We start from the raw sequence: 144,179 nt of genomic DNA on the forward strand, positions 1-144,179 counted from the left end.
CGCCAGCACCTGTAGGCACAGATAGGGGAGGGAGAACAGCAGGCACCCCAGGTACATTGCGCCCAGAGCCATCAGCAGGAGCCGGCAGTATCCTCCGCCTCGTACTCCTACGCGTACTCGGTCCTCCCCTTTGTTCCCCACCACCATCATCCTCCCCAGGGGAGTCTGGTGGGGGTCCTGGCGGGCTCTGGTCCCCGTCATCGTCCTCCGACTCCTCTGGACCTCTTGCTCCTTCTGGTGGCACCGCCCTGTAACAAGAGTTAAGGTGATACCACAAATCTGATCCTTGCACTCTTACCGCCCGGGGGGTAGCCTGGGTCACTCTGTAGGGCCCTTCTGCCCTGGGGTCGAGACACGACCTCTTAAACACCCTCAGGTACACCCAGTCTCCCACTTGGATCGGTCCTGGCTCAGTCCTCCGCTCCCGCGCTCTTTCTCTTCTCTTCTGCTCGTTGAAAACTGCCCTGTGAACTTGAGAAAGCTGTTTAATATAACTGCTCACCTCTACTTCTAGAATTTCCAGCGGGGGCCTCTGATCCCCTCTGAACCGTGGCGTGGGCATTGCCCGCCCCGTCACCATTTCGTGCGGGGTCAGATGCGTGGTTCGATTTTTTTCACAACGCATTTTCATCAGCGCGATTGGTAGTGCGTCAACCCAATTTAGGTTTGGCAGGTTTGGATCGTCGTGCGCGCTTCGGACGATCTTCGCTATTTTATTCTTCAGCGTTCCGTTCGCTCTTTCGACCATCCCCTGAGACTGCGGGTGGTAAACACAACCAAACCGAGTCTTGATGCACAGCGCCTGTGCAATCTTTTTCCACGTGTTGGCCGTAAACGCTCGGCCATTGTCGCTGCTGATTATTTCTGGGATCCCAAACCTGGGTATCACCTCCCTCGCTAGGAATCGAATCACCGTTTTCTCGTCCTGTCCTCGGCTTGGACAGGCTTCTACCCATCGTGAGTAGCGGCATATTATTACCAGTACGTGTTTGTACGTGTTCACCGTTCGACCCATGTCGATGTAGTCCATTACCAGGTGTTTGAACGGTCCCTCTGGGAGTGGCACGTGTCCCAGGGGCCGTGGTCCTATGCCTATTGTTATGTTGTTTCTGTAATTGTGTGTGGCACAAGTGTGGCAATTTCTTAACACGTAATTGATGCGATCTTGAAGGTATGGGGCCCAGAACCCCTTGTCAAGTATCTGTCGCTTGACCTCCCCCCTTGCGCAATGATCCACATCATGCGCATCATGAATGAGGAGATCAAGGAGTCCACTTGGGGCCACCACCCTTCCGTCATGACTCCTCCACACGCCATTCCTGCCTTTCGACGCACCTCTCTCCTCCCATAACAATGTTTCGGCCTGCGGAGCTGCATTCTGTGCGTCTTTAATAGCGCTAAGCGTGAGTAAAGGATCCACAATCCTAAAGGTTCGTTCATCAGGCAAGGTTCGGACCACTGGGGCTTGTATCACTGTGTCGGTTGCTGTGAAATAGCGATCAATTACGCTCGGTGAGTATCTAGCTTCACAAGGCTTGTCGCAGCACTCAGGGCAACTGGCCCTCTGGCATAGCGCGCAACAGGCGGGATCTACCTGGTGCTCATGGTCGTCATCACACCATTGGGAGCACCACATACACGTATTGTAGGGGTAGGGGCATTTTGTAGGGCAAGGCATACTGTGCATCGCCCTGTTAAGCAGTATTTTGTGCGGCTCATTATCCTGTGGGGATTTAGGGGCTGTGTTCAACTTCCTAGCCTCTAACGCCGCTTCCTTTGCTGCCTCATCTGCCTGTGCATTCCCTAGGGTAATGTAGTCCTGTCCCCTACAGTGCGCTTTGCATTTGCATATTGCGAGTGTTTTTGGACGCATCATGGCTGCTAACAACAACTGAATTTGCTCTAGATGCTGAATCGGGCTCCCATCCGATTTCTTGAACCCTCTCTGTTTCCACTGGGCGCCATGCACATGGCAAACATTGTGAGCATAGGCGCTATCTGTGTGTACGGTTGCATCCTGCCCTTCTGCTAAAGAGCATGCTGCTGTCAGCGCCTTTAATTCAGCTAGCTGCGCTGAACATGGTTGTGTGCACGGTTCGCTCATAACTGTCACAAAGGTTTCTGGACCTTTCATCTGTACTACGCTAAACCCTGCATGCGTCTTGTTGTCATAGTTATGGCTAGAACCATCCACAAAGTAGGTGATTCCTTGTCCTAACGGCTCACTCTGCAGGTCTTCCCTCAGCTTGGAGAAGGCGATTGAGTCCGCCACACAGTCATGTGGCTCGCCCTCATAATCAAGCGGGATGAGATCCGCCGGGTTTCCTGCCGTGTCGCATGCCTTTATAGTGACATCTGGGCAGAGTGACAGATTGTAGTACCTCAACTGCCTCTGAGGCGTCACGCAGAACTTCCCTTGTTCCACTAACTGCGCTATTGCGTGGCTGGTGTGTACCACCACTGGCCATCCCATGGTAATGTTGGAAGCTTTGACGTATGCCGAATACACTGCTTCAAGACCCTGGAAGCATGGTGGGTAGCCTTGGGCCACCGCGTCCAGCTTTGAGCTGTAGTAGGCGATTGCCTGTTTGCCGCGTCCATGACACTGTGTCTGTGCCACAATCGCGGTCATGTACGCGTCTTTTCCTGCTTCCTTCCTGACCGACACGTACAGATAGAAGGGTCTTCCGTAATCCGGCAGTGCAAGTGCAGGTGCTTGCTGTAGTTCTCCTTTGATGCGTTCAAACGCTTCATTTCCATCCATTGTCCATGTGAGGCGGTTCCTCAGGTGGCTGGTTCCAGCTTGCACGATCATGGCTCGTAGTGGGGCTATTTTTTGTTCATAGCATTCCACCCAGTCGCTGCTGAAACCTATGAGTCCAATGAACGACATCATTTGCTTCACTGTGTTTGGCTTCGGTGCCTTGGTAATTGCTTCAATGTGTTCTGGGGCGATGCCCTTGTGTCCATGCGAAATTCGGCGACCTAAGTAGATCACCTGGGGCTGTGCAAATTGTAGCTTCTTCCTTGATGCTTTGTACCCCCCTTCGGCCAGAACGGTCAGTACGTAGACTGTATCCTTCTCACACGTTTCCTGGTCCGGTGAGCATACCAAGACATCGTCAACATACTGCAGAATCGTGCTCCGGCACACGATGTGTTTTAAGTCCTCCTTTAGCGCCTGGTTGAAAATGTGCGGTGAGTGCTTGAACCCTTGTGGGAGCCTTGTGTACTGGAACGTCTTGCCTTGATATTTGAATGCAAAGAACTCCCTACTCGCGGGTGCCACTCGTATCGTAAAAAATGCTTGAACCAGATCAATGGCGGAGAACGTCGTTGCACTCGCCGGGATGTTGGTCATCAGTACATTAGCATGTGGGACGTCCGCTGGATAGTCCTCGATGCGTTCATTAACAGGTCTGAGGTCCTGGACCATTCTCCATCGCACTCCGTCTGCCTTCAGTACAGGAAATATGGGTGTGTTGCACCTCGCACTTGGGACTTCCTCTAAGACTCCTGCTCCCAGGAGATCTTCAATTGTTCCTCTTATTCCTTCAGCTGCTTCTGCTGAAATGGGGTACTGTGGTTGGAAAGGCAGCGTCGCTCCTGGTTTCAGTCTGAACTCCACAGGGCTTGCTGACTTGACCAATCCTATGTCACCATCTCCTTGTGACCATACCACAGGCGGCACTTTTCTCAATATTCTCTCTGTTCGTTCGGTGCCTGTCTCTGTCGCTTCTTGTAGCATCATCATTTTCCAGGGGGTCGGTCCCGGCCTCCCTGTCTTTTTATCCGTCTCATTGTCTAGGTAGTACTTCTTGTATTCCTCCCATTCTGGGTCAGATTTGTTGATGGGCACATGGTTCTCCTTATCCCAGCATCGATATCCTGCTCCTCCCAGTAGGCCATACATGCAGTATGGGTTGCCATAGGGGCATCCCTTAACGTAGGGTATGTCATGAACCTCCTCCGAGGCCATTTGTCCGCCCTGATGGCCTTCCTGGGAGTGTGTTGCTGGTTGTGCTGCCCTTTTCTTGGGGCACCATGACAGCTGTCGCATGTATGTGCTCCACTCCGCATCTTCTTTGCTGAATGGCACATGTCTCGTTTTGTCCCAGCAGCGGCGCCCCGCTCCTGGGAATAGGCGGTAGAGACAGAACCGATTCCCATATGGACACCCTTTAGCATAGGGTATCTCCTCTTTCTCCTGCGGTTCTGTGTCCATGATCTCGATCACTTGTGGGACTCCCCACACGGTGACTGGTCTGTCCAACTTTATCCTGAACATTGGTTCTCCTTCACAGCTTATGGCCGTTTGTAGTCGGTCATTCCCTGTATCCTTCCATTTGATGCACTTGGCCTCGAGCATTACTAGGCCCATTTCTCTTGCTCTGTGACCTCTGGCCACTCTCAGGGTGATGTGTGGCATTGTTCCGGGCATGTTGAAGATTACGCCTAGATCCCATCCTTCCACGAATTTCACCTCAGCGGCCACTCCTTCTTTGGCCACCACTAGTGCGCGTATGTCAAGTGGGATGCGTCCCCACTTACCCACTTCCCTATTCCATTTTTCTTCTCTCTCTTTGTTTGGCGTTTGGTCGAATTTTATCGTGCAGTGAAAAGGGCATCTTGGCGTCCTCAACTGAGCATGAAGGCTGTTTATTTGAAAGGCATGCTCGTTGTAGACCACTCGCTCTATGTTTGGTTCCAATCGTCCAATCCAGTAGACCTGGTGAGTTTCAGTTTGAGATGGGGCACTTATTCTTAGGGCCATTTGTGTTGCCAGTCCTGTTATCTGTACTCCTGTTGGGGAACACTCAATTTGGAGTCTTAGGTTGCACAGCGCGTCTCGTCCCAATAGGTTGACGGGCGTGTGTTCTGCTATTAAGACTGGTATCCTGATTTCCTTGTCTTCTATTTGGATTGATACTGGGGCTGTCATTGGAATTAGCTGCGTTTTCCCCGAAAAACCCACTGTCTTCATAAACTTTCCTGAAGACCTGGGGAGGTGTTGGGCATCTTTTGGGTGAAGACAAGTATACGTTGCCCCTGTATCCACTAAACATTCTACCTCCATGCCCTCGATTAGAACCTGCAGCATTGGTTCTGCGTCAGCTCCCCTTGTCAGGGCGGGGAACTGACCCTCCCCTGGGTTTTCTGGGCCTCGTCAATTCCAGCTTCCCCCGTAAGGGGAGACTGGACCAGAGGGTGCCTGCATCTGCTGTGGAGCTCTCCCTTGTTGGGGAGCATAATTTCCCCCTTGCATTTGTCCTTGGTTTGCCTGTCCTCCTTGGTTGTTCTGGCCTCTGGCTTTTGTTGGGCAATTCCTGGAGATGTGGCCTATTCCTCCGCATATCCAACATTCAATGTTGTTCCCTTGGTTTTGCTGGCCTTGGTATTGTCCTCTTCCATAGCCTCCTCTGCCTTGTCCTCCTCTTCCCTGGCGGGATCCTCCTCTGCCTCTTGGCTGGTACCATTGTTGTCCCTGTTGCTGTTGTTGTGGGGGTCCATATGGCGCTTGCTGCCATGTCTGCATCATGGGCTGCACAGGCTGTGGTTGCATCATTACTGGCTGCTGCATCATGGGTTGTTGTACCACTGGTTGTTGTGCCACTGGCTGTTGTGGCTGTGGGACGGGGGCTGTAGTGGGCATCACTGGAGCTTGGGTGGCTGCCTTCTTTGCCCCCTTTGCTTCCTGGAGCTGCACATGGGTCAGCTTCCTTATGGTCTCCTTTTCTTGTTGCTCCTCCCTGTCTTTCCCTTGTCTGTACAGAGTTACATGGTGCACTACTGCCAGCCTGAATTCCTCTTTGGGCATGGCTGCCACGCGCCAGTCATTTTCCAACTGTGTTCTCACTTCCTTTGGCAGGGCGTCCATGACCGCTCTCCTGAATTGCATGGTGAGAGGTCCTGAGTCCTCTGGCCTTTGTTCCATCCTTATCGTCCATTCCTGTGCTGCCTTTTCCACGAAGGCTGCGGGATTATCACTATCTTTGAGCTTCTCTATCCAGACGGCTGAGGGGTTGTACTGGTTGGGGTATGCTGCCCTCAAGGCTTTCCATACATCATTTCGGACACTGTCGAAACACAGGGCATCCCTGTTGGCATTCATCAACCGCCCTAGGTTCTCTCTCTCCAGTACAGCCTCTGTGTCTGCCTTTCCCAATATCAGGCCGAGTAGATACTTTATGTCTCCCACGGCCAGATTTCGGCCTTGAGTTTCTGATTCTAGCCGACTTATCCATCGGCCCGCACCCTCATGCAGGACAGGAAGTCGTGAAATGAGTCCATTCACATCCGAGTGGGTCCACGGCTGGTAGTGGGCCGTCTGGTTTTTTGTTATCAATGGTGCCATCACAACTGTTTCTTCTTCGTCCGATTCCTCTGGGATGGCTTCCTTTCTTTCTTTTTCTTTTCGTGCCCTCTCTCTTTCTTTCTTTCCCTCCTTTTCCAGTTTTTCCAACTCCTTCTTATTCTCCTTCAGGCCTTTCTTGACTCCTCCTTCAATCTCGTTGAGTCCCTTTCGCACTCCTTTTCTGATCTCGTCCAGGCCTTTCTCTACTCCTTTTTTCATCCTGCTGATTCCAAACAGTCCTGTGGCAAGTACACTTGGTGGGATCATCATTGGGAGCATTCCGGCCTTTCCTCTGCATGCCTCTACTTGTCGCTGGTGGGTCTTCACACCCTTTTCTCCTTTAAATGTTCTTCCGCAGCCGAGACACACTGCGGGGTCCGCTTCTTGCGGGACCTGTGGCAGTTCTCTCTGAACTTGCTCTACAAGGTACTGTTCCAAGATACCCAGTCCTTCCTCTTCATCTTCCGCCGACTCATAGTCTTCTCCTGAGCCGACCTGGCTGTCTGCTCCGTCCATGTCTTCCTCTTCGTCTTCCGCTATCGTACTTGGACTGCAGGATAGTTTGAAGGTTAGTCGGCGGGCCCCCTTTTTCTCGGAGGGCTCTCGTCTGGGTTCTTGATAGCTTTCCCTTTTCTTACTCTCCTGTTTTCTTTTCAGTTCCTCATCCTTCTTCCTTTCTTCCTCTCTGAGCCTTCCTTCCCTTTCTTCTTGCGCTACCATGGTCTTCATTCTTTTCAGGACTTCTGTCATTTCTCTATTTAGGCTCTCGCAGCATTCCCTGCAGGCCTTTTTATACTTGGCATGCTCTGGCGTGCTCCCTGGGCCTGCCCCTCCGTCTCCCCACCTTTCCACCTCTATTATTCCCTCCATAATCTCCTCGGCCAGCCTTCCTTCTTTTGATCCGATTCTTTTAGCGGCTTTCAACTCCTTCAGACCTTCTTCCATTCTCATCATTTTTCTCTCATACCGTTCTTCGCTCCCTTGTTCCTCTCTTCTTTTTCTTCGGTGTCTGTCTTCTGCTTGCCTAACGGCCTCTTCCACTTCCTTCCAGCATGCCTGGATGTATTCCTTGAGCTTCCCCCATAGCTCCTTGCACCCCTCCATCACAGGTTCCTTGTCCACCTGTGACCTCACCCAGGCCAGGGTTTCCAGGGCCTCTCCATCTCGGGCCTCTTTCTCCTCCTCCCCTGTGGCCTTTATCCATTTTTTCATGACTGCCTCCAGGTGGTCCCACAGCTCTTCAAACCACTGTTTCTGTTTTTCTTCTCTCCCCCCAGGGGCCTGCTCCCTCCTTTGGTCTGGGGGGCGTGGGGGTTCGCTCCTTTCAGCTTCCGGGTCACCCGCACCCGTCTTCTGGCTCTCCCAGTAGGGCTTTTGGGGGCTGGTTACCGGAGATCCACTTGTCTCCCAATGTCCTTTTGTGCTTGCGTGGAAGTCACTCACCACCTGCTCTTCCGTAGCTTCTTCTCCTCCTGTCCATTCCCTCCTTCCATCCGGCACTGTGCCCTCCAGGAGGTATTCTGGGATGGTCGTCCCGGTGGGGGATGATGGTGGAGATGGTCGTGCAGACGCCGGCTGGGGTGTTGATGGTCTTGACTGGGGATGAGCCTGCTCTCTTCTTATCCTCTTTATTTCCTTCAGAACCTCCGCGCAGGATCCTTCCAGTGTGATTCCTTTCACTACTAGCGGGGCCTGCACTGCCAGGTGCACCGTTGGGGCCTGTGGTCCATACACTGGTGCTTGTATTGCCAGGGCCCGCGGGTTTCTTTCCTCCAGGCGTCGGAATATCTCCCGCGCGTTATCTTCCTCTCGTGGCACATCCGGGTATAGTTTGTCCTTTTCCCTGTATGGGGGAGGACGTAGCTCCTCCACGGGTGGAGCTCCTGGTTCTGATGTTTGAGTCAAAGCATCCAGTTCCCTTCTCGTGGGCTGTAGTTGGGGGCACTTTTCTGTAATGGGCGTTGTGGGCGGAGTGTCGGGCGGTGTGTCACTCTGGTCAGCCCTCTGCCTCCTCTTCCTTTCCGATATTTTCGCGAAGGCCTCCAGAGTGTTCAACTCCTTCTCTCTCTTTTCCTGCCTCCGTGTGCTCTTGTCATAGCCTTTGTAGTTCATAATTTTCTCCCTCATTTGCGCGATTATTGTCGGGTTGAGTGATCCTTCCTTTGGCCATGCTGTGTGGTCTCCTTTGTATCTCAGGAACCATTTATGGTTGATGTTCTTTACGTCTTTCTCAGCAATGGCATTCTCCTTTACTACTTCCTCCAAGGGTGTCATTACTCTAGTCGCCATCCTTCTTAGAGGTCCAAACCGTAGTCTCTCCTTTCCTGTTCTGCTATGTCCTCCCGGTCCGTGCAGAACAGAAGATGGTCCTTCTTGTACTGTCTTTCCCTTTCTCTCTTGCACCTGTTCTGGTCTTTTTCTTCCCAATCCAGCCGTAGGTCGCTTACTAAGTATAATATAGAATTCCGCACGTCGTCCCACTCCTTGAAGACAGTATTTAGTTTGCCTCTTCTTTCTTCAAATGTCCTTCCTTTATCGTTCACTGCGCTCAGGCTCCACCCGTTACTCCCGTGCTCGGAGATCGATCCTTATCGTCCACTTCTCTCTTATTTTCAGATCACCTGATGTAGCTCCTCCTTCACTTCCTGCTGCGAGGGGCTGTGGTTCCTCCTGCTTCCTCACTGGCAGGCTATTAGGGGTTAGTTCCCCCAACAAAGAAAGCGTTGCCTTTAGGTCTATGTCGTCTCGATACTTGCACCTATACGGGAATTTGCACTTAAAGGGGACTTTACCCACGTATCCTACGTATTCCTGGCCTTTTCCGTCTCTGACGCTTATCACCCAGTCGTGTTCGTCGTATTCAACGATATCTATGGCCCAAAGCACGTTCTGCTGTCCCTGTTCCATACACCTCTTAGAATCCTTTCTGTCCTTGTCCACGGAGCTCTTGAGTCTCTGTTGGTCTGATGTGTCACTTTCCTTTTAGATGTCGGCGTCTTCGGTGAAATGGTAGACCTTATTGCCCCATATAGACTTGAAGTAGTCTCCTTCAAACTCCCTGTCTTCTTCTTCCCTTCGGCTGAACTTGAGGGAGTCCTCTCTGTCTTGCCTCTCTCTCTCCCTCTGACACCTGTTCTGGTCCTTTTCCTCCCAGTCCAGTCGAAGGTCGCTTACCGTATATAGTATAGTGTCCCTTACTTCTCCCCAATCTTCAAGGACCGTGTTTAGTTCAGCTCTTCCTCCCTCGAGTACCTCCCCTCTATTGTTTATTGCGCTCACGCTCCACCCTTTGTTCCCGCTTTCGGCGACCCTTATTGTCCACGTCTCTTTTATTTCCGAGCCGCCAGATGTGGCCCCTTCCTCACTCCCGGCTGCTTGGGGCTGTGCTCCCTCCGGTTCTTCCTGCGGCAGGGTAAAAGGGGTCAGCTCATACACCAGGGGAAGTGTCGCCTTCTCGTCTATTTCGTCCCGGTACCTACACCTGAAAGGGAATCTGCACCCAAAGGGGAACCGCCCTACGTACCCCACTTGTTCTTGATCCTCTCGGTCTCGGATGCTTATTTTCCAATCGTGTTCGCCGTACTCAGTGATATCTATGGTCCAGATTACGCTTTGTTGCTGATGTTCCATATACTCTCAAAGTCTTTCCTGGACCTAGCTGCTGAGTTTCTGAGCTTTGCTAATCTGATGTATCGCTATCGTCACTCCTTGTGTCCATAGGCGTTCCTAATTCTAATGGGTAAGCTTTCCCTATCAGATGTTCTACTTTCTCTAGTAGCTCTGTGTAACTATGGCACCGATATGCACCGCTCACAAGGCCCTCTCGGTTTCTTGTGAATATGCACCACTTATTGTCCCGCTGTCGAATGAAAGTGATATGCCACTTACTTTCTAAGTTCATTCGCTATTTGTGGGCGTCACTCTGCCTATTCTCTCTAAATTCTTATTTTTATCTATTATTATAACTATCCTCTTTATTTTACCACCGCTATTTCATCAGTGGGGACTTTAAGCCCTTACCTTTCCTTTCAATAATATTTCTTCACTCAAAATTATCCTTTAACCTTTTATTTTATTTTTCACAAAGTACATTTATTGGCTTTATTTCCTCTTTTATTTATTGAAGCAAGTACAAAACTTTTCCCTTTAAGCAAAATCAGCAGATTACAAGTTTTTATTAAGCAGCTATTATAGAATTTTATTCAGCTAAGCAGTCGTTTTAGAGGTCTTGCAGCAGTACCTCCCCCTTCTTACTCTTCCCTAGTTATTTGTCCTTCTCCTCCTTGTAGCTGGAGAATCTCTCTCAAACTTGCGCTTTCTGCCCTCAGGTGGGGCAAAGAGCTGGTCAACCACTGGCCTTGTGTTTACCCCCACAAACTTTCCTACCTGCTCTATCACTGTCTGCAGGGCCAATGGCGCTACGCGGGTGCCTAGCCTGGAGTGGGTTCCTCCGTATTTGTCAAACTGATCAATGTGAACTGAATACTTGTCCCTGTTGTTTCCTTCCTTGTTCCAGAATACTGACACTGACAAAGACCCTCTCATAAAACTGGCCAGCCTACCTCTGTCTCGGCCAACTATCTCCCTCACCTCCCGCTCTATATCCTGCACTGACTGGGGCTCAGCCGGGCCGTGAACCTCTCCCTGCTCTCTCTCTTGTCCTGGCTCCTGTCCAGGCTGAGACACAGTGGGGCTTTGGCTTGGGCTGTACTGGGGATTGGTTGGGCTGTAGCTTACAGAGGGTGGTGGGTTATATCGGGGAGTGGCTGGGCTATTGACTATCCGGAATGGGCTGTGGATCAACTGGTGGGATACGGTATTACCTGGATAGGGAGTTGGAGCTCTCACTGGACCCCCCTGATCCGGCTCCTGGCGCCCCTCTTCTTCTGACCCTAAGCTGCTGTAGCCTGTCTCTGGTGGGGCACTGGCCTCCCCCTGTCCAATGTCTACCTCTATCTCTCCCACACTACTGTTTGGAGTGAACTCCTCTGAGGAGTCTGTGTCGGGCTCTCCCTCACCTGAATCGTCGGAAACCTCAAGGCGGTAAAGGATTTCTCCTAGGGTCTCTGGCCTATGGTCTCTCACAATCCTAAGCTTAGGCACCGTTGCTCTAGCACGGGGCTCGGGGGGGGCATCTGCAAAAACCTCCAATAGCTGCAACAATCTTCTTATGTTCAGACTATGGTTGTTGTGCAACCTTCTTATAAAAATGCCCGCAGCCGCTTCGATTATGTGAGTCTGACGTCCGTCTGTCAGTGTGACGATCCTCCTTCCCTCGCCGAGCTCCTCTACCTCAAATGTGTATGTGTACTTGTCTTGCATCTATTGTGGGCCCATGCCCAGGCAACAAAACAAAACACAACGGCGCACACTCAGCTTTTACAGAAACAACAACAAATTATGATAAAATATGTTTTGTTCATCACCCTTTTTGTTCAGGACGTTTTTCTACACATTTTAACTCACAGCTAATATTGCAGTTTACCTATTAACCCGTTCTTTTCTCTGAGACACACATATATTTTAGGGCAGCCCGTGCTCCCTTTATACAAAATACTATTTTAGTTTTCTCCTTGAAAACTAGATTTCCTCCTTGGAAATCAAAACACTATTTCAGTTTTCTCCTTGAAAACTAGATTTCCTCCTTGGAAATCATTACATGGCCATTTAACTCAGTTTTCTCCTTGAAAACTATTTTTAACCGGTTTTCACAATCACAAAACGCTTTTAAGATCAACAGTACAACCCAATCTCTGTCTTGTGTCTCCACTATTCTTTTGAGGATTCTGGTAAAACACCCCTTCCCGGCCTACCCACCGACTCCCACAGTACAGCTCTCCTAATAATAAGCAAAACGCTTACCTTGTTTTGGGCCCTGAGAGCTGCACTGGAGAAGTCTGCTTCACCCGGGACGGAACTGTTTCCCCTGTTGAATCCTTTCAAATCTCGGTAGAACCTCCAGATCTGTCGTGGAAATTATCCACTTCCCGAAACCTCCAATCCAACTAGCACTCTGATGTCAAAGACCCGAAGGAGAACACCAAGACGAGAAATGCTGAAGACTGTTGATCCTTTATTCACCGTATTGCAGTGATGATACAATCCAAACAATGTCAGGACTGAACCGTCAGGCAAGAGAGTGATGAGTTGCAGCTGCTACCCCGATGAGATCTGATCTGAATGTGCCTGAGCTCTCTCTTTTATGCTCTCAGGGGCCTGAGAGGCGTTCCTATCATCAGGAGCGTCACCAGGCCCCTTCTAGCCAATCAGAACGTTTTGGGACTTGAGATATTGGTGGAAACTCCTTCTCATATAAACATTAAAAAATGTGTGTTGCTAGGCAGAATACATGTGATCAAGTTCTACGTGTAATCTATTGCCAGGCAGGGTATGTTTTGATTTGGTTCTATGTGTCATCCCAATTTTGGTTTCACTTCCCCTCCCTGGAAGGTCCCTGCATCTCCTCTTCTGCTAGCCCCTTCTATTTATGCCCTTCTGGTAAGCACCTTTCTTTCCCAGGCCCTGTTTTTACTTTCACTCTTAGCCTTTGACAGCTCAGTCTCATGACTTCCAGTAAATGTTGCATAACAGTTGCACAAACAACACCTTTATAGTAAATGGAATGTTTTCCAATAAACCAGCACACACACACACAAGTATTATTATTATGTCTAGATAAAATCACCACAGTGGCTCCAGGTGGCACAGGCCACCCTTGAGATTCGATTGGCCACCCCAGGTGCCACCCCAAATCCTAGTCTACGATTGGCCATTAACATGGTGTAAAGCGGGACCTTTCTTGATGCACTAGCAGCGGTGTTAAGTGTCAGACGTCCGAAATGTAAGTGGCAAACACACTTGCCTTTATTGGCCTGTGGCACAATTGAACTGCGGAACGAAAGGTTTCCCCGATCAGAAAATACTCCTTTATACACAACTTTGTGTAGGCTTAACAGAGGTAGCCTAAATATCGTGCCTATGACGATGACAGCTTTAAAAAAAAAAAACATTTATTTCACTTGTCTCGCTGGATTGAAGGCAGAATGTGGGCTGTTATGCAAATAGATGAATGAGGGTCGGGAGATTCCGTTAACAAAAACCTAAAGTTTTGCTAACATTTTCTCCATTATTATCGTAAAATATGTCTCCATGCAGGGCAGGGCTGGTTCTAACCTAGGGTAGGCTACTATATTTGGGTGGGCTGGTAGAAATTTTGGGTGGGCAACATAGCAAAGCTGTCAAATTGGATCAAAAATAACATAAACACAAAACAAACACAAAACAATCAGTACTACCTAGCTTGAGTTGCTGCAGCCAACAGCCAGGGATAGGCAGTATGTCTGATACATGTATGTAAAATACAAAATAGTATGTTGTCATTTTTATTTTATTTAGTTGGAAAAAAATGGCATCATATTTTGTATCAAAATACTTTATAGGTTTGTAGTTTAAAAATAGTGCCAAATTGTTTTGGTAAAACCAATAACCTACTTTTGGTGATGTGATTATAAAAGTGCAAAACAATGAATGCAGCACTGGTGCTGACTTGTAATTTGCCCAGAGTTGTTGTGATCAGAATATTGAGATTCAGGCAGATAAGTTTCTTGAGAACTTTAGTCATCCAATTCAAACACATGGAAGTCATCCAATTCAAACACATGGAACCGGTTATGTGGTTGCCCTGCAAGAAGTTGCACCATGTGAAAATGTATTTAATAATTTGCCCAGACTTGTTGTGATCATAATATTGAGATTCAGGAAGATGAAATTGCTCACATACACAATACACTCCTTCATACCAACCTCAAGTTTCTTGAGAAAATAAACAAATAGACAAAAAAGCAGGTCAAATTATTGTAACAGCTACAAAAATAGATGGCCATAGAGTGGGGGAAATGTCTTGGATGAGTATATTTTGTATATCTTCATTTACAGTAATATAATAAAATTGATTATATTTTAATGTCCCCATGATGGAATTTGTTTTAGAACAGCATAGCCCAGTGACAGACAACTTAGATAATTAACTTTAATATGTTTGTATTAGGCTACATTTTATTCAAATACAAAGACATTTTATGTGAGAGTAAGGTATTTGTGTTTTTTGTCCTTCAATTTATGAGTATGGTGTTTGCATCTGGTTTCCCTAATGTATTTGTGCTAATTTCACATCTTGAGCCTGTTTCTGTTTATCTGGATGTTTTGCCTCATGCCACCCTTGAATCAGTGCCTCACTAGTGCCACCCTTGTTAAAAATGTCTAGAATCGCCACTGTGTATAATATTAGGATGGATGGATGGAGCTAGTTGTAGATAGATAGATAGATAGATACTTTATTGATCCCCAAGGGGAAATTCAAGAAGATTGTAGGCCTAGGCCTAATGTTTAATGTGAAATAAAATAAGTAGCCTAAAAGGCAACATTCGAAATGAGGAGAAATATGGCAAGATAAGAGTGATTGGGGAGAAAAACTGAGTAGCCTTGGCTATTTTTAAAATCTTAACGTGAAAATTTGAGCTGAGACAAGGCTGGCTCCTTGAACCCATTAATCAGCAAGTTTATTTTTATTTTTTTTGTTTTTTTTTTATGTTGACCCGAAATCCTGGAAACCCAGGAACATCACGTTGGGCAGTGAATACATGTCGGCTTAACTAAATTGTGCTGGATCAATCATATTGCCTTCTTAAATCGTAAAATATTCTGTGGTCTCAGTTCACTGTTGAATGGGCCTAGCCTACCCTATGCTTGCTCAATATGCTTTGTCTAGTTAAGGTGCTTCAAATTGGCGCTTTTAAAAATCGCCTGTCTCAGAATAGAAGAGGTCCAGGGCAATTCTGCGCAAAACTGTCACATCCATATTTAGCCTAGTTGGTGTTAAGGACGTGACAGTTTTGCGTGGTATTGCCCCCGTATCGTTATATAAAGCTCTGTTCTCTGTCTAGCTTCCTCCTCTTTGAGCAATCGATGATATAACTTATCGTTAACTTAGATATCCATCTGATTGTTTCTCGTCCCGTCTCCTCTCCTCGCTCGTTTCAGGCTATCAGTCTCTTCCCCATACTTTACTCACTGACTCGACTTTATCAGAATTCAGATTTCACTGGCTGAGTAGCAGCAAGCGAAATGATGGTTCCTGAAGCTCCTGAAGTAAATTCAATTTCAATTCAATTCAATTTATTGTGCTTATAGAGCGCCAAAACATAACACATGTATCATGGCGCTTTACAGAATGTAGGCAATCAGAGAAAGAAGGAAAGAAAGGAAGAAAAGGAAGTAAATGCTGTTATCCTAACCAACGAAACATTTAGCGCAGATTTGAAATCTTACGTGAAAATCTAAATTAGGCTATTATGGTCTGAGTCCGTATAGGATCACGTCACGGTTCGGACTCAGACCGCGGTCCGCCATTTGGTGATCCCTGCTCTATCTCAATGTCGTCAGAGACTACAGGTCAGAGGTGAGAGAAGCGTAAAGAAGGACAAACATCAGTGCAGCTCAGTGCCTGGTTTCTTCCACACATGCCATTGGGAATTGTGACCAAATAGTTAATTCTTTGTTTCATCAGACCAGAATATTTTACTTCTCATGGTCTGATGTCTCATGTCGTTCAGGTGCTATTTCGCAAACTCCTGGCAAAAGATGGCTTCCATCTGGCCACTCTACCATGACTTCTGTATTCACACAACCCTGTCTCTACGGATAATTCTCTCGACCTCGTGGCTTGGTTTTCATACACCATCAACTGTAAGACCTTACATAAAGAGATGACTAATAATGTCCAGTGAATTCATTTAGGCACAGGTGGACTCCAATCAAGTTGTAGAAACATCTCAAGGACCATTGATAGTAGGATGCACTAGAGTTCAATGGCAAGTGTCATTTATCAAACTTGGCTTACCCTTACAAAAATTAAATGTTTGCGGCAGATTTGCAGCAACTTGCGAGTGATTTGTGGGAAACAAATGAGTTCACTAGAAAATATTGCCAGAAGTTTGCCAATGTTGGACGCTAGAGGCAAACTTCCAGCAAAGTTCCGGCAACAATTAGAAGTTTGCCACTAGTGGCAAATGTGTTCACCAGTGATTTGCCACCACACTTAGCCAATAATGGCAAACTTCCAGTGAACTTCTGGTGATAAACCTAATTTGCATAATGGCATTGCTGCAACATTGCCAAAAGTTAACCGCAACTGTTTGCCAGGAATTTGCATGTGAAAATATGACCTTGCCGCAAATTTGCGGCAACTGTTTGCCAGAAACCTGAAATTTCTGTAAGGGTACTTACTCAGGACTTACTCAGGGATTGAAGGATCTTCATGAAACCAATACAGCTAATAAGTCCTACATGCACTGATTAGGTACTAAAGGTCATGGGGTCAAAGGTAAAGGTCAAATTCATCCAGTTATATGAGGCTACTGTATAGCAGGCAAAACAAATGACATATTATCATTTGTGTCATTAGTGATTACACAGCCAGACCCAGCGGCAGACACCAATTCACAGACGGGCATTACATTTTTCCAAGGGGGACACAAATTGATCACTGTTGCGGGAATTTAAATTGATCACAGTAGTTTAAGATAGGCCACCCAGATAGCAAATTCATTATGGGCCAAATTTGGCCCAAAACTGGCTTGCCATTTTGGCAGAGTTTTGGATATATGGCCCAAATTAGGAAAGCCAGAATCAAAACAAAAGGAGGCCAAAACTCACCCAAAACCAATTGTGGCATTCCAAAATATGGCCATAACCCACCCAAAATCCCCCAAATCCAGCCAAAAAGTAGCCAAAACTGACCCAAAGTGAGGCCATAATTATGCCAAATGATTGCTTCTACATTGAAACTCCACTTGGAAATAATTAAATGTATTTAATTTTGCATTTTGCAATATGTCTACATTAGTTTATAATGAATTGCTATGTCCTAGTATCCTAGGCTCATATTGTTAAATTAGCCTATATGTCAATAGAGATTTTTACAACAAAAAAACACGAAGATTAAATGCATTTCATTGTAATTTGTATTTATTAAGTCATATCAGCATACTTATTACTGTAAACGGGTTGACTGTGCAGAGCAAACAGGATTTCTTCTCACAGCATCTGAAATTGACAACATACACACAAAGACAAAAGAAACACAATTACTAAATCTACTCTTTAAATAGCCTTGGAAATTGTTTAGTGAAGTTTAATTCAGATGCGGTCATTGAGTGTAGGGTAAAACTGAGGCTGTATTAGGCCTACAGTGATTGAAACTTACCCATTACTATTGCCTTAAGGGGCAGCTCCACTGAATGCACTGAAAACAGAAGAGAAAAAAGGGAAATGAGTGGATGTGTTCATTGATTTAAGTCTGTCTGTGTTTTAAAAAAAGTTTCACCTGCAGAGCATTAGGTTAACATGTTAACTAGCTATACTTAGCTAGCTAGCAAAATGAGGCTTTATTGCCATGATAAAAACTTACCCATTTATACTGCTTGCTGCAGATTTCTTCTCACAGCATCTGAAATTGACAACATACACACAAAGACAAAAGAAACACAATGACTAAATGTGACAGCTAGGTTAACATGTTAACTAGTTACTTAGCTAGGCATAGTTTCATATTGGAAAAAAAGTTATACAATTTGGAACTCTAGCTTTTCCCCACCGCAGTCTTTTAATGCCATCTAATCATAATGTGCGCAGTTTGCGCCATACTTAAGCCCAAATCACACCCAAGATTCGCAACGAGATGAGCAGCAACTTGATGCAACATTCTAAAACCTTGCAACTGTGACCAGACATGTGAATGCTTTGCGACGGCTTGTAACGACGTGCAACATCTAATTCACACTCCTTTCTGTAACGGTTTCGTGTCATTGCGAATCTTTAAACAGACGATCTGACGGGTTTTAGAACATTAAATACAACCCGAAACTAAAAAACAGACCAGGCCTCTACTGGAGACCGGCTTTTAACCCAAACCTGTAGCCACGCCAGGCGTTTAAAAGAGACAGGCGTCTCTTAGGGACTCGGCGATTATTTTAAGTTTTACAGTAGCCTAAATTGCACGTCGGTTCAATGTGAATTTTCTCGCGAACCATTTATCACAGCAACTTGTGATCGCCAGTGTTGGGAGGGTTACTTTCAAAACGTATTCCGTTACTGAATACAGAATACATGCCCAAAAATGTAATCTGTAACGTATTCCGTTACGTTACTCAATCTGAGTAACGTATTCTGAATACTTAGATTACTTCCGCATTGAATTGCATTTTATAAGTGTAGGAATGCGGCCATCAAATCCTGCTTAGGCCTACTAAACAGGCCTATTCTGGTGTGTTCTTCTGTTCCAACTGGCTGAAGTGTTAGGCGAATGTAAAGTCAACTAAGCTACCTGATACAACTTTAAAATAGCAAGGTGACCACTAAAACTACTGTACAGCAGGCGACTAGGCTAATTAAAACAAACTAAATAAATAGGCTACTTTAACTTTAGTGCCTGTGAGATTTTTCGGTGGCATCAACCCAGTACAAGTGAGGGGCGCATATGACAGGTGGAACGCAAATGACCTGTAAATGTAAACACTATCTAGGCTACTGTATATCAGTGCTCTCAAAATGAACGTGATTGCGTAATGACAATCAAAAACCGCACGTTAAAATATGCTAGCCTACTCGCAAGAATAATTCTTCAGAGGCTGCACCATATAATTCATTTTAAAACGTAAATGTAGATCTAATTAGAAAAAAAAAATCCATAAAGCTATTTTAAGTTAGAATAAAAAGCTTAGAATGCAGTGCCTATTTTAGAGATTGGTTTAATTGTAGGTCTAAATCAACACGTGAACTAGGCTCTGTTTATTGATTAGCAAACTGTGTAACCGATTGGCCGAAGTAGCCTGAGCTATTAATACTTGGGAAAATATCCTTTGAACAGACATCAGGAACCGCGATCAGTGAGGAGCAGGAGTTACCTCCACTTACTTTACTCCTAATTTGCTGTGCAAACAGTCATTTCAGGGTCTCCGATGACGCGTCCATAATGCGCGCTGGCTGCGTTTTGAGGCTAGTGCAAGACGGCGGGGCTTGGATTTAAACATGGAAATCATAGATTGCTTTCAGGAGCTTCTGGGAAATGGAGTTGCCTTAATTTATTTAGCGAGTGAATAAACTTATGAAACAGAGAAGTATCGTCATGTAATCCATTGATTTCAACAATGTAACTGTATTCTAAATACCAACTATTTAACTTGTAACTGTATAGGAATACAGTTACTCATAATTTGTATTCTGAATACGTAACGCCGGTACATGTATTCCGTTACTCCCCAACACTGGTGATCGCTGATATCATTGGAAAGCTTAGATTCCGCACGTTCACCTGATGTGTGATATCATATGTATAGGTTTAGTTGAACCTCATCTGCAAGGTATTTGACCTACCAGGTTGACACTTCAGCGTGAAAAATACTCAATAATACTCAAAGCATAACTGAAGCCGGTGAAATGCGGGGGGAATGCGCCTGGGACGGCTTCTGAAGTAGCATCGCAAATGAGAGAAAATTTAGAAAATTCCACAGACAGGTGCTCTTGAACCTTCTCACCGTCTCTGAAAGCATAACCGTGGCTCAACAGGTAGATCTATAGATAGGCTAAACTCATTTTTCAGGCATCTGACCAACCGGGTTGACACTTCAGCGTGAGAAATCGGGGGTGTGGCGTGTGAGTGTGTGAAACTAATCAAATGCGTGTGTCTCATGGCCAATGCGTGAGAGTTAGCAGCTATGTGTAAGTGACTACAGCTAATCTCCCACTCCTCTCCATACAAAAACGACAGCCTTTCCTGGGTTAAGTCTCACGGTCAAATAACTTGCTATTCTTACACCCAAGCATATTGCTGTCCTTGTACCAGTAATCATGGATGCTGTTAACATTTCGCCATAGCCGCTAGCAGCTAGCTAGGTTTAACATATTTTCCAGTGTTAGCTCAACTAGATAACGTGAATTAGCTCACAATGAAGTTGTAATTACCCCAAAACAGCTCTTTATAAAGTAATGTACACCAAGTTATGGCTTAGCCTAGCAGGCAAATATATAAACAGTCATACAATTGACACAATGCCTAGCAATTTACATGAGTGAATTTACCAACCTGAAAATCGCTGCTCCAGGAGGCTGATCTGCCTGCTGCTACACACGCAAAAAAAGAACAGATAGAGCGGGATCTGCGTTGGGTAGTAGGAACGATCAAAAGCCAACATACATGGAAGCTGGGGTAAAAAAAACAGATATCTGCTTTGGGTAGTAGGAACGATCAAAAGCCAACATACATGGAAGCTGGGGTAAAAAAAACAGATAGCGGGATCTGCTTTGGATAGTAGGAACGATCAAAAGCCAACATACATGGAAGCGATTCAGGCCGATACCCCTGCGACATTATTATATGGGAGGATTCTAGGGCTGTAACGATACACCAACCTCACGATTCGGTTTGTATCACGATTTTTGACCCACGGTTCGATACGAATCTCGATTTTTCTTTTTTTGGGGGGGGGGCTAGACATTTTATTAAATAACAGAAGAACACCAGAGGATTACAATATAATATATCTATTATTTTATATCCTGATATAAAAATATTTTTCTGAATGACTGATATTTATGACAGCACACTTTATGCAGATTAGCCTATAGCCTAGGCCTACAATTTTTTATTACAACTCTACCTCTTTAATTCAGCTGTCTGGTTGAAGCCTGGAAATATTATAAACAAAGTTGGCTAGCTTAGCCGATCATAGTCTACTGATTGGACTGTTCAGTTTCCCCATGTGTGTTTAAGTTTCAAGGTAATACTTGTTCTCCTTGGGACAGGACCTTTTGGGAAACGTTGGTATTGACATGATCAGTGAACTTCAATGCAAGAGTTTTAAACAAATATGTGCAGCATGCTAATGATGCTAAGCGGATTTAATAGTAATTTAGCTAGTCGTCTTCTATGCGTCCTTGCTTTCACGATTGTGAATGTTTTATTTAAGTCGCGCGTGTTCATTGAGCAGGAGAGGGAGGGAGAGTGACGGTACCGATCCACTTGCACGACACTTCTTTTTTTCGTGTCGCATTCCACTCTAGTCCTATAGGGAGGGAAAGTAATCTCATCGCCATCTAGTGGTTGCGTTCCTAGAGTTTAGCGGAGGGGATGGGATTTTTTTTAGAAAAAATATATCTCGGTGCACTGGGATCTTAATTTAATGCCTTTCATATGTTAGGCACTGGGGTCACCTCTATTGCTTCAAGTGGTCATACCTTATTTTTAGGATCAGTTGAATTGTTTTGAGTTTTTGTCGTAACATGGTGATAACAAACTACAGTTGCATGTGACGTCACAGGTTTGGGCGCTTAATCTCTAACTGATCAATACGGCAATTTGCTTAACTGGCTTACATATTTTTGTAATAACGGAAGGTGATGTAAACCGCGTGGTGATAACCTTTATGTCTGGATAACTGGTGTTGTGCTTCTACTCACATGAAGAGCTGGCAGTAAGTGTTAAGTGGCAATGCTAACCAGGCTAATAAACAAACCATGCTACCTTGAGTAACGTCGAAGGGTAAAGTCACGTGGCTTTTTTGTAGTTCGTTTATGAAACAAAAGGAGCAATTTCGATTTTTTTAAATAAGGCAAAATAGGGTCTGACATTTTCACTTTAGAAGATGATTACTGTATAGACACTGAAAAATATTTTTGGTGGATAAGATCGTTGATTTGGCTTCACAGTATTTTTTTTAAAATAGGTCTATGGGACTTAACATTGGAGCTGCTCTTCGATAGGAACGCAACCACTTGGGGCGCTGGTTTTCACTTTCCCTCCCTATAGAGCATCACAGTCCCGCCCCTCCTCCGAGAGAGCTTAGTTTCCGGAAGTAAATTTCCCATTCATTTCTCCCATTGACGTTTTGGAAAAATCCGTATCTAAAGAGTTTTAGAGCATGTCTTAGGCTAATCAGCTACGGCGTAACTCATAAGCATACAACATATCATTTCGAGTGAAAAAACGAATAGAAAGTCCAAAAAAAGTCAAAGGTACAAGACTGTGTACATATTTTCATTTCCAAGCGAAGGAACTACTCATCCCATAAACCACCGGGCCTCACTGAAAAATATATAAGCAGCACGAACCAGCGCGAAATCATTTAGTTCCAACCGGCGACAGCAGCGAACCCTTTCCTCCAAACAGTGATTTTTATATAGTTAATAGCAGTTATTTCAGGAGTAATCGTGTAAATAATAGTGTTTTGATATTGAATGTTATATTTACCATCGTGTATTTTATATCGTGTGTGTGAAAGCGGTTAACGTTAACGTTAGCAACATTGTGCAGTGCTTCGTATCTGACTGCCATCCTGATGCATGGACCGGTGCATGGTCTGCTCTTGGACCACCATATTCAGTTTATTAACTTGAATTATTACACAAAATGTCCATTAAATGTACGAAGAAGTATTTCTAGGTTAATGATTGATATGGCTCGTACAGTATGAAGGCTACAGTAGCCTAGCTAATTTTAACTAGCATTACCAACCTCCCTGCAAAACTCACCACACAACTTCGTAGGTTTGATAGGTCTTCTTCCTCATGCTGGCCCATACATAACCCACAAGCTGACCCTCGACACACAACAGTAAATAATGTGACCCGATTTAAAGTGGTTTTCACCCCTTTGGACACTCTTGATTTCGTCCTTGAAACTGAAATATTTACGGGCGGGGGCATGGACGGTTTGCTAACCATTTTACTGTAGTGTCTACCCGGTGGTAGCATCCAGCTTTGCTATCAGCTAGCTAGTTCAAAGGTTTAAGTTCTTAATGGGGATATACAGGGCTTTTTATGCCTCGTCTAAGTTGATGTTTCATATAAACAACAATTCATGTTCATAGAAACAACAAGGTCACTAAAACATAATATATTTCATACCTGTGTTGCAGCATGTAGGCTAATGTTAGCAGCATTATAATGTCATTCTAATGTCTGAAAGGCTAAATGATTAGCTAGCCTATCGGCTACCTGAAAAGTTAAGTGTTCAAACTAGCATTTACAGTGTTCTATTTGATGGTGTATTGGGCCTGACTAAGTTCGTGTGATATATAAACCACAATCCTTGTTGATACAAGTACCAATGTTCGTCTAGAAAGTTTTTATTCACATTAAGATTTCCGCCATCTTTGTCAATAATTTTCGCTGATTCAAGTTTCAAACTATGACTGAACGCCCTTTCCACCAATCAGAGGCATCACTGTGGGATTGTGGGATTGTTCAGGATTGTGGGTAATGAAGTACTTATCCAAGAAATCGCGAATAAAAGACATTTATCTCAAAACAAGGTTAGTGCCCCGTGAACTTTTGGCGTCTATATGAGCATACACAATCGCTTAGTACAGCCGTAGCTGGTTTTGAGTCTACCATGTGCAGTTAAAGCCTGTGTTGCAGGTTAACCACCACTGTTGATTAATGGGTACATAAAGCACTCAATCTATGTATATCATTTTTAAAAATGTCTCCAAATGGTGTTAAATGCCAGTTTTTGTTGTTTTTAGCATTAGCAGGTTTTTTGTACGCAATTCGGTGATGACGTCACTTTGGGGACTCCTTGATCTGCGCTTCATTCATTCCAATGCATTTCAATGGACATCGCGGTTACACTTTCAACATAAAGTTTGTATATTTACACTTCGAATTTCGTCACAGCATTTATATCACAGCTACCCTATGATCTACCAACGGTAATAACGGTGCCTGATATCAATTTAGTATTTTTTCTGAATTTCGGGAGGTCTCGTTTTGGAGGGTATGTTTTACATTCATTCCTATGGGAAACGGTCGCGGTTACACTTTCAACATAAAGTTTGTATATTTACACTTCGAATTTCGTCACACCATTAATATCACAGCTACCCTATGATCTACCAATGGTAATAACGGTGCCTGATATCAATTTAGTAATTTTTCTGAATTTCGGGAGGTCTCGTTTTGGAGGGTATGTTTTACATTCATTCCTATGGGAAACGGTCGCGGTTACACTTTCAACATAAAGTTTGTATATTTACGCTTCGAATTTAGTTACAGCATTTATATGACAACGACCCTATGGTCTAACAAAGATAACAATATCTTCCGATTTTAGTTTAATGCAATTTTCTGAATTTGAGAGGCCTCGTTATGAGGCTACATTTAATGCACCTATTCAGTTCAATGTAGTATGCTTATAACATTACGACACTTTTTTGTTACTGTCAGTGAACAGCACCGAATGAAAGTCAACATTTTCTTTATATATAGTGATAGTGATCATGTCGTTAGTTCAGATAAGTAGGCTACCGGGCAAACTTAGTCAGAAGATCAGAATATGAAGCATCATGATAGCTAGCTGGGCTAACTTTTTAGTCCCACCTGTGAGCCACCCCAGTTACTTAGCTTCTAGCCGCCGCCGATTAGGCTGGTCGTGTCTTCAGCATGAATATTTTCGAAAACTACTGCTCGTGATTGATTGCCATTGACATCGTCAGGGTACGGCTTACCAAAGAGGGAGATAATATGGGCAAGTCGCAGTTTTGCAGGTGCTTGTGTGGGCTGTGCCGTCCCGATGGAAACTGTGGTGGAGAGCTGCAGTAACTAGGCACAAGCGAGTGCATTTTGGCCCCTGGTCGCGGAGCTCCCCTGTGACCAGCATATGACATGATCTATCTAGCTATCTATCTACCTGTCTATATACATATCTAGGCTATCTATAGCCTATCTATTTATCTATACTCTGCGCTATCTACTGCTGAACAATCCCTTACTCGTCTCTCTTTACTCCTCTCTCGTTACTCTCAAGGGTCTCAAGGTGGGCTTTGGTCTGTAGTCTCCCCAAGGTGACGTAATGCAATGCATTGTGGGGGAAAGGAGAATCACTTCAAACGCTGTGAAATAGTAGCTGCTTTTTCGTATTATATTCCGTTTTGTGATACCCAACAACATCAAATACAATGGATAACAGTTTAAATGTTTATTATCAACAAGCAAATTGTGCAAATTCGTTGGAAAATGAACCCTGCAACACGGCCTTTAAGTTTTTATGGCTTATACCCGAATTGTCAATGGAGAAATTGCATTGAATTCTTACTTCCGGAAACTCCTGTGGGCGGGACTGTGATGCTCTATGGGTGACGTCAAGCGACTTTAACGCGCCCGCAAAGAATAGAGCAGCGGTCCCCAACCACATTGGACATTCCTAACCGGGCCGTAGCCTACGACATGAGTTTAAAAAAAAAATGCATGCAAACTCAACTAAATTTAATTCGCAATAATGTCACGTTTTTACATGGCATAGGCCTATATGCAGTTGTTTGATTGCACGCATGTTTGCATTATGCAAGGTCTATTTTCTTACGTCTGTCTGCCCGCCTTCAACACTTTTACAAACAGTAATTGCCTTCAGCGCTGCGCAGCCTCAGGTCAGCTCACTTCACTTGATCAGTTCTTGGCGAACGGTAGTGTCACACGGAGTTAGCTAAACTGCTAGAATGAACAACAAAAAACAAGCATCTTTAGCAGGTCACTGGCCAGGGTGTTTGAGTTGCGAGAGCCGCTGCAGAGATTTCTTACAGAAAAAAGTCACCGTTAGCTGCACATTTTAGTGATGAGGATTACCTGTGTGACATATTCGGGTTGCTTAATGACCTCAACCTGTCACTCCAGGGGAGAATGACGACTGTCTTTAAACTGGCAGATAAAGTCGCTGCATTTAAAGCCAAGCTTGATTTGTGGGGACGATGAGTGGACCGGGGTGTATTTGATATGTTCCAAACAGTAGTGGGGATTTTGGCAAACCAATGAGTGGGTCCGCAACCCATTTGTCAATATCCCGAATAGTCCTAACTTGTCAGCGCAGGAGGAAGAGCAGTTGATCGAAATTGCAAATGACGGTGGTCTTAAGAGTGTGTATAAGGAAACCTCTCTGGCGGGTTTTTGGATCAAAACCAAAGCAGAATAACCCGAGCCGTAAAAGCGCTGAAAACGTTTCCCACCACGTATCTATGCGAGCAGGCACGGCACTACGGGTGGGCCTGGATGGGCCTAGGCCCACCCACTTTTCAACAGGCCCACCCAAAACTTTTCTTTAAAAAAAAAAAAAACTTTTAATATAGTCGTTGTTTAGGTACCTTAAACGTGCACAAACGGTCTCGTTGTATCGCTGCAACCAGGAGATGAAGGATAGCTGAGATCCATAACACCTAGCACATCTCTATGGGTTAATAATGGCTTCTGAAATGTTTTTTTTTTGTTTGCAATGCAGCTTGTTGATATTGTGATCGTTGATCCGATTTGCATTAAAGGGCCTAATGGGTGTGATTGATCTTTATGAGCTCTCTTGGAGCATGTTTTACATGACAGATGACGTTGTCAATGAACAAGTTCTGTGCCCGAGGGGTAGGCCTATAGCCAGCTGATTTTGCCAGGGCTTCAGCCCCGAATGTATTTTGTACAGTTGACTAACAAATATGAAACCATTATTCCGATCGCGCATTGAAACTTTGAGATGAGATGGACGTATTTAACATACAAGCGGACACGGGTGAACTCACTCTTCTTCATGCAGCAGATTTAACATGAACGTTACCTTCCATAACACATAATTTGGAACGTAGGCTACGTGCGTGCGCGAGGTTGGGCATGTCGTTGTTTGCATTTAATATTTGGTGTAGGCCTACGTTACAAGGAAATCATGAAGTCATCAATAACAAGGTGGTGGTGGAGTTATCCTGTTCTCGTCATTTAGACTAGCCTACAAGTTCAGGTTTGTTATCAGCCTCTAGCCTACAGTCTCGAGCTGGCCAAACAGTGGTGGCCTGCTTTGCCTAGTTGTAAAATCGAATTAGTGAGTCTTCAATGTTCCCTTCTCCCTAAGCTAAGCATTACAAACCATATAATGCATATTGCTATTTAAAAGCCACTCTGCTAGGTGGCTATATAGTTCGTTTCTAGCAAACAGAAAATGTCAAGATAGCTAAATGTCATTACATCCTCTAATTGTCAAAATTTTATTGTCCATAATATTTAATAAATGTGGTGCAAATGAGGCTTGAGTCAGTGGATTCATTTATGAAAAGTGAGCAGCAAGTCAGGCAAAATGGGAATTATGAAAACCGTTTAGACTCTATGGGCTAAGCCCCGAATGTTTTCAACTGCCCTGCATATTGATTGAAACTGTCGGGCAGTGTGATTGATCTGTATTGTTGAAAACCTAAAACAAATGAAATATTCGACTTCATGTTATACAAGCAGAACTAAACTATGTTTGGGGGAAATATTAGATTCCCACTTTTACAGCCTATAGGCCTTAGGTATATTCGAGAGATGCGCTAAAGCACAGCCAGCAGGTATGGTGCGTAATGGAGATTCCAAAGCGCTCTTATTTGGTCAGAACCAAGGACAGTGATCGAGGATAGGTACGTCCGTCCTTTTTACAATGCAACAAACTATTTAAAGAGCATCAAGCTATTCAAATCTCTATTATGTAAGCACAAATAATATAACAGTATATTAGTCAGTAATTTTTATTAGGTTAAACAGTGATTTGATAAAGTTTTTTTAAGGCCCACCCACAATTGGTCTGGCCCATCCAAAACTGGAATCCTGGCGCCGTGCCTGTATGCGAGGCCGGATTTTCGGCAATGACTGCAACTAAGACCAAATTGCGCAATCGACTGGACATTTCAAACACACTGAGGGTGTCACTGTCTTCTATCACCCCCAGATGGAAGCTTCTTGTTGCAGGGAAACAAGCACAGGGCTCCCACTGATTATATTCATAATGCACGTTTAGTCCCCATCTTTTTCCCGCTGTTGTTGCAGGTAGTGTGTGCTTCACCTCACTGTGTTGGGATAAATGCAGAGACCAAATTTCCCTCACGGGATCAAAAGAGTATATATACTTATACCTATACTTATTTTGCGAGAGAGACGCTCATGGCTTTCTCCAATGCTTCATAAGACGCATTCAAAGTTTTGACTTTCAATCCAAGGGCGACATATCGGATGCTTTCAGGACAATTTGCTTTTGTTTTAAATTATCCAGTAACCTTCATTTAAACGTGAATATGTGCTTGGTAGGCCTAATCAAAAAGACAATAATATGTGACATGCCCATGCCATCTATTGCCTGCTTAGAGGAGTTTATTGGCCGTTTTCAACACCTTTATCGTGCGAGAGGGACGCTCATGGCTTTCTCCAATGCGCCCACAGGCGTTTCACATGAAGCATTTGGTACGTGTCCATAATCGCGGCGAAGCCCACCGCGGCGCACATTTGTTCCCATATTTTGTTAAGCATGTTCACACTTATAGATGTAGCTTCAAGTTGTTCAATATTCATAGTTCATATTGTTCAATTTTCACTTCTTCAAGTTCACGTTTTTCACAAGAGATCTTTACCTTCACTGTTCCTACATAACTGGAGCTAGTTCTTTTCAAGTTGTGCATGCACAACACATATGGAACATGGAACCCCCGAACCCCCCCCCCCCCCCCCCAGTGGTGGGTAGTAACGCCTTACAAGTAACGCAAATGAGTAAAAAAGTACTTTTTTCGGGTATCGAATACTTTCCATGTTCCTTTTTTAAGGCTGTAATTTTACTCTTACTCGAGTAAATATTTGAACTAGAATTGTACTCTTTACTCAATTACATTTCCCATTGGGCCTTCATTAAAATGAGTATTTGATAGAAGTAGGCTACACATATCTTCGTTGACTGGAATACAAGCATGCTACACATATCTTCTTTGACTGGAATACAAGCACACGTTAGCGACGCGCCCTCCCTAGGTTGCAACATTGTTGCGATTACACAGCAGAGGAGATGAGTCGGCCGTTACGTTGGTACTGAGGACTAGAAATGCCATGGATGCAGAGATGAAAGTTAGTAGCCTACTACCAAAAGCAGCCCCCACTCCCATGGTCAACGTCTGGCCACATCTGCAACACTGTTCCGTCCCATGCGAAGGAAGGGAGACAACCGTATAATGAAAGGAATGTGTCAGCCTAAGCATAACAATATCAGCCTTCAAAATGTTGAGGTAAATCATCATTATTTTCTATCGTAGTGCTACTTAGCGAGCTAGTCCTAACTGTAGCAGCTATTCGACTGAAACAAAGGCTATTTCTTGACATAACTCAGGGGTCTCCAAAAACGGTGCCCGCGGGCACCATGTAGCCTGCGGGATGCCTTTACGGCGCCCACAGCGCACTTTCTAAAAATAGCCAACAAGTCGCCTGCAGATCACGCTCTAAAACATCCCCCATTGTGGATTTTTAAATAGATATAAAAATTGTAGACCATACATCTGTAATATTGCTATATTAGCTTGCTCATCTGGTGTAGCCAATGCAAGCATATTTCTGCAAAAGTTCTGTTGCTATTCCGTGTCCGTACGGTTCGTGCATGATTGTTCAAGGACTGAAAAACAATTGCTTTAGGTCACGGGCCCTTTCTCCTCCGTAGCCTACTGGTGTAGCAATAGCGTTGAAAATCTTGTGGCATGCATACCAATAGGACTGTCAGATCATGGAGAGATTTCAGATGTGCAATAGGCGTCTTCATAAGTTAGTCTGGTGTTGGTGATTGCTATTGAATGTTACAACCGAATTGTTCAATGAAATCAGAACTTAAACAACCTCTGAATTATGAATGGTGGACATGCTATTTGTATCTCATTTTTAATTGCATTAAAGATGGCTTTTTTCGTTTAAACAATTAGATCAGATTCCTCATGGAAACTTTGAATTGAACTAACTGAACAAAAACGGTCAGTGTTGCATATTGATATTGATGTATTGAAGAATCAGATGAAAATACAGTTGCTTAATATATAAAGGCTCATAGGCCTACATAATATTTTAACTTAAATGTAAAAATCACATAGGTCTATTATTTAGGAGGATCACCCTCGCAAAAAAGGAGTGAGGGTCTGTTTGTTTCAAATGAGTAGCCCTATGATTTTGGATTCTTCAGGTAGCCCTCAGTCCCAAAAAGGTTGGAGACCCTGGTATAACTAGTAGAATGTATGCTTCAGGAAGGGTTGACAACACAATGTAACTTGTTGATTATACAGCAATTATTGTATGGGATTTTGTAGATTGCTTAACCAAAATATAATAGTTGGTAACTTGTTCCAGCTATCATCTCCCTCTACCATTCTCTCTCTCTCTCTCTCTCTCTCTCTCTCTCTCCCTCCTTTGGTAGTTGTGTTTCAATTTGATTCCTTGAAATGCGCCACTGACTATCAAAATACAGATGCGCTGTTTGAAGTTGCAGTGCTTGCTTCTAAAGGGAATGACAGGTGTCATTCTGATTGGTTTAAGCACCAGGTGCCTGGTTTTTGCACGTTTGACGTTTGACGTTTGATAACAAAACCCCCCTGAATGTGGACTGGACAAACCCCTAAATGTATTTAAGCTATCCGCAAGTGACCATGTGTTTTAAATCACCAAAATAGGGCCTGTTATGTCTTTTTCACTGATCCAAGCACATCAATACAAAAATGAAAAGTAACTTGTAATTTGAGTAGTTTCATAACAAAGTACTTTTTTACTTTTACTCAAGTAGGTTTGTCCAATTGGAATATTTACTTTTACTCAAGTAGATTTTGAAGGAAGTAAATGTACTTGTACTTGAATATAGATTTTCAGTACTCTACCCACCACTGCCTGCCCCCCCCCCCCCCCCCCCCCCCCCGCCGGTCCATGAAAAAAAAATAGGAATCAAACCGGTCCATGGTACATAAAAGGTTGGGGAACCCTGGCATAGAGCATCACAGTCCCGCCCACAGGAGTTTCCGGAAGTAAGAATTCAATGCAATTTCTCCATTGACAATTCGGGTATAAGCCATAAAAACTTAACTGCACATGGTAGACTCAAAACCAGCTACGGCTGTACTAAGCGATTGTGTATGCTCATATAGACGCCAAAAGTTCACGGGGCACTAACCTTGTTTTGAGATAAATGTCTTTTATTCGCGATTTCTTGGATAAGTACTTCATTACCCACAATCCTGAACAATCCCACAATCCCACAGTGATGCCTCTGATTGGTGGAAAGGCCGTTCAGTCATAGTTTGAAACTTGAATCAGCGAAAATTATTAACAAGATGGCGGAGTCTTTTACTGCCTATGGCAAAAATCTTAATGTGAATAAAAACTTTCTAGACGAACATTGGTACTTGTATCAACAAGGATTGTGGTTTATATATCACACGAACTTAGTCAGGGCCAATACACCATCAAATAGAACACTGTAAATGCTAGTTTGAACACTTAACTTTTCAGGTAGCCGATAGGCTAGCTAATCATTAGCCTTTCAGACATTAGAATGTCATTATAATGCTGCTAACATTAGCCTACATGCTGCAACACAGGTATGAAATATATTATGTTTTAGTGACCTTGTTGTTTCTATGAACATGAATTGTTGTTTATATGAAACATCAACTTAGACGAGGCATAAAAAGCCCTGTATATCCCCATTAAGAACTTAAACCTTTGAACTAGCTAGCTAGCTGATAGCAAAGCTGGATGCTACCACCGGGTAGACACTGCAGTAAAATGGTTAGCAAACCGTCCATGCCCCCGCCCGTGAATATTTCAGTTTCAAGGACGAAATCAAGAGTGTCCAAAGGGGTGAAAACCACTTTAAATCGGGTCACATTATTGACTGTTGTGTGTCGAGGGTCAGCTTGTGGGTTTTGTATGGGCCAGCATGAGGAACAAGACCTATCAAACCTACGAAGTTGTGTGGTGAGTTTTGCAGGGAGGTTGGTAATGCTAGTTAACATTAGCTAGGCTACTGTAGCCTTCATGCTGTACGAGCTATATCAATCATTAACCTAGAAATACTTCTTCGTACATTTAATGGACATTTTGTGTAATAATTCAAGTTAATAAACTGAATATGGTGGTCCAAGAGCAGACCATGCACCGGTCCATGCATCAGGATGGCAGTCAGATACGAAGCACTGCACAATGTTGCTAACGTTAACGTTAACCGCTTTCACACACACAATATAAAATACACAATGGTAAATATAACATTCAATACCAAAACACTATTATTTACACGATTACTCCTGAAATAACTGCTATTAACAATATAAAAATCATTGTTTGGAGGAGATGGTTCGCTGCTGTCGCCGGTTGGAAATGAATATTTCGCGCTGGTTCGTGCTGCTTATATATTTTTCAGTGAGGCCCGGTGGTTTATGGGATGAGTAGTTCCTTCGCTCGGAAATGAAAATATGTACACGGTCTTGTACCCAGGGGCGTAACTATCGGTAAGCAGGGTACGCGGTTGCTTACGGGCCCGGACCAATCAGGGGCCCACATCACACTGGAAATACATGATTGACGGCCGGGCCCCCTATCGCAATAATCGTCACTCGTGACCGGGCCTTTCACTGTAAAACGGACATTGTTCAGAGCTTAACACAGCCCAGCATAGTCCATGTTAAGATTATCTTTGTTGGACCAAAACAGGTAATAAATAAACTTGTTTGAGTTTAGGAGCAATGCACCTTGTCTAAAGTTATTCATTAGCCTTTAGGTTAATAGACTAATGATGTCTGCCTATTCACCTATTGCCCATCTTAATGGTTTAAAGTTCACGTATTCTCCATCAAATAGACTCGTTATTTTCGCGTGCAAAAATGCAACATACGGTTAGCTGTCTAATATTGTTCACGTTAATGACATTGACAAAATATGCTTCTTGCTACACTAGGATACTCACGGTTTTTTCCTAACATAATTTGAATTTGAATTCTCAAAGTTTCATGTAGCTCACCTGTGACATCCATCACCTCTGCTCGGCGACTCACATCACTATTCCAGCTGATACATCGGACGCACCTATCTGCGCTCACACATAGCCTACTTTTGCTTTCTAAGAATATCAAAATTACGTTATATATATTTTTTTTTTTGTAAGGGGGGCAGCTCAGTCAAAGAGGGCAGACGGGCAGTTATATTATGCACTAGTGCTATGTTTGTGGCTAAATTAACGATTTAGCATAATATAATGACTCATTAATGCAATTTCATATAGTAGCCTAACCAGCAGTGTTTTTTCATGTGTTAGGCTATAGTGCGCCGTCACCAGCAGTGTTTTTTCATCTCATCTCTTATATGCTGTGTCTCAAGGATCCTATCCTGTCCTATTCATGGTAGCCTAGCCTACTCGTGGACATTGCGTTATCACGTGCTGTAGAAGGGGGGCCCGCCTTGATAATCCTGCATATGGGCCCGGTGTTGGCTCGTTACGCCACTGCTTGTACCTTTGACTTTTTTTGGACTTTCTATTCGTTTTTTCACTCGAAATGATATGTTGTATGCTTATGAGTTATGCCGTAGCTGATTAGCCTAAGACATGCTCTAAAACTCTTTAGATACTGATTTTTCCAAAACGTCAATGGGAGAAATGAATGGGAAATTTACTTCCGGAAACTAAGCTCTCTCGGAGGAGGGGCGGGACTGTGATGCTCTATTCCGGGAAGGCAGCGCTGCATTTGAAATAATGTCGCGCGTCAAAAAGCTGGCCGATGCCCAGCTTTATGCAAATGAATCCGTTGAACACGAGGCGATTCTCCAATGAAAGGACGAGTTTGTAGGTCCTTTGTTCTACCACAACGGTGCCTGTGAAACTTTGGTTCCGCTTACAAGACAAATAATGTTTTAACGATCTCTTCCACGACCACCTAGTCCATAAAACAAACGAAACTAGGATTTGGATGAATATATTGACTGTTGGTGTTTCTGGTAAGGATTTGAGATTGCATTGAGTAGTTTAAATAAAACAAGATTTCCAAATGGCTTGCATAGTTTGTTTAGGCTACTAATGTGTTGTCTAAAATGTCTAAAATTGTGGTCCATTTGTGGAAAACACTTAAGATACATTAAAACGAACTGAGTATGAGCTGATAACTGATATTTTAAACAAAACGCCCACACACGACTGAACGTGGGGAGGCAGTGCGACATCTATGCGACACGACAAAATGAAGTGTCGTGCAAGTGGATCGGTACCGTGAGAGGGAGGGAGCGCGGGAGAGAGCGGGGCAAGGAGAGGGGGTTTACTACTGTTTGGTAAAGTTGCACACATAGTCTACAATGAAAGCAAGAAGAGGTATGGAATTATTATTTATTTATTTATGTTTTTGGACAACGTAGGCTACCGATAAGTAAAGCGGGAGATGTGGGTTGCTTTTGCGGCCGCGTAAGCTGCAAAGCACTGCGTGAAACACTAGAAAGGGTGTGTCGCGATTCTGCCTTTTCACACCGCGACACAGTATCGTGGATATGAATGTCGCGATTTCGGTTTCGAATCGTATATCGTTACAGCCCTAGAGGATTCCATGCTGATCTGAAACCGACATCGGGCAGATGTATGTGTGCTGTCTGGGTGTATAGCTAAAATTAGTAAGAATGACAATTTCTAGTTATTTGTTTAGTTAATTGCTTTATTTAATAGCAGACCTTTATTATTTTGTTATATTTTTAACAGTTTTTAGTTGTGGACACCTGGGGGCAGTATTGAGAAAAAAGGGGGAATACATAATTAGGTTCTGCTTTTTTGCTTATGTGGAATAAACTTTCCTTTCTCTGTCTCTCCTTGTCCCACACACTCTCCGTCTCCACCTTCCATTTCCACGGTGCGTGCCCCCACCACCACCACACATGTTATGCTACGTCATTTTTGTAGAGCCAATAAGGCTGTGCATACGTTTATGGACGTATAGGCACGCTTCAATTAAACTGAAATACACATTTTGCGCATCATGTACAAAAATCCGGGACATTCAGTGTCCAGGATTTTTATTTTTATTTTCCTGGACAGACCATGAAAATCCTGGACAATCAGGAAAATCCTGGACAGGTGGCAACCCTACCTTTCACCCAAAGACCTTGAGTACCCAATCAGGTCATTGAGCCAGGTTTGATGTGGATGTTTCCACTGGCATGAGATATTGGCCCATTTTTAGTATTGTCCCAATATCTGCACTAAACTTAAACTGTACTGTATTTGAAGTGGGCAAGTAGGCTGTTTGAGAGACATCCTATAACTAGGCCTACCGACGAACTCCCTTACTAAATCGACATTGTTGTACACTTGAAACAAAATGTCTTCAACCAACGTAAAAGTTAGGAGACTCGTGACAACAACCATAATGCAAGCCTTTCGGTTCACAGTGGGTTATCATCAGCGCAAATAACATGACCTCTAGTTCCATCCTAAAGTTGCCGATGTGCGTGGTGAAATTGTGCACATCCCTCGGTCCTAAAGTAGGCTAGCCCCTATACTGATGGTAGATCTACGAACACGATACAGAAAGTGAACAAATATATGTTTAGCGCGTTATCCACTGTAGCCTAGCCTACTTGCCGCCCCATCAGACACGCATTAGGGTGGGTTCAGATTAGGGAGAGGTTATCTGGGCATGTGCGTCACTGTTCACTAAAGGCTGCACAGGGTTAACTTTTCTCTCCTCGACTCCTTGCGCTTATCCTCTCATAATGAGATATGCCTGCCAGGCATAGCCAACCGTATAAGGCAGGCGGATTCTTCAGCGCAAACAACGAAATACCGTTAATTTAAAAGACAGGAGGTCGTTGTCGACATCTAGTATTTCTGTTTAAAGCGTTGCTGGAATGGACCGCTATAGCCTAATTGTCAACGTCTTCGGCGCCTGTCGAAACGACCTTGATACAAGGGAGGCCTGTTTGAATCTGTCTGCGGATATGCGAGGATGCTCGACTCACTCAATTTAAACTATGTGGATAACGCTTTGTCATGGACCGCTAGATTTTCATCATTGTAGGCTATCAGGTGAGAATGGGACAGACGTCATATTACTCGAAGTATTTCTCTAACCAGTGGAATAGGCTAGCCTATAGTCCCCATAGCCTACTTCGAGGCTGAATTATCTCAGCTGTGAACCATGTGTTAGCTTTCTGGATTAGTCATGGCTATCATCACATGTTTATTCAACGACATTGTGTGATAGAATAGGTTCTTCATTTACACTAGTAAGGTATAACCTTATTTCGCTGACATCATGGCCGATCAGAGCAGTATTCAGTCTGCTGCTTCGAAAAGTATACGCCCATTTAAATCAAGTGAGGAATATCTCTATGCCATGAAGGAAGATCTAGCTGAGTGGCTGAACATGCTGTACGACTTGGACATTTCTGCAGAGACGTTTATGGAGAGCTTGGAGACTGGTTGTGCTCTCTGCCGACATGCCAACAACGTAAACCGTGCAGCGCTAGATTTTGTATCGTCCTTCCCAAAGACAACACTACGGATGCCAAAGAAAGATGTGGTTTTCCAGTCTCGTAACGTCATGCCAGGCTCATTTCTGGCCCGGGACAACGTGTCAAACTTCATCGGATGGTGTCGTCAAGAATTGGGGATCAAAGACGTGCTAATGTTTGAAACAAATGATTTGGTTGAGAGGTGTAATGAGAAGAATTTTGTGTTATGTTTGCTGGAAGTTGCGCGCCGCGGTGCCAAATTTGGAATGCTGGCCCCTATGCTGATTCAGCTCGAGGAGGAGATTGAAGAGGAGATTCGGGACCAAGAGAATTTAAGGGAGCAGAGTCCTCCCAGGAAAACTGTAAGTCGAAAGGACAGTGTTGAAGACCTACACCCACCTTTGTTGGATCAGTGGCATCAGAAACAGAGAGTGCTGTGTGATATGCGCAACTTGGACGAGCTGGTGAGTATAGCCTACTTACTGTAAGATTAATCAATATCTAGCAAAAGTATTGTTCCCTTTTAATAATAATATTAATAATAATAATAATAATAATGGTGATAATAACCTGATTACTAATGTAGAAGTAGGCTAACTCATAAAGTTACCTATCAAGTATGATGACAACATATATCATGATATGATACATGATATGTATTATGTTAAATGCTATGTCCAAAAAATAAATAACAAAAATGCTTGTCTAATATAGGCTACATTACACAGTCATCTGCACATTCATACACATTCCATCATATTCATGTATCCCCATCATTGATGTATGGCCCTTGTGAAAATTACACAAGTTACTTGGCAGAACTATGACAAATGAGCAAACACTTATATTACACTAATGAAATGTAGCTTATTGTTGTTGTTGTTATTATTATTATTATGTTAAAGGTGCTCTAAGCGATGTTGGGTAACATCACTTCCTTTGATGTTCAAACAAAACAGAGAGCTAGCTCGCCCCTCCCTCCCGTGCAACTGAAACTCTCCTGAACTCCCATCTTGTTGGTGAATGGTTATTTACTTTTGATTTTTTACTTACACTATTGACTGACAAGGAGTTACAATCGAAAACAAAGCCTGAAAAAAAATAAGGTAACACTTTATTTGAAGGTTCACATGTTAGCCACCAATACATACCTAATTAATACCTGTATTAGTGACTTGTAAGGCATGTGCAACATTAACCATTTGTTAGGTGTGTATTCACAAATTTCTTGTTCATGACGAATTAGGCCTTTATTATTGATATAATCTTAATAATGACCTTGTAAGCATTGATCTCTACATACTAATTAGTAGTAAGTACCAAAATAGAATATGCATAACCTACTTGTATACTGTCTGAATTAGGGCTGCACGATTATGGCCAAAATGATAATCACGATTATTTTGATCAATATTGAGATCACGATTATTTATCACGATTATTAATTAATTTTAGTGACAAAAATATTTTTTCCCTTAAACATATTGGACTTGCTATCTGGCTCACCCAAATTCTTCCCCTCACATTTACTCCCCAAAATTACTGCAAATATAGATTGACTGTGACTTCCAAACTTCCAGCTTGCTACTTTGTTAATATTTGGGGAAACGTTAACGGCAACACAGTAATTACAAAGTATTAAGAAATACTGTTAATTTGATGCTTTAATTCATTTATAAATGGTGCACTGTCAATTTAAGACCCTTTGCCAGATCCACTCAAATAGCCTATGGCTAGTGCTGTGCCCACTCAGTTTGTAAATGGACAGTAATGGGAACTGTTGCCATTGCGCTCTCTCTCGTGCACGCTCAAATGCGTTCACAATTAAATGGAGTAGCATAACGTAGTTAGCTGCAATGGAGATATATGTATCTCGATGTAACAAGCTGTTTTGACATTGACATTGTAAACGTTCTTTAGGAAGAGTGTAAAGCAGTTTGCAGTAGCCTGAAGTTAATCACAACGTCGTCTATCGCTGGGAAAAAAATAGCTAGCTATGATAACCTAATTATATGCTTGGCAGGCCGGATTAAAGTGTGGCGGGCCGGATCTATGATAAACTAATAAATGCTCGGCGGGCCGGATTAAAGTGCGTGGCGTGCCGCAGTTTGGACACCCCTGGTTTAGTCATTCGTTGATATGTAAAACACTGACGTGTAGGCTACAATTTCATTATTGTTCACTCGTTTTGAGTAGGCTGTGTCTTGAAACGCATATGCATTGTAGGTTGCACATGTAGCTTATAAAATACATGAATATAATTCACGGATCCCGTCGTTAACTCAACTCTTATTATAGGCTATATCGGAGGAAGCAAACAAGGACTAAAAGTTAACGTGATAAAAAGGCATGTGTGGTTTGATGTGATGTGTTTCACGGTATGAGTTGAGAGCCCTGCTTTGCTTAAGTTTTTGGTTAACTCCACTTGAAATCCGAAAAATTTTCGAACAACGGATGATCCGTTTCGAGGGACAAGCTCTTGGCCTGCTGTGCCACACATTTGATTTTTGATCGTCGTTTTTTTTGTATAGTCTAACTAGCCTACTAATAATACATAATGCTACTAGTCCACAGTGCATCCAAACTGAGCATTGCATCAGGCTGAGCAGTGCAGGGAACAGTTGTCATTGGTAGGCTGCATGCAGGCACATTGTTTTGTAGCGGAGTGTTCTATGGGTTGCCAGGTTGGTTCAATGGGTAGAGTACGCATTTTTAATATCGCTCGATCACGCAAATTTGATCGCGGAAAGCCAAAATCGTGATCGTGATTAAAATTCGATTAATTGTGCAGCCCTAGTCTGAATAAATCCCAAATAGTAGGAGAACAGTTGTAGAATAAGCAAGTGTATGGCTCAACCTTATTGCTGCATTTCACTGCTCAGGTTGCTGTGTGAAATAGCACTTAATAACTGGGAGATTGGCTCCCATTCTAAAGTGGAAACTGGTTCCTTGGTAGCAAGCACATTATCATCAGTAATACCTCAAGAAATTTGTCAATACACACCTAACAAATGGTTAATGTTGCCTAACACATGCCTTACAAGTCACTAATACAGGTATTAATTAGGTATGTATTGGTGGCTAACATGTGAACCTTAAAATAAAGTGTTACCAAAAATAATGTTCGAATGACTGAATAAAAATCCTAAGGATATATATCCTGCAGAGTTGTTTGGGACTTGTTGCTAAGGGCTGCTTACATCTCTGTGACAGTGCCTCTTCAGCTGTGCTTTATATGCGCCCTTCGCTTAAGCAGTGGTCAGTGGGGTAATGATTTTTAGATAACTATTTGGCGTAATGATTTTTAGATAACTATTTTTGGATCATGCTCCAAACCACACCTATTTAATTAATTGACACACCCGTGGGTGCAATGTTCAATTAAAGTGGAGCGCATGTGTAACGGATGCCAGCTCGCTTAGCTGTGCTTGTGAAACGTTGGTAAACCTCACTCCCCGACGCCTCAAGAGTGCTGCTGGCATGCGAGCCAGTAGCCTGGGCTATTGGCTCAATTGTTAGCGCGCTCGCCTCCCGATCCGAGGTGCTGCTGTTAACTGGTTCGAGTCCGGGCGTGTGCAGGGCTGAATCGCGCAGGTTCAACACAACACAGGTTACATTGGTGCCGTGACCCGGATCGGGAGTGAGGTTTAGGGGGGTGAGTGTAACGGATGCCAGTTAGCTTAGCTGTGCTTGTGGAATGTTGGTAAACCTCACTCCCCGACGCCTCAAGTGTGCTGCTGGCATGCGAGCCAGTAGCCTGGGCTATTGGCTCAATTGTTAGCGCGCTCGCCTCCCGATCCGAGGTGCTGCTGTTCGCGGGTTCGAGTCCGGGCGTGTGCAGGGCTGAATCGCACAGGTTCAACACAACGCAGGTTACACATGGCAAAAAAAATTAATCACTGAATTGAGGGTAAGATAAGAACAAGCGTTGCGTCGCACTTGGTGCCTTGTGTACGACAGGGCCCAAAGTCTTAACGGGCCGAAGTCTTAACAGGCACTTCTGCCGCATTCTGAGTGGGTCACATTGCTTCTAATATAGGCTAAGGAAGTTGCTGTGCCAGGTTGGAGCACTTACCCTCCCTTCTTCTATCTATCACTGAGTTGCAAAAAGACTACTAGAGAGGCAGCATTATTATGATAGTCTCAGCATAACTGAAAATGAGGGCTACCCTCAAAATGAATTTCTGAGGATTAAATAAAGATTGAATGAATTAAAGAATGAATATATGTGTGACTGCGTGAAAGTCTGTTGTATTGATGTATGCAGTGGTATAGTCTAGTTTGCTCAGTGTTGAGAAGTAACAGAATAGATGCAACAGGATCACATATTTAAAATACAAAATATGAGTATTGTGTAGTGTATTTAAAAACAGTTACAACTCAAATGGGTGGGATTCACAGTACAGTTACACCGATATGTTTAAGGCAGCGGTTCCCAAACTTTTTTCCCCGCGGACCACCTTCTACATCCTGACTCGGCTCGCGTACCCCCACCATCCAACACATAAAAAAGTAACACATTCTATTGACGCATTCCAGGCATCGTTGTTTAATTAGCCGCCCTACATAACAACAATCAAAATGTACAACTGGTCTATGAGCTCTCACGTTAAAAAAAAAAACAGTGTGGAGAACCACATTAGAATGGTTAGGTAGCATCTCACTGCAGACCACGCACTGTGGCTTTGGGCAGTCTGTCTCCCAATCCACGTGTAGCCTAGGACTATACTGTATGCCTCATCATACTTTTGTTTTCTTCGCGCAGTCTTTTCTGTCTCGTTCTTTCTTTTATCCCCCTGCGCTCCATCTCCACCTTCATTAGTCTGCCCCCATCCCATCGTTACCTGTGTCCTGCTCTGTTTCTCTCGCTTCTCCTCTTCGATCGCTTTAATTAGACCTTTTGGACAGTGTCCCTGTTTTTAGCCACTTTTCCATGTTTGCGCAGCGTTCTACCTAGCCTATACTTCAATGAAACTAACGCGCCAGATATTCTGGCTGCCCGCATGAAAATCACGTGTATTGTGTGTAGCTTATTTTTTTAATGAAAACGTAGCCTATTGTTTACAAATGATTTCCTTTAATTTCACGTTTCCATATCATTATAACCCGATTCGAAATGATGTATTATTTATTCATTAATTAGAGTATTAATTAATTAATCATTTTTAACTCCTTTCCGCCATTGCCCTTTTCATCTCGCGTACCCCCTAGTGGCAGCTCGCGTACCACCGGGGGTACGCGTACCACAGTTTGGGAATCCCTGGTTTAGGGGTTACATTTTGACTCGTTTTAACCTTTAGGCCAAGAGTTTTCAAACTCAAATTCAAATATTTTTTAATCAAACCATGTAGCCCTTTGTATCTCTCAGGTGGTTCCTTTCTTCTCCCTCTCTGTTCATATTGATAGCTTAAATGGAAAAAAACCCTGTATATCAGGCAACATGTTTTAAGCCAGTATAGGTTCTAATTTTTTGACAATGTTCTGCAGAAAATGCATAGGCTATAACCTCCCCTTTTGGTGTTAAAAATATTATTTTTTTAAAAAACCCTCTCTGTTGTAGGTTTTTGACAGATTGCTGTTGACATTAACTATAGGTCTTGCAACTCACATTAACTGTTTTATCTACTGCTAATACATTGAATACAATGTTGATGTTATCCAAAGTATTCAGAATACGTTGCTCTCTTTGAATCAGAAAACATTGCAAATTTCATTTTAGGGCATGTATTCTGTAATATGTAGGGGAATACATTTTAAAAGTAACAGTGAGTTTGCTGTAGCACTATGTATACTGTGATATTGCTTAGGTAGCCTGTAGTGCTTAGGATGACGGGTGTGAGAATGCTGTCTTATTGGAGTTAAGCTTGTGCAAAATTCCAGAATTGGATTGAAACTGGCTCTTAAATTCCAATTCAATTCTTGAATTTCACTTGCATTTCAATTGAGGTAGCAAACAGGAAGCAGAATTGCAAATCGAATTGTGCACAACCCTGATTGGAGTATAGTGTTTAAATCCATATGCAATGTTTAAATGACTGTCACATCATGCTTGCGAAAAATATTTCATGTTGAAATTCTATCAAAAATGTATGTTGATACATTTATTTTATATATACAGTATATATGTATGTATGTATGTATGTATGTATATAGGCTGTCAAATATCAAACCAACAACGTATATCAACATTTCTACATACTCACTAGAATGCAAAGTCTGTTGTAACATGATGATGTAAGCTGATTCACAATGAGCGTCAATTTTCATTCTTGCCGGGAGAAACACCTACCTCACACAACATTATGTGAATGACTGCTATTTACATAACGGTCATGGTGACCCTGTAGTTCATATTTTTGTAGTGTGCTTTCTTTCTCGTTAAATGTTCCAAATCCCACATTTTCTGGAAGTTCGTCTGGGTGGGTCATTGTTAATGTGAGGAGGTGTGCTCACAGAGTGCCAACAGGGGGCAGTTAGGCCCTGTAAGGTGCCAGAGGTGCCCATACCTAGTGGTGCCCTACTTGCCCCTATGTCGACTCACCACATAAGGGAAGGCAACCATTCTTTTGACCATCTCCAATGACAAACACTGTTCCATAACACTAAAAAATGGCAAGAAATCATATGGACAAAACATTTTGGATCACATAATTGTGGGATCTCTGATGCTACTAGGGCTCTTTCTGGTATATATACTGTATACTGTAATATACTGTAATATATTTGTGTAGCAGTATCTTTTAACATTGCCACAGTCTTAATTAATGATTTTGAACTATAACTAAAAAGGTTTATGTAAAGTACATTTTCATATCATTACTACAGCTTTATTTTGTGTGCTGCAGGTCCGTGACATTTTGGGCCAGTGCTCTTGTCCTGCCCAATTCCCCATGAGCAAAGTTTCAGAGGGGAAATATAAAGTTGGTGATTCCAGTGCTCTGATCTTCATTAGGGTAAGTTGTATTTTCTATTGTAAACTCAGTTGTCCAGACATTAAATACGAATTAAAGTTGTTCTGGAGTTGGATTTATACAAGTGATGTGTGGGTCGGGGTTTTGGGACTTCGGGATTGATTGGATTAAAAAATACCTATAGTACAGTGCCCTCCAGAATTATTGGCACCCCTGGTAAAGTTGACTGAAACAGGTATATAACATTATTGTTTGGTGATTTATTGTAATCTCACAATGAAAACAATGAGGAAAAATACAACCTTGAAGGGAAGCAAATGTATTCTGAGAAAAAAGGAATATCTCATAAAGAATTAAATAATCAGATAATGATCAAGGTAACAAGGGAACTTTCAACATTAGTGTATGGCTTTCTTTTTTTCACTAACGTATGAAAATAAAGTGACACAGAGGTTAAATCCCCTAGTAATTTCATTGGAATTACATTGGAAAGACAAGACAGTAAATTTAAATAAAAGTACACAGTGTTGACATTTGTAAGTCAGTGAATGGCTATAAAAACTAGGTACTTCGTTGGACATATTTTTGCCCATATTTACAGTTAAATAATTTTTAAGTAAAAATAATTTAGGTTCTAATAAACTGAAATTGTGACACATGCTTGGACAATCATGTTTATCTTGCCCCCACACACAGTAAGGAAGTTGGTAAGAAAGGCAAAATAAGAGCCACTGGTGGAGAGTTACAGAAAAAAGTATTATCTTGGGGTCACCATGTTTTCAAATAAATCTTCAAAAGTGTCCTCAGTGCTAATAGATTATGTGGAGGGCTTGCCAGGTAAAAGGTAACCGTTACTGAATGCCACAGTGACTGTCTGGAATCGTGGTCTATCACTAAATTGAGTTCTTTGGCAAGAAACACTAGATGTAGCCTAGAAATCTAGACGCACCCTAGCGGCAGCAAATTACGTTTGCTGCCAGGGCTAGTATAGCAACTCTCCGTTGGCTTGTGAGCTCGTGTATAAATCGTTAGGCAGGCTTAACATAATGATTAGAGCCCGACCGATATAGGATTTTGAAGGCCGATACCGATACAAATATTTGTTGATTTAAAAATCCGATATTCCGATATATCGGCCGATATATTTTTTTTTTTCAGAAACGTGCAACAAAACATTAACAGATTTCCCTAACATTAGTTATTTGTAGTTATTTATGAGTATTGACTAAAATAATATGATAATGCATTTCAAAAACAAACTTGTTTATTTTTAAATAATATTGTCACAGAGGAACATCAAAATATATTAAAGTTCTGATAAAAAAAATGTATAAAAATAGAAACTTAAGATATGAAACTTAGTCAAATCAAAGTTACCAGTATTAAAAGACGAAGCTTCATAAATATAACTTTGAACTAAGACTTAATAATTACAAAAAATAATGATGACATTATTATCATCATCATTTGTATTATCATTAAACAAGATAAAGGTCACTCTTAAATGAGTGTGCGTGTGTAATAATTAGTCCCTATTGCCTTATAAGCTACCTTATAATTACAATGTCAGTTTGCTTATCCCTTTACCTGCACTTTTAAAATTATTTCCATCAAGCTACATCAAACCATTTTCAATCATCAGTTGCTGCCTGCCTTCTAAAACCTACTATTTAGCAAAGATTCTAGAACAGAGCAAGATAGATTACTGGCAGGAGAATACGTTGGATATGTTGAAGTACGTTCTATGACTCTATGGGCGCCATTTTAATAAGCTCAGGTGTCGTCACAGACGCTGGCTACCATGGGAATCCTATGGCGCTGATCCTAACATGTTAACAATATTTATTCTGTAAAGCTGTAATTTGAAATGACTTGAAACCCAATAGACCACACCATGTCTAGACCAGTGAAATATATTGTATAAAGACAATGTAGAATTATTTCCGAGGGTAAATTAGGCTAGGGCACTGACATCTGTCCATCATCCACCAAAGTTCAATAGGCCAGTGTTGGGGGTAACGTGTTACTGTAATTTCGTTACTTTATTGGGAAACGAAGGGCTCTATCTTCCGTGCGGGCGCAATTGACTTTGTATACTCGCGCGTTTGTCTTTCCTATTTTGCAGTCAGCGCATATTGGAATTTTCCCTCCACAGGTACATGCCTGTAAATTAGGGAATTCGATTGCGCCCACGGGGGCGGTTCAGCGAAAAGACGGGGCGTGTTCCGGCGCAAACGTTCACTGTTGATATTTTGCAGTTTCAGAAAACAATTCCGCCACAGACCAGGAACTCCCTGGTCTAAAGTCTGTGGCGAAAATGCAGATGCTATTTTAAGGGCGCATGCATGACCACAGGCCTGCATGAATGAATGCGTTGCACACCAATCTACAGACACCTCCGTGCACAGACGGAAACATTCAAAGCCTTGATAATATTTGTCCATTTCCCGGTTTTGTTCGTGCATTGGTGACCTAAATATTTAGTAGCCTATATAGTACAACATCTACATGCAATATCTTTACAACAACGCCTAATTACGACCTATTAATCTGGACAACTTTATAGGCTACAGCCCTATAAAGGCTAAAGTTACTTTTAGTTTTGTTCCAATTTACCGTTGTGTAAGGTTTTAAGCACCAAGCTTTGCTATGTTCCCTCCATCCTTTCGTTATTTTCAAAAAACGTTTTATATCCATGATGGCCTTGAAGTCTTGAGTTAGTGAATTAGCTTAAATCAGCTTTTCATGTGCTGTTAACCAGCAACAGATAGTACAAGAAAGCAGCAAGTATGGTTACAATTTCTGTACAATTTCTGTAGTTGCTGCATCCATTCATTGTTATTCTCTCTCCTGCTCAAATAAATGTTGTGCGTGAATTAAGTTGATGATAACGTGTTTACAAACTCTGCTTTACAGAAAATATTGTAAATAGTCTACTGTCACGCAGTTAATGGGATACTGTGCAGAGTTGAAAGTTAGGTCAACTTAAACGAAGCCCTTGCTTGGCCGCCTGTGCTGCGCAACGCACACTTAGCTCCTCTCATCTATACAATGTAGTTCCCATTTCTGTAAACCATACATAATTTCAAAGAAAAATATTACCACTCGAGGGAAATCAGTGTGGTGTCCATGTGAAAAAATAGGCATAAATCTAGCGTACACATTTTCACGAATCACTGATGTGTTGATGACATAAATTAGGAAATGTTAGAGGACTTAAGGAGACGTGATGTTGAACTGCATGCCGATGCCATTTAACCCAAATGCCCCAGCGGCAGCACGGGAGAGAAGAGATTAACTGACAGAAGATATGCATTGTCTATAGAGAGGTAATGTTAGATTACATTGTACATTGCAAATATATCACCATGCATTCATAACCTCGTGATTCAGTGAGAATGATCCCAAAACATCGGAAAGTATGTCTTTGTGACAATTCTGTATTACATTTTGTCAAGAGGAAAAATCAATAGCTAACTGTTCCCAACTGAACAGTGATTATAGCGCTGTGAACGCTCCTGGCTGCGCCTGGCAAATACGCCACCATAATAGCAATCAGCTATGGAACAAGCGTGCCTGTTGTTAAAGGGAATGTGAGATGACGCTCTGATTGGTTTATTGCACGTTACGCCCAAACCACACCCATGATTAATGTAGCTACTTCAGACCACCCCATTTTAGATTTGCGTCGGGCGCAACAGTCAATATCCCGCCGGTAAAATAGCATCAGCGCCCAAGATCCGCCCACAAAGTCACTTGCGTTTTGCGCGAAGACACTTCCGTTTCAGACCATTAAAATAGGGCCCGAAGTAGGCCTAGTCTAAAGGTAACACATTACAATTTAAATTTCAGTAATTCGTTATAGTTAGCCTACTGAATAACTGTAACGTCCGTTCCTGCATTAGGCCTACTCATAATATCTGTCTAGCCTATTGACTTATTGTTTCCATGATTGCTTATTCAAAATATTTAAAATATGGATTAGTCTAGGCTACATTATTTCATAGAGATGTGCGTAGTGTAGAGCACCCATTCTCTCCCTGCACCTCTCTCCCTCAAGCGGGTTCAGCCCGCATCTCCCCTACGGAAATCAAAACGGTAGCTTGTGCAAGAACTTCATGCAGACTACAACTGGCGCGGTGTAGCCTACACAACTTTGTTCAAAATTGATGCATTCAAGTTGACTTTGCAAAAGTTAGAATGCCTATTTATCACAACGTTGTCAGTCGCGTTGTCAATCGCAAACTTATTCAAACGACTACGGAATTAACTGTAGCTTAATTTGTGGAGGTCTAAGAGAAAGCACCTGTTTGACATAGGCTACGCGTAGCCACGGGCTGGCCTACTTGTCAGTCTTGCCCGTCCGATTAGAGGGCTTTCCTTCGTATAGGCCTACGCTCATCAAAGACGCGCAAGTCAGCACTGTGCTGAGAGCTCAATAAATCAGTAAAATCGCGGCCACAGACCCGTTTATTTGTCAGGTGTGATGGAATGCGTTCATATTCCACTTTTTATGTCATAAACGTTGCATGCCTATGGAAAGGTTTTGTGGTAGGATTGTCCAATGGTCAAGCTGTGCGGCTTCAATTTGTGTTTTAATTTATGCGACGCACCGTGTGTTCATCAGTTTTGCGCAAGTTTAAAACGTTTAGCCGACTGCGCAATTTCTCATTTTCGTTCTATAAGTTCCACTTTTCATGTCATGAATGTAACATGCCTATGATAAGGCTTTGCAGTTGTACAATATGGTCAATCTATTGTCTCAATTGTGTTTCATGTGACGCGCGCACCGATGCTGGGTTCATGCACTTGGCCAGCCTAGAACAGGAACATTTTGGAGAGGGAATGAGAGAATGAACGCACGCAAGAAACACTTTTTAATTAAACGTAGCCTAATTTACAAAGCCATTTACAAAGACATGTTTTAATTTGGGTCCAACCTGTATAGGCTAATGATTTTTGAAAACGAACTTCTGTGGTCATATGCATTTCACATAGGCAAGCAGGACAATTTGGGAGTTTTTGACTGCATGGAAACGATAATAATTAGTGTCAAGCACGGTTGTGTTTAGCCTAGGCCAACTATTTGCATTTATTTAAGTTACATCAGACGCTTGAGTGAAATCTTGACCTTATTAGTGATTGATAATAATGGCCTAGGCCAGCGGTTCCCAAACTTTTTTCCCCGCGGACCACCTTCTACATCCTGACTCGGCTCGCGTACCCCCACCATCCAACACATAAAAAAGTAACACATTCTATTGACGCATTCCAGGCATCGTGTTTAATTAGCCACCCTACATGATAACAAAATCAAAATGTGCAACTGGTCTATGAGCTCTCACGCTAAAAAGTGTGGAGAACCACATTGGAATGGTTAGATAGCATCTCACTGCAGACCACACACTGTGGCTTTGGGCAGTCTGTCTCCCAATCTAGTGTTGCACGGTGTATCGATACTAAAAAGGTATCGCGATGCCTTCACACAAAAAACGATACGATTTCAGACGTTTTTAGAATCGATACTTTATTAAAATAATAACGTTCTGTGTCTGTGTGAACTGCTGCTCTCACTGCTCCTTGCACGCATCTAGTCAAGTGGGCGTGTCTAAGCAGGCAGCTCTGAGTGAGTGAGTGGGCAGCCAACGTCAACATAGTTCTTTGCCGACAGTTCTAGGCCTTGTGGATAAAACAAAAGGTGCAGTGAAATCTGCAACTATTTCGGATACATCGCGAATAGTGAAGGCAAGCCATCAGGTACACAAAGTCATTTAAAAGCAGTAGGCTACGCATGGAACTTGGCTAAACACCTCGCAGACATATCCCAACATTTTTAAAGAGTTCAAAGAACGACAGGTTAACGATTATGCTATAGAAAACACGACTACATGGTTAGTGCCAAGTTCTTTTCTTATGTTTTAGTCTAGCCTAAGTGAAACGAGTATGGTTATCTGGGATAAAGCGAACCTTCCTTCATCCATGAATTTTGACGAGACATAAAGAGCTGGAATCTTTTTGACGAGACATAACGAGCTGTAATCATAGGGTGCTAACGTGATGAAAGCGCAATGTTCACGCCAGAATAACATTACCATAACTTGTAAACGATCTATTTCATGTTCGGTCAGTAGCCTACTACTGGTAATATTTGTCATGGCATGTAGACTGCAATTTGTTCAATAATTATTGCCCAGATGTAGGATAGGCTACCCGAAATGCGCTAATTAAAGCCCACAGCATAATACCACCAAAGCGTGTTGAGTCCTAATAATAGCGGCTTATTGTTACAGTAGCCTACGTGGTAGCAAATCATGTTATCAAAGAAATAGACGTAATGTAGGAATGCACACAGATATATTGCAACAGGTAATGGTGTAGGCTTATCTGACGAAGACCTGAGTGGTTGGAACGTCGTACTTGTACACTGGGCGCAAAGAAGACTATCCTCACATTTTCCCCTTTGCAACTGTCAAAGAAATCCCATGAACACGGGAAGGCCTAGGGTAGCCTATTCATGAGTTTCATCAAGTCCCTTTCCACAGGTGTATAAAATCAAGCACCTTGATTATCAATGCAGACTGCATGGTGCTTGATTAATACACCTGTGGAAAGGGACCTGATGAAACCCATCAATACTGTACATCAGATGGCCCCTCTGCATAGCATTCAGTGATTTGCATGCAGTAATTTTAACACTGACCTTGATCTAGCCTAGTTTGGCTATTTAAAGCTACTTTATTGCCAAAACACAACACAATGTAAATGAACTATAACAAACAATAAAGGACTTAATCACACAAAGTAGGCCTACTATTTTACTCACTGCTCCAGGTTAATGTGTGCTTCAATGTGTGACCTGTGTGTTCACTAATTCACAGATGGGATACATGCAGAGACCAAATTCCTTGTATACCAAAGTATACTTGGCCATAAAACCTGATTTACATTACATTTTACACAATTGAAGCGAATTAGGTTGGTAATGTATGTAGTCTCAGAGTAAGTTACACTTTACGGTAAGGGTACATGAATCAATTCATGATTTATGTATTACTTCATTCATTAATATCAAATTAATCATCAGGAATTTACTGAGTTCATAGTTTGTCATTTGTCAAATGAACTATAACAAACAATAAAGGACTTAATCACACAAAGTAGGCCTACTATTTTACTGACTATAAAAAAATAATAATTATGTAGGAAGTTTAGAAGTTTAGAACCCAGAATTGACCTACACACTACAAAAGTGCACCAAATTTAACACAAATGACTCAATACACTTGGAGGAGGTATGAGTCCTTTCTTCTCCAGATATCTTAGGATTTCGCCGTAGTATCGTTTTAGTATCGAGCATCGTGATATTTATGGCAGGTATCGTATCGAAGTCATAATTTTGGTATCGTGACAACACTATCCCAATCCACTTGAAGCCGAGGGCTATATGCCTCATCATACTTTCGTTTTCTTCGCACAGTCTTTTCTGTCTCGTTCTTTCTTTTTTCCCCTGTGCTCCATCTCCACCTTCATTAGTCTGCCCCCCATACCATCCCATCGTTACCTGTGTCCTGCTCTGTTTCTCTCGCTTCTCGTCTTCGACCGCTTTAATTAGGCCTTTTGGACAGTGTCCCTGTTTTTAGCCAGTTTTCCATGTTTACGCAGCCTTCTACCTAGCCTATACTTCAACGAAACTGTGAAAACATAGCCTATTATAGTTTACAAATTATTTCCTATAATTTCACGTTTCCATATCATTATAACCCGATTCAAAATTATGTATTATTTATGAATTAATTTGATTATTAATTAATGAATCATTTTTAACTCCTTTCCGCCATTGCCCTTTTCATCTCGCGTACCCCCTAGTGGCAGCTCGCGTACCACCGGGGGTACGCGTACCACAGTTTGGGAATCCCTGGCCTAGGCCTATGCGCTGTGTTTAAGCAGGGGTTAACGTATAGCCTACAGGTAGAAAAAAGAACAATAACAATGGTGATAATATAACGTTAGCTAAGTTAGTTTGCCTGCTAGCTAGCTTATCAGTAGGCTATACAGTCTCTCAATGGGAATTTATGTGATCTATTTACCAGTGCAATAGCTACTGTCTAAATAATAGGCCTATTTACCTCTCCTTATTCAGTGTAAACTTGGAAAAAGATAAATCAGGCCTTTCACACTGTCAGTTCTTGCAGTTCATTACCGAGTAAAAAAACAAAAACAGCTGGCAACGTTAAAAACAGCTGTTCAGGTGGGCTCATAGAATTGGAACTGTATATGAAATGTTGCGCTGAGCTTACCAAAATGGCGCCCTGTCGGCCTCAGAGCGTACTTCATGCCTATGACGTAACTGATCTATCTTGCTCTGTTCTAGAATCTTTGCTATTTAGTGATCTAAATCCATTACGTAACTCGTTAATGCTGCGGGCCTGCGGCTGAACGACAGTCTGAAACGCACACTTGGCGTCATTGGATTTCACACACGTGTAAAAGAAAAGTTAACTTTTATGCACAAGCTACGTTTTGCACAAGCTACGTTTGATACTTTTTCTCTGTCTAAATGTTCACTCCTCGCATGTCTAACTTACATTTTACAATGCAGGGACTGTAACTACAGATATACTAGTTATAAATCATTACTTTATTTAGGCAGAATAAGTTCGTTGTGGTTTCCAAGCTCATTAATGTTAAAGGAATTATCCGGAGTAAAATGCACTTTAGATCGATTTACGGATGATTGGGGGTACATACGTTGAGTTGACATCAAAATCATGTCATTCGGATGTGTTTTGAGAAAGTTCGATTGTACCGTTTTCAGTCACAACTCGTAGCCTGGAAGTGAGCGGGGCATTTCAATTGCGCCGCTACAAAACGCTATTTTTATACCTCTTCTACAGTTCCAAACAACATAACACTTACGTGGTAGTGAGTAGAGGGTCCCTAAAGCCAAACCGAAGTATCCCGAGGTCTTTATGTGGTCGAATAGAGAGTCCAGAATGAATTTCATCAAGCCAGTACCTTTCCGGAAATGTTGCCATCTTTGCCGCCACCTTCAGGGGAAAGTCCGTAGGAGTCTTATTGCTGTGTAACACGCTCTGGAAATTCACAATTTCGTCGCCGTTTAAAAAAAAAAAACATAGTCCAGTCCATACAACTTCAGTTCAATTTCGAAAGAAATACTGGACTATGTTTTTTTTTTTTTTTAAAAACGGCGACGAAATTTTGAATTTCCAGAGCGTGTTACAACACACTCAGCAATAAGACTCCTACGGACTTTCCCCTGAAGGTGGCGGCAAAAAATTAACGCAACGTAATTACTAGCTAATTCCGCTTCACTCTCGGCTTATTTAACCCATTTACTCCTAAAATGCCTGCTAAAAACGCCTATAGAATCCTATGGCATTCTAGACTAAATAACCTTATTTCCTGAGGGTTTTCTGAAAACATACTAAAAATTGTCAACGTCTACCAAAATTTTACATCTAAGCCTCTGTAGCACCTAGAAACATGAAATAAAAAGCATGCTGCGCTACGCAGCATCCAGCGGGGAGGGTCAATGTTGCGCTACGCAGCATCCAGCGGGAGGGTCAATGTTGTGTCATGCAGCATCCAGCGCGAATGGGTAACAGCAGCAAAACTGGACATTGTTTTCACGAATTTTGTCATGCTTATTTGAGTTAAGATAACTGATGGGAATGTTCTTTTAATTGTTATTTCAAGCAATGTATGTCTCGTGACCAAATCACCATGGACACACTTCACTGATGATCTCACTCGCGGATAATAATAGTAATAATAGCCCGACTCTGGCTGGATCAGCAGGTTGCAGGATGTGTGGCGCATTATACATGAGTGTTGCCAGCAGGGACGGTGTAGAGTGCCCTCTGGTGGACAAACTATACAACGCCAGCACTCATGACATGGTTGAAGGGTGTTTCGTCCGTTTTTATTTTATTTTTAAAATATTCATTTATCGGCCATTATAAATGCCGATACCAATAGTTTGGAAAATGCCTAATATCGGCTAGAGCCCGACCGATCTATCGGCGGGCCGATATTATTGGCCAATATTAGCCATTTTCCAAACTTTCGGTATCGGCATTTATAATGGCCGATAAATGAATATTTTAAAAATAAAATAAAAACGGACGAAACACGATACTGTGTCGCGGTGTGAAAAGGCAGAATCGCGACACACACTTTCTAGTGTTTCACGCAGTGCTTTGCAGCTTATGCGGCCGCAAAAGCAACCCACAGCTCCCGCTTTACTTATCGGTAGCCTACGTTGTCCAAAAACAAATAAATAAATAAATAATAATTTCATACCTCTCCTTGCTTTCATTGTAGACTATGTGTGCAACTTTACCAAACAGTATAGAAGTAAACCCCCTCTCCTTGCACCGCTCTCTCTCGCGCTCCCTCCCTCTTAATCTCCCTCCCTCTCCTGCTCAATGAACACACAAGACTTAAATAAAACATTCACAATCGTGAAAGCAAGGACGCATAGACGACTAGCTAAATTACTATTAAATCCGCTTAGCATCATTAGCATGCTGCACATATTTGTTTAAAACTCTTGCATTGAAGTTGACTGATCATCTAAATACCAACGTTTCCCAAAAGGGCCTGTCCCAAGGAGAACAAGTATTACCTTGAAACTTAAACACACATGGGGAAACTGAACAGTCCAATCAGTAGACTATGATAGGCTAAGCTATATGCTACTTTGTTTACAATGTTTCCAGGCTTCAACCAGACAGCTGAATTAAAGAGGTAGAGTTGTAATAAAAAATAGTAGGCCTAGGCTATAGGCTAATCTGCATAAAGTGTGCTGTCATAAATATCAGTCATTCAGAAAAATATTTTTATATCAGGATATAAAATAATAGATATATTATATTGTAATCCTCTGGTGTTCTAAGGGAGGCTGTTAAAATGTTATTTAATAAAATGTCTAGCCCCCCCCCCTCCCCAAAAAAAAAGGGGGAAAAAAAAGAAAAATCGAGATTCGTATCGAACCGTGGGTCAAAAATCGTGATACAAACCGAATCGGGAGGTTGGTGTATTGTTACAGCCCTAGCGTCAGGACTGGACCGTCAGGCAAGAGAGCGATGGGTAACAGCTGCTTCCCCGATGAGATCTGATCTGAATGTGCCTGCGCTCTACCTTTTATGCTTTTAGGGGCCTGGGAGATGTCTCTTTCTCCTAAGAACCCAGGCCCCTTTTAGCCAATCAGAACGTTTCTCGAACTTGGGATATTGGTGGAAACTCCTCCTCATTTAGACATTAAAAATATGTATTGGCCAGGTTCTATGTGTAATTACTTGTTGCTAGGTAGGGCCTGTATTCGTTTTGGCTTTGTGAATCACTGTCACCTAATTTAGTTCCTCTTTTTACCTGCCTTGACATTTCAATCTTATGACTTCCACACAGTCCAGTCTTATGACTTAGTCTCATAATTTTTCAGCAAATGTTGCATGACATTGTACAAACAGTATTACATCAATTTTCTGGTAAATCAAATCAGCATACACACACATGTATATGATCAAATAAAATCACCACACTAGCTCCGCTGGTGGGAAACGCATGGGACTCATAGCACTGTCCTATTGCGTGCAGAGGGAATAAAGACAACCGATTATCCCGCCCCTCGGACTGAGCACTGCGAACGGTGAGTGCCCAGACCCTACATTTTGATGTGGGTCTGGCTCGTCAGGCTACTCTAGATGGGTTTCTTCAAAAACTCAAATTCAAAGTTTGTACTGTCACATACCTCAGTTTCCATCAGTTGCTTCCAGGAAAGCCCAAGAAAATCTGTCGTCGAGCTCATGCTGGCTTCACAACAAATACTTGAAGTTTATTTCCCCTCAAAAATAGGTAATTGAGCAATGTAATGGTTATGACCATTTATCACCCGGAGAGAAGAAATACTCTTTTCTGATTGGCTGGTGGGGTGGCTTTTAATTCTGAATAGAGTGTCCCAGTGACGCCACTTCCGTTTGCCTCCATGGGACCTATCTTTCAAAAAATTTTGACCGCCAGTCTATGGCGAAAAAGAAATTATTTTCTGGTCCCAGTTGACTTGTGCCTTGAATTACCCATATGATGTTTGTCAATTTTAAAGACAATTTTTCATGTAAAGACATTTGCAGGTTGTTTCGTAACTATTGAATTACAACATTGTGAAAGATCGTAATTCCAACGACTACAAACCCATCAGTCGCGCTAGTGACGTTAGCTCATTCACAAGCTAGATTGTACAAGCATACCAGCAACAGGTCTTAATTGGGCTTTCCTTGCTGATGAAAATACCATGAGTCAGAGGATTAAACACATCAGGTAAGCTGTATTCGTCCATAGACTGTACATTAGATATTGTTAAGTGACATGGCAGGCAGCAGTGCAACCGTTAACTAGCATAACAGCTAATCTTATCGTTTCATTACGTTGGTGACGTACATCGTTCGAGACGAGAGATGTAGTCGACTGAGCGGATTCACACAAAACCAACATAACTTTTGAAGTCTATCGAACAACAGTACTTTCTTGATGTGAAAAATTATCTTTTAAATTCACACACATCATATGTGAAATTCGTGGCACAATTCAAACTGGACCAAAAAATAATTGTTATCTCTCTATTAACTCCCGTTCATATTTTTTTGAAAGATAGGTCCCTTGTAGTGGAAGTAAAATGGAAGTCACTGGGACACTCTATACGTTAGACCGGCACATCTGGGAACTTGACTCGTGACAAACGTTCCCGCCCCTTTCGGGGGGAAAACAAACAACCCCTCTCATTAACTCCAACGCAAATTAGGGTCAATAAACGTAATTCGTACAGAAATCGCAGGAGTAAATAATAACAAAAAATACCACAAATCAATATGACCACTCAATACATAACCACTTTGCCGGTCGTTGACCGTGAAAGATACCTACAAAAGCTTAATTCAATTAATATAAAAAACATGTCCCTTCAGTCTCCCGAGTACGAAGTGGTGCAACAACCCCACTCAGTCAGTCATACCCGGACATTTACTCGTAGCCTCTCTCATCGAGTCTCCAGGTAAGTAACTAAATTGTTTTCCTGTATTTTTGCCTTCATATTTGAATTTTAATGTAGTGTAGTTGACTCACAGGCTCAGATGTAAAGTATGTTAGTTAGATAATTCCGAGATATGATCATTTCTGTCATAGCCGTTAAGTGTTAGCCTAGATTTCTGTTTTCTTTGGTCTGATTAATTTTTGGTGTAACGTTAGTTGTTTGTCTTTTGAAGACTAATGAACGATATTATAATTTCATAAAGATTTAATAACTAGGCTAATATTTATTTGCCAGCAAAGCTGTAGCCTAACCCACCTGCAACTTTTCGGCATGTCTACCGGTTCACTTTGGCTTGTTCTGAGGGAATGTTTTCCCCTCAAAAGGGGCATGGCGCAAACAACCTGCTCTGTGTGACGCGGGTCCGGTTGTAAGTATAACGGGAGACCTATGAAGTAGATCTTATGCTTATGAATGGTTACTATAACAACGATAGTAGGATGACGGTTGAGCCTTGAGGCAGGCTTCGCAACAATGGAATCAACTGTAAACAAGCTAACTGTCCATGCTATCGCTGTTATAGGGCCAACGAAAGTTGTAGGCTACAACAAGCTGAACTAGTGAGCTTCTTTTTAAACGGAACCGCGTGTTTCCTTTGCTTTACAGTGGCAACCGGGTGATAAGCGGCATAACGGCCTTCGAGGTGTGTCCGGTTAATAATTAATTAATGGAATTTAGAGGAAAGAATAGAAAAGATTTATTTTCAACCAAAGGATATCTGCAAAGACCTGAACAAAATCTCTTTCCACTTTGGGAAATTACACAAACTCAGCCAGCTGCAAGCTAGCTGGCTATGTTTAAATTATTAAAATATCCCTTGGGATGAATAAAGTATGTATTTATCTGTCTGTCTATCTGCACACACCTTGGAAACTAGATAGTAATGATGGTAGTTGTGAATGGCAGCAACCGAAGTCTGAAGTATCATCACAGAGGCTAGATTTGATCTTTTACTGTCTCTATGGCTTTTACTGCCATTGACTCCAATGCGTCCAATGACAGCTTCTTCTAGGTAGCAATAGCCTTTTGACAACAGCGACATCTCTGTTCAGGAGAATATTGCAACTAATGGCACGACCACCACACGCGAGTATAAATGGTTACGGCGCTCCCGTGACGTCACATTGTCACACTACATGTCGGGAATGGCTAGTATGTAGGCGCCTTAAGCTGCAAAGCACTTCGTGAAACACTAGAAAGGGTGTGTCGCGGTTCTGCCTTTTCACACCGCAACACAGGTTTGTTGATATGAGTGTCGCGATTTCGGTTTCAAATCGCATATCGTTACAACCCTATTACGTTCCCATTCTTTATTATATTTACTTGCAATGAATCAGATTTTAGCGTGCGTAGTATACATTCAATGCTCATAAATAATGTGATTAAAAAGGACAAAAATGCAATTAAGCATGAAATGAGACATTGGCAGAATAGTTTCTGATTCTCTCTGTCTAAGTGTAGGCTATCTTTTATCAGGCAGAGCAGAGTAAGGAACATGTGGTTTAGCCTGTGCTGCATCAAATATCAAACAGAACTATAATGTGGATAGCTCTCCTTAAGAACATCTTCCCAGATAGCAAAATCAGATTGGCAGATAGCAGACCGCCGGTGGTATGCCGCCGGTGGCGTGCCACTTATGGTCCGCCGTGGTCCGCCATCTCTTTAAATTTAACATGTCATGAATATTAAGAAAAGTTAATAAAATGATATATGGCGTATAACTGAACAAATGAAAAAGATTTTAGACCAATAGTGGCAAAATATTGGTCAATTTGTCTGCAGCCTGGCAGCAGACCGCCAGAGAACCGATGAGCAAAATGCCAGTGGACCGCCAGCAATGCTACGGGCATGTTTGGGAAACAGTCGGAAAAACCAAATGATTGATCTTAAGATGAATCGTAGAAAACCCTCGTAAGTGCATATATCCATTGTTATCGGGGAACAGGGGCCTGAACCATTGTTCAGTGGTCGAAACTCTCTTTTAAAAAGAGAATTTGCATTTCATTTGGATATCAGGGTCCAATCAAGGTCCCAAGAGTCTATATGAAATTATTTTTATTGAGTTTTCTCTGGTATCCACCTACATTCAAATTAGACTTACAATGAATATATTCTGTAGAGGCCAATGAAGACACATATTCCACAATGAACATACCAACAATTCAACAGTAACAGTGTAACATTCAGAACATCACTTAAATTAAACAAAACCAAAGTACATTACAGAGATATAAGAAAAAAACTCAAATAAACCCGCACACACACACACAAAAACAAACAAAAACAAAAACAAAAAAAAAGGGGGGGGGGGGTTGCAGTGATTCCAAACAATGGTCATACACAAGGTCTGAAATTGTTTTCTATATGATCTATAAATGGTCGCCATACTTTCCAGAATTTCCTTTCTGAGCCTCCTAAGGCTATCCTTATTCTCTCTAACTTAAGATGGGCCATAACATCTACCACCCAACGGCCATATGTCGGAGGGATAACAGACTTCCAGTTCAGTAAAATGATTCGTCTCGCTAACTTACTTGTAAATGCAATGACAACTGATTGTGAAGTTGTAAATTCAGACCCCAAAGGTGCAATCCCAAAAATCCCAATCAAAGGGTCAGGGTCAACGTTTCTGTTAAAGACCTGTGTGTACATATAGAAAATCCCAGACCAAAATGTACCTAATTTAGAGCAGGACCAAAACATGTGAAATAATGTTCCTGGTGCCAGATGGCACCTTAGGCATGTTGGATCAGTATTAGGGTATATCTTGGCAAGTCTTGCCCTTGATAAGTGGAGCCTATGGACAATCTTAAACTGCATTACACCGTGTCTAATACATATTGAAGAGGAGTGTACCCTTTCCAAGGTCCCAAGAGTTTAGAGGAAGAGTGGAGAGGCACAGAATCCAAGTGGCTTGAAGTCCAGTTTTATATTTCCACAGTCAGTGATGATTCGGGGTGCCATGTCATCTGCTGGTGTTGGTCCACTGTGTTTTATCAAGTCCAGTGTCAATGCAGCCTTCTACCAGGAGATTTTAGAGCACTTCATGTTTCCATCTGCTGACAAACTTTGTAGAGATGCTGATTTTGTTTTCCAGCAGGACTCGGCACCTGCCCACAGTGACTGCTAGTAACTGGTTGGCTTACCATGGTATTAGTGTGCTTGACTGGCCAGACAACTCGTCTGACCTGAACCCCATAGATAATCTATGGTTTATTGTCAAGAGTAAAATGAGAGGCACCAGACCGAACAATACAGATGACCATAAGGCCATTATCAAAGCAACCTAATTTGATTAGTCAAATTAGTCAGATTAGTTCTTTTCAAAAGGTCGACATTTCTGTATTATAACCTCTTTATTTTTATATTTTGAGATACTGATTTTTGGTTTTCATGAGCTGTAAGCCATAATCATCAAAATGTAAACAAAAAATGCTTGACATATTTTGCTTTATATCTAATGAATCTAGAATATGAAAGATTCACTTTTTGAAATAAATTTACCTTTTCACAACATTCAAATTTTTTGAGACCCACTTATATATAATGCAATGGGTGGTGATACTGGAGGCAGTTATTTTTTATGCATAGTAGTACACCAGAATATCTTTGAGATTAATAACTGTTTGCAACTGCCTTGCCTCGTGCAGTATCATCTTGGTAGAGCTGTCAAAACGGTCTCAGTTTTGGTTGTGTTGGCAAGTAAAAATGAAAAGGAATGTGTTCATTCGCTGATAAATGTGTTTTTTGCTGAGATGTATAATTTTTCCTCTTTACTCTCCTCCATTAGGTCCTGCGTACTCATGTGATGGTTCGTGTGGGAGGGGGCTGGGACACATTAGAGCACTACCTGGATAAACATGATCCTTGCCGCTGCACTGCTTTTGGTGAGCACATATCATGACCTATATTTATGCATTTTTCCCCTAGCTGTGTGACTGTCAACTATAGCCATGTATCCACCTCTTCAGGTAATCATACACTTCATGCAGATGTCTGGTGCTGTAACTTTTGAAAGTCACATATGAGTTTTGATTGTTGTATTTGCCTTCAGCAGTGTCAGTTCTAGAATTCACATCATAGATTTACATGATTTGTGAATATTTTCAACTAACAACTTGATGCATGTGAAAAGTGTTTGATGTGCAACATAATAAAAGTAACAAAGATAATGTAATTAGGCAAGATCATTGGACCGCAGGCAGTGTTTCCCCACTGCTAGATTTTAAGAGTGCTGCAAAATATTCACATGATCAGTAATATCACAGGTGAGGTAATGACATTCACTTGCACATTGAGTCTTGGAAAACACTTTTCCATTTTTACCAACATTCACAGTTGAATGAATAGAATTGAGTGAAATGAATAGAGACCTGCACGAGTAACCTAGTGGAAATTGACAAGCAGCTGTAACTAAGCATGCTAAGCTCGACATCCAAACAGTATTCTAACGTTAGCTTAGAGATACGGCTTGATTGCATACAGTAACTTATTAGTTTGTTGTGATAAGACCTTAGCAGAGTTAACTTGAATGCAGCAGTTTTGAACAAATTTGCGCAGCATGGGGCCATCCTTAAAAATATTTTCGTTTGCCGTAACCCGACCGACCCTGTCAATTTAGAACCGACCCAAATATTTATTTTTTTCCCCTTTTAGTCCGACCGACTTGCCGGTTGTAAACTTGCGTTAATACCGACCGATTGTTTTTTTTTACTCTAAACAACAAATACAAATGCAATAAAATAATATTTATTTTAGTAGGCCCAGGTATTGTGAATATAAATTGCCTACATGCAAACGTGGCTCACTTAAAAAAAAAACCTGTGGCGTCATCTCTACACCATTGGTTTTACGCATGTCACACTATGGCCTACGCTTCGTTTCATTCACACAAACTGATAACGCTTTTGCTTAGGCACGAAGTTCTGGAAGATTGTGTGGCCAGATCTTTTCTCATCCCTTCTCCCCCTAGTCTAACGGTGACCGTGTCGGAGTATTGAAATTGGTTGTGGTCTATTCAGCATTTCTCAAAATATGGGTCCGCAACATGGAGACTGCTGGTCCGCGGAGTCGTGGAGTGAAATTAGGCCCGGTGCTTCATCTGATAATTTGCTGCGCAGTTGATCAAGAAACCGCGGATCGACGAAAAAAGAAAACAAACGTTTCTGCTATCGATGTCATTAAACATGGAGCCCTACAATTAAGTGGTGGTATGAGCATTCATTCAATGCGCGTCTGCGTGAGAGAAACTGAAACTAATCGATAACGTTGGTATCAAAGCTCCGCTTCAACCTGTTGGAAGGCTATTTATTTATTTAACGAAACTTAATAGAACAACGTTGTTTTTTGGAACTTCCTTAGAAACAGAGCAGAGACTGTATAATACACTGTATAGCATTGAGTATTGTATAGTCAAATTTCAATATAACGTGGCCAAGAGCTATTGTAGCCTTCTTTCTGGGTACATGTAGATGAGCCCTATGACCCCAAAGTCTGCCATGACCGGGCCTCAGGTCAAAGAAGTTTGAGAAAGGCTGGTCTATATAACCTGCATCAGAATGAGGTTTGCAATGGTGCGCCTGAAGGCACGGGTTGAAGACCCAGTCAGTTACGTCACGATATGCACATTTGTGTAAATTCATTCCTACGTAATCACCATGACCAAAATTTTACTTTTTTTTTTACTTTGAATCTTGAAAAAAAAAATATTGACCTACCTACCGGCCCATTTTAAAAAAAATTTGGCTGTTACTGCAAACAAAAATACTTTTTAGGATGGCCTGGTCACGATGCGAAGTGGATTTAATAGCAATTTAGCCCGTTGTTTTCTATGCAATGCTTCTATGTGCCAACAACAATCCTTCAACAATTGTTAATGTTTTGTTAAATGTACATGCACGAGAGAGAGTGGGGCGGGGCAAGGAAAGGCTGCGTGCGTAAAAAACGCAGACCAATGAAAGGATTTTATCTACCATATTTTCAGGACTATAAGTCGTTCCGGAGTAGAAGTTGCATCAGTCAAAAAATGCGTCATGAAGAGGAAAACAACATATAAGTCGCACCGGACTATAAGTCACATGTATTTACAAATTTATTTCACAAAATCCAAGACCAAGAACAGACAGACTATGTTACTGCATAGAGGCCAAAAAGATAGAGAATTCTACCTGGAATGTTAATTAAGACGAAGGAGTGAAATGAGGTGAGCTGGAAGATGCAAAGGCAGCCAATTTACAAAAGATTCACTGAACAGAAATGCTGATGTGGTACATGCAAATTTAGCTAGAAATGTGGAGAATGCAATGCAATCAAGCATTTTGGGCATGTGGAGGCACGCAGCCAACGAGGGCCCGACGGTAATTGTAAAGCAATGTACAAAAGATTCACTGAACAAAAATGCTGATGTGGTACATGAAAATTTAGCTTTAGAGAATGGAACGCAATCAAACTTTTGGGCGATGTCGACGCACAAGCCGGCAGCAGAGCAAATGGTCGACAGACTACCACCGAGAGAGCGAGAGAGAAAAAAAGATGCGTGTTTAAAAGAACGTGCAACCTTTCAACGACGCTATACCCTTATTTTAGAGACTGTTCACATGTCTTTCTTAACCAGTATGCACATTTAATCTGGAAAGGCAAGTTATTAACTAGCACACATAATAGGGTGACCAGAGTTGCGTGCTCCAACAAAAGCCTGTCGGGACACTAAAATGTCCCAGTTTACACCAACCGCTATTAAAGTTTAGCCATATTATAGCCTGATCATTAACTAAACCCATGTAGAAAGACTATAGTCTAAAACGTCCGACTTATGATTTCGATAATGTGTGTGCGTGTGTCAGTCAATCGTAACAGTCTGCATAATCTTTGCAGCCAACCTTACAGTGTATAAACATTGTTGCAATTTCTCGTCATATCTGCCTCGATTTACGGTTAGGACAATGCTCAAAATAACCTATGGCTGAGTTTTGTTTTCAAATGTTTTCATGCATGTCTGGATAACGGGTGAGGAATGTTTAGGAGACAGACTATCGTCTGTTTTACTTTTATTTATAGGCTGCACAAAGCACAGGCCTTTATTTGGGGCAGGCGTGTATTCGAGGCCAGCCTTTATTTCTTACGTGCGTTTTATTTTGAGACGTGTTTCGTTTGGAGTGGCATACCGGTAGACTATCAAAAGAAGAAGATATTGGTTTGGGATTTAATTTACTTTTGGACTGTTTGAATATATTGCTAAATGTTGGGACTGTTAGACACTGAAATCTGGGGGGTATTTGATGGTTCACTATTAAGTTTCATGTAGTTGAAAGAGTGTCAGGATTTCCACCCGCTGTGTATTACGAGAGAAGGCAACCGCTTTCATTCATTCATTGAACGTGTGGTGTAATGGAAGTCTTATTGCGTAGGCCTACGTTAGCCTAAATTGAGTTATTTTTTTAAATATGCATGATTTACTTTTTTATTAAATTTGTAGGCTGGAATGCCTTGCGGCAACAATTGTGTTTAAATGTAGGATAGTAGACTACTTCTTCAGACTCTGGCAAGCTCAGAAGGGGGTGGCAAGCGACTGGTAGCTTGAGAGCAACGTGTTGGAGACCCAGTGTAGGACAACGACTTTTCATTGGCAACAGTATTGAAACAACCAACAATATAAAATATTAAGAAGAGCTCTTTTATTTCATTGAGTTAGATCGAAACAATGTAGGCAATTACCCCGGCTTATTTGGGGGCCAGCCTTTATTTATAAATAGAATCCAGGCCCGTAAATTTGAGGATTTACGGTATGCATGTGTGTTCTAGGCATAGTGCAAGCCCTAATCTCCGACTGAAAGTGTGCAGAACTTGTGCTTTTACATAACAATATTTAATAAATTTTCCTGGTGGTGACACCCCCAAACCCCCTTTTGGGCTTAAGTACAAACTCGAGTCTGTAGTTTATACTGACTTTAGAACAGCTAGGCACTCTGGTGGTGTGTAGTCGGATTCTGTTCTGGTTGTTGGGCTGGGTGTCTCTGTGTGAGGTGGTGCCAGTGTTGTGAGAGGTGGTGGCTGCAGATGTGGAGGCAGTGGCAGTTTCACTGCGAACCGCTGCTTCCTGTCTTTGGACATCCAGCCCCTCTGGTGTTCCCACAACAGGGAACACCACATCATGTTGGGCCCCAAGCAGATCGTCCATTTCTTTAAAGAATTGGAAATGAATGGGACCCTTCCCTCTGCTGGTGTTGTTGTCTTTAACTTTTTTATATCCCTCCATTAAAGTGCACCACTTACTGGCCACCTTAGCAGGGTAGAATGTTTCCTTGTACTGTTCGGTTAGCTTTGTAGCATCAGCTTTGCATGGGCAGAGGTGTGGGAGTGTCAGCAGAGGGTGCCTCAAACACATACTGTAAAGGGCAGCTGCCTAAAACACATAAAAAACAATATGTCAGTAAGCATAACATCATTAACACCCTTACTAATGTTATTCTTATGATTATACTATGATCATTATTTCCATTATCTTACCAGCTTCAACAAGGTTGACCTTGATCGATAGGTCCCCATCAGCATAGTATGCTGTGGGGTCAGATTCATGTTGGTAGAGAGGACTAGGAAGATGGCAGGGTCCTCTGTGGGTTCAGGAACAGGTCTAACCAGGTAGCCAGGTCAACACATTTTGTAGCATTAAGGATTCTATTCACCCAGTTATTGACTTTTAAATGCTTGAAAAATAGTATCTTTCTGTGTTTAAAGGGTAATCAAATATAGACACATTGATCTATAGACACAATTTGTTTTGGAGTTGGCGGCCTAAAAAGATTAGGCTATTGTTGTCCTTGTCGTCTTCAGAAGCTGATTGAACATTATAGCTATAGGCTACCTCACAAATTATATGAATGCCTCACGAGTTTTACAGCCTGCGTGAATGGACCATTTAGAAGCTGTGCTGTGTAGTTTGGATCTTTTCGGACTATAAAATAGAGATTCTGAAGCAATTCAATCTTTGGCTACGGATCTTCTTGGAGAACGGACAACAGAATGAAAGCGACACCACTGGGGCTATTTTAATTCTAAAGGCAAAGGTAACTTTATCAGGATGCATAGTCTTGTGGTGATTGGTTGAGAGGAAAAATATGCTCATTTACACTTCACAAACTTTAAAGCTGATTTTCTCAAAACTTGCTTTTTTCTGAGATGAGGATAGCTTTCACATTTTGGCCAATATCTCTGGGTGGCTAAACAGATTTGAACAAATGACCCCTTGTTTTAAACCCTAGGGTCTTTGGATTATAAATATCCAATCCATTTTTTTTGTCGAATTGGACTCATTTCGTGGTGGCACGCCCCATATACTAAATTGCAGTCAACCATCATGTTTACTTATTAACTGTAAACTTTAAGAAGTCCGCATAAGAGGTGGCGACCAAGAAGTTCATAGTAGTAGTTCATTGTCAAGTTATGACATGTTCATGGTCCATGTAAAGGTAATGATAGAACTATAATCAATTTAAGTTGAACTGTAAATTTCACTGTTTTACTGTGAAATGTTACAGTTATTTTTTCCTAGTTTGTAGTTTATGTGTAAACTGTGACTAAAATAAATATATATTGATAAAAATAACAAAACTGGAAGAAAATGGTGGAAAACAAATGGAATTAGCTTAGATGTTAGAACAATTATTATATTTTTATGTGCATGGCCTTACTTTGTTGGTAAAATCATATGCATTACGTCTGCTTTCCTTTTTTCTGTTTTTGATTGTTATTTATTGTCCAATACGTTGAGTTTTTTTCTCATCTCTTTACTGATTTCTTTTTTTGGCAGCTCACCGCTATCAGCAGGCAAAAGCTGGTGGTCAGGGTTCCCACAGCAAGTCCTCTAGTGCCCATTCTTCACGTTCCACTAGCCCTGGGCCTCACTGGCGAAATGAAAGTATTGCCTCTAGGACTTCTGAGAGGCAATCCTTGGATCCCTCCGGAACCTCCTCATCTCCTTGTCGACAGGGCCGCTCCCACCGTCCTTCCATTTTAACAGAGAGGGAATTCAGTACAGGCTGTACACCCACACTCTTGTCACGGCCAAACCGGGACCATTCGGAACCTCGACACTTCAAGCCTTTCAGGTGTGTCCATGTTTGCTTGCGCATTCATTTTCTTGCAATACAGTTAACGAAAACCATTTTTGCAGTTAAAAAACATTACAAAAGGTTTTATAGAACAACTGTTCATTGACTCCTGCCTCTCCATGTAACTACTCAAGGTTTCCTTCTGTTCAAATATTTTTCAAATCTTACATTTTGGGATTAGCATAGGAAGGGAGAAGATGTTTAGTGGGATACACATGGCTAACTTTCTCTAATGCAATGATGAATTTGGCCAACACTGACATAAATCTTTTATTAGTAGTACATTGCTTTATTTGCTGAAATATCTCCACGGAATCAATAGATGAAGTAGATGTGCTATATTTGAAAGAGATTAACCTACCAAAAAACACCACCAAATTTGACACCTTGTGACTTCCCTAACATGAAGGTCAAGCTGAAGGATCACCTGTTTGACACAGGGGAGGATGTCCAAAGTGTGACATCCAAAATTTGCAAGTTGTTAGAGAAAGAAGGTTATGTTCTATTCAGCATTTTGTTGCTGCCGCAGGACTATGAAAGATTACAACATCTGTCGACATTAGTTTTCATCTAGTGACAGTTGTCGCCTGAACCAAAAATTGCCCTTTAAAGTGTTTGCTCACCCAGGGTTTGCTACTTGGGAATATTTGAACTACCTTTTCAGTGTCTTAACAGTATGACACATGTAACCCCTTCTTAACGGGTGTGCACAGGCACTAGCTACAATCAGTATACAACAGTGGCGCAAACAGGATCCTGAATTCTCAGTGGTGGGATGGTGAGCTGGCTGAGATTCCTGAATACCAGTAGGCTAAAGACCATAAATTCAAAAGCGCGGTGCTTCCACTGTAAAAATACTATACACTTACCTTAAAGCTCATGTATAATGTACTTTTACAGAATTTAAATATATACGATGGGGAAAAAGTTAATTAAACTAGTGGTGGATGCATACAAAAATGAATTGCCAATACACCTGAAGTATAATGAAATAAAACAATACAGTTTATGAAGGAATGATATTTATAAAATAACTTCAATGAGAAGCAACAGGGAATCAACACCCTGACAAATAGACAAACGTTAGCGAGTGAACAATTCACTCTGAGTGGAACAGGGTGAACCTTAACGTTAACAGACAGTAACGGTTACACTGTTAGCTTAGGCTAAACAGTTCCCAGTGTGAAAGACAGACAACAATACAATACACCTCTCATTCAATCACAAGAATACACAAATCACAAAATAGTATCATATATCATAATGAAATAACCCAACCCAAGCGCTGGCCGTTGGAGCCCGTTGGTGCACTGAAGTCAGCTCTATGAGCTGAAGGCAGGGTAGCAACCGCTACAATGCCCATCCGACTCGCCGGTCACTCGTGGCAGGGACCGAGTGTGTGTGTGTCAGTGTAAGTGTACTCACAAACAGACGGTTTCACTCCACTCGGCCAATATGCTAATGACCGTTGTCCCAACATAGATGGGAGGCAAGCAGCGGCCTTGAGCTAGCCGAGGTAGCCAGTGACACCAGCAGTAGCAGGTTGGTCTTCCGGTGGGCTTAGCACCGGTGGTGAAGCAGTCGTCCTGGAAGAGGTGTAGCTAACGGTAGTAGCTAACGACCAGTAGCACTAGAAGCTAAACAGTAACTGCTAAGCTCTGAGGCAAGTTTAACAAAACCCGATGAGAGACACGAAGCGGGTCCACACCAAAACCGATCACAATGAATGTGACCCACAAGCACAGTTCACCATTCGTGGGCCTGGGTACATAAAAGTACTGCTAAGTCTCCACCAAACAGCACTGACCGGCGGAGCAGGAGAAACCGTGACCTCTCTTTCCTCTGGGCAAACTAGGACTCACGAGCCTTCTCCTCACTGAGAAGATGGAATGTTCATATTCCCCGCAAGTTTGCGGGCATAATAAAATAACAAATAATCATTGGTTGTTTATAGAATCCAAATAAAAGCAAAACAAACAAATACATTTGATTGGTTTAACTGAAAGCGTGTTCAATTGGCTCTGTGCTGAGATTCCTGATAACATTATTGCCATTCACATAGGTTTGGGCATGTGTGAGATTTCTATGTTGGGTACGGCAGGGCTGGTGATCAGTAACATCCATAAGAAATATGCAAGTTAAATTTAGGTTTTTCAATATGATACCTTTAGGCAACATGCTAACTCACAGATTTGGACTTGAAAGGGGTTGAAATCACAGTTTTTCTATTTAGTATTTATTTAAAGAAGCACAAAATGTTGCATATCTTGAATATAAATGGCAGTAAGTGTATTTAGACACTAACACTATATTCTTATGACATATGTTTGTATACAGTATGTATAAAGACATAGCTTTTAGAGTGGTCTAAACAAACCTTACAAATGTGTCACTCACAAAATACGTAGCCAAGGTATCAGGAAACATAGTTTTGTACCTTTTAGTTAATTTTATGTCCTACCCCTCAAACTAAACTCCTCCCAGCCTGTGCTCTACTATAGTTTCTGTACATGGAAGGAGTTAATAGGAGAATGTACAAATAATGTGCACAGCTGTTGTCCCAAGGGGAAAATGATCTGAGAAGTAGTGAACTAAATTTTGTGTGAATATTGTAAATCACATTCTTCTTTCTTTTTTTTTCTATTGTCTCTCAGGAATAAAGAATCGTTAGTGCCAGTGACACGGAGGCTGTCTGGTGGCAGTGACTCATCAACAACGTCTTCCAAAGGCAGCTGTGGTCTACGTGCAGGTGGAGAGGAAATGGTTCTGCTTGTCAATCGCAAGGAGGGACGGCATGTGATTGAAAGGGTTGGTGGACAGGATGAGTTTGCTGTTCCGCAACCTCCTCAGGCACGTACAAGAAACACTTCTCGAGACCGCCCCACACAGACATCCCAATCTCCCCGTCGTCACAGCCCACTTCACGTGTATGCAGAGGGCCATCAAACCAGACCTTCTGAACAGAACCATTCTCAGTGCCCTGAGAGTCCATGTCATCTCCAGACTACTCACTCTCCCAGTCAAGATAAGAGGTTGTCTTCCCGTAGTTGCAATAGTATGGAGGATTTGCGTGCTAAGCAAACAACTTCTATCTGTTGTAGGGCTAGTGGTGGTAGTGGTAACTCCTGGAGACCGATCTCCACCACTGCCTCCACTTCCCCAGTCAGAGGAGCTTCCTGTAATAGGAGTGGAAGCCCTGCAAAGAAAGGATTGACGACACCTCGTCCTCCATTACAAACACCATCTATTGGCAAGGGTAAACTGCTACCCCCTGTGTCACAGCCAGGACGACATTCTCCACAGTCATCTTATCGCTCTTCCCATCACCACAATCATCCTCCAAGATCCCCACGTTCCCAGAACTCTCGTACATCTTCACGCACCCAAAGAAGTAGATCTAACCCAAGGCCCTCTCTTCGGACTGAATCCCAGGATGGGCCATCAGGACAGGGTTACAGTTTACAACATTTACCCAGCTTGGATCCCCAGAAGGAAGAAGACCTGTACCGTAGCTTTGAGGCAGAGTATCTGGCCAACACTCAGCAACAGCTGGCCAGGTCTGGTCCAGACAGAGGTACAGTGAGGAAGGACATACTTCCAATTTCCCAACAGTTACAAGAGCAGCACTTTACCCTGTGTGTCCTTCCTACACCAACCATGGGGGATTTGAATGTGACAGATTCAGCCTACTCCTCCTCTTGTTCCTCCACTTCCTCTCTAAATGTTGGGGGGAAACCGTTTGGACTATTTCCAGACCTGAAAGAGGTGAAAAAGACTAAACAACAGCCGTGTATCCTGAATGATCCCACCACCTTTTCTCAGAACCAGACCTCAGAAATGCTATCTGACAGCAAACAATGGAGTGACTGCGACAGAGGTCTGAAGAGATTGCCTGCCATTTCCAGTTTAATGGAAGATTGTGAGGTGGGTTTTAATCACTCACAGCACCAGTCACACCCAGCACTTGTACCTAGACCACTGAATGGGTCCCCTGGTCTGTACCACAGGCCAACTGAGATTTTGTTGAATGGACAGCCAGACACATTTAACCACAGGGATGTGGAAGCAGATGCCTCTCAAGAGGAATTCACTGCAGACATGCCTTATGATTTGGACCACAACCCAAATAAAGATCTTCTGCTTCTTACTTGTCCCTTGCCTGTTCCACCACTCAGTGATGATTCCTTGTTACAGAACTCCTGTGAGAGCTCATCCATGTGCTTCAGTGCGCCACTCTCAGATGGTATCACCACCCCATCCCACTCACTTGCCAATGGTGACATGGAGAATGCCGCAGCTCTGCGGGCCAAGAGGGGTCAGAAGAAGACTGAGTGGATGCCCTCCATTTATAAAATGAAGCTGAGACCACGAATCCGGCCACGTACCGACAACCGGCCAGACAATAGTCCATCTCGCATTCCTACCCCTATTGGCAGAGATACACAACAACAGCAGCATGAAACTAGCCTGCCCCCTTTGCGCACTTCATCGGAGTCTCCTCACTTCTCCTATTCCAATGAGTATTCATCATCTAGAAATGTTCTCCATCAAGCTATCACAGACCTTCTTCATCCTCAGTCCTGCTCTCCGAGCATGGGCCCAAAGGATTGCTCTTATTCCCCTCCATCCAACCTGGACACAGAAGCATGTATGTAACAGAATTAGTTGATGTAAATAAGGAAGGAGGATTTCCTATTTTTTCCTATTAACTTTGGTTGGGGTGCTGTCTAGGGTCTACTATGTTTAAAGGAACCCCGACTAGTACGACATGTTGGCCTTATAAGATTAACGTTGGCGTCAGCTATAAAAAAAAAGGTGCTATAAAAACACTCCAAATGTTTTCGTTTTTATTAAATCAGGAGGATAACGCGGAAGATGGTACTCGAGATTTACATGAAAATGAAGACAATCAGAGAGGTGAGGAAGCGAGAGTGGGGCAAAATCGATGGTGTCTGTCCAGCAACTGCTTGCCAATGACAACCGAGAATGAGAGTGTTTGTTGTAAAGAGCTCCACTTTTTTGTCAGCAGCTGTCCAGGGTAAGCATAGATCAAACTATTGTATGATATAATGTTCGGGTTCAAACTGAAAAGGCTGAACGTGTTAATCTCGCTGTAACCTAGGCTTACTGTCAAGACCTAGCCAGCAACCTTAACACGTCACTCACTACCCAGAAAGCATTGAGACGTACATAACCATGGCGGCCTACGAGTGAACGGGTTTTCTAAATTTTTTTATAAAAACTAAAAACATTTGGAGTGTTTTTATACCACCTTTTTTATAGCTAACGCCAACGTTAATCTTATAAAGCCAACATATCGTACGAGTTTGTGAATGGAAGCTATTTTATTTATGCATCACGAAAATTACATGGTGCATTGTTATGATGAGTTGTTTGAAACCTTATGAGTTGCCCAATTAAAAGAAGCAACAAGCACTTTTGACAGCCATGGATGTGTTTGAACTTTGGATTGTTTTCAGGGTGTCAGACAACCAGGTGTTGCCTGACATTAATTGATTTGTTTTGTATGTTATTTCATCATTTACTTTATGATTGAGCAAAAACAAATACTATCATACGCAATACTGTACATGTTGGGTCTCACACATTTAAGGCCAAACTTTATTATTATCATAATTGTGGCTGTTGCCTTGTTCATGCAGCAGCATATACAGTAGTGCTTGTTTGCAAAAAAGTGCAATGTTTATAGAATGACCATAATGCAATTCCTTTTCTGAAGGTGATTTTGATGTGTTTATTTGCATTTGCCAAGGCAACAGACATGTACATTTTAATAAAAGGCCTGTAACAGGATAAAAGAGCTATGTAATACTTCTGTTATTATGCTTTTAGAATTATATATAGTGTTTTTTTGTTTATTTCACAACAATCCCAATTGAAACTTTAAACATTAAACATGTACAACTAAGACCAAATATTATGTAGTCTACCCACCATAGTTTTAGCCTGGCTAACGCCAAACCTCATCTCATTGAGATGTGGTCTGGGAACTACAAATTTATTTTCTCGTATTTGAAATGTGGTTTACGAATGCCCAGAGCCGTTTATTGGGCGCTACGAATGTCTATCAGATGCATCTGTAGTACAGTACGTAGCTCATAACCGCTTCGGTGTGTCGTCATCGTCTTGCTGTCCTCCCTCCGTTCTGTGATTGGTTCCTTCGTTGAGGAGAAAACAAAGTCCATGGAATCCAGGCTGCCTAGCAGCGTGAATAAAATTGTGCATGTAAGGCAGCATGGGAAAACCCAGGCTACCATAGTTTAGGAAATCAGAAAATCTGTGACAAATGGGTAAGAGAGTGAACGAGGCACTATAGTATACCCAATATATAAACTTAGCACAAAAAGTAAGGAAATTTGTGTTTGGTAGATTATTTGTCTGTGGTAACGTTTTTTGGCAATAAATCTTATACCGTTGGAAAGCCTGTTTAGTTCAGGTGTAAACCAAGGAGCGGAGTGCACAAATGAAACAGTTATATATATAAATATACAGTGGCAAGAAAAAGTATGTGAACCCATGCTAAAGTTGACTAAAAAGAGGAATAAAAAAAAATTGGAAATTGATCTTAATGCCTTAATTAAAAAAAAATGAGGAAAAATCCAACCAAGGACACCAACTTTCTTTGTGAATGAAGAATATATCGTAAATAAATAAATGTTCTTTAAAATACAAGATGCATTTTGCACTATGCATCCTGATAAAAGTTCCCTTGGCCTTTGGAATTAAAATAGCCCCACATCATCACATACCCTTCACCATACCTAGAGATTGGCATGGTTTTATTTCAGTTAGCCTATTAGCTGGTTTGATTTGCATTGAGCTCAAGTTCACATACAAAATAACCCATCGTGCATTAAGGTTATTGGCTGGTTAAATCACAAGGACTTACAGTGAAACATGGTCACATTATAGTAGATTCCATTACTAAAAACATACATGTACACACATTACATGGCAAACATTACTCTATTGCTGTGAGCCATACAGCCAATGTTACCTCAACGCGTCTCTCAGTAAACAGAAGTGGAGTGTGCTAGCACGGCGTCTTCCAGCCAAGACCTATGTTAAAAACGTTGCTGTGAATTTGCATGAAGGCTCTTACAAAAGCAACTGACCAGTCTATGGTTGAGATCTCTTGTAAATACCTTCAGTAGACATCATCATCAACATGATGCTACACAGTCAACATGAGCGACTGGCACACAGTCAAACACTTGTTGTCAAACCATTATACTTTAAACACAGCTGGTAAAGACATCATGTTTGCAGTGAAAATGGAGCATTGGCACATACCTTTCACAGGCGACAGCACAGCCAACACAGTGTGGGAAGAACGTACAGAGCCTACGGTTCACTGGCCCACCCAATGTGCCGTTTTTTATAGAAAGTGCCATTCACGCTAATGAGTACTGTAACTAGCCACTTGCAAGCTAACTGGAGGGTGAAATGTACACTATTTTTGACCATTTCTGAACTGTGAAACTCAATAAATATGATTTGTAGTTGTGAACTTATTGCAGTTTCGTCAGTGGTGGACGAAGTACACAAATCCTGTATTTGAGTGAAAGTAGAGATATACATGGTTAAATGTTACTCCAGTAAAAGTAGAAGTCCTCCTTTTACATTTCCACTTGAGTGGAAGTACAAAAGTATATGCCTTCAAATGTACTTTAGTATCAAAAGTAAAAGTCCTGAAATGTATTATGACTATACAGTTGCTTTTACTATTTTGGAAATAATTTGGCACAGACATAGGCATTCATTGAGCCTTTCTCCTTCATTCAAAGGCAAAATCATCTAAGAATTGGTGTATGTAGAAATAACTAAAAACAAACTAATGTGATACTGTATGTTATCTTAGATACTTCAAAGTAATACTGAATGTTGAATGCTTTACACTTTCAGACAAAATCAAGATGTTCCCTTTTGTGTTTGATAGTGTCAGATTGTCTATCATCATCATTTGCTCAATGGCGTCATGAGGCTAGTATGGTATCAAGGGTCAACAAGGTACAGTAAATAGTGGATATAACAATAAAATAGGTTAGGCAACACCATTATTTAAAGCCTAGCTCGCTTAATAGAAAATACACATGTAGCCTAAGTACAAATGTATTTGGGCAGTCTTTTTTCCAAAAGGAACTTCAGCTGTACTTCAGCTGTCACAAAATGTAGTGGAGTAAAAAGTAAGATATTTGGGTTACACTTTACTTGACAGTATCGACATAAGTGACATAACACTGTCATGAATGTGTCATAAACAAGTCATAAACGTTTATGACATAACGCTTCTGTTATTAATTGACATTTGGTTTTTGTCATTACAAGTTACGATTAGTGTTAGGATTAGGGTTAGAGTTAGAGGTTAGGGTTCATGTGTCAGGACAGTGTCATATGTTCATGACAGTGTCATGTCACTCTTATGTCGATACTGTCAAGTAAAGTGTTACCGATATTTGGACTACTGGAGTAAAAGTAAAAAGTTTAACAAAATTAAAATAATCAATTACAGAACTGTACAATAAAGTACAGATACATGAAAAAGCAACTTAAGTACAGTAATTGAGTATAAATGTACTCAAGTAATGTCCGCCACTGAGTATCGTCATAACTATTTCACCTGTGTGTGCATGGTTTTAATTCTGAAGTGCAAAACAGTTTAGGCTACAGCACATCCATAGATAAAAATAAGCAAGTCTAACCTCTGAATTTCTTCAAAGTGCACCATATTGATGCATTTAAACGTTAAAATATACACTTACGGGGGAGCATGCCCCTGGACCCACCTAGGGGGTCTTGTACCCCAGTGCAGTTCTCGGTCTAATGACGCCCCTGGTACAAATCAATATGGGAGCTATTTTGACTGACAGAGGTGACCAAGATAGGAGCAATTCTTGTCCAAAAAAGTATTGCTACACCAAAATACTTTTGTCCAACGGTGAATATTTTTTTTCCGTTGCAGCGACACTGGATTTGAGGATTTCCCAACCTGCCAAATCCCACTTTAACCACTGGGTATTGGTGAGATGGACAGATTTCCTGGAGCGATGTTAATTTCCTGGATATGGACTTTAGGAGGACTGGTCACCTGCACCATTTCCCACCATCAGCGGCTTCGAGACGGAGAGGGCTCACATGTTCCTGGGGGTCCATCTGACGGACAAGCTGACCTCCAGTGACAACACCACAGCTGTCATCAAGAGGGCGAAACAGCGACTTTACTCCCTGCATAGACTGAGGAAGGACATCCCCATCCCAGCCATGACTATATTTTACAGAGGGACCATCGAGAACATTCTCACTTACTGCATCTCTTCATAGTTTGGCAAAAGCCCCTGCCCCTTTTGCAGGACATCCACACGGAGCGCTGTGTGCACAGAGCAATCAGCATCATGAAGGACTCCACAAATCCCATTCATGGCACGTTATCTCGCAGTCTGGAAATAGATATATACAGTATGTATATGAGGACGCCTGGATATTGCAGCCCAAATTCCCAAAAAGTTGGGACACTTTGAAAAATGTGAATAAAAAAGAATACTATGATTTACAAATCATGTCAACCCTATATTTAATTGAGAATAGTTCTAAGACAACATATCAGCTGTTGAAGGAGAGAAATGTTATTGTTTTTTTGGAAATATGTTCATTTTGAACAGCAACATTTTAAATGGCAGCAACATGTCAACAAAAAAGTTGTGACAGGCATTTTTACCACTGCGTTGCTTCACCTCTAAATTTAAGTTATTTAACAATATTCTGTAAATGTTTAGAAACTGAGGAGACCAGTTGCTCAAGTTTTGAGAATGACTTGTAGTCCCATTCCTGCCCAATATATGATTTCAGCTGCTCAAAAGTCTGCGGACTTCTTAGTCATGTTTTTCATTCCATGATGCACCCAATTAGACAGGTCTGACTGCAGACAGGTCATTTTAGCACCTGGACTCTTGGAGAAATACTGTATAAATATGTGCAGAATTCATTTTGCCTTTATTTCCTGAAATATTAAAGGTCTTCACCACAAAGACATTGTCTGGGTATCAGTATAAGTTGCTCAAAACCTGTGTACATCATTCAGAAATGATTGTGCCTTGCCAGATGTGCAAAATGCCCATGCCATAGGCACTAATGCACCTCCACACTGCCAGGGATGCTGGCTTTTGAACTGAGCACTATAAAAACAATTGGATACGATGGATAGTTGAATAGTCCCTTTCCTCTTTAGCTCAGAGGAGTCCATGATTTCCAAAAAGAATTGCACATTTTGATTGGTTTAACCAGGACCCTTTTCCACTCTACATCAGTCCATTTTATATGATCTCAGGCTCAGATAGTGTTTGCATTTCTGTATCATGTCCAAATAAAATGTATTCTTTGCATGGCAGAGTTTACACTAGCATGTGTGAATGAAGCATTAAACTAAGCTCATAGACAATGGTTATCAGAAGTTTTCCTGAGCCCATGCAATGATTTTCTTTACAGAAAAAGGTCTGTAAATGCAGTCCAAAAGACCACGGCCAATATTTTATTTCAGCCCTGTCCCTTGTTTTAAAGGTTTCTTTCTGGATTCTCTGAATATGTTAATGCTATACTGTAAATCATGAAATTCTCAAATCCTTCAAAATTACATTATAAGAAACATTATTATATTGTTACATAATTTGCCCATACAGGTTATCTCCACATTGTTACTTCGGAGAGGTTCAGTCTCTCTGGGATGCTTTTAAAAAAATCCCCATTCATGGTTCCAGTTCACCTAATTAGTTGTAAAATGGTCATCCTCTTGTTGTCTTTATCATTACTCAACTTTTCCAGCCTTTTGTTGCCCCCTTCCCAACTTTACTAAGATGTGTTGCTGGCATCAAATTCAAAATATGCTTATATTTTCATGAAATAATCAACTGTCTCTCCTTCAACAGTTGATATGTTGATTATGTCAATTAAATATAGGGTTGACATAATTTGTAAAATTCATTCAATCTTTCCCACTGCAACCAAACTGCTAAACTTGAGAATGTGAACTGCATCAAGGACTTATTGAATTATTCATTTGATCTCAGTATTATTTTTAAGCTTAGTTACATGCTCTTATTTGTTTAAGTCCATACAGTAGGTGTTCCTGTGCACAAGCCTGTAGTGATACAGGTGCAGGTGAGGCAGGTAAGTATAATCCAAAAAATGAAAAATCTAAATCACTGCACACTGATCACTATTAACGTTGTTTTTTTATTTAGGAGCGAACAACGCGTTTCGCCAAGCGCTTCATCAGGTTCGCTCTACACCATCCCCCAATCCCACAGGTGAATAAATCAGATACAATGTCACATGACCTCTTTGGGTACTAATTACATGTCAATCTTTTCTTGTTTTTGTACATTTCTCTACATTGCAAATACAAAAATAGAATCTGTAAATAAATCACCAGTGTTAAATTCATAAACAACATCTCTAAAATGTAGTTCATAAGTTCATCATAATTAATTAATAAGTTCATAAACAACAAAGAATTAGTTCATGAGTTTATAAACAACCTCAATTAGATCATAAGTTAATAAACAACCTCAATAGTTCATACGTTTAAAAACCTCTAAGAATGATCACAATATCAAAACGTTCATATCATTAAGGACAGCATATCACCACTATTAGTTTGAACATCTGTAAAACATTTTTAAACATTAAGATAATTTGTACGTTAGTCCAGCATAGATAAAATCCCTAAAATGTCATCATATACTTTAGCAAAATGGCAAGCCTGTTCTTCAGATTACAAAAACACACTCAAATCTTGTTTTTCATTAAGTCCATATGGTTCAACTGTATTCAGTTCGTGAATCCAATAGGCCTCCCTTTTTAGCAATTGTTTCACCAAATCACCCCCTCTTAGATGAGGTTCTACCTCAATACTAATGAATCTCAGTATAGTGGCTGAACCATGGTTTGGTTCCTGTACTGTAATGTCTAGCAATGGCCGTGGCCTACTGGTTAGTGCTTCGGACTTGTAACCGGAGGGTTGCTGGTTCGAACCCCGACCAGTAAGTACAGCTGAAGTGCCTTTGAGCAAGGCACCTAACCCCTCACTGCTCCCCGAGCACCGCTGTTGTTGCAAGCAGCTCACTGCGCCGGGATTAGTGTGTGCTGAGTGTGTTTCACTAATTCACTTGGGATTAATTCACTTGGGATAAATGCAGAGAATTTCCCTCACGGGATCAAAAGAGTATATATACTTATACATACAATGGCGTACTCCATGTTCTTATTTCTGATGGAAGCTTTGTGTTCAGCAATTCTTAGTTTCAGATTTATTTTTGTTTGGCCTATATACATCAAGCCACAATACCATATTTTTTTACCTAAGTAAGGGTGGGTGAATGTTTTGGTGTCCAAAGTATCTGAGCAGTGTGCACACTTGCCACACCTATAATTACCATAAACTTGTTTAGTCAGCCAATTTGTAACTGGAGATTCTCGGTACATGGAACTGACTACTAAATCTTTGATATTTTTACCCCTTTTAAAGCAAAATCTGGGTTTGGTAGGTAAGTGGCTCAGACTAGGATCACATTCAAAGAGTTTCCAATGTTTGTTTATAATCCTTTACACCTGCATAGAGATTGTGCAGTACTCGGATACAAAGGTTACTTACAGTACTCTACTCTCTGGTTTTGTAGGAGTCGGATTCAATAAATCAATACTATTTTTTTGGCTGGCCTTTTCAAATGCTTGATTAATCACTGTTTGGTCATATCCTCTTTCTGTGAATCTTTGAGACATTTCCTTGGCTTTGACCTTAAAATCTTCCTAATTGCTACAGATTCTTCTAAGTCTAGACAAACTGACCATGAGGAATATTCTTAGTCACATGGTCAGGGTGGAAACTTGACAAATGAAGGATCAGTTTTCTTCCTATAAACTGAGGTCTCCAATTTATTGTTATTGACTGTGACCGTAGGTCTAGGAAATGAATGCTTTTACAGTTACAGTATATTCCATTGTGAACCTCAAAGTAGGATATGTCTCATTTATATATTCATTAAAAAGACTCAATTCCTTTTCAGAACCAGTGAAAATCAAAAAAAATTTGTCAATGAACCGTTTAAACTCAAAGATGTTTTGTCTAAAGGGATTGTTGTTAAATATGTGTCTATCCTCCCATAGGCTCATAAATAAATTTGCGTAGTTCGGTGCAAATGGAGATCCCACTTGTTATTGAAGATGAAATAATTTGATTTCAAAATTAACTTTGTCGACAATTTTGGCTGAACTTTGAATTGAATATCAAACTGTGCATATAGATGATGGTTATCAGAGGTTTTCCTGAGCTCATACAATGAGAGGTCTGGAAACAGGTCTGGTGTTGATGCAGTGTCATCTGAGGTCCAAAAGACCACGGCCATCCAATGTGTTTTTCAGCTCTTTCCCTTGTTTGCAAAGATTTCTCTGGATTCTCTGAATGTTTTAATTATGTCATACAGTAGATGATGAACTCCCCAAATACTTCACAATTCCATGTTAAGAAGCATTAAAGGGATACCAGGCAAGCCTGATGCTTTTTCTCTATGAAGCTCCCCCTACCGTCTGTACGTGTTGATATGTGTGTGAGCCCTCGCTCGGTCTGAAGCTCTTTTCCTTTTCTTTGCATCTTCCGTCAAGGGTTTTCTCTGCTTATTCGCAACCTCTGCCATTATACACGTTTGCAACAATCGCTAGCGTTTCGTTAGCCTGCCTCTGTGCTGGGGATGCAGGATGTAAACGGATCCTGCTTCTCGCAATGTGTGAGACTTTGTGATACTGAAGGTCGGCGGGTAGGATACACCGAACTTGCAAGTGGGATATTCTTCCTATGGGCAGTAGGGGCGGGCGAGAGAGCCTTCATTCGCCCCGTAATGATTCATTTAACCATATACCTACTTACGAAGATGATTAATTAACACGAAAACGTTGCCTGGTGTCCCTTTAACATTATTGATTCATCATTTGTGCACAGAGGTTTACACAGACTGATGAATACCCTGAAAGTATTGTAAATCAGCTTTATATGGTCATTTATCCATGGTCTCTTGTGTGTCCTTGGACTCTATTGTCAACATTTGGTCATGAGCAAGTTGGGGTGCCAAAGCTTAATTAAAGAATAATAATGCTGACCAGACCTGGAGACCCCACGACAAGAGGCCACATCCCCACACACCACACCTTTATATTGCATATTCATACTGGGTTGAAACTATTGGTCACTCCTCCCATTGTTTGTAACTTACTTAAGGTTAAGACTTGTTTTGTATAGTAAGAGAATACTGGTGAAACCCTTGCTGGGGTGACACAAGTCCAAAAAGAATAAAAGCCTGTATCCTGATTATCTGAGTCTCCAGAGAAAATATGGTAGTAAAAATATGCCATCAAACCCTACATCTTTACTTCTAAGAGACCCTGCCTCTCTGGGATGCTCTTTTTCATAGCCAATCCTGTTGCCAGTTACCCTAATTCGTTGTGAAACATTCCTTTATCATTACACAACTTTTCCAGCATTTTGTAACCCCTGTCCCAACTTTTTTTAAAACATATTGCTGGTGTTAAAATTCAAAATGAACATATATTTTCCATGAAATAGTCAAATTTGTTATTTTCAACATTTGATATGTTGTCTGTGTCCTTTTTGCCACTAAAATATGAGTTTAAGAGATTTGCAAATTATTACATTCTGTTTTATTCACATTTTACACAACGTCCCAACTTTTTCTGTTTTGGGGTTGTATGAAAAAACTGGAACTACTTTATTGGTGGGCTCATATCTAAAAGTTGACGTTTTAAAGAATTGAGGTTTTAAGAATGCATCAATTGGAAAGTCAACCAAGCAGTGGTTCAAGTACGGGATATTGGACGACAGTGTTAGCACAAGTTAATGCATGTTTGAGGTGTGAATCTGTGACGCACCACTGAGTGGTCGTTACACCTCAAAGTGTAATAGAATTAGATTTTTTTTACTGTGTTAAATCTATCCATGAAGTTTAATTGGTCATAGAATTAAAAAAAAGTTCACTTTTACATGTTTCATCCCATTTCACATCTTCTGAGTATTTTAAGCTCGCCTAATTGTCACGTTACATCTTTCCTGCATATATTCTTGTAGCCTGGAATGTGTGCCATTGTCATTATAAGTTATTTAGTTACTTATAAATGGAGATTCAGATTATGTGTAAGATAAATTCATAGTAAAAAACAATGGCTACCATCTTAGAAATCTTTACTGTTTATGCTGGACCGTACCATCATCACACAATCCTATTGCAAGATGAAAAAACTAAAAAGCTGAGATTTAGGAGCGTCTTCCCTCAGGTGATTGACTCCTTGACTCCACCTACCACACTAATGCAAACTACACTTATGATGTGGGTGTTAAGCACTAGTAGTACACAAACTAGGTACTTTTATGTTTTTAAAAAAGTTTATTTAGCGCTTTGACTTTGCACAGTCATGGAGATGACCAGGTTTACCCTATAATGGTAAAAAGGAAAATACACTGATTTCACAAAATATAACATGGTAAATTGCTGAACTGGTAGAAGAAAGTGTACAGATTTCAAAATGATTTTAAGTGTGCCACTAATTTGTCCCGTCAGAGTTTGAGTAATTATGCAGCAACCACAATTAACATACTTAAACAAAAACAACTTCATATCAGACGCTTCATTTCAGAATAAACAAAAGCAATGCTTTGTGGTTGGACTTTAAGTCAAGACAATTTGTTTAAGACAAATTGTATCTTAAACTGCCAAATCACATAGCCCCATGCAATTTGTCCCATAATACTCAGTAATCTAATGCCTGGCTTGTGGGACAACATTATTAGAAACAGAGTATGCCTGCCTGATACATCTGAGACAACTATGTAGACATGTTACCTCTCAAGAGCACAATAAACTTTTTCATGTCCTAGGTAATTATGTAGGCTCAGATCTACTTGTCTGTTTCAGTGTTATTTGGTAATGTGAGGTCACGGATCTCCCTGACAAGGGAACTTGTTCAAATGGTTAACGTGCATCATGGATGCTGTGAAAATTGTAATGCATACTTATATTTTTAAGACTGACATGTAACAAGACTTTACAGAAATTAGTACATCTGTGAAATGATACACCATGACAGACAGGGAGGGCTTTTTCCCAGTGGCACACAAGGTGTTTTGGTCCAAAATAATTTAATGATCACGCTTCCTTTGTCCACCAGCTCCTACTCCTCTGTCTGGAGGGTGGGCTTACAGACTCTTTCATAGAACAGAAGGTAAGCACTTGATGACAGTGCCTCATGCAGGCTGGCCTTACGGACAGAGTCATCAGACACCCATAACCACTGAGAACTGAATGAAGAGGGGCAGTGAGGAGAAGCTGGACAACGTCTGTAGGTAACAAAGTGTCCAGAATGCATATCACCATGGTGAACTACAACTGCTGTCAATCTGAAGAGGTATTCTGAGCACCTGTGGATGAAGGACACACATAGCTGAATTTGTCAAATAAAGTGTGATTTCAAATCAAATGCAACCGATTCTTGCATGTTCAAAATTATGTTTATGCTAATTGACTGTTGTGTAGTTTACAAATATTAAAGTGCAACTGAAGAGGGCAGTAAAGCACCATGCCAACATAAAATGACCATGGCCATGAGGATGTTAAGCTAAGTACATCAGATAATTTCACTGTAATAACATAACCTCAAAGATACATTTATAGAACTTCTGTACCTGTAGTCATGTACGGAGTTGGATGGATGGCTTAAAGTTGGAGAATGCAGAAAAACTGAAGGAAAGGGTCCTGTGGACCCAGGCTTTAAGTTGCTGTACTCTATGGCTGGAAACAAGTAATTTCATTCAGCACTGACTCTATTTACAGTAACTATCAAGTTGCTTTGTAAACTCAGTGTAAGGACAGCATTTCAGTCCACTTACCACTGTTCTGGGAATAAACAGATTGGGTAATGTCATTTGTCTGCTGGAGGCTTGAAGCACTGTGCTTATAACAATCCATGGACAAATACTCTGTGAAGTGTACATGCTCCTGCCTCTTGATAGGTGTGCCCTCACTGGACCAAGTCAACCTCTGCAAGTGGATGCAAAGGCACTGGGGGAGCTAGTGCAAGATGAGGTAAACAAAGTACATAATTAAAATGTATGAAGACCAGTATTTAGCAATCTTACGTTAAGCACTACTCTTAGAACGGTAAACCATTTAACCTTACTGATATGTTAGGGTGTGTGATACATTTTTCAGGAAGCACAGGGACTTTTTTAACAAACATTTATAACTGCTGTAAATAATCAAGAACCTTTTGCTGAACCATTAATCCAATCTGGGTCAAAGACATGTTGCTTGTGCCTCTCATTACAAGTTAAAAGGAAGTCAGGGATGACAGTCCTCTTTGTCAATAATGTGAAATAGAAAATCACTGTTTTTCTTCAGGGGTGGGGAGTAGTGTTGTGCGGGCCGGATTATGACCCGCGGGTTCGGGTGAGACTGCAAGGTAAAATCGCAGGTTGCGGGTGGGTCGGGTCAAATTTGATAGATAGGCTAGTAACGTCCTGGGTTAGGCATTTTTGAGATATCGCGCTCAGAGTATTCATGGATTTGACCTTTGACCTCCAACATCAGCTCACTTAATCTTTGAGTCCATACCAACAGTTGTACCAAATTTGAAGCATATGCGTCAAGTCGTTCTGGAGATATAATGCGCTAAGAATGAGATATGGCTGTGACTTTTATTTTGACAGACGGGAAACACTTAAACAGGATCTGTAGTTGTAGGGAGTGCCAGATTGTATGCATTAGAAGCTGAGACAGTGGAATTCACCAGTGCCAGTGTTCTAATTAGCCCGGGAACTTCTCTGGGAGCAGTGCAGCTGGCTTTAGGCCATTATGACATCACAGCCATACAAGTCTATGGGGGGAAAATGAGCTTTTTGACATTTTTAATCCCCTATTTCTCAAAAAGTATAAACTTTTAAGAAAATCTGAAAAAGTAACTCTCTTGTCCAACTCCAGACCTACACAACGGTTATTTCAACATGTCTGTACGTTAAGCGGTTAGAGTCGCATTCATTCTTGAAAAGGTAAAAAGAAAAGGTTATAAGAAGAAGCCAGGAGATTTCAAGATAGTGTATTCCATCCACTATAATAAATAGTTGTTTAAACTAATTATCCAGATGATAGCCTTAATTAGCATACATTTCATAAAACACCTAATGTACCCGAACAGATAACATTTAGATCCTAACCATGATTATCTGGCAAAGTCCCTGCTGCTATTGCGCGAGTTATTTGCACGCATGTTGCCACACTCCACAGCCGCTTACACTGGCCTGTAAGCCAATTGCGTTTACTTTATAGAAATTGTGCTGCCAAAATCCTCCTGGTCTTGGTCCTCACTAGAATCACTAGTGGGGAGCAATATGCTTTTGTATGCATTCTTTCGTGTTATGTTCAGAAATGTTCATGAAAAACCATATGCACATGAGGGAAAAGTAAAATATTCACTTGTTTTGAGTGGCAGGCCAAAATGAAAACTTAAACAAGAAAACTAAATATCCACATAAATAAAAGGGGTACGAGATGGCTACCTTGCCATGTTTCGGTTGTTTAATGAAAGTTTTGAGGTGGCTACCTTGCCAAGTTTCAGCTGCTTAATGAAAGTTGTCCTCTGACTTTCACCAATATGTCCATTCAAAGACTCAGCTGCTTGCATCTACAGAAACACAATGGAAACACAATCCAATCACAACATGATTCACTAATTATGATGAAGAGCTGTACACAAAGACAATAACTAGGAGTAGAAAGCATCAAAATACATCTCTCATGGTTGCATTGAATACATCAGTCACTTTCACATGTTAGTATGACGGCTATGATCCCTGCGAAAATATACCTTTGTGCAATTTACACATTCCACTTCTCTGATGGTTTCTGATGAGATGAAATGTTGCAGACACTGGTCTAAAGTGATGGTTCGACCCTAAAATAAATAAATAAAGCTATATCACATCACAAATGCACATATACAAGTCATACTCTGTAAATCACAAGCAACAATAACATAGATTCTTACCAACAGCACTGAGGGAATAGTGAGGGATAGGCTGTCAAATGAGTCATATCGAACTGGGCTCTGCAAACAAAATTCAAGTGTTCAAATGAGAAACAAATTGCGGAGAGAACTCGGTCTGCCTATGATGTCATAATTTCAGGTTCAGTCTGTCAACCTACATGGTACACTGGACAATAAGATGCATACTGACCAAAAAGTTGTTAATTTATAGGAATTTATAGGATATTTCAACCCTTTTCAAACTGGTCCCTTTTTGGATCTAGAAAGCTACACGTGTCTTATCTCAATCAGTGCAAAGAAACTGTAGCAAATGAAAGAAACAGTATAGAAACCAGGGTTTCAGTTTTATTTTTATATTTTATTATTATTGTTATTGGAATATGAGGAGAAAGTTAGGGTCAATACAGCAGGGAGACCATTTAGAAAACACTAAATCGAATGGTAGGATATGTGAAATTTAACAAAGCCTCAGTTCATGTCTCAAACATGGCGTGGTTTTCAACATTATCAATTAAAAAGATAAACAAACGTAAACCTAAAAATGTGGATAGGGCAATAAATCAGGAAATGGATTTCAGTGCAAATTTATTTAGCATGACAGCTCACTCTCAGGTAACCTTAACTCCGGTAAGGTAATACCAGTAGGTTTTAATACCATTAAAATGAGCAAACCTTACAAAGGTTTAGATAGGAGCAAGAGGGGAGCTGCCACTGTGTCCAAAAGTATATATAATGTAAACTTGTACACTCGGGAGAGGTGAGAGCCCAGTGTAAATAGTGACTTAGCCAGTTAACATGAAAATGCACAGTGTTATGTGTATATGTACATATGGCAGTATGTGTGATATCTGCTATGTGGAAAGTACTAAACTTCCAGATAATCTGCACGCCACCGCCTCTAACCGTAAATTCTGGTGCCCATGGACACAATTGAATGGATTCAAGGAGCTGCCAACCAACATTAAAAGAAATGAAAGGTTCAGCAGTCAGGAAATATGTATACAGACTAATACTGGTAAACAGAGAGATAATCAAGGAAGTTAACTGTAAACCAATAAAAAAAAAACATCTAAAACACACCTCACAATAGCATACCTGTTGTTTGCAATGCTTGCACGCCATATAACTCATAAGCCGGCCATGAAAAGGGTGCTGGTTCCTCCACAGATTTGGAATGGAATGCAGTGGTCCTACCAAGACATCAGCAATAAACCTCATTTATGCCCAAAAAAACCCTCCCAATACAAAATAAAACTTTATGCCAAATAAATCTCACCTCGACCCCTACAGGATAAACTATTTTCTCTTGATTCTGAGGAACTCTACAGGAGGAGTACATTTCAGAGACAAAATACATTTCAGAGACAAAGGGCAGGAGGAGTACATTTCAGAGATCAGAGATCGAAAAGTAAACAATGAAGAAACATTTAGATGGTGGGTGTGTTACCTCCAGAGATTCCATATCAAACAAATGGATGACTGTGGTCTGGGGGTCACGCTCCTCCTCCAGTGAGGAAGTAAGAACATGGAAGAGCTCGTGAGCATCCTAGGAGGCATGAGGAAATCACATGAAGTACTGCTAATAGCCCTACAGCTCTAAAAGACACAATAGGCAAAAGTGATCTTTAGTTATGTGTGTGTGAGACAGCTGTCAACATATCAGTGACGCCTTATGTTTCATTCAACATGGTAATGTACAGTAGCTCCTGACATATTACTGGTAAGTTAACCAGCACAACAATGCCAATTTACCTGTTCCTACACCTTTACTATAGCCTCACCTGCACCTTGCCTGAGGTGTTAGCAATGGAGCTTTTTTATTTCATGTGGACTTTTCACAGATTATGAGTGGAATAATCTGTTAAATGTACGTTTCGCTTGTATTTGGACTTTTTATTGACCCACCAAACCCACTATGCTCCTATGAAACCCAATTCAATGCATTTTATGAGTACTTCAAGCACCATAAACATTCTTTGTCCACCTGTTGAACCGGTCATATCATTGACAATTCTCCCATGAGCAGAGGTGGAAAAAGTACGAAAATATTGTACCAATACTTTGATGAAATATTACTCAAGTACAAGTTAAATTACCGATCTGAAAATGTACTCAAGTAAAAGTAAAAAGTAGTTCATTTAAAATGTACTTTAAGTAAAAGTTACTTAGTTACTTTTGTTTTTTTTTTTGGGGGGGGGGGGGGGGGAGAACAACACTCAAAAAATGAGGAGAACAACACTCAAAAAATCCTCCATAGTAATGCATGGGGTTGTCTACACATATCACAACCCTTCCGCGGCAAAACATCGACATGTGAATACATTGAGCCAATCTTGTGGTGTGCTGTGAAGACATCGTGCCAATCATCTGTTGTGATCTCGTTGCTGAAGCAATATTGGTGTCGTGAAGCCTTACGCACACGCATTTCTGCCGAAATAGATGCCCGATAAGTGGCCAAAAAGCGTTGCAATATGGCCACCGAGTGGAGGTACTTGCCTAAAAGGACTTTGGTCCTAGCTCGAGTTGCTGCAGCCAGCAGCTAAGGCAGCCATGTTCATGCTCCCAGTGTGTAGCGCTGTAGCTGCAGCAACTCGAGCTAGGTAAAACCGATTGTTTCAGTTTTGTTCATACCGACAGTACTCTGTGATGTTGAGAAATGTCAAAAATGTAAAAAAAATCACCGGAGTTCTCCTTTAAGTTTGAGCAGTAGTTGATTTTCAAAGTTAGTTGCACTCATCTTTGGTCGCTTTGCAGTTCACAGTAATCCAGCACAACTGAAAAGCCCTTCACAGGCAGCTGAGGCAGGTAGGCCAATGTTGAGTTGCAGAGAGATTTTTTATATTTGGAAACGAGCAGAAGGTTCAGCAGATTAAAGGGCGTCGAACTGGGGGGGAAAGTGGGAAGTATAGGGCCCCAATGGAGGAGAGGGCCCTTGAAAAGTGGAATACGGGGGGCACAACATTTTCACCAGGCATTAGTAATAACTCAGGTAATCCACACATAAAAAATCCAAACAAGTAGAGTCATGTGTAATGAAGTGGAATAACACAGGGAAAAAGTATTGAACACGCTAAGAAAAAGCACTAAGGCAAGGAAAGGGAAGGAACGAGCTGGAATCTGTAAGTAGTTAGAGAGTAGTTATCCTTTCTATCTGTTCAAATTAATATAAGCTTGGTTAGTAGCCTACATATTGATGGGCTATAAAAAGGTTTTTCATTACCAAGGTGTCACACAAGAAACATGTCATGATGGATAAAAGCAAAAAGCTCTCCCAAGACCTTTGCAACCTTATTGTTGCAAAACATATATAAATGAAACTGGTTACAGATGCATTTCAAAACTTCAGAATCTTCCAGTAAGCAGCATGGGAGCCATTATCTGCAAGTGGAAGGAACATCACTGCATCATCAACCGGCCATGCACAGGATCTCCTTGCAATATTTCTGACCAGGGAGTCAGAAGGATATTCAATTCCAAGAGCCAAGGACCACTTGGAGAAAGCTCCAGAAAGACTTGAAGGCAGTCGTTCTGGAAGTAACTAAGGATCAGAATTCACAAGAGGGACCCCTGGAATCTGTTTAGAACAATGGGCCTAAATCACACCTGATACTGCGACTACTGAGTTTTGTCATACAGTACATGTCTTGAAGCCGTCATTACAAACAAAGGCTTTTCCACAAAGTATTGAAGAAATTTCAGTAGGCACGTTCAATACTTTTTTCCTGTGTCATTCCACTTTATTACACATAACTCTTATGTTTGGATTTTTGGATGTGTGTTAATAAAATGTGTGGTGAAAATTTGGAATAGACTCACTGGAAGTTTAGGCTAATTACTGAAAAAACATTTAAGCGTTCAATACTTATTTCCACCATATATTTATTTTACCTGAATATTTTAACTTCCAAACTAAATGCCAAAATGAATGTCAGACGAAATTTAAAGTTTGACTGACTGGATTTTGTATACAACATAGTGAAAACTGTCTAAGGTCACTCTCACTCTCCCTTGCTAAAGAGCTAAATGGTTTAGTCCACCTGTACGATTCACAAGGTAGTCTATCTTTTGTTTATTTAGTTGAGCATCGCTAGGCCTAGTGGACCGCTAATTGTTGTGCTGCTGGTGGTCAGGTTACCAAAAACAAAGGCCAAAACAGGAAAAAGAGAGACATTAAAATGAGGGGAAACAACTGCTAATAAACTTCTTTCCAAAGAAAGGTGAGCACAAACGTCAAAACACGAAATCCCATGGTGTTTGCTTGACTATCTCTGCAATCATTAGAGCTAAAACGAACTGAGACAACCCATTGAAATAGCGGAAAATACATACACATGTAATCTGATGCATCTCGTGATCCAGCTCCATCTCCATCACTTTCAGAAAGACTGCATGGCGCCAGCTTGATTCATGTCCTGTTGTAGGCTAGCCTACATGCTGATCATGATCACTAGGCTAGTGCTTTAGGGCGGGATTTGTTTTCTCTTCCTTTCCGTTTTCGTTAGTCTTAACTTTTTTTTTTACTCAAGTAACGGATGGGATTTTTGAATTATAATTCACTCAAAATGTAATCAAGTAAAATTTAAAATACCGATTTTATAAACTACTTAAAAAATACAAAATACAGTACACAGAAAAACTACTCAATACAGTAACGTGAGTAAATGTATTTCGTTACTTTCCACCTCTGCCCATGAGATATTACATTTATTAATTTAGCAGACACTGTTGTCCAAAGTGACTTACATGTCAACTATATTACAGGGGATTATATGTCCCCGTAGCAACTTAGGGTAAAGTGCCTTGGTCAAGGGCACAACGGTGTAATTGAACTTACAACCTTCAGGCTACTGCACGCTAGCCCCGCTCCTTAACCCCTACACTACCACTGCCCTATGATATACCTTGCTCATGCTGCTTGAACCTGATATTTATTCCTATATTTATGACTTTGTTTTACATTGAGTCTGTTTCAATTCAGTTCACACAGACAAATACATACAGTATGCTACAGTTAGGGACATCAGTGAAGAAAAAAGTAATAATACCATATTACAGTGCAACACTATCTTAACACAGCAATGTTCCATTACCTACCTGCTCTTCAAATAAGCTGATATGCCATCTGTGGAGTCTTAGGACATCTAGGAGGCACCCGGCATCCAAAACATCATCATCTATGGGATTATGGCTGGACAGAGCTACAGATTAGGGGTTTAACCTTTTATCTAACTGACTTTCAGATTATATACACTACGAGTCAAAAGTTTGGACAAATGAGTAGCTGTGTCCAAACTTTTGACTGGTAGTGTACATAACTAAAACAGTACTGATTCACTGAATACAACTTTCATTATCATACACACACATTTGCTTCTGCCCAAGTCTAACATTTCTAGGGCTGCCAACTCTCAAGCATTGGCCGGGAGACTCACTCATTTGATTGGCATCACACGCTCTCACGCCACACCCCCGATTTCTCACGCTGAAGTGTCAACCCGGTCGGTCAAATAACTGACAAATGAGTTTATGTGTGCTAGGGTGACAAGGCCTTTTTACAGGGGCACGTGCCCCAATACTGAACTGCTGTGCGCCAGTAAAATCTCAAGTCCAGGTTCAAATAAATTGCTTGCGGAGTAATCGTCACACAGATATCACACAGCATATCACGTGAACGTGCGGAATCTAAGCTTTCCAATCATGCCAAGTTGCTGCTGCTGCCAATCTCTAGGTATGTTGAAGGGTATGTGATGATGTGGGGTTGTTTTAATTCCAAAGGCCAAAGGAACTTAATCAGGATGCATAGTACCCTGGATCCATGAAATAACTGGCCTTTAAAAATAAAAATCTGCCTGCCTCTATGAGAATTTAACATAGGGGTGTGTATACTTATGTCCCCTGTATTTTAAGAAAGAACATGTATTTAGTCACGATACATTATTCATTCACAAAGAAAATTGGTGTCCTTAAAGGTTGGATTTTTCCTCATTTTTTAAAATTAAGGCATTAAGTATTATATTAAGCATCGCTTTGGACAAAGGCGTCTGCCAAATCCCATAACCATAACCATTAAGATTTCCAAAAGATGATTTTTTTATTCTTTTTTTTTGTCAACTTTAGCATGGGTGTGTAAACTTATTCTCACAACTGTATAGATGGATTACAATGACCCAGATGGCTTATCTTAGATGTTCTGAAATGTACACTATTTTTGACAATTTCTATACTGTGAAATTCAGCAAATATGCTTTGTGGTTGTGAATTTATTGCAGTATTATAACTATTCCACCTGTGTGTACATGGTTAGAATTCTGAAGTGCAAAATAGTTTAGGCTACAGCACAAATATTTTTATCCATAGATAAAAATAAGCAAGTCTGCAAGCCTCTGAATTTCTTTTCAAAGTGCACCAGATTGATGCATTTAAATGTTAAAATATGCAACATTTTCTTTTGGGGGAGCATGCCCTGACCCCCCTAGGATGACACAGCATTGGAGCAACGCAGGTTCAAGCTGAGGATACCCCTTTGGTCTTTGGCCACTAGTCCCTTCTGGTGTCCAAAAACGTTTATTTCAATTTATTTTGTTTGGTAAGGATTAGAATTTATGTAAATAAGTGGTTCTCATTCTTTAGAATTTCAGTGGTCCTAGTAGATCCCTTTGGTACCCCAATGTTAATTTAACTTTGGGACCCTGGTCCCTACACTGAGAACCACTAAAATATGGTAAATGGTATAATTTGCTATATACATACTTGCATTTTTTGCAGAATTGTAATAATGCTTAATAAGCCAAAACAAAAATGTGCTGTGTACGTGTAGCCTGGCTAACGTCAGACCTCATCTCATTGAGATGGGGTCCGGGAACTAGACATTCATTTTCTCATATTTGAAACGTGGTTTACGAATGCCCAGAGCCGTTTATTGGGCGCTACGAATGTCTATCAAATGGGTCTGTACGTAGCTCATAACGGCTTCGGTGTGTCGTCATCGTCTTGCTGCCCTCCCTCCGTTCTCAGATTGGTCCCCTAACTGAGGCGAAAATTTGCTCCATGGAATCCAGGCTGCCTACAGGGATGGATTACTGCACGGGCCTACCGGGCCCAGGCCCAGGGGCCCAAGGGGTCAGGGGGCCCTGAAGCCCAAGCCTTTGCATGGAATTATTGCCTCAATATCAATAAATCAGGATGTAGGCTATGAGTCTGATTGAATTTAGTATTGGCCATCCCCAAAATGCACCAGAAAACAGGAAATCACAGCAAACAAATAATTTTTTTTCTGGGGGAGGACCCCCAAACCCCCCATCCCACATATTTGACAATTAGTGGGGGGCCTTTAATACATCTGGGCCCAGGGGCCCGAAAGTTCATAATCCGCCCATGGCTGCCTAGCAGCGTGAATAAAATCGCGCGCGTAAGGCAGCATAGGAAAACCCAGGCTAGTGTACGTGGCCAAATTTTGGTTGGCCCCACCGAATCATACTCCAAGGTTTGGTTTGGTTTGAAAAGTTGGCAGCCCAGCAGTTCATGTTCACTTTCCACATAGCGGTTGTATGTCTTACTTATCACTTATTGTCTAAAAGCCTAAAATGGTGTGAGTATGTACAGTAAGAACGAGATGATTTCTGTTTCATTTATATTTGTAGTCTTTCTTACCTCTGAGCAGCTGCAGCAGAGTTGTGGACAGCCCCCTTTCAAGCCTGCCCTGCCCTCTTGCTGAAAACTCCTGAAGCCATCTTATAAAGGAGGGGCATGATGCCAAGCCTTGAAGTAAAGCATTCAGGAAGCAAGTATTCCCCAAATTCAACAAGCCAGGCACTAAACCTGCGAGAAGGAAAGCCATCTCAATTAAATGCATTTTCAGTGGTATTAAAGTACTCAAGTCATTTATTTTTCCACTCAGAGATAACCAAGATGACTTATGCTGTGATGTGTGTATAGTGAACATTATATCTTCAGAACTCGTTGCCATAGAAGTAAATTACACATTCACGATGAGACATTTGTTGTGGTTTGGCAGTCATCGTTTTTGCAAGCACTCCAATCAGAATAAGGCTAACTTGCATGGTATGCTGTGGCCATTTATGATCCGATATTTCGGGAGGGAGTGGGAGTAGCCAAGATGTCCGCAACAGGTAGTTCAGGTGCAGGTGGCTCAGGAATACTCCTGGCACTATTAATTTATTGTCTGCTTTCAAAGTTTGTAGATACTGGAACAAAATTAGTTGATTCAGGACCGTATTCTAATCAATGTTTCTCCCAAGAACGGAGTAAACTCGGTAAACCAAATCACCAACATTTTGGGTATGGCAGTTTTACGCTACTGTCCACTTTCGTATATCCAGGTTGGCAAGTAGTGTTAACCTTTAAACGTCACGGTATGAAAACAATCAAAACCGCATCTAAATGCCAAAGCTTCGAAGCAGTTATAATTACCATCTGCCTTCTGATGTCCGGGGATATACATCAGTGCCCCGGTCCATCTCCCACATGTGAAATGAGAGACCAATATGTAAACCTGCAAAGCAGACGCCATACAGGTACAGGCCTACCTGAAAACAACATCAGGAGCACCGCTGTGATCCCTCAGGTAAGCTCGGTGGAATGGGGCTCTTCCGTCGGGTTTGCTTGCATTTCAACTAATGCGGATATTTCTGCTGTTTTAACATCCACGGGAGATGAGAAGAGATTGACAAGCTCGAAAGAGCAGACGGGAGTGAACGGGCTTCTGAAGATTGGCTACTGGGGCCTGGGTGCTCGTGGAGGGGAAACATGGAAGTAAAGGCTGACGCGGCTGCCAGACTGGGCTTGGAGATCAATATCGTTAAAGAGACGGCGAACGACGAGACTGGTGGTCCGGAGAGTGATCTTGGACAGATGACGACTGAAACAACTCAACGCTTGGAGGATATAATGTGGTAACTGAAGTCCTACGGGCAACTAGGTCTAAACGACGCATAAATAAAGCCATAATTAAGCATCGTAAATGGAAAGTGCTTAACCCTAATTGTAATCTACCGTCCGCTCTCATCAAATGTCAGTTTCTATGAACAATTTAGAGAAATGTTGCAACAGTGTGACTTTAATAGAGAGGTGATTGTTATAGGAGATATGAATGTGAATTGGGAAGATAAGTCTGCAAGAAAACAACTGAAACAGGTAACTGACAGTTTTAATTTAACACAAGTAATTAACGGAGCAACCAGAATGACCAATTCCTCTAGTATACAGATTGATCTAATTTTTAGCAATAAACCTGAAAGAATAATTAAATCTTATAACTTTATAACTGGACTCTCTGATCATAATCTGATACTAATGGCTAGAAAAGTAAATGGAAAGAAAGGCTCTGTTTCTGCACAGAGCATGGATTATATGAAGATACCAAAGAATAAAATGGAAGATTTTAAAAATGATGTGCAGAATATAAAATGGGATAAATTAATGAAATCAGATAATCTGGACTTTACTAGCCAGTATTTTGTGGATAAACTGCATAAACTTATTAAAGAATTTTCAAAAATGTCTAGAAATAAAAACAAAAGGGCTTCCCATCCGTGGATAAATGAAAGTATACTTCAAATGATGAAAGAACGAGATCAGATCCTAAAAGCATCACTGAAGTCTAAATTGACAACTGACAGGCTTAAATTTACATCAATAAGGAATAAGGTGACAAAAGAATTTAGTAAAGCCAAGGCAAATTACTTCCTTGAGTAAATAATAAGGGAAACTCTAAAATGACATGGCAGCAAATAAAGAAACTATCTGGACAAAACAATGCTAGAAAACAGATCGAACTGAGAATTAATGGCGCACTAACAAATGAGGCAATGGATGTAGCTGAAGCATTAAATCATTATTTTGTAGATTCGGTAGCTACCATTGCCAACAGTTTTTCCTTGCACCAGCAATATGATATCAAGGAACTAATACCAGGACCCATTTTTTATTTTGAAAGAGTCTCTGAAGCGCAAGTATTAAAAGTGATTGATTCACTCAAACCTAAATCTTCAAAATATGTTTATGAAATGGACTCTGCTATGATTAGGGAGTGTGCAGGTTCATTGATTAAACCAATCACGCATATTGTAAATATTTCTCTGACTCAGGGTCGAGGGAGCTTCCCCCAATATTGGAAGCCTGCAGTTGTTGTTCCTATTTTTAAGAATGATGACCCGCAGTTAGTTTCAAATTATAGACCAATAAGTATTCTCCCTGTTATGTCCAAAGTCATAGAAAAGTTAGTGGCGGACCAACTAATTCTTCATCTAAATTCTAGCAAACTCCTACATCCGATGCAACATGGATTTAGGGCACACCACTCAACAGAAACGGCAACTGTTTATTTTATTGAAAGAGTTAAGTCTTTAATAGACAAAGGGGGTGTGGTTGGGGCGATATTTTTGGATTTACGAAAAGCGTTTGATACAGTTAATCATAATATTCTTCAGTCAAAATTTGTTCAGTTTAATTTTTCTCAGTATACATCTAACTGTTTTAAATCATACCTTACTAACCGCTCTCAATGTGTTAAAATACAAAATACAAGATCCTCCTTTAAAGATCTTGTAACAGGGGTACCCCAAGGCTCAATTTTGGGTCCAATTCTTTTCAGTCAATATAAATGACCTTCCATCTGTGTGCCAAGGCAGTGAGATCCTTATGTATGCAGATGATACTGTCATTTTTATTAACGGTAAAAATCATTCTGAGGTTGCAGTACAGCTGACAACAGTTATGATTAATGTTTCAAATTGGTTGAATAATTGTCATTTAGAACTTAACCCTTCTAAAACTGTAGCCATGTTCTTTGCTAAAACAAAAAAAAATCTTATACAGAGCCTGATGTTTTCATTTCAGGGCAGAGAATTCAAATTGTAAATGAATATAAATATTTAGGCATTATTTTGGACAGTAACCTGACTTTCAAGCAACATGTTAAAAAGGTGAGTAGGATCACAAACTTTACACTTACACATTTTAGACATCTAAAAATGTACATGTTCTCTCTTATAATGTCACATATTAATTACTGTCTACCAACATGGCCACTGCAAACTCCATGGGCCCTATCATGACATTCTAAAGTGCATAGTCACTCGTCAAAAGTCTATTCAAATTTAGTAGGATGTCCAGTTCACATTGGGAGGGGTTTCGCTATCAAAAGTGGAGCGCATGGCGTAACAAGGTGTTCCTAGGTCTTTTAATCAGTCATATGGGTGTGTTTGGGGCGTAACATCATTTTAAACAAATGAGAATGACATCTGTCATTCCCTTTAACGGCGCAACGTGCGATATGTCAAATAAATGCATCGGTATTTTGTCATTCAAAGGCGCATTTGAAGGAGGCTGCTTGCGAGACCGTTTAGAAGAGTCATTCTTAAACCATGCTTTACTAAAACCTAGCATAGCCTTCACGCATTTGCACTCGTCTATTTGAACTCATTGGCAAAGTGAAACTAACTTCACCAAGGAGTCAGTCAACGTCAGTCAAGACAGTTATATGCAGTTACTTTCACTATTGACTGACAATGGGTAACCACCGAAAACATAGGCTGGAAAAAGCAACACTTACCCTAATATTGCTCAAATGACTGAATAAAACAACTTTTATCCTGCAGAGGAGTTGCTTATATCTCGTGACAGTGCGTCTTCAGCTGTGCTCCATACGTGTCTCTCGCCTCTCCCCTAATCACTTTTAACCGTCATTACCAATTTGCAAATGATTGTGAATAACTACTCATTATGAGATGTACAGTATTTCGTAATATCTTTGTTCTAATTATGTTTCCCATTGTAATCGTGCAATTTGTAATGCTTTGCATGGACGTGCGCTGGTGTGCGTTCATGAATGATAGAAGGATGCTGCGTGCACCTGCCAATATGACTGGTGACATGCGCTCTTAAAATAGCATATGAACAACTCGCCATTGACTTCTGACCAGGTTTAGGTGGTGTATGATAGCGATTTTTAGACAACGCGCTAGGCCCCTCCCTAGGTTGTTAATTGCCACACCCCTGGGCGCAATGCTTAAAAAATAAACGTGCAAAATACCGAATTCAACTTTGCGCGGGTGAATAACGAGTATTACGCCATGCGCTGGTGACCCAAAATACAGCCCCATGACATTAAAGCCAATAATATCTTTATATAAACAAGCTGTCAAGATTTTAGATAAAAAACCAAGATCTTTTCATCACTGTCCAATTCTTAACAAATATAGGCTTCTAAGTTGGAACAATCTTGTTATGTTTAAAAATTGTTGTCTTGTATAAAAATCCGACACAGCTTAGCTCCACCACCACTCTGCAGCCTACTGCAATTTAGATCATCTGTAACCAGTGTTACTAGAGGGGCTGCTAGAGGTGATTGTGCAGTGCCTTACAAGAAATTAACTTTTGGTCAATCAGTTGTCACTTATAAAGCAGCTGGTGAGTGGAATACAATCCCACAAAACATAAGAGAGTCCAGTTCTTATAGTTCATTCAAATTAAAATTAAAGAAATGGCTGAAAGACAACCAAGTCTGTCAGCATTAGTGTATGAGATTAGAAGAGTATGATTGTTGGAATGTGTGTGTGTGTGTGTGTGGGGGGGGGGGCACGTGTGTATCTCTGGTGTGATTTTTATATATATTGTAATTGTTTTATTTTTGTTTTGTTTGCTTTTTTGCTGTAATTTATTCTTTTAATTAATAGGTAATTTTGCCATGCTCCTTCTGGCAGGGGAACTACCAATGGAAACTAGCCTTTTGGCTATAATTGGGTGCATTTACATTTTCTTTGTAAAATGTCAATTAGTGTACACTGTCCCTCTATAACAAATAAAGTTAATAATAATAATAATAATAATAATAATAATAATAATAATAATCAGCAACATAATCCTTCAAAGCGCAAGCCCTTGTTGCTGGCCGCCACAAATACCAACAATGGACCTTTCTGGTCTGTCAATAAAAAAATAATCTAAAAACCAATCAAATTGTCCAATTTTCCTGAAGCTCCTCCTTTTGTCCCACAAACAAACAGTGGCTGTGGTGGTGAGTGTAGATATCAGTCGCAGGTGGGCAATATCACTAAATAATCACATAAAACAGATCACCAAAACTTAATTTTACCATTTAAGGAACATTTCAAAGATAAGGAAGTCCTTATCCTTACCAATTGAGAATAAGCACTCTATAAGTAGTTGCTAGGTTACGGGGACGCTGGCGAGACACGCCGCTCCATCTGGCATCATGTTTTTGTTTGTTTTTATGTAATGTTCTGTTTATTTTTTTGTATTTTTTGTCTAGTTAAATGTATTCTCTCTTTATTTGCGTTATTTTTGTGTAGTTTTTGTGTTATTCTTAGTCATTTATTTGCTGACAAGTCTGTTGATGCTGTGACGTTAAGTTAACCAACTGGACTAAGTTAACATGAGTTTTCTTTTTAAAATGTCTTATTTATTTTATTATTTGTTTTTGTTTGTTTGTTTGTTATCCGTCTTGAATGTTTCACATGTTGTATGTTTCACGTGTGACGGGTACGCTGGCGATTACGCCGCTCCGTTAGGCATTTTTGTTATTTGTTTGTTTGGGTCTTGTGTGTGAAGCACTTTTGTTGCACTTTGTGCATAGAAAAAATGCTCTTCATGTTTGTCTGTAAGCACTTTGTGCTCAATGCTTGAAAAGTGCTATATAAATAAATATTATTATTATTATAAGTGAAATTAAATTGAAAAATTTAAATTATTTAGCTAAGCTTACAACCTACAGCAGAGTAAGTTAAGCAAAGGATTAATGGAATTTGAAGTGGCCATTTTCTTGCTGATTGGCGTTGGAAAATCAACAGTTAACACTCAAATAAAGCATGCTATTAAGGTAAAAAGACTTATTAGTATTCTGATGCAAGCTTAACCTTAAAATGAACGTTATCATGTTATGTTAACGTTACTGGAATTGCAATACATTTCACTGGTAGCCTGAAGACATGCAGTGTTTCCCATACATTGACTAATCTGTGGCGGGGCGCCACAAAATCAAAACTGGCCGTCACACATTAATGTTCTATGTTGTACTATTTAAATTAAATATAAGATAAAATCCTTTCATTGAGCTGCGCTTTACGCACGCAGCCTTTCCTTGCCCCGCTCTCTCTCGTAACGAGCCCGCTGCCCCTCCTCTGCATTTAACAAAACATTCACGATTGTTGAAGGATTGTTGTTGCCACATAGAAGCATTGCATAGAAGACGGCGGGCTAAATTGCTATTAAATCCGCTTAGCATCGTGAACATGCTGCGCAATTTTGTTCAAAACTGCTGCATTAAAGTTAACTCTGCTAATGTCTTATCACAACATAGTACATTGGGGAGACTAAGTCAAGTTATGCAATCAAGCAGTATCTCAAAGCTAACGTTTGGATGTTGAGTTTAGCTTACAGCTACTAGGCTAGTGACAATGGCCCCACATTTTTGAGATACCCTTACCGGAGGTAGAACTAAACGCAACAATGTTTTTCCTTATCTCTAAGGTCTCCCATATATGAAATGGATTCTTAGCTAAAAATATTTTACTGCTAAGATTGTTAAATTAACAGATATTGTTATACACCCCAAAACCAAAAAAGGACTAAAATATAGCCTGTCCGTATGGGAGTTAAGGCATATAAACTAGTGCAGATCAATCACACAAGCTCTGAGAGCTTTGAAACTTGGAATGTTTATAGTCAGGAAGTTGCTTTACCTACTAGAAAAGACTGGATGTGAATATCTTGATGTATGGAATGAATAGAGACATGTAAACATACACCTAAAATAAGCGGACATGCAAAAAATGAATATCTATGCAGAATGTTTTCATTTACTTTGTAGCTGCTTTACCAGGGATTATCATAGAAACACATATGATGGTTTATGGGAAAGGTGGGGTTGTACTGAATCCAACAATACCAAATATGTAAATATAGTATGACAAGTTAGGGTGTTCTGTCACTCAATGTATGAGGTGTCCAAAATAAAAGAAAACAGAACACTAGCAAAATACAGTCTCAAGTCCAAATCACATTATCAGTAGTGAGAAGAATGTTGATAAATTCATTGTTACTGCAAGGCAAGTGCTGATCTATATTTACATTTAATAATGATACATTTCATATGAAACACAGATCCAATTGAATCAGGTTAACACTGGAATGGAACACCTTTATTAAAATATTTACATTCACTTGAATTTTGTTTTGGTCAAGTCATTACTGAATAATGGAAAATAATATTGTTAGCTTTTGTCTGTCCAGACCAGCAGTGGACAGTAGAGCCTACACTGCTTACTTCACCCCTAAGTAGCTAAACAGTTAGTTATAGAAACTACTTTCCCTAGCTAAGAAAGTACTTAGCCCTCTGACTAATGTTGCATGTGTAATTCAACTTGATTTGCATTTTAATGAAAATTCTGAAATTTTTCCTTTTCACTAGTCTCTTGAATTATACTGAGAATGTCTTACAGACATTGGATCCAAAGCTTGTGGGAAACATTTTGAAAAGGGCAAGAAAAAAGATCCCTATGTCCAAAACCCCACAGTAAGGCCTCCAACGCATACTTACCCTTGCTCAGCAGAGAGAGAGATGGTGATGTCCATAAAACTCTGGCTCCATATACAGATGATATTTTCTCCAAAATCAAAGTTTCGTATCATGTATCATGTATAGCAGTGTTTCCCAAAGTCTGGGTCGGTCGCAGGAGATTTTATTTGGGTCGCCAGCACAATTTATGTTGTGTTATAGGCCTAACTGATACCATTTGTCATTTGATACCAGGAAAACGAACAGTTTTCTATTAGGATGTAGATTGTTAACTACAGTCACGGTTTTGTCATAAAAGCTCATGAAACTGGCGCATGAAACTGGGGGACGAACGCATCGCAGAGGGGCCAGCATATATCTACCTCTCAAAATGAAACCGTTCTGTGTGGCGCCTGCCATGTACCTCACAGTTGCAAACTGCAAGGGACATGAATCCGCCTATTTGCACGAACATTAATAGATACCAGCTCCTCAACTTTACCGATTAAAATCTAGTGACCGTGCTGTCAACTAAAGCAGACATCCATAGACCGGACATAAGGCCATTCAATTTGCATACAGTTTCGATTGCAGATGCAATCTTTAAAGTTAATAGCAACCTCCTCACATTCTTATTTCTTATTTAAAATGCACAACAGTGCATTATAGTCTACAATTTAAATGGGCATTTTAAACACTATTCCTCTCGTTTTCTACCTCGCTATCTCCAAAGTAAAAAGGTGCATTCATCCGGCTATTGCGCAAATGCCTCTTGTTCTGATATAACGACTATACAATATAATATAATACAACAATACAATATAACAACTTGAGTTATTCGCTGTTTACATTGGAATTGACGTCCACAGTGTTATGGACCCATTTGTCTGCAACGCAACGTATAGCCTACAACATTCTTTTTTAGAAATACAGGAACAGCTTACTATGCTGACGAATGACGAGAATTTTCCCTACTCTCGGATGCGCATTAAAACGTATCTTTTCAGTAGTCATTTCCAACTTTTCACGCTGATGGTGCTCAACATGCAACACAACCGTGTTCAAAGCAGGGATCCTATAGCAATGTATGGTTGGGGGAGGCATAGAAAAGTTGGAGAACCTGTGGCCTAAAACAATATTGGTGGTTGCAGGGTAGATTTGAAGTGAAATGGGTCGCAATGGTCTGTCATTTTTAAAAAGTGGGTCGCCAGAAAAAAAGTTTGGGAAACACTGATGTATAGCGAACTACTGCAGTAAGACAAAAATCAGTGAGCAGCAGCAAGTTGCAAATGTTGAGAGTGAGAGCACATCTGCACCAAGAAGACTGAGTAGGGCTGATACAACATAATTTCAAATGCGGAGATTGTTTCATTTGTGGGAAGGCCAGCTCTAAACCAGAACCTCTGACAGCAATTTCAACTGGAACAGTCGCAAGTACCAGAGAAAAGGTCCCTCGGGCAGCTTCTGAAAGGCTTGTAGATGTACATCTTCGAATTCTTTCATGCCCAGATCTTTTTGCATGATACCAAATACCATAAAATGCCTTGCACACTACATCTCTAAATGAAATATAGCAGAAGCCATAGAAAAGAATGAAAAAAGCAGACCAATGTCTATAACAAAGCCTTTATTAAGCTCACTGAAGACATTGATAAAACAATATTGTCCAAAGGTATGAAAGTGAGGACTCAACTCCTTGACTGATAGCTATGAGAACATACTAAAGACCATTGCTGAGCAAGGTGTGTCAACACAAGAAATATACATCAAGGACAGTGGTGTCTATACATCCCAACTGTTCTCACTTGAGTTGCTGAACATAGAATTTGTAATGCAGCCATCGACAACTTTTACCAAAATGAAGACACCCTGGATGGGAAGTGTACAACTCATGCTATGACGTATGTTGTGTTCCGAAGAGGCCAAGTCTCCACAGCAGATAAATGCCTAGCACAGGTTCCCTCAGGTTCAGAGGTCCCTCACCACCTTAAACACGATTGATATGAATGGATGGAGATAAACTTTACAGGTACATTTTGTCCATTCTTTTACACTTCACATCCAGGGTGTCTTCATTTTGGTCAAAGTTGCTGATGGCTGCATCACAAATTCCATGTTCAGCAACTCCAGTGGGGCCAGTTGGGATGTAGACACCACTCTCTGTCCTTGATATCTGGTCTGCTGCAAAAGATGTGAGAAGTGCCTAACTTTTGTATAGGAAACACAGTGTCCCATTGCACTGAGCTCATTGATGACTGTCTTATACTACCAAACTCATGATGTATCAAAATGGGAAGTCCCAGTGTGATTGGCGTATGGATGTGACAGCTCTGTTCAATGAGATCATGACAAATTAACACACAGATTCTCCTTTGAAGCTGGGTCATCACCACATGTTTGGTCATTTCTGTGGGCATGTTAATCAACACACCAGTTCACAAAGTCATACAGGATGTTGGGTACATACTTGCTGCATTGGAAACATAATAGACAGTCACTGCTGACATATTACTCACTGTAATGCTCTACCTGATCCATGCTTTTCCTCAATATGTCTGCAGCCCTGTGTAATATTTGGATTTCGGAAAGACTCTGACTTGTCTGTGGAAGCGTAGTCTCAGTCTACTGTTATTTCTGTGAGTTTAGCAGCTTCCCTCAGTGCACAATATGGTCATACTATCTGAGCAGATCAGATCTGACTGTCTTGGACGTGGAACAAATGCAAGCCTGTCTTTGTAATGCTGTATCAGCTTTTCCTTTAGTTTCCAGGATCTATATTTCTTGTGTTGAACTATAGACACACCTTCTTGCTTAGCAATGGTCATTAGTATGTTGTCATAGCTTTCAGTCAAAGAATTGAGATCTCACTTTTATATCTTTGGACAATACTGTTTTATCAATGTCTTCAGTGAGCTTAATAAACGCTTTGTTATAGACATTGGTCTGGTTTTTTTATTCTTTTCTATGGCTGCTGTTATATTTCGTTTAGAGATGTAGTGTGCAAGGCACATTTTATGGTATTTGGCATCATATGCAAAGAGATCTGGGCATGAAAGAATTTGAATGTACATCTTCATCAAGCCTTTCAGAAGCTGCCCGAAGGACCTTGTCTCTGGTACTGGGGACAGCCGTGGCCTACTGATTAGGGGTTCGGGCTTGTAACCGAAGAGTTACCGGTTCGATCCTCAACCCAGAAGGGAAAAAGGCGGGGGAAGTGGTTGAGCACTGCTCTCCCATGCCCACATCGTTAGGCAAACTTGAGCAAGGCACCTAACCCCTCACTGCTCCCCGAGCGCCACTGTAATAAGGCAGCTAACTGCTCAGGGTTAGTGTGTGCTTCACCTAATTGTGTTCACTGTGTGCTCTGTGTGTTCACTAATTCACGGATGAGATAAATGCAGAGACCAAATTCCTTGTAAATACTTGGCCTTAATTTACATTGCCCCTGTACCAGTCGAAATGGCTGTCAGAGGTTCTGATCTAGAGCTGGCCTTCCCACAAATGAAACAATCTCTCAGTATTTGAAACTCTCAGTATTTGATACTCAGCCTTCTTGGTGCAGATGTGCTCTCACTCTCAACATTTGCAACTTGCTGCTTACTGATTTTTGTCTGACTGCAATAGTTCACTCTACATGATACATGATATGCAACTTTGATTTTGGAGGAAATATCATCTGTATATGGAGCCAGAGTTTTATGGACATCACCATCTCTCTCTCTGCTGAGCAAGGGTAAAGTATGCGTTCTACTGTGGGGTTTTGGACATAGGGATCTTTTTTCTTGCCCTTTTCAAAATGTTTCCCACAAATGATACAAAGCTTTGGATTCAATGCCTGTAAGACATTCTCCATAATTCAAAAGACTAGTGAAAAGGAAAAATGATATACATTTCAGAATTTTCATCGAAATGCAAATCAAGTTGAATTACACATGAAACATTGGTCAGAGGGCTAAGTACTTTCTTAGCTAGGGAAAGTAGTTTCTACAACTAACTGTTTAGCTACTTAGGGGTGAAGTAAGCAGTGTAGGCTCTACTGTCCAAACAAAATTCAAGTGAATATAAATATTTTAATAAAGGTGTTCCATTCCAATGTTAACCTGATTCAATTGGATCTGTGTTTCATATGAATTGTTTAATACTGGGGCATATGAAATGTATCATTATTAAATGTAAATATAGAGCAGCACTTACCTTGCAGTAACAATGAATGTTAACATTCTCCTCACCACTGATAATGTGATTTGGACTTGCTTGTGATTTGGACTTGATTCTTCATACTATATTTACATATTTGGTATTGTTGGATTCAGTACAACCCCACCTTTCCCATAAGCCATCATATGTGTTGCTATGATAATCCCTGGTAAAGCAGCTACAAAGTAAATGAAAACATTCTGCATAGATATACATTTTTTGCATGTCCGCTTATTTTAGGTGTATGTTTACATGTCTCTATTCATTCCATACATCAAGATATTCACATCCAGTCTTTTCTAGTAGGTAAAGCAACTTCCTGACTATAAACATGCCAAGTTTCAAAGCTCTCAGAGCTTGTGTGATTGATCTGCACTAATTTATATGCCTTAACTCCAATACGGACAGGCTATATTTTAGTTCTTTTTTGGTTTTGGGGTGTATAACAATATCTGTTAATTTAACAATCTTAGCAGTAAAATATTTTTAGCTAAGAATCCATTTCATATATGGGAGACCTTAGAGATGAGGAAAAACATTGTTGGGTTTAGTTCTACCTCCGGTAGGGGTATCTCAAAAACTAAAGCCCTTTCTGACCATTTGTCACTAGCCTATACAGGTGCTTGTCAATTTCGTTACTCATGCAGGGGTCATTTTATTGACTCTGACACTGAAAGTTTTCAAAATCCCGATGTAAATGGTAAAGTGTTTTCCAAGACTCAAAAGTGCTTGTCCCAAGGAGAAGTACGAACCTTTATTTTAACTAACTACGTAGAAAACGTTATGAATTACATCCACACATCAGCAGCCTTTTAACTGTTACAATCGCAAGGGTTCCTTCACAAACGTCTTAAAGTGACAGGCACTCAATTAGACCTATACACTACCAAGACAATCTTAACCCCCCCCCCCCCTTGTCCAAGTAAGCTACCGCCACTAATCGAATCCAATCCTGTGGGAAACACTGACATGGTTCTGATATAAACAGCTATTATATTAGGCAGTTCACGTACAATGAGGTTGTGTAGTCTCGAGATTATATGGTCATAAACTTGTGTAAAATACCATGGCTAACATGCTAATTGTTTCTTGAAATAAACTGCTTCACTTCAACAATCACGGTAGCCTACATCATTACCTTTACATTGATGTATAGTATAAGTATATATACTCTTTTGATCCCGTGAGGGAAATTTGGTCTCTGCATTTATCCCAATCCGTGAATTAGTGAAACACACTCAGCACACAGTGAACACACAGTGAGGTGAAGCACACACTAACCGCGGCACAGTGAGCTGCCTGCGACAACATCGGCACTCGGGGAGCAGTGAGGGGTTAAACGTCCCACACACACCGGCATAGATGGGTAAACAATAGAAACAGCAAGTTAACATGATGCGGTTTATAGCATGGTTAGGAGGATCAGAATGTGATTTGTGTGGGATAACGTTAGTTGTGGTGTCATGCCTGGCTGCGTTGAGACAAATTCACTTGTTTTTCAGTTCAAAGATTCTAATTGTAAGCCTAAAATCAATGCCCTGCTAGCGGTACACCTTGATATTTATGCAAATAACCATATATAACTGTTAAATACTGGTTCTCTGGTTCTCCCTACATTAAGTTTAACATTACCAATGCAAAAGCCTGTGGGACCTTAGCAACAGTAACTAAGTGGGTGGGAAAAACCGCTCAAAAGCGGAAAGGTCCATTAACTACAAGTTCTTCAGTAATTCCTCTTTGTTGCTGTGGCCATTTATGATCCATAGATAGAATAGATGGAAACAGAAAGCAAAGTTTGCTCATCCGAAAAAATTATCTGATCTGTGACTCAAAATCATGATACGATCGGAACCATGAGCTTTGTGATCCATTGCACCCCTAATACTAAGCCTAGTCTCTCATAGCCTAATATTATAATTTGGTGTCTACATGAGTACAAAATGTGTAGTCAAACTGTTAACAACTACACCACCTTTGACTCATTTTGCTCCACATAATGGAAATAAGAATACCTTTTCTCATCTTCTTTTTGTCTGAAATAGGTCCCCACAATACATAAACACCAGCTGCCATGGCTGCCACTATTCCACCGATGAGTCCCCAGCTTCTCAACATCTTGGGCCTGAAACACATTACAACATAATCTTGACAAAACTATTAACACAGAAATCTGAAGATAGACAGAGATTTACATTGTGTTCAAGATATTTCAGATTTTAGATAGATTTACTATGGTATAACCAGAGACTTTCTAATGAGGAGACACAGCACTCAAAAAATCCTCCATAGAAATGCATGGGGTTAGTTTGTAACGTCAATATGGCCATTGTCTACACATATCCCACCCCTTCCTTGGCAAAACGTCGACATGTGAATACATTGAGCCAATCATGTGGTGTGATGTGAATACATTGAGCCAATCATATGGTGTGACATCTTCCCAATCATGTGTTGTGAATTCGCCGCTGGAGCAAGATTGATGTCGTGAAGCCTTGCGCACGCGCATTTCTGCTGAATAGGATGACCGACGAGTGCCCAAAAAGCGTTGCTATATGGCCGCAGAGTAGAGGGACTTGCCTAAAAGTACTTTGGTATAACTACCCACCGTTACCACTGTCAGGACCATTTTAAATAACACACTTAGACTTAAAACTCAGCAGGCGTTCAAGAGAGAAAGACAGTAGTTTTTCTGGTTTGTTTGCACTGGGAAGTGGGATAATTCCCATTAACGGTGCTCTAACGGTGCAGATCTACTTCGGCGTGTACTGTAGCACTTCTGTCGTCTTTTCAAGCGTCTTTAACGCACCAACACAGCGAAAAGGTGGCGCTGCATTTGAAAAAGGGCTGTGTGTCAAAAAGCTGGGTGATGCTATAGACTGTAAAAAATTTGGATAAAGCGTCTGTCACCCATAGATTTTCTGAAGAACGCAATTTTCTGAGGCCGTTTATGGGCGGTGCCATTTTGGAAAATCTTGGGAAATCCTAACTCCGCCCACCTCCATGTATGGGTAAAAGGGTGGGGCTTTGTGTGAGACTGAGCCAGCCGGTGGACCCGCCTCTTCAGCCAAGCAGCCTCAGCTATCTGTAACGTTAGGCCTACAAGATTGACTGGCACAGACTTAACATAACGTAACATACATTTGCTGGTAAGTTCATGTATGTTTCTTAATGCCATGTTCAGGCACCTTATCATTTTGTATCCTGAAAGGTAATATTCGGGTGAACGGTTGAAAAGTTGAGAATGAAGAGTTGAGTTTGCAGCTTCTAGGTAAAATAAACTAATGTTAGCTATCCCTCCCTTGCTTACGGTAAAATAACGTAGAGTAATTTAGCAGTTTAACGTTACAGGTTCACCAACTCACGTAGAGTAACCTAGCAGTTTACAGGTTCAGCAACTCACTACTGACAAAAATGTATCTTTGCCTTTATTTTTTTGTGATTAACGTTACCCATCTCATATGCTCAATGGCAGCCATTTCATTGTAACCTTAATTTACTTGTAAACTTAATGTGTCAACGTGTTGGCGTGAATTGATAACAAAATCATAGTGGGGTATTAGTTGTACATCATTAATTATTTTGATTAAAGCTGCAGTTGGCAAGATGTTTTTGATCATATTCACTGAAACCGACACTATGCTCCGACAAAACAACATAAATCAGCCCATTTCAGGAAAAAAACGCACTTCTACCTCCACCTAGAGGCTGTTATTTGTTTTGCAAAAATCCACAGCTCCCGGTTCTTCTGGTCCAATCAGATCAGGGCTGTCTGAGATCTGACTGTCAATCACAGTCTGGTTCAGTCTGGTGCGCACTGATGAGCCCAACCTCGATGAGAGGGTGCTCGGTGGTAGTGGGGGAGGGGCATGAGAGTTGTAAACATTAAACATTTTGGCTAAGTCCCCTCAATCTGTCAGACTTGCCAACTATGCGATCTAAACTAACGAGTTAGAAAAAAATTCACCCCCCTCCATAGCTGTCAACCCTCCCGTTTTTTCCGGGTTTCTCACGTATTTTAACTTTTTTCCCCACTGTCTTCCCGTTTTAATATTTTCCCGTAAATATCCCAAATTTTAACAATCTCATAACATTAGCTCTACCATCGGACTTGTCAGTTTCAAAGTGCAAAGTGTAGGCTACGGCCGAACGCTGTGTATCGGCCTACCACTCAGCTACGAGTAGCCCATAAACTGCATGACAGGCTATTTATATTTTCTCTCTAAAATCTCTAAAATAACCAAATGCATTTGTTCAACTTTATGAAGAAGAATTATAGGCTACTTGGAACGCACACATTTTGTCTGCGCAGGAGAGAGAATGACAGCGCACAGGGCCATAGATTAGGCTACAGAACTTTAACCTTGCTAGGGCTGTATAAAGTTGACCAAATTAATATAGGCTGTTGGTAGGCGTAAATAAAGTAGAGTACTTTGTTGTATTGTTTAGCTGACCAATGCACGAGCTTGCAATTATGAAACGGACTAATACTGCAACCCTTCCAACGTTGGGGGACGAATGTTGACATTTTCCCGTATTCTGCGTGAGAAACCGGGAAATCTCCCTTATTTTCAAAGCTCAATGTTGACAGCTATGCCCCCCTCAGTTGTCAGGCACTGGGAAACTACCGAAAAGTAAAAAGAAAAGTCCATAGGACAAGGCTTTAAAAGCGTGAATTTACGCTGTGAAAACGGACATTTTAACATGGGAGTCTATGGACATTTGCTCGCTTTTGGGCCCAGTCCCAAGTGGATTTTCGATGTATTGCAGTTTTTCAAACTTCTAGTTGGGCTTCAATGTTCAGATTGGAATGTTGGCGCTTGGGCGATGCCCATTGTCACTCCCCGATGTGAGTCGCTACCCGATGTGAGTCACGCATGCTCAGATTGATAGGTTTTACGGCATAACTCCAAGGCATCCGACTGAAATCCATAAAATAATTCACTTTTCTGTTTCAAAAATGTTTTAGCTATCTAAGATTGTTTCATTGCTAACGTTAGCAAACGCCATTCAAGTGACAGCCTTTGTTTTGCTTGATTGCTTACTTACTTGCCAGCAGTGAACAAACTTCGTTATGTAGGTCAATTTTTATTGATATTACAGAAGTCTCTCGCTAGCAGGCTACTTAGCTCTAATCTAGAACTGACATTAGTCGCAAAGTGACGCATGCGCGACTCAGATCCGGTAGCGACTCACATCGGGGAGTGACACCCATCTTTAAATTAATCCGTTGAACACAATGCGACTATCCAATGAGAGCACAAGGTTGTAGGTCCTTTGTTGTACGACAACAGTGCCTGTGAAACTTTGGTTCTCAAAACAAATTAATGTTGAACGATCTCTTCCATGACTACCTAGGATTCCATAATACAAACGAAACTAGGATTTGGAGAAACATCAAGATGTAGGGTCTGGGAGGGGCGGGATAAACGGCTGTCTTTCAAATTCCCTCTAGCAATAAGATAGCGCTACAACTCATGAGTTCCATGCGTTGGCTAGTTGTTCAAACTTTTGCCAACTTAAAAAAAAGTTTAACTCGAGTCGCCATTCAAAGACAGCTGTTCAGCACCAGCATCAATCTTCTTTGTTTTCAAGGGAATTCACGCGGAACCGTCGCAACTCTGCCGTTATTATGTTAAGCCCATCCACCGACTCATGGCCTGACCGAAGTTTGTTTTTTCCAGCTCGCAAGCCAACAGAGTTGCTAGACTACCCTGGCTGCAAGTTACATTTGCTGCCGCTAGGGTGCGTCTAGATTTCTAGGCTAGACTGTTGGTGTTTCTGGTGCGGATTTGAGATTGCATTGAGTCATTTAAATAGAACGATTTTGAAACGGCTTGCATTGTTTGTATTGGCTATTAATATTTTCGAAAACTGATATGCTACATTCCTAAAATGGTTGTACATTTGTGAGAAACACAAGACAAGTTAAAAGTAGGCTGGGTGAACCCTGATCTGCCGGCGATTTCTTTTTCCTTCTTTTTCCAATCTTAAAAGATTGAGCTTGGTCTGGTGAAAGCCAGACTAAGTTAAAATAACTGACTAGCTGCAAATTCACATTTTAAGCCTACACACCTCTGAACAAGGGTCACGCCGTGTCGCGAAAGTGGATCTGCACCGTAACACCAGTATAGTATAGAACACACATCAAACATGGGAGGAATATCAGACGAAAGGTAGCGTAAGAAAATGCATGGCATGAGATCGTCGCGGTCAATGCATGAAACTCGAGACCCCTGATAGCAGCCTATTATAGCCCACTCAGTTTCTAGTTTCTACCTAACTAGTTGTGTTGGCCCAATCTGAATCACCATCTCGGTCTGAAATCCCATGCTAGATTGCTAGCTTCCTGGTGATGGAGGAATTTTCATTATGATCGGCTACTTGCAGGACAGGCTAGATCTAATGATATTGTGAAAATACTAGTCTAAACTCAAAATATGATATCGTAAATAAACAAAGAAAAATAACCGGTGTTGTAATCAACCTTACTTGACTTGTCTTGCTTAACGGCTCCTGGAACAAGGGTGTAAGTAGTTCAGGGAGCACTTGGACAGCGCGGTCTGTCGCATTTCACTCAGACGTTACAGGCGCTTATTCTCAAAAATGCTCTGGAGCGATCTTGTGACATTGTCAGTAACATACTGATTGTCAAGTGATTTAATACGATGTCAGAACAGTTCCTACTAACCGATAGAGCACCTGCACTTTCGTAAATAGTCTTTCAAGTGCCAAAATGTTAATAAGACGCTGTCGCAATGCACTAGCCTAGCCTATGCCTAGACCACACCAGTCTGTATACGGAAATTCTCTAATGCAGCGTTCCAAGCAGTTACCAGTTTCTTAGTTCCGACTTTAAAGTTCGGGATTTACTTAAGGTCACGAGCAGGAACTACGACCAGGTGCTGTTCTGTATTTTGTTTTCTATAAGGAGGTGGTGCAATGTCGATCACCCAGTTTGATTAAAATGGGGATTTAGTCGGAAATTCCAATTTCTGAGTTTTGTGGAACACTGAAAGCTGCGTGTAGCCAACGACAATAACGGTAGTTTGAATATGGCCGCCGTTCTTCGTTTTCAAAATAAAAGTTGATAGTTATTACTTGTTACTAAAGAATAATTGCTCTCGGGCAATCTTTATATTCTTTATCTTTGTCTGGTTCTACCCAGAAACATATATCACATAGAGAGTTGTAACAATCCACAGGCCTACAGAAAAATATAGACCTACATAGAGTTTATTCGTCATTCTTATGGTTCACATAAAAACGAGATTGTGTTTCACACATCAAATACATTATGCTAATGCTAAAGTGTAGCCTATAAATAGGTTAAAACAGGACTAGGATTGGTTAAAAACGAACTACAAATAGATAAATAAGTTTGGATCAATTTAATTCACACTCTCTGGTTCAGCACGTCTGATATCACTGTTATGTGGGGGGAAAGCTAGCAGCCGGGTAGTCCTTGCTCTCTTGCATCTGAGTCTTTTGGCATGAGGGTGAACAGGCCATGAGAAGGATGGGTGGGGTCCTTTCGTAGCCTATGCCCTCTGCTCTCTGCACACAGAACTCTGGGTAAATGTCTTCCTGATGAGGCAGTGAGACACAAATGATTTTCTCTGCTGACCTGACTAGCAGAATATTATAAAAACATTAAGCTATCTAATGTAGGGGAGAGCCGGGACGAATGAAACACGGGACGAATTAAACAATCCAGTTTTCTCCGAGTGTAATGATGATAGACCGACGTCCTTCGGTCAAAACATAGAGCATGTTAACCTCCTTCTATCAGCCAAATATCTTCCTGCTATGTCATTTTATCACAGAGTTACTGGCGATAAACGAGTTTTGATGCGCAAAAGTAAACTTCATTAGCGGTTACATTTTTTCGATCATCAATGAGTGTTTTTCATTTAAAGGTTTAACTTAAATCTTATTCAGTAGACCATTTAGTGTTCTACACAATCCCAGACTTTCATATCGCATGCTTGTTTACATGGAAAGCAAAACAAGATAGCGACATATGTCTGTGTCGGGACGTCCCGACCAGGCTGTAAGTCCATGTATTTTAATTAAATGCACAAATATCTGTGTTTAAACAATCATTTATGGAGGTGAGATATGGAAAACAGTTTTAGGAAGATTACATTTGGGCCCACCAGGTAGGGCAGTGGTCCCCAAACTACGGCCCGCCACCTCATTTTAGGTTGCCCCCCAAAACATGTCCGTGGTATATAGGATCCGGCCCGCACGGGAGTACGACATCGTCAAACTAACCTCCATAATTTCCCCCATTCATTCTCTATGGCGGGTCTTAACAGTACACATGTAATAGAGCTGCACAGTCCCGCCCACAGCCAAAACCCGGTTAGGTGCCGGATGTAAGATTCCCATTCATTTGTCCCATTGACGTTTGGAAAAATCCGTATCTAAAGAGTTTTACAGCATGTCTTAGGCTAACCAGCTACGGCATAACTCATAAGCATACAACATATCATTTCGAGTGAAAAAACGAAGAGAAAATCCCAAAAAAGTCAAAGGTACAAGACTGTGTACATATTTTCATTTCCGAGCAAAGGAACTACTCATCCCATAAACCACCGCTCCTCACTGAATAATATATAAGCAATGCACAAACCGCGCGAAATCATTTCAAAACCGGCTACAGCTCGCGAACCCTTTCCTCCAAACAGTGATTTTTATATAGTGAATGTGAAGTTAATAGCAGTTATTTCAGGAGTAATCGTGTAAATAATAGTGTTTTGATATTGAATTTTATATTTATCATCGTGTATTATATCGTGTGTGTGAAAGTGGTTAACTTTAACGGCAGTGCTTTGTAACGTTACCTGACTCATCCTATGCCGTCATCACTGCTCAGTCGGGCTGATGCATGGACTGGTGCATGGTCTGCTCTTGGACCACCATATTCAGTTTATTAATTTGCCGTGAATTATTACACAAAATGTTCATTAAATGCACGAAGTATTCCTAGGTTAATGATTGATATGAATCATACAGTATAAAGGCTACAGTAGCCTAGCTAATGTTAACTAGCACTGCTAGCAGCATTAACGTTACCAACCTCCCTGCTTAACTCACCACAACTTTGTAGGTCTTGTCCCTCATGCTGCTGACCCTTACAAAACCCACAAACTGACTCTCGGACACACAACAGTCAATAATGTGACCCGATTTAAAGTGGCTTTCACCCCTTTGGACACTCACTAAAACATAATATATTTCATTCCTGTGTTGCAGCATGTAGGCTAATGTTAGCTGCATTATGTAATGACATACAATGTCGGAAATGCTAAAGGTTAGCCTGTCGGCTAGTGCTAGCCTACCTGAAAAGTGTGAGTGTTTAAACTAACATTTACAGTGGTCTATTTGATAGTGGATTGGCCCTGACTAAGTTTGTGTGATGTATAAACCCAAATCCTTGTTGATACAAGTACCAATATTCATCAAGAAAGTTTTTAATCACATTAAGATTTTCGCCATAGGCAGTAAAAAACTCCGCCATGTTTGTCAATATTTTTCCACTGAGAAAGTTTCAAACTATGACCATAACGGCCTTTCCACCAATCAGAGGCATCACGTGGGTAATTGTTCAGGATTGTGGGATTGTTCAGGATTGTGGGTAATTAAGTACTTATCCAAGAGATCGCGGATAAAATGCATTTATCTCAAAACAAGGTTAGTGCCCCACGAACTCTTGGTGTCTATAGGAGCATATACAATCGCTTAGTACAACCGTAGCTGGTTTTAAGTCTACCACGTGCAGTTAAGTTTTTATGGCTTACACCGCAATTGTCAATGGAGAAATTTCATTGAATTTTTACATCCGGCATCGGCTGTGGGCGAGACTGTGCAGCTCTATACTCTTCTTAACAGTACACATGTACTACTCTTTTTGTCCACTGGTGGTTGTTTTGGCGCTGTTTCGCGTTTGCCATCGAAAACGGAATGAAATGTATAGTAGGCCTACCTGCAAACAATGTAAGAGGCCTCTGCTGACTGCATCAGTGCTCAAAGTATTCTAAAAATGTATCAATTAATTGTTTATAACTAACTAACTTCTATTCAAGTCATAATTCTGGAACTTTCTGGTATAATTATTTATATTTTTTATTCACTCGTTCAAATGTGCATACAGAGTTCACAAAGTTCTCATCAGGTGAGTGAAAGTAAGAATGGTGGTCATTTCAGATGTTTCTGCCACCACTTCATAAAACTCATAGTTTGAGAACTTTAAATTATTTGTAGGATATTGCTTGTTCACAACTTGAGCTGTGTAGCCTATGCAAAGTTCAGAGTTCAAAATATACTTTTGGGACTCCCTGCTTATAGTTTTGAGTGCTATTATTATTATTTCATTTGAGCTACATTTTACACTGATATGGCATGATGGCAATATAAACACAGATAACAATGGTATTAAATTGCAATAGCCTATAGATTAAATGCAATGGAATATTCAACTAAGGTAGACTGCCTTTGTTCACAGCGCTAAGCTATTTATGGTTACTGATATACTCCGAGTCTCTGGCCCTCTCTTAGAGCCAGGCATAGTGAGCTGGCCCTCGGAAGAAAAAGTTTGGGGACCACTGAGGTAGGGGGTCGAGTTTTCCCATGTTATCCTATGGAGACTGACAGCCGGGGGATTGTTAAGCCTACTTATTTGGATGTGCAGTGGCCTAACCCACGTAAAAAGCTTACCGTTCTAGCTACAGTATAAACATGGCAGAATCATCCACAGGGCATGATATTTCAAAAAACCGCTTCATACACGCTTCACGATGATGGCAATGAGTTGTTAACAGACATGCACAAAGACGTATAGACCGCCCTGCAACTATCCGTATAAACCGCCCTGCAACAATCTATCTAAAATAAAACCTTTTGGGAGTACCATTCATGATATGTAGTAACATTTTGAAGTTGTTGGACGTTTATATGGCTTAAACTGTATGTTTCGAGATAGATAGATAGATAGATAGATAGGCTACTTTATTGATCCCCAAGGGGAAATTCAAGAAATTTCATTCGTCCCCTTATGTTGTTTCAACTGTCCCGACCAGGAGGGATGAATGAAATATTACGCACGTCCCACTTTTGTTGTAATAATTCCTGAACGGTTCTGTTCAAAGCTGAAAATGCATTGACAGAGGACAGATGTAGGTTACTAGTGACCAAATATTAGCTTTCAGTGTGGTAGCCTACGACCGCTTTGTAAATTACGTTTAATTAAAAAGTGTTTCAACTGTCCCGGCACTCCCCTATCTATCTCACTGATTGAGATAAGGGACAAAAACTTTTTTTTTTTAATGTATTTACATTGGAATTTCTTAAAATACAGATGTTACCCTGAAAAACTGCAATTTAGTCTGTCCTCAGCAGGATGGTCATAACGTTAAACTGCAAAAAGTGCAACAAATGCATAAATATAACTATGAAATTAATTGAGTTACTAAATGTCACATTAAGGGGGGAATTCTCCCATTTGTGTAAGGGTGCGTAAGTAAAAAAAAAAGCATTTCAGTCTGCGCAAATTCTCCCCTTCACTTAAATCTGTCAATTAGGTGCAATGGAGGAGAAACCCCAAAATCTGGGCGTTTCTACAATACAACCCTTGAGCACATTCTGCCACTGGCTTAAAGGGACACCAGGCAACGTTTTCGTGTTAATTAATCATCTTCGTAAGTTGGTATATGGTTAAATTACTCATTACGGGACGAATGAAGGCTCTCTCGCCCGCCCTTACTGCCTGTAGGAAGAATATCCCACTTGCAAGTTCGGTGTATCCTACCCGCCGACCTTCAGTATCACAAAGTCTCAGACATCACGAGAAGCAGGATCTGTTTACATCCTGCATCCCCAGCACAGAGGCAGGCTAATGAAACACTAGTGATTGTTACAAACGTGTGTAAAATGGCAGAGCTGGCGAATAAGCAGCGAAAACCCTTGACGGAAGATGCAAAGAAAAAGGAAAAGAGCTTCAGACCGAGCGAGGGCTCACACACATATCAAAACGTACAGACGGTAGGGGGAGCTTCATAGAGAAAAGGCATCAGGCTTGCCTGGTATCCCTTTAAGCACCTTTTCAGCTGCGCTCCCCGAGGGCTGTATTAAGGTCGAGCGCCACTACACAGCATATTGCTCGTGTAGGCAGTAGGCCTAGTTCTAAATACATGTGTAGGTAACAGACAGAACGTTGCAAATTAACATTAGAGTATCAAATTTGGTGCTTAATATACAGATACGGCTTCATGTTTTTCATCACACGGTGGCATATTTCCCAACATTAGGCTAACTTATCCATGAGTCTATATTGTTAAATAGTGAAAATCCTGTTATAACCAACCACCCAACTTGACACACATTTGCACAGACGTCTGCACTATTGTCGAGCATCAAGGGCGCAGGAGGCACGGAGGACGTGGGGGATATGTCCCACGCAGTTCTGAAGAGACGGACGTCGTCCCCCTCACTTTTGATAAGGAAAAAAAGCCTTATAGGTACGCTAAATAAATAATAACCTATAGGGTTTGCGCTAACTATGTAAAACTCCCCATTAACAGCATCACATCACTAACCACAGCCATCTACAGCTTAAGACTGCACAATCTCATATTCATTCAATTTGTCTACTAACAACCACCATAAAATAATCCAGGCTACTTGCTTAGTATATATCCTCAAATTATGGCTGGGGTCTTTTGCAAAGCACAGCATCTTTATTTAAGGCAAGCTGGTAGGCTATTAGAGGCAGGCTTTTTTAATTTCTAACCTGCATTTAGACATGCGTTTCGTTTGGAGCAGCATATGGTAGGCTATCAAAAGCATAACATTTTCGGTTTGGTTTGGGATTTAATTTACTTCTGGACTGTTTGATTATATTGCTAAATGTTTAGACTGATGGGCACTGAAATCTGGGAGATATTTGATGGTTCACGGTTATGTTTAATGCAGTTGAAAAAATGTCGGGATTGTGACATTGAAGTGAAAAAAGCGCTGCTGTTTATTGCGAGACAAGGCAGCCATTCATTGTATGGGGTTGTGCTGTAGCCTAATAGGAAAATATCTGCGTAGCCAAGTAGCCCAAATTGAGTTATGTTTAATTATGCATGATTTAGTACTTTTTATTAAATTCGTAGGCTGGAATGCCTTGAGTCACGAAACAATTGTGTAATGTAGTAGGCTACCCTAGGCTTCAGCCGGCAATTAGCCTACCTCGAAAGGAGCGGCAAGAGAGTGAGCTTGAGACTGTGTTGGATACCCATGGTAGGAAAACGATTTTTCTTTGCCAGCTGTAGGCTATTAATCCAACCAACAATATAATAAAATATTTAGAAGAGGTGTTATTTCATTGACTTAAATCGAAACAATGTCTTCTAGTGCTGGTGGACTGATGGCAATTGTTGGTATATGACAATTGTTATCCCGTCTTGTAGGCCTATGGGAACCTGCCATTATTTGTCCGACTATAAATAGAATCAATCCCGGGCATAATTTGAGGATTTATGGTAGCCTAGTCTCCTGCTCAACATGACATTAGCTGTTATGTTTATTGATAACAAACTCAAAGCCTACTGATCAACTCGTTTTACTACCCTAACTAGCCTATAAATACAAGTCTATACCCAACGTTTTTGTTCTAAGACATTATTTCAAACATAATTTCAAGACACAAATTGGATGTCAGTTACCTTGGTGCATACATCCAGAGCAGGCTACACCCCAGAGTGATGGACCTAGCGTTCTTACGCGTTCAGTGTGTATAAAGGTGAGAATTTAGTGGCATCACGTCTGCCTGTCACAGACGTGGGGAGCTCTTTGAAGCTTGGGATAATGTGGTACAGTTACTACAGTAACAGTATTTATTTTTTAATTTGATAAATGCTTTGTTTAAATGCTGTTGGAACAAATAGTAGTTGATTATAAAGTCAACTTTCTGTTGCAATTTTGCAATTCTGTGTGTTCTGGACTGGTAACTTGTTAAGCCAACATGTTCTAACGTTGCATAAATATTAACTGCAAACACATAGTGGAGAGTTGATTTGGTTTATACCAGACAATTAGGCTATTTGATCATGTAGTAGTCTATGTTTGGATAGGCATGATGATTCATTCATGGCTTAATAAAATATCAACATCCCATGTTGCTTTTAGAGTTTTCTACCATTGGCCCAAATAGTGTGAAATAAATCTAAAATAAATAAAAGTAGAATTGCACATAGCAAGAAGCTGGTCTGAGGGCAGATCTGGCGTTGTGCTCATCTCACAGTTTTGACCATTTTTTCAAAAAATATTTAGAAAACAATCAATGGTATTATCTTAATATTCTGGCAAGTTTATGGTCGAAAGTGGACCAGAGGTAGCGATCCGATATCTGGAAATCTGATCTCACTATGGGTTTGTGTTCACAACTTGGTCCCCCTCACTTTCAAAATATCTCCTGCGCCCCTGTCGAGCATCATAGTTTATATTCTCCCGTCTCTCTCGATTCTCTACTGTATTTGAAGCTGCGGTGTCAGTCTACAGAATCATTAGCATAGATAAATTGATGAGAAGCAGCTGCCATTGAAATATTCTTTCTCAACACTGAGTTTTTAAATTATGAATCTACACACCTCAAGCACGTCTTGATTCTTTATAAACAAACTTCGAAGCAAAAGTGAAATTTCGTTAAGTCAAGTCTTTGTTAGGCTATGTGATGACACAATATTTTACTGTAGGCCTTTGCTAGTTCAGTTCACCTTACGTTTTCAAAATCAAAGACTGATTTGTGTTCTTTCTGAATTTAAATGGCATTCAGAAGGTCAATGAGAAAGTCCACGTTCCACGTTTTATCAACTTAAATTAACACGGTGGTGGATCGGTCTGGTTCTATTTTAAATAGGCTAAATCACGCCTCTTTCTAAGGCTGCCTTGATTTTGACCTTGCCCACTGTGGGTGTGACAGAAGCGGGAATGGGAGAATATAGGCTACATAACTGAAAAGTAGCCTATGTAACTGAGTCAAGTCAAGTCAAGTTTATTTATATTGCGCATTTCATACACAGAGGTCATTCAATGTGCTTTACATAAACTGAAGCGATTTACGAAGCGAAGCGAATGGGAGAATGGCGAATGGGAGAATTCCCCCCTAAGTGAACTTAAAGGGGTGGTTCAGGATTTTGGACATAAGACCTCATTTCCAAGTAAGCAAGTGTGATATTTATCAGTGGAGACCGTTTTCAACACGTTTCATCCAGTCCTTCTAATTGCAGAGTTCGCAGGTGCTAGGCTAGCGCAAGTCAACGGTATGTGCTAGCCTGCCACTAAAAACAGTCTTATCCACTCCACAGTACACCCGAGGCAAATAAATTATAACGCCAGACTATCGATGTAAATGTCTGTATTGATACTGTTATTTCTAACGTTATTCTATCCTTGCATTTCAACGATCGCATTACATTTTGAGGGACTTGTTTCTTACCACGACTCACGACACTTGCTCCGGTTAGTAGTACTGCGCCGAAAAGTAAACAGTAAAGCGCACTCCAATGGGGATACTTAGTAGTAGCCTTGGTAATATCAGTCCGCTGCTGATGCAAAATGACTACTACCAACTTCAGGGACCAAAGTATAACTATTGCAACGCGATGCGAGGGTAGTTGTATTTCTTACACTATTCTATCAACACAGACATTTACATCGATTGTCTGGAATTTGCCTCGGGTGTACTTTGGAGTGGGTAAGACTGTCTTTAGTGGCAGGCTAGCACATACCGTTGACTTGCGCTAGCCTAGCACCTGCGAACTCTGCAATTACAAGGACTGGATGAAACGTGTTGAAAACGGTCTCCACTGATAAATATCACACTTGCTTACTTGGAAATGAGGTCTTATGTCCAAAATCCTGAACCACCCCTTTAACATCTTTATTTTACATAAAAACTGCGTGTCCTCACTTCATGTCAACTCTATTTTTTTTTTTTAATTTAAACCTGAATAAATCAGGCATATTATTGTAATGTGACAACACTTTCTAATGAAGGTACGCTGCCACCACCTTTTCTTAAACCGGTAAGGTCCGGTTGTCGTCTCCAAGATTCCACACAAGACACGCACACAGCAAGATTATAGAAAAGCAGCAAATATTTTTATTATTAACAATATCTCATAAAATACTAGATTGAGGCGAATCGGGGGAATAAGGGAACGTTAACCACACGTTCGCACACACACATGCGCAAACAAACAATTCATAGAACACCGTTAAAACAATCGTCAAAAGTTCCCTCCATCCAGCAGTCGCCAAGATCCTCCCGTGGGTTGCAAACACAGTCCGTGGGCACCGGCGCCCCGATGCCCACAAAGAGTCCAAAAAAAGCACACAAATGCACCGCCTAAATCCACAGCAAAGTGTCCCGCGTTGATTACTCCAAAGTCTTATAATTGCTCAATTCAAAAGCCCCAACTTTCATTCCCCGTACAAGCACATAACAATGTCCACTGCTCCGCGAAAAACAGCCCGCTGCTCAGCCTTACCTGACAAAGCAGCACTCGACTCTTAAAACGACTCACTGTCCAGGTGTCCCTCATTCAATTAGCCTACTCAATCAAACCCTCATCTCATGAACAGGTGGTGACTTGCGTAACTGCATTCATCGTCAAAGTCATCACACTACCCCCCTCTTTAACAAAAGACTCGTCCTCGAGTGACTTTGTGGGCGGATCTTGGGCGCTGATGCTATTTTACCGGCGGGATATTGACTGTTGCGCCCGACGCAAATCTAAAATGGGGTGGTCTGAAGTAGCTACATTAATCATGGGTGTGGTTTGGGCGTAACGTGCAATAAACCAATCAGAGCGTCATCTCACATTCCCTTTAACAACAGGCACGCTTGTTCCATAGCTGATTGCTATGGTGGCGTATTTGCCAGGCGCAGCCAGGAGCGTTCACAGCGCTATAATCACTGTTCAGTTGGGAACAGTTAGCTATGATTTTTCCTCTTGACAAAATGTAATACAGAATTGTCACAAAGACATACTTTCCGATGTTTTGGGATCATTCTCACTGAATCACGAGGTTATGAATGCATGGTGATATATTTGCAATGTACAATGTAATCTAACATTACCTCTCTATAGACAATGCATATCTTCTGTCAGTTAATCTCTTCTCTCCCGTGCTGCCGCTGGGGCATTTGGGTTAAATGGCATCGGCATGCAGTTCAACATCACGTCTCCTTAAGTCCTCTAACATTTCCTAATTTATGTCATCAACACATCAGTGATTCGTGAAAATGTGTACGCTAGATTTATGCCTATTTTTTCACATGGACACCACACTGATTTCCCTCGAGTGGTAATATTTTTCTTTGAAATTATGTATGGTTTACAGAAATGGGAACTACATTGTATAGATGAGAGGAGCTAAGAGTCAAGCAAGGGCTTCGTTTAAGTTGACCTAACTTTCAACTCTGCACAGTATCCCATTAACTGCGTGACAGTAGACTATTTACAATATTTTCTGTAAAGCAGAGTTTGTAAACACGTTATCATCAACTTAATTCACGCACAACATTTATTTGAGCAGGAGAGAGAATAACAATGAATGGATGCAGCAACTACAGAAATTGTACAGAAATTGTAACCATACTTGCTGCTTTCTTGTACTATCTGTTGCTGGTTAACAGCACATGAAAAGCTGATTTAAGCTAATTCACTAACTCAAGACTTCAAGGCCATCATGGATATAAAACGTTTTTTGAAAATAACGAAAGGATGGAGGAACATAGCAAAGCTTGGTGCTTAAAACCTTACACAACGGTAAATTGGAACAAAACTAGAAGTAACTTTAGCCTTTATAGGCCTGTAGCCTATAAAGTTGTCCAGATTAATAGGTCGTAATTAGGCGTTGTTGTAAAGATATTGCATGTAGATGTTGTACTATATAGGCTACTAAATATTTAGGTCACCAATGCACGAACAAAACCGGGAAATGGACAAATATTATCAAGGCTTTGAATGTTTCCGTCTGTGCACGGAGGTGTCTGTAGATTGGTGTGCAACGCATTCATTCATGCAGGCCTGTGGTCATGCATGCGCCCTTAAAATAGCATCTGCATTTTCGCCACAGACTTTAGACCAGGGAGTTCCTGGTCTGTGGCGGAATTGTTTTCTGAAACTGCAAAATATCAACAGTGAACGTTTGCGCCGGAACACGCCCCGTCTTTTCGCTGAACCGCCCCCGTGGGCGCAATCGAATACCCTAATTTACAGGCATGTACCTGTGGAGGGAAAATTCCAATATGCGCTGACTGCAAAATAGAAAAGACAAACGCGCGAGTATACAAATTCAATTGCGCCCGCACGGAAGATAGAGCCCATAGTCCTTTGTCCATGCTGGAGGATTTCTTGTCCTTTCCGGTCGCACCACCCCACTCAGACCCCGTTTACACGAGCATGTGTATTTTTATAAACGAAGACATTTCCCTACGTTTGAGCCTTTCATTTAGACGCAAACGGAGAATTCGCCCCGTAAAACGGTTATCCAAAAAAACTCCGGCCAAAGTGTTTTTTGTGGAAAACTCCGTTTATGCGTTTGGTTCTAAACTGTGGTAAACGGAGTTTTGGGCAGCCAACGTCACAGTATGCGACAGAGGTACACCAAATGTGCGACCAATGTTTACATTTACATGTTCTCACGTGCGACTTTTCAGGGTTCTGATTGGTTAATGTGAGCTTGAGGCTATCGTTAGACTGCCACTGTGGTTTGGCGTGCTCATGACAGCATGTATGTACAAGGGTTCGTGTAAACACATTTAAAAAAAAAAAACTGTCTCGTGTACATGCAGTTTTATTTGCAAACGTAGATGGCCAGATATTCGTTTAAGAAAATACCCTGCTTCGTGTAGCCTAAACGTAGTCTCAAATCACATCTTTGTCCAATAGCATAGTCAGAGGCAGGGGCCGGAGCAAAGGCCACAGCAGGGGCCGGGACAAGGGCCACAGCAGAGGTAGGGGCAGGAGCTACAGTAGAGATAGGGGCCGGGGCCACAGCAGAAGCAGGGGCCGGGGCCACAGCAGAAGCAGGGGCAGGGACCACAGCAGAGGCAGGAGAGTCAGCAGAAGCCGCACTAGTTTGGCGTGATCTTGAGAAAACCCAGCTCCATACCTCCTTCCACTGGATCTCTATGGTCGTGGGCTGGTTGAGAAAGTGTAAAGGCGGGCTGGGAGGGTCCGTGACCTGGTTGGGAGGGCCTGGCTGCTGATGTAGATGGACTTTCAGTACCATTAGCAGGGGCGGACCTGCCATTAGGCATGGTCAGGCAATTGCCTAGGGCCTCGGCCACCAGGGGGCCTCGTCATCCCCATATCACTTTTTTTTTTTTTTTTAAATAAATGATCACCGCATCCAAACAATATATTCTAATCCATAATAAAAATTGAAAAAAATATTCCTGTCATAGCAGCAACTAGCTAGTCTGAACGAGGTCTTGGTAAGGTGTGGAGTTGAGCGATTGACAGCAGCCATGAAACATTTCCAGAGTGGAAGTGATAAACGAAAAAAGAAAAAGGGAGGAGGAAGAATTTAGAAAGAAATTGCCTAAATTAACCAACTTCTTCCAGTCGAAGAATTCTTCAACGGAAGAAAGTAATTTGGACAGTGATGCAACAACATCTGCAACATCTGCTGAGCTGGGTGGTGTAACTCAGTGTTTCTCAAAGTGTGGTCCGGGGACCACTGGTGGTCCGCAAGCTATCCCAAGTGGTCCGCGAGCAGGCGTGGTAAAATATAATATAGATGAGTTGTTTGCCATATTGAACCAACATGTATGTAAATCCAAACAGTTCTGCAACGCTGCCTATGTAAGTTATGCCAGTTTAAATCATATGAATCCTCTGACACAATAAGCAAGGTGCAAAGAAAATAAGCAACGTGGCTCAGTGAGTAAGCCTATTGTGTAAGTAACTATTTAAGTAGGTCTACTCTTTTTTTTAGCTAGGTGGTCCGTGAGGTTTTTTTTATTGATTAAGTGGTCCTTGGTCTGAAAAAGTTTGAGAAACACTGGTGTAACTAATGCTAGCTGCAGCAGCTGTGGCACTGATGCACCACCACCGGCAACTTGCACTACATATTCTTCTGCTGATGATGATGATGATTATGATGTTGATCTAAGTGAAACAGTCGTGAGGAACAAGATCACTGTCACTGCCGAAGTCCGCACTGGTGCTGTTGGTGCTGCTACGGACACCATTTTAGTAGCAGAAGCTTTGGGTACAACGAAACCAGTAACGTAAGTAGCCCTAACACGATACCTAGCACTACAGTTATCAGTGACGACCCTGCATTATGGCAAGACACCCTAAGAGATGCAGAGCGGGTTGAAATCATTAAAAAAAGGCCCCGTGCAAATTAATAACTTTGAATTCCCCAAAAATGCAGATAAACCACCCAGAAGATTCACAGTTGAACATTATTACATGACCATGAAAAATGGAGAAAAAATAAACAGTAAATGGCTAGTTTATTCGGTCAGTGCATACGCTGTTTATTGTTTTGGATGTCGGCTTTTTGGAAGATCGAACACCTCATTTAGTTCGCACGCACACACTCACTCTCTCTCTCTCTCTCTCTCTCTCTCTCCCTCTCTCTCTTCTACACATAGCCTACATGGACAGACTCTCATACAGTAGCCTGCATAGCTACATAGAGTATATTCACACACAGAGACCCCAAAGCCCTAGCCTTTTTTTTTCTCTCTCTCTCTCTCTCTCTCTCTCTCTCTCTCTCTCTCTCACCATTCATAATTGTAATACTTTCAAAGGTATTACAACTGTTTCTTGATTGTCATCTATGGCAAAAAATATTTGTTGTATTTGAGTATGCCTCAGCGTCCCATTATTACAAGTTAAAAGTGTGATTTAGTTTTAGGGTTGTGGTGTGTGTGTGTGTGTGTGTGTGTGGGGGGGGGGGGGGGGGGTGGGGGGGGGGGGGGGCCTGACCATTAGGCAGAGGTGTATGGTTCCCTGAGAAGGAAGGAGACACAAACGGTTTCAACCTATTGAAATGTACAGTCATATCTTTGCCGCCCCCCTCTGGCCATATTGTATGTAACACTTCCGAAATTCGGGCCACAATTTCATATGGCCCACAAAACTTCCTCTGTAACTTGGGACACATACCTCATTTTCTTGTTTTATCCCTCAACCAAACCCATTCTCCCACAGAGTAATATTGGAAATTGACCTTAAAGTCAAAATTCCTCTTTTGGTTACCAGAAGCCTCCATTTGATGTTTTTTCACTCCCTCCAAAACAGTGGATAAGACCTCATTCAATCTGGAAACACTCATTTACAGATGCAAACTTACTCTGATTATCCAGATTTAACAGTATATCTACTGGCAAAACGATTTCCTGACCAAAGAGAACCCGAAAGGGAGAAAAACCTGTGCTTGAATGCACACTGCTTTGATATGCCATCATGACATAGGGTAGCAGAACATCCCAATTCAGCTGATTTGCGTCGACAAACAAAGACAACATGGGTAACAGTGTTCGATTAAATCTTTCCACCATTCCATCTGACTGAGGTGAATATGGGCTTGTCCTGGTTTTATGCATATCCAGCAATCTGCACAGTTCCAGGACCAATATGTAGGAAATAATGGAAAATAAACTGTAACCGTTCCAAAAATGATCACCATATGTTGTCAGAGAGTAAGGAAACACAATGAATTGAAGTAATGGCTTATTTGACAACATTACTCTAACCCAGTGGTCCCCAAACTACGGCCCGCCAACTCATTTTGGGTGGCCCCCCAAAACATGTCCGTGGTATATAGCATCTGGCCCGCACGGGAGTACGACATCGTCAAACTATAACCTCCGTAATTTCCCCATTCATTCTCTATGGCGAGTCTTAAAGGAACACGCCACCCAAAATCAGTAGTGATATATGTTCTTACCGTAACTTTCACGAGTTGAGTCGTACCTCTCCCGCGTCGGTAGGTGCACTCAAACGCTCTGTCGCGCGGCGCGAATGTGTTAGCATGTTGCTATGCTAGCGGGCTCTGCCGTGGCCGTAGAGAGAGGCACATAGCAGTATTCAAACACCTCCACGTTTTACCTACTTAAATACAGTTGCACGAGTAGTTGATGAAAAATGTTAGGGCACACAACATGAAACGTGACGATTTTCCAAGCGAATAAACATGAGAACTACAATGTGTGGCGCAATAGCACTTGGGAGTACTTCGACCTAGCGTGGTAATATTATTAACACCTAATTGTAGATCCTATCCACCACAGAGTTTAGAATCCATGCTGGATCGACCCTCAGCCTCTCCCTCCCCTCTGAGCGAGAGAGGCACACACACTAGAGATGCGCTGATGGGCTATTATTTCAACCATAACTGCATAGCAAAACTTATCATCCATCAGCCATCCATCAGCACCAAAGTTTGTTGACCAATTTTCAAAACGGCACCTGCCCACCATCCGCTGGTTGTTTTAATGTAGGCTATATTGGTGATGCAGCGCTGCTGACGTGAGGCTAGAAAGCCCTTGCCTGTTCTAGAAAGACTGATCTAATGCAGCAAATATATTAAAAGGCAAAAGTCGTACATTGGCTAAGCCTATCCCCAGAATATCAGCAGCAAACTCATTCTCTGTCGCGCAAAACAGTCTCCAAATAAAACGCACATCGGCCTGTTGCCTATTCTGCCAGCTTGTGACGTGTATCGTCCAAAATGCTTGATTGCATTGCATTCTCCACATTTTTAGCTACATTTTCATGTACCACATCAGCATTTTTGTTCAGTGAATCTTTTGTAAATTGCTTTACAATTACCGTCGGGCCTATAGGCCTATTGCCTGGCTTGCCTCAGCTTCGGTCACGTCCTTTTACAATTTTATCATTGTAATAAAAAACGCAATTTGCCACATAATTTCAGCATGCTCCTGGCCTAATTAATGCCTATTGTACTTTATTTTTTGCAAAAAGAAAGAAATCCTTGATAAAATGACAAGTCATTCACATTATAGGCTACTTTACACACTGTTATGTCAGGTTGACTGACAAGCCTGTTCTTAAGACTCCCATTCATTTTGACTGCACGAGCGCGTCTTTTTCAGACAGACGTCGCAATTCATTTTATAGCAGGCCATCGGACAAATATGACGCCTCGATATTAAAGAAACTCCGACTCCATTCATTCTGAAAGTCCACCGCACAACAATGCAACGTGCATGTTCACATTTTTAGTAACAACCGCCAAACTTGCTTGCTTGCCTACACATCTAAGTTTTCCGACTATTTTTCTTACCTTCTTTTTCCGCTGTGAATGTTAGTGAGTTTGTAGAAGTTTTAGCTCTTACGTTCTGAACATCTCGCACTGCCATCGCCCGATGTCATTTCTTAGTCATATCACTCTCTGTCTCTCTTTTAAATGCCTATTCCCTGAATGGTAGGCTACAATTATGTGTTTTATATATAGGCTAATATCTAAACAAAATAACCCAGGCAGTCTCATCTAGGATATAACACAGGTTGAAGTTGGTTCTATTTAGGGAGGTGAACATCTGTAGATGACTCAGAAATGACATCGGAAGACAAGGAGTGAATATGGCAAGAGGCAAGCCGAAGTCTGCTGACAAGGGCCCGACGGTAATTGTAAAGCAATTTACAAAAGATTCACTGAACAAAAATGCTGATGTGGTACATGAAAATGTAGCTAAAAATGTGGAGAATGCAATGCAATCAAGCATTTTGGACGATATATTGTCACAAGCTGGCAGAATAGGCAACAGGCCGATGTGCGTTTTATTTGGAGACTGTTTTGCGCGACAGAGAATGAGTTTGCTGCTGATATTCTGGGGATAGGCCTAGCCAATGTACGACTTTTGCCTTTTAATATATTTGCTGCATTAGATCAGTCTTTCTAGAACAGGCAAGGGCTTTCTAGCCTCACGTCAGCAGCGCTGCATCACCCATATAGCCTACATTAAAACAACCAGCGGATGGTGGGCAGGTGCCGTTTTGAAAATTGGTCTACAAACTTTGGTGCTGATGGATGGCTGATGGATGATAAGTTTTGCTATGCAGTTATGGTTGAAATAATAGCCCATCAGCGCATCTCTAGTGTGTGTGCCTCTCTCGCTCAGAGGGGAGGGAGAGGCTGAGGGTCGATCCAGCATGGATTCTAAACTCTGTGGTGGATAGGATCTACAATTAGGTGTTAATAATATTACCACGCTAGGTCGAAGTACTCCCAAGTGCTATTGCGCCACACATTGTAGTTCTCATGTTTATTCCCTTGGAAAATCGTCACGTTTCATGTTGTGTGCCCTAACATTTTTCATCAACTACTCGTGCAACTGTATTTAAGTAGGTAAAACGTGGAGGTGTTTGAATACTGCTATGTGCCTCTCTCTACGGCCACGGCAGAGCCCGCTAGCATAGCAACATGCTAACACATTCGCGCCGCGCGACAGAGCGTTTGAGTGCACCTACCGACGCGGGAGAGGTACGACTCAACTCGTGAAAGTTACGGTAAGAACATACATCACTACTGATTTTGGGTGGCGTGTTCCTTTAACAGTACACATGTAATACTCTTTTTGTCCACTGGTGGTTGTTTTGGTGCTGTTTTCTATATGTAGCTACTGCTGTCCGTTTCTAAATCATTTCAACTTTTTCTCAATGTTCTATAACATTTTAGAGGACTAACAGGCTAGAGTAGGCGCCCTATCTCATAAGATTCCATTATAGAATTTTGACATAGAAGAGGGAGTGGGGGCGCCGTGAGCGCTGGGCGAGCAGATAGGCCTACGAGTAGTGAGTTGCCGTCTATGGAAAAAGATGGATACAGCAAAAAAAAGCTGCTGACGACTAAAAATAGAAAAAGAAAGAGGGAAAAGGAGATGGCATGTCAAGGGATGCAACAGCAGTTAAATAAGTGGACGGTGAAAGGCAACAGGTAGGATTTAAAGTGATGACGTCTGTACTTGGAGGCTTGCAAATATGAATGTTAACAGACTAACTAGCGTTTGTTAAGCATAATGCCGATTGAAACAGCCTATTCCATTCAGATAGCTAGGTGGCTACCATGCTCATACTGCACTTTTAATGGCCAACTGCAAACATAAATGTCATGCTAGCAGTAACTCATTCAATTTTTCTATATCCTAACAATGAAGGCTCCCTGTAATAACTTAATATTGTGTTGTCAATGTGGTGCAAACAAACAAGGCTAGAGTGCCTATCAGCCTTATCAATTGTGAGCATTAGCTGGCAAAAGGACGTTATGAGAACCGTTTAGACTCTCTTAAAGTGACAATGCACCATTTATCAATCTATCTATAAAGCAAGAAGCGTCTGTGTGTCTGTGTGTGTGTGTGTGTGTGTGTGTGTGTGTGTGTGCATATCTCGCTGACCGTTTGTCAGACTGATTACAAACTTGGCAGGTGTCTTGCTACAGGCATGAGTAAGTGCACTGCCGAATTTGACGTTTGAATAAGAAATGCAAAAGATATCGTTAAATAGCCTATATCGGTAAAAGAAGCACGCATTGGCTTTCGCCGCTAGCCACTCCCCTTCCCACACAGCACTGTAGGACTGTAAGCTACCAGTGAGGATAGAAGCAGGGCTTTGGCAGAATTGGATCAGTGTAGGTTACGGGTAAAAACTTAAGCTAGTGCAAGATAACTCCACGGATGCCAACATGCCAACACACACAGGTAGGCTATATGCAGTGGCTCTTCAAAATGACGTAAAAAATGATGTGCAATAAGCGGACACTTCGAATAGCCCAGGCTACTTTGGACTGTCTTTAGACTTTGAATAAGCACATGACATGACAATTCAAACTGCAAGGTCCTAAATTGAAACGAGCGTTAATGGTCCCGAATCAAAGAACGTCCCAGAATGCCACACATGCAAAGCATAACCAGCGACAAACAACGAGTGGCAGACAGTGTGATGTCACTTATGAATAGCCCAGATTACTTTGGACTGTCTTTAGACTTTGAATAAACAAACGACAATTCCAACTGCAAGGTCCTAAATTGAAACGAGCGATAACGGTCCCGAATTAAAGAACGTCTCAGAATGCCACACATGCAAAGCATAACCAGCGACAAGCAACGTGTGGCAGACAGAGTGTGATGTCACTTATAGGCCACCAGAGACTGTTTTTGAGTCACACCGTTGCAAATTCCATACCTGCAGGCATGTAATTGGGCTACAGGAATAGCATGTTTGAACGGGCACTGCACTAGTACTTATCAAGTATAACATCAAGTTAAACATCAAATTGGCAGCATTTCTTTAAAAACATATTCAATAGACACTAATACACAGTAATAGTGTAAATTATTGGTCTTCTGTTTTGCTTTAGTTTGTGTGTTTTTTTTTTTTTTTTTTGGGGGGGGGGGGCAATATTGTTGTTGCATACCCCTCAAAAATGGGTAGATGCGCCCCTGAAACAATGTAAGAGGCGCATCAGTGCTCAAAGTATTCTAAAAGTTTATCAATTATTTGTTAATAACTAACTAACTTCTATTCAAGTCATATTTCTGGGACTTTCTGGGATAATTATTTCTATTTTTTATTCTCACACGTTCAAATGTTCATACAGAGTTCAAAGTTCTCATCAGGTGAGTGAAAGTTAGAATGGTGGTCATTTCAGATGTGTTTGCCAGCACTTCATAAAACTCTCATAGTTTGATAACTTTAAATTATTTGTAGGATATTGCTTGTTCACAACTTGAGCTATGTATCCAAAGAAACAGAGTCTTTTTTTTAGTATTATTTCATTTGAGCTACATTTTACACTGATATGGCATGGTGGCAACATAAACACAGCTAGCAATGGTATTAAATTGCAGTGATGATTAAATGTAATGGAATATTCAACTAAGGTAGACTGCTGTTGTTCACAGCACTAAGCTATTTATGGTTGATATACTCCGAGTCTCTGGCCCTCTCTTAGAGCCAGGCATAGTGAGCGGGCCCTCGGAAGAAAAAGTTTGGGGACCACTGCTCTAACCTGTAAAACCCCGTAAAACCATTGAAAGAACATGAGTTACGGGGCGGAATCTCTTGGAATTTTTGTTTATGTTTTGAACGATTCATTCTAGAATAGCGTATTAATAATGGGCTAGCGCAGTGGTCCCCAAACTACGGCCCGCGGGCCGGATACGGCCCGCCACCTCATTTCGGGTGGCCCCCCAAAACATGTCCGTGGTATACACTGTAGCAACCGGCCCGCACGGGAGTACAACATCGTCAAACTATAACCTCCGCAATTTCCCCCCTTCATTCTCTATGGAGAGTCTTAACAGTACACATGTAATACTCTTTTTATCCACTGGTGGTTATTTTGGCGCTGTTTCGCGTTTGCCATCAAAAACGGAATGAAATGTAGGCCTACCTGCAAACAATGTAAGAGGCCTATGCTGACTGCATCAGTGCTCAAAGTATTGTACAAGTTTATCAATTAATTGTTAAATAACTTCTATTCAAGTCATATTTCTGGGACTTTCTGGGATAATTATTTCTATTTTGTATTCACTCGTTCAAATGTTCATAGGCCTACAAAGAGGTCACAAGTTCAGGTGAGTGAAAGTTAGAATGGTGGTCATTTCAGACCACTTCAGCGCTTCATAAAATTCTCATAGTTTGAGAACTTTACATTTTCAGAGTTCAGAGTTCACACATTTTTAATAAAATATACTTTTGGGAATGCAAAAGTCTTTTTATTAGTATTATTATAGTGCATGAAAATGCACTATACTGTTATTCCAAGGCTTCTTCTTATTACAGTGCATGAAAATGCACTGTACTGTTCTTCCTAGGCTTCTTATTCTTATGCTTATTACAGTGCATGAAAATGCACTGTACTGTTCTTCCTAGGCTTCTTCTTCTTATTACAGTGCATGAAAATGCACTGTACTGTTCTTCCTAGGCTTCTTCTTATTATTCTTCTTCTAACGCACTTAAAGGACAGGTTCGGTATTTTACACTTAAAGCCCTGTTTTCAGATAGTTTATGATTAAATAGAACGTTTAAGATTGAAATTTGGACACATGTTGCTGTCCTGAGAATTTTCGGTTTCTGTGGTAGCGCCCCCCCTCCTCCAGAACGATGCATAGGTGCACTGGAACAATCCTTCCTAAAACGCATTAAACTTTCGTTTACAAAGACGTGAAACTCACCGAGTGGTCAGGGGTGTTCACTGATATGCTCACACAAAAATCGCTGCAAAAGATTCTTTCCAACAGGTTTTATCATAGTTTTTGTCCAACTCCATTGACTTGTATTGGATGTGCTGTGAGGTACGGTATTACTCCGCTGCCGGAAACGGATATGGGGTTGTTTGTTTTCTTTCTGTAGTCTTATGCAGTCGCGGTATCGTAGGCTACTACGCTATCCAAATTATTGTCACGTCCAACCATGGCTAATGCTAAAATGTCTTGGAACTTGCACAATGTGAATGATAGCCTACGTGAATCATTACGTTTTCATCATGAAAGTTCCACAGCCAAAAAAATTGTAAACGTACAAAATCATGTAGCCAAATTATTCATGTAGGCTAGGGTTAGTGTTAGGCTTATGATGTGAACATGACAGGTTATGGACAAAACAAATAAGTTCTTACCCCAAGTTCTTCCAACTCTGTCGTCCCAGGAGGTAATGTGGGAACCGCTGTATTTCTCAGGCGAAATAGCTTTTTGGGCGATTTCTTTTGACCTCCAGCGACGTTCAGTAAAATGCAGACACGGTGATCAGCTTTCTGCAGATTCTCAACAGGTGTGCTCACATCCAACCCCAGATATTCCAGCCACAACTTTAGCCTTTCTGGATCGTTGAAAGGAAGTCTGTGACAACTTTTTTTGCCACGAATTTTCCCGCAATTCGGAACTGCATAAAATCGCCTCATTTTTAGCTGTCTGTTGCAAAATACTTCAAGACAGCGATCTTCTGCTTCTTCTGTGTATTCAATGAAATGCCAGTGGTTTGCTTGTAATTGGCAAGACTGTGTATGGTGCATTATCTATGGAAGCATATGAGTAGCTTTTTTCAAATGAGAATGCAATCTGCAATATGCAATTCAAAAAGACATTACATTATGCAATTGACAATTCATTATGCAATTTAATATTGCAATTTGCAATAATATCCAACAAATTGTATTTTAATCTGCAAAGTGACAATGAAATCCTACAATCAATTCCAATAATTTTGGTTAAAAAATAGAATAAACATGGATTGAATTGCATTCCATTTTGCCATGGTACTTCAGTCTCAAAATTCAAATGGCAATTCATTTTGCATTTCAATTTTCAATATTCAGTTTCATCATTTAACTGTCAATTCGTTTTGCAATTTAATATTTAAAGTGCAATGTAGGATTGCATTTTAAAAACATATTTGGCAAAACTGTCAATGCCAGCTTGAAAAGATTTTGGATTATTTTGGGCAAAACGTTTTGCCATCGTTTTGAGGCATTTTATTCAAATGGAAAAGAAATAGCGCCCCCTGTGATTACATTGCACTTTGGTCACGCTCTTTGTGTTGCAAAATTCAAATGGCCATTCAATCTGCCAAACGCATTGCAATCTGTCAAGTCACTCGTCAAGGCGGGAACTAGGCTACGTCACTTCCGTGTTAACGTCTTCTTACCAGAGCCCGTCTACGGCTAATGTTACGAATTAGACATTCTCTGTTCTTACCTAGCGTTTGCAATGGAGGAGTTTGCAGTCTCTGGCCGACAGACCCGGCTGTAGAGTACAGTGACAGAGGGGGCATTTGCGATTTTCAAGGGGGCACATTTTTTTTTTTGGGGGGGGGGGGTGTTGGCGCCGCAAACATATCCTGTCACAGTTGATGAATAATGTTAACCGTGACCGCGAGTAGGCCTAGTGTCCGCGAGACCCAGCTGTGTTTTTACATTATTAAGGCTCTTATGTTGCTGCTGATAACTTTGCCAACCAGCGGCATCTTTAGTAGCATCCCTCCCCCCAGCAATTAGTAGCCTACAAATAAGCATCGTATACAACAATTCAGCGAGATAGATTTGGCCAAACGTGGGCCTGGAGCGACCGCACCCCCCGGTTTGCTTATGAGGCTAGCCAGAACACGGAGGGGAGTCTCCGTTGTGTGTGTGTGTGTGTGAGAGAGAGAGAGAGAGAGCAGGGCAAGGAAAGGCTGTGAGTTTTAGCCTAACTAACGACAATGGACGACAGAGTGGGCGATCTAGCCCTACTTGTCCTGTGAACTCCAAAGAGCTCCGCGATCTCCCTAATAGGAGAGGTAACCCTCTATTCCCTCCAGTGGTATCCACAGAAGGTCTCCCCACCGTCTAGCGCCCATTAGCTGTAAGGCCTCAGAAATCTTTGAACGGACCAGGTTGACATCATTTCGGACAAGTAACGTTAGGGCTAGATAGCCCACTCTGTCGTCCATTTTCAGTAATCTGTCCGTTGAGTCAGACTCGTTGACACGGTGGTGTTCTACATAATCAGCCTTAGTGCAGCTGCAAACTTCTCCATTGCAAGCACTAACTGGGTAAGACGTAAACACGGAAGTGACGTAGCCTAGTTCCCGCCTTGACGAGAGACTTGACAGATTGCAATGCGTTTGGCATATTGAATGGCCATTTGAATTTTGCAACACAAAGAGCGTGACCAAAGTGCAATGCAATCACGGGGGGCGCTATTTCTTTTCTATTTGAATAAAATGCCTCAAAACGATGGCAAAACGTTTTGCCCAAAATAATCCAAAATCTTTTCAAGCTGGCATTGACAGTTTTGCCAAATATGTTTTAAAAATGCAATCCTACATTGCACTTTAAATATTAAATTGCAAAACGAATTGACAGTTAAATGATTAAACTGAATATTGAAAATTGAAATGCAAAAGGAATTGCCATTTGAATTTTGAGACTGAAGTACCATGGCAAAATGGAATGCAATTCAATCCATGTTTATTCTATTTTTTAACCAAAATTATTCAAATTGATTTTAGGATTGCATTGTCACTTTGCAAATTAAAATACAATTTGTTGGAAATTATTGCAAATTGCAATATTAAATTACATAATGAATTGGCAATTGCATAATGTAATGTCATTTTGAATTGCATATTGCAGATTGCATTCTCATTTGAATAAAGCTACTCATATGCTTCCATAATTATCGCCACCAACTGGGCTGGAGTGTCTATTATTCAAGCTCTCAACGGAAGAATGTACGGGTGTGAGGCGTTTGGAAAAATAGCTCCACAGTTTTACAACATGGTAATAACCTGTTGGAAAGCGTCTTTTGCAGCGATTTTTGTGTGAGCATATCAGCGAACACCCCTGACCACTCGGTGAGTTTCACGTCTTTGTAAACGAAAGTTTAATGCGTTTTAGGAAGGATTGTTCCAGTGCACCTATACATCGTTCTGGAGGAGGGGGGGCGCTACCACAGAAACCGAAAATTCTCAGGACAGCAGCATGTGTCCAAATTTCAATCTTAAACGTTCTATTTAATCATAAACTATCTGAAAACAGGGCTTTAAGTATGGAAGCATATGAGTAGCTTTATTCAAATGAGAATGCAATCTGCAATATGCAATTCAAAATGACATTACATTATGCAATTGACAATTCATTATGTAATTTAATATTGCAATTTGCAATAATTTCCAACAAATTGTATTTTAATTTGCAAAGTGACAATGCAATCCTAAAATCAATTTGAATAATTTTGGTTAAAAAATAGAATAAACATGGATTGAATTGCATTCCATTTTGCCATGGTACTTCAGTCTCAAAATTCAAATTGCAATTCCTTTTGCATTTCAATTTTCAATATTCAGTTTAATCATTTAACTGTCAATTCGTTTTGCAATGTAATATTTAAAGTGCAATGTAGGATTGCATTTTTAAAACATATTTGGCAAAACTGTCAATGCCAGCTTGAAAAGATTTTGGATTATTTTGGGCAAAACGTTTTGCCATCGTTTTGAGGCATTTTATTCAAATGGAAAAGAAATAGCGCCCCCCGTGATTGCATTGCACTTTGGTCACGCTCTTTGTGTTGCAAAATTCAAATGGCCATTCAATATGCCAAACGCATTGCAATCTGTCAAGTCACTCGTCAAGGCGGGAACTAGGCTACGTCACTTCCGTGTTTACGTCTTACCCAGTTAGTGCTTGCTTGCAATGGAGAAGTTTGCAGCTGCACTAAGGTCTCTGGCTGATTATGTAGAACACCACCGTGTCAACGAGTCTGACTCAACGGAAAGATTACTGAAAATGGACGACAGAGTGGGCTATCTAGCCCTACTTGTCCGATTTGATGTCAACCTGGTCCGTTCAAAGATTTCTGAGGCCTTACAGCTAATGGGCGCTAGACGGTGGGGAGACCTTCTGTGGATACCACTGGAGGGAATAGAAGGTTACCTCTCCTATTAGGGAGATCGCGGAGCTCTTTGGAGTTCACAGGACAAGTAGGGCTAGATCGCCCACTCTGTCGTCCATTGTCGTTAGTTAGGCTAAAACTCACAGCATTTCCTTGCCCTGCTGTCTCTCTCTCTCACACACACACACACACACACACAACGGAGACTCCCCTCCGTGGTCTGGCTAGCCTCATAAGCAAACCGGGGGGTGCGGTCGCTCCGGGCCCACGTTTGGCCAAATCTATCTCGCTGAATTGTTGTATACGATGCTTATTTGTAGGCTACTAATTGCTGGGGGGAGGGGATGCTACTAAAGATGCCGCTGGTTGGCAAAGTTATCAGCAGCAACATAAGAGCCTTAATAATGTAAGAACACAGCTGGGTCTCGCGGACACTAGGCCTACTCGCGGTCACGGTTAACATTATTCATCAACTGTGACATGATATGTTTGCGCCGCCAACACCCCCCCCCCAAAAAAAAGTGCCCCCTTGAAAATCGCAAATGCCCCCTCTGTCACTGTACTCTACAGCCGGGTCTGTCGGCCAGAGACTGCAAACTCCTCCATTGCAAACGCTAACTGGGTAAGAACAGAGAATGTCTAATAAGACATTAGCCCGTAGACGGGCTCTGGTAAGAAGACGTTAACACGGAAGTGACGTAGCCTAGTTCCCGCCTTGACGAGTGACTTGACAGATTGCAATGCGTTTGGCAGATTGAATGGCCATTTGAATTTTGCAACACAAAGAGCGTGACCAAAATGCAATGCAATCACGGGGGGCGCTATTTCTTTTCCATTTGAATAAAATGCCTCAAAACGATGGCAAAACGTTTTGCCCAAAATAATCCAAAATCTTTTCAAGCTGGCATTGACAGTTTTGCCAAATATGTTTTCAAAATGCAATCCTACATTGCACTTTAAATATTAAATTGCAAAACGAATTGACAGTTAAATGATGAAACTGAATATTGAACATTGAAATGCAAAATGAATTGCCATTTGAATTTTGAGACTGAAGTACCATGGCAAAATGGAATGCAATTCAATCCATGTTTATTCTATTTTTTTAACCAAAATTATTGGAATTGATTTTAGGATTTCATTGTCACTTTGCAGATTAAAATACAATTTGTTGGATATTATTGCAAATTGCAATATTAAATTGCATAATGAATTGTCAATTGCATAATGTAATGTCTTTTTAAATTGCATATTGCAGATTGCATTCTCATTTGAAAAAAGCTACTCATATGCTTCCATATTTAAGTGTAAAATACCGAACCTGTCCTTTAATGCAGCTTCAACCGTTTAACGTAGAAACTTCATTCAAACTGCATTGCGTAGGTCTTACTTATGACATGTGGGCTTTGTATTTTTCAACTTTGTAAATTTTATACTTTTTAAACTATTAATTAAAAACTGTTACAAATTTCCCCATAGACTTAACATGGCCTGATGACATCACAATAAAGCCGTTAAGCAATTAGAATCCTATGGCAGGTGTTCGGGCCACCTGGATCTCAACTGCCATTCTCAGGCTTTAAGCATACAAACTGGCCCTATTAAGACTACACATCCTGTTCAACTGCTTCCTCTGCCAAAAACTGTTTCAAAATAAAAGTCCTCACTACAATATTTCACTGTTAAACAATTTAACCCTTTAAACTACTGAACTTTTTAACTGTTCAGCCATTGTAACTGTTACTTGTCATCAACTATGACTCCTACCCACTGTAGCTAGTTAGCATAGTTAGCATGTTAGCATTGCTAGCATGTTAACATGCTAGTTAGCATTTTTAACAAAACTGCTAAAAATGATTAGCTAAGTTAACTAAGTAACATGGTTAGCATGCTAGCATGCTAACTATATTAACCATGTTACTTAGCTAACTTAGCTAATCATTTTTAGCAGTTTTGCTAAAAATGCTAACTAGCATGTAAACATGCTAGTTAGCATAACTGCTAAAAATGATTAGCTAAGTTAGCTAAGTAACATAGTTAGCATGCTAGTTAGAATAGTTAGCATAACTATTAAAAATGAAAACATTAGCTAAGTTAAGTTAAGTAACTTGGTTAACATTATTATCTTTGATAACATAGTTAGCATAACTGCTAGCAAACATTAGAGCCATTCCAACTGTCAGTTATCGTCAGATTAGCTAAGTTAGCTAAGTAACATGGTTACTATAGTTAGCATGCTAACATGCTAGTTAGCATAACTGCTAAAAATGATTAGCTAAGTTAGCTAAGTAACATAGTTAGCATGTTAGCTTGCTAGTTAGAATAGTTAGCATAACTACTAAAAATGAAAACATTAGCTAAGTTAACTAAGTTAAGTAACTTGGTTAACATTATTATAGTGCATGAAAATGCACTGTACTGTTCTTCCTAGGCTTCTTCTTATTATTATTATTATAGTGCATGAAAATGCACTATACTGTTCTTCCTAGGCTTCTTCTTATTCTTCTTATTTTTCTTCTTCTAACGCAGTTAATGCAGCTTCAACCGTTTAACGTAGAAACTTCATTCAAACTATGTTGCGTAGGTCTTACTTAGGACATGGGTGCTTTGTATTTTTCATCTTTGTAACTTTTATACTTTTTAAACTATTAATTATTAACTTTTATAAAATCCCCATAGACTTAACATGGGCTGATGACATCACAATGGACTAATTAACTTGATTTGCACCTGTATCATCTTCCAGCTGCTCATCTAGGCCCCATCAAAGAATCAGTTCAACTGATTGCACCTGTATCAACTGCTTTCTACTGAACTAGACCAACTCACTCTGTGTCTCTTCATTCTACAAGGATATAAGACACATTTCATCCATCTTTCTATCCATTCATCCTCTTCAAACCATTCACTCATCCACCCATTAAACTATCCATCAACATCCATTAAACAATCTGCCTATCAACATCCATTCAACTTTCTGTCTATCAACATCCATTACACTATCTACATTTAACTTTTAAACTATATACTCTGTCTCAGGCTTTAAGCATACAATATGGCTCTATTAAGACTGCCGTTAAGCAATTAGAATCCTAGGCCAGGTGGCCAGGCTATATTAAACCTCATCTACCTAGTTCAGTCATTCCAAATATTAAACCTCATCTACCTAGCAAATAATTTAACCTTTTACATTATCCACCTATTTAACTGTTCAGTCATTCCAACTATATTAAACCTCATCTGCGTAGTTCAGTCATTCCAACTATATTAAACCTCTTCATGTTGGTTGCCAATTAGCACATCATCTGTTTTAACAATATATTTCACACCATATGTTTTGCATTTTCATGCACTAGTAATTCCCTGGAATTGCGTTTTCTAGTTCTTATTATTCCATGTCTTCTAACGCAGTTAATGCAGCTTCAACCGTTTAACGTAGAAACTTCATTCAAACATTGACGCGTAGGTCTTAATTAGGACATGTGGGCTTTGTATTTTTCAACTTTGTAACTTTTATACTTTTTAAACTATTAATTAAAAACTATAAAAATTTTCCCATTGACTTAACATTGCCCTTTATGACATCACAGCAATTAGAATCTTATGGCAGGTGTTCAGGCCAGCTGGCCCAACTGCCATTCTCAGGCTTTAAGCATACAAACTGGCCCTATAAAGACTACACATCCTGTTCAACTGCTTCCTCTGCCAAAAACTGTTTCAAAATAAAAGTCCTCACTACAATATTTCACTGTTACACAATTTAACCCTTTAAACTACTGAACTTTTTAACTGTTCAGCCATTGTAACTGTTACTTGTCATCAACTATGACTCCTACCCACTGTAGCTAGTTAGCTAAGTTAGCTAAGTAACTTGGTTAGCATAGTTAGCATGCTAGCATGTTAGCATGCTAGTTAGCATTTTTTGCAAAACTGCTAAAAATGATTAGCTAAGTTAGCTAAGTCACGTGGTTAGCATAGTTAGCATGCTAACATGTTAGCATGCTAGTTAGCATTTTTTGCAAAACTGCTAAAAATGATTAGCTAAGTTAGCTAAGTCACGTGGTTAGCATAGTTAGCATGCTAACATGTTAGCATGCTAGTTAGCATTTTTTGCAAAACTGCTGAAAATGATTAGCTAAGTTAGCTAAGTCACATGGTTAGCCCATTGACTTAACATTGCCCTTTATGACATCACAGCAATTAGAATCCTGTGGCAGGTGTTTCGGCCACCTGTTTCAACTGCCAGTCTCAGGCTTTAACCATACAAACTGGCCCTATTAAGACTACACATCCTGTTCAACTACTTCCTCTGCCAAAAACTGTTTCAAAATAAAAGTCCTCACTACAATATTTCACTGTTAAACAATTTAACCCTTTAAACTACTGAACTTTTTAACTGTTCAGCCATTGTAACTGTTACTTGTCATCAACTATGACTCCTACCCACTGTAGCTAGTTAGCTAAGTTAGCTAAGTAACTTGGTTAGCATAGTTAGCATACTAGCATGTTAGCATACTAGTTAGCATTTTTAGCAAAACTGCTAAAAATGATCAGCTAAGTTAGCTAAGTCACATGGTTAGCATGCTAGCATGTTAGCATGCTAGTTAGCATTTTTAGCAAAACTGCTAAAAATGATCAGCTAAGTTTATTAAGTCACATGGTTAACATAATTAGCATGCTAACATGTTAGCATGCTAGTTAGCATTTTTAGCAAAACTGCTAAAAATGATCAGCTAAGTTCACTAAGTCACATGGTTAGCATAGTTAGCATGCTAGCATGTTAACATGCTAGTTAACATTTTTAGCAAAACTGCTAAAAATGATTAGCTAAGTTAGCTAAGTCACATGGTTAGCATGTTAGCATGCTAGTTAGCATAGTTAGCATAACTGCTAAAAATAATTAGCGAAGTTAGCTAAGTCACATGGTTAACATAATTAACATATTATCATGCTAATTAGCATAGTTATCATAACTAATAAAAATGATTAGCTAGGTTAGCTAAGTCATATGGTTAGCATAGTTAACATTTTAACATTGTTAGCATGCTAGTTAGCATAGTAACTTGGTTAACATTATTATCTTTGTTAACATAGTTAGCATAACTGCTAGCAAACATTGGAACTATTCCAACTGTTAGTTATCGTCAACTATCTGCCTAAATAATTTAACCATTTCAATTATCAACCTATTTAACTGTTCAGTCATTTCAACTATATTAAACCTTATCTACCAAGCAAATAATTTAACCATATGAACTCATCATATTTTTGCATTTTCATGCACTATATTTCCTTCAGGAAATGCTTTTCTAGTTCTTCTTATTCTTCTTCTTCTAACGCGTTTAATGCAGCTTCAACCGTTTAACGTAGAAACTTCATTCAAACTTTGTTACGTAGGTCTTACTTAGGACAAGAGTGCTATGTATTTTTCATCTTTGTAACTTTTATACTTTTTAAACTATTAATTAAAAACTATCAAAATTTCCCCATTGACTTAACATTGCCCTTTATGACATCACAGCAATTAGAATCTTATGGCAGGTGTTCAGGCCAGCTGGCCCAACTGCCATTCTCAGGCTTTAAGCATACAAACTGGCCCTATTAAGACTACACATCCTGTTCAATTGCTTCCTCTGCCAAAAACTGTTTCAAAATAAAAGTCATCACTACATTATTTCACTGTTAAACAATTTAACCCTTTAAACTACTGAACTTTTTAACTGTTCAGCCATTGTAACTGTTACTTGTCATCAACTATGAATCCTACCCACTGTAGCTAGTTAGCTAAGTTAGCTAAGTAACTTGGTTAGCATAGTTAGCATGCTAGCATGTTAGCATGCTAGTTAGCATTTTTAGCAAAACTGCTAAAAATGATCAGCTAAGTTAGCTAAGTCACATGGTTAGCATAGTTAGCATGCTAGTTAGCATTTTTAGCAAAACTGCTAAAAATGATCAACTAAGTTAGCTAAGTCACATGGTTAGCATAGTTAGCATAGTTAGTATGTTAGCATGCTAGTTAGCATTTTTAGCAAAACTGCTAAAAATGATTAGCTAAGTTAGCTAAGTCACATGGTTAGCATGTTAGCATGCTAGTTAGCATTTTTAGCAAAACTGCTAAAAATG

The 144,179-nt window shown here is 41.0% G+C and overlaps 2 protein-coding genes across 4 annotated transcripts; one reads left to right on the forward strand and one right to left on the reverse strand.

Moving 5' to 3' along the window:
- The first annotated feature begins 35,896 nt into the window (after window positions 1-35,896).
- Window positions 35,897-78,203, forward strand: gas2l1 (growth arrest-specific 2 like 1). The gene is made up of 6 exons (XM_076269516.1): window positions 35,897-37,143; window positions 43,525-43,632; window positions 60,486-60,582; window positions 66,501-66,798; window positions 69,456-71,449; window positions 75,785-78,203. The coding sequence occupies exons 1-6, from the start codon at window positions 36,481-36,483 to the stop codon at window positions 75,874-75,876; spliced, it is 3,252 nt and encodes a 1,083-aa protein (XP_076125631.1). The 5' UTR covers window positions 35,897-36,480; the 3' UTR covers window positions 75,877-78,203.
- A 4,042-nt stretch (window positions 78,204-82,245) lies between these two features.
- Window positions 82,246-112,654, reverse strand: usp30 (ubiquitin specific peptidase 30). 3 transcript variants are annotated; one of them, XM_076271223.1, is made up of 13 exons: window positions 112,139-112,654; window positions 107,662-107,771; window positions 93,568-93,735; window positions 91,012-91,091; window positions 87,365-87,463; window positions 87,194-87,239; window positions 87,013-87,107; window positions 85,918-85,977; window positions 85,738-85,824; window positions 85,474-85,554; window positions 83,765-83,945; window positions 83,561-83,666; window positions 82,246-83,296 (listed from the first exon to the last, which is right to left on the reverse strand). In XM_076271223.1, the coding sequence occupies exons 2-13, from the start codon at window positions 107,762-107,764 to the stop codon at window positions 83,050-83,052; spliced, it is 1,353 nt and encodes a 450-aa protein (XP_076127338.1). In that variant the 5' UTR covers window positions 107,765-107,771; window positions 112,139-112,654; the 3' UTR covers window positions 82,246-83,049. The 3 variants fall into 3 exon arrangements, with proteins under 3 accessions (XP_076127338.1, XP_076127336.1, XP_076127337.1); XM_076271221.1 differs by having other exon boundaries at window positions 91,012-91,115; window positions 112,139-112,653; XM_076271222.1 differs by lacking the exons at window positions 107,662-107,771; window positions 112,139-112,654 and adding an exon at window positions 106,931-107,639 and having other exon boundaries at window positions 91,012-91,115.
- Between the last annotated feature and the right edge of the window lie 31,525 nt (window positions 112,655-144,179).

Source organism: Alosa pseudoharengus, unplaced genomic scaffold, assembly GCF_046254945.1.
Source record: "Alosa pseudoharengus isolate Yale_2024_CS ecotype anadromous, Long Island Sound unplaced genomic scaffold, YU_APseudo_1.1 YU_APseudo_1.1_scf_6, whole genome shotgun sequence".
Classification (NCBI taxonomy): Eukaryota; Metazoa; Chordata; class Actinopteri; order Clupeiformes; family Clupeidae; genus Alosa; species Alosa pseudoharengus.

Coding starts and splice junctions, on each gene's coding strand:
- gas2l1 (XM_076269516.1), top strand. CDS start 36,481: ATGGCCGATCAGAGCAGTATTCAGTCTGCTGCTTCGAAAAGTATACGC. Junction 66,799..69,455: donor CGACACTTCAAGCCTTTCAG/GTGTGTCCATGT, acceptor ATTGTCTCTCAG/GAATAAAGAATCGTTAGTGC. Junction 71,450..75,784: donor CAACCTGGACACAGAAGCAT/GTATGTAACAGA, acceptor TTTCCGTTGCAG/CGACACTGGATTTGAGGATT.
- usp30 (XM_076271221.1), bottom strand. CDS start 107,764: ATGTTGAGAAGCTGGGGACTCATCGGTGGAATAGTGGCAGCCATGGCA. Junction 83,667..83,764: donor TGTTTATTCCCAGAACAGTG/GTAAGTGGACTG, acceptor ACTTGTTTCCAG/CCATAGAGTACAGCAACTTA. Junction 83,297..83,560: donor AACTCCGTACATGACTACAG/GTACAGAAGTTC, acceptor CTTCATCCACAG/GTGCTCAGAATACCTCTTCA.